This window comes from Cornus florida, unplaced genomic scaffold, assembly GCF_030987335.1.
Source record: "Cornus florida cultivar Cherokee Brave unplaced genomic scaffold, ASM3098733v1 CherokeeBrave_3.0.0_Hap2_Chr11, whole genome shotgun sequence".
Taxonomy (NCBI): Eukaryota; Viridiplantae; Streptophyta; class Magnoliopsida; order Cornales; family Cornaceae; genus Cornus; species Cornus florida.
This window is the reverse complement of record NW_026775581.1, coordinates 104547474-104658037: the sequence shown is the minus strand read 5'-3', so window position 1 is coordinate 104658037 and position 110564 is coordinate 104547474. Positions and strand designations below refer to the sequence as shown.

The 110564-nt window shown below is 36.2% G+C and overlaps 7 protein-coding genes and 1 long non-coding RNA gene across 9 annotated transcripts; 5 read left to right on the top strand and 3 right to left on the bottom strand.

Annotated features, from left to right (window-relative positions):
• The first annotated feature begins 19954 nt into the window (after nucleotides 1–19954).
• Nucleotides 19955–21983, top strand: LOC132286496 (ankyrin repeat-containing protein ITN1-like). The gene is made up of 2 exons (XM_059788843.1): nucleotides 19955–20728; nucleotides 20928–21983. The coding sequence occupies exons 1-2, from the start codon at nucleotides 20159–20161 to the stop codon at nucleotides 21780–21782; spliced, it is 1425 nt and encodes a 474-aa protein (XP_059644826.1). The 5' UTR covers nucleotides 19955–20158; the 3' UTR covers nucleotides 21783–21983.
• A 15440-nt stretch (nucleotides 21984–37423) lies between these two features.
• On the top strand, nucleotides 37424–38674 carry LOC132284144 (uncharacterized). Its single transcript, XR_009472208.1, has 2 exons — nucleotides 37424–37481; nucleotides 38417–38674. It is a non-coding gene; the product is annotated as an uncharacterized LOC132284144 (long non-coding RNA).
• Nucleotides 38675–43081: 4407 nt separating this feature from the next.
• LOC132283724 (uncharacterized) lies at nucleotides 43082–44807 on the top strand. The gene has a single exon (XM_059785734.1). It carries the CDS (start codon nucleotides 43566–43568, stop codon nucleotides 44601–44603), a length of 1038 nt encoding a protein of 345 aa, XP_059641717.1. The 5' UTR covers nucleotides 43082–43565; the 3' UTR covers nucleotides 44604–44807.
• A 2447-nt stretch (nucleotides 44808–47254) lies between these two features.
• On the bottom strand, nucleotides 47255–53185 carry LOC132283974 (PHD finger protein ALFIN-LIKE 4-like). 2 transcript variants are annotated; one of them, XM_059786031.1, is made up of 5 exons: nucleotides 52708–53185; nucleotides 52530–52562; nucleotides 50253–50481; nucleotides 48242–48368; nucleotides 47255–47772 (listed from the first exon to the last, which is right to left on the bottom strand). In XM_059786031.1, the coding sequence occupies exons 1-5, from the start codon at nucleotides 52802–52804 to the stop codon at nucleotides 47506–47508; spliced, it is 753 nt and encodes a 250-aa protein (XP_059642014.1). In that variant the 5' UTR covers nucleotides 52805–53185; the 3' UTR covers nucleotides 47255–47505. The 2 variants fall into 2 exon arrangements, with proteins under 2 accessions (XP_059642014.1, XP_059642015.1); XM_059786032.1 differs by having other exon boundaries at nucleotides 47255–47769; nucleotides 52708–53178.
• Nucleotides 53186–54143: 958 nt separating this feature from the next.
• On the bottom strand, nucleotides 54144–56322 carry LOC132283973 (pentatricopeptide repeat-containing protein At1g09900-like). The gene has a single exon (XM_059786030.1). It carries the CDS (start codon nucleotides 56023–56025, stop codon nucleotides 54346–54348), a length of 1680 nt encoding a protein of 559 aa, XP_059642013.1. The 5' UTR covers nucleotides 56026–56322; the 3' UTR covers nucleotides 54144–54345.
• An 845-nt stretch (nucleotides 56323–57167) lies between these two features.
• On the bottom strand, nucleotides 57168–58972 carry LOC132281741 (uncharacterized). Its single transcript, XM_059783416.1, has 4 exons — nucleotides 58573–58972; nucleotides 58015–58274; nucleotides 57662–57844; nucleotides 57168–57482 (listed from the first exon to the last, which is right to left on the bottom strand). Exons 1-4 carry the CDS (start codon nucleotides 58970–58972, stop codon nucleotides 57168–57170), a joined length of 1158 nt encoding a protein of 385 aa, XP_059639399.1.
• Nucleotides 58973–60089: 1117 nt separating this feature from the next.
• Nucleotides 60090–66238, top strand: LOC132283339 (omega-amidase, chloroplastic-like). The gene is made up of 10 exons (XM_059785278.1): nucleotides 60090–60509; nucleotides 60618–60734; nucleotides 61255–61479; nucleotides 61927–62020; nucleotides 62817–62891; nucleotides 63648–63726; nucleotides 64622–64637; nucleotides 65458–65538; nucleotides 65752–65834; nucleotides 65949–66238. Exons 1-10 carry the CDS (start codon nucleotides 60105–60107, stop codon nucleotides 66025–66027), a joined length of 1254 nt encoding a protein of 417 aa, XP_059641261.1. The 5' UTR covers nucleotides 60090–60104; the 3' UTR covers nucleotides 66028–66238.
• A 3853-nt stretch (nucleotides 66239–70091) lies between these two features.
• LOC132284290 (protein BIG GRAIN 1-like A) lies at nucleotides 70092–72321 on the top strand. Its single transcript, XM_059786380.1, has one exon. It carries the CDS (start codon nucleotides 70481–70483, stop codon nucleotides 71639–71641), a length of 1161 nt encoding a protein of 386 aa, XP_059642363.1. The 5' UTR covers nucleotides 70092–70480; the 3' UTR covers nucleotides 71642–72321.
• Nucleotides 72322–110564: the final 38243 nt, after the last annotated feature.

The following is a 110564-nucleotide window of genomic DNA, read 5'->3' as shown; positions in this document are numbered from 1 at the left end:
AACATATGAACAATCTAAAGTCTGATCACATGTGTCAAAATTCCATTATAAAGGTTAATTAACTTCCTAACCATCCTAACAACACCTCACATTCCATTATGAATTAATTTACAGAGGTTTAATACATAATCTAACAATTTATGCAAGGAAAGCCATCTTCAGTTATTATACGTTAACCAAATTTCAGACTAAACTAATATGCTAAAATTTGTTTTAAAAGTTTTAATTAAATTCCTGGAGTCTATTTAGAATGCACAGAACACAAGTTTACAGGAAGGAGAGAATGAAACTTGCCTTTAGATTTCGTTTTGAAACCTTACAGCCGCATCGTCTCTAAGTTTCAGAATTCTCTTATACTGCTCCCACCTCTGACCATTGTTCCATTCCTCTATTCTTCCTCCTTAGCTTCATAGATTAATACTACGTGAATAATGTTTTATTTTAACCCTTGCAGACTACATAAGAATATACATATTGAAGTGTATACAACCCTCTCTATGTATCTCTGTTTTTCCTCTTAAATTACCCCTACGTGAATAGGGTTTTCTCCCAAAACCCTTGCAACATATATCGTTATATATATATAGACTCCTCTGAAACCCTAATCCCAAATCCAGTAATCCTAACCCTAAGTCCAGCCCAACTACAAGTCGGCTACCTAATTACTTAATCATAACACCCTAAACCTAATTATCACCCAACATGGTAATAAACAAGTGACCACAACAGTTACGTTCATTATACATATATCTGGAATAAAATTAACTAACTAATTAATTAATTACCCTTAAACATAATTTAGGAAAATAAATAAATAATTATGACTAAAAACCACACAGAACACACATAAAATTTCAAGTCAAATGAAAAATAAAATAAAACACACTTAAACAATATTAATTTAAACACACAATTAATCAATCAATTAATTTAAACAAATACAATAAACACAACTAGTCAAATAAGTACATTATCACTTAGATAATCAAAATTAAATTCCCATTTTATCCTTTTGAAAACTAGGGGTATTACATTCTTCCCCCCTAACAAAATGAATTCCGTTCTCGGAATTCACAAAAATCTGAATTAATGTCTTTGCAAAATTCATTTCCGTTTTCGTGTGGCACAGCCCCTTTAGATGAGCGCCACCCAAATTCCAACACATCCAACCATATACAAGATTCCTATGTTTAAGAAATAGCATAAATGTGCAACTCCTAGATTGTATCTAGCAACGATCCAATCTTACCCAATATTTAATGAAGGGTAACCATCCCTCGTCCTTCCAATTCCATAGAACTAACACATAAAAGTCCTATGCATCCAGCGCTTAACAAGTTGGTAACGCTAAACAATAGGCTACTGCCGAAACCAATAACCAAAACCCGTGAAGAGTCAGTGCGATACATAAAACTGACTTTCCTCCAAAACACATTGCTTCTGATACGGAAAACCGCTCAAACAACCCTTTCCTGATAGAAAACTCCCATGTACGAGTTTAACTAGCTACAAAATCCCACTGTCGCCTCCAAACCGTGAGCACGCAGTACCAAAAGAGAGCATGGTTCTCCAATGTATCCTTACATAAAGTCAAGGTCTTATTAGATAACCTTGCTTCCATGTCGGACCAACCATTAAGAGATCGACACAACCCGACTATCTAAAATCCCAAACATTGTCGCACGAACCTCCTTGTGCCAACAATAGCACAGATAATATCTGAAATGGTAAGTAACACTTTCAATTACCCATGTTAACCTAGGATACATATCCTAAGCATATTTGCCATGATTAAATAGCATATCGCGATCCAATTTCCCGTCTAGAGATGCAAAGCATAATTGTTGCTCCAACACCTTCAGAAAGCTCCTTTGACATAGCACCAGTTATCTTCATATTGAATAACCACATGCTATACCTCCATTATTAGCGCAATGTACAACTGATAAGAAACGCCCAATATTCTAAGTTGACCACTTCCATTTCCCTGGTAACAGCAGGTGTTATAATTTCCACATGTTAAACCACAACGATTTGCGCAATAACCACCGAAGGTTCAATTTCCATACCGGTTGATAAGATCATCCTCTGCCCTATCACTTCCACCAGACATTGCTTAAAGCAAAGTGTGAATCACCCCATCTATCCATCTAAGTCGTCTCGTGATCCGCGCTATTCGTACGAACTGATATCTTACTAGTTCCCAAAATAGACAAAATGAAACTAATTTAAGTTTATCAGTTAACGATCTCCCAACCAGAATCCTGACCTGTGTGTAGAATCAGTAATCTCTCATCTAAATCCGTGGAAACTACTCTGTCAGTCCCGCTCTAGCATGAGAAGTGGCCGCAAGGATCTAATGATCTCTGACGGTCCATCTAGATTATGTACCAGATATCAGACTTTGAGGCGGATATTAGATGTTTGGTCTCATCCTCAAGTCTTTGACATCTTACCTTTCTAACATAAATAAGTGGCTATTAGACATCCCGTCTAACTGCAATCGCATATGGAAATCTTTTCATCCTCCAAATAGTCAAAAATTTCCGAGCAACAACTACTTGTTGCGAACGGTAACCTAAAAAAAAAAAAAATTCCATATTATTTGTGCAAATGAGTGACTCTGCCTCCTCCTTGATATGCATCGCCAGCACCTCCTCCTAATAACACCCCCCTGATGAGAAAAATTCTTGATTCAGAATTTACTGATGACTAGTAAATTCGTCTACTAACCTCAGTCGGTGTCATTCCAACAAGTACTTAAACCAGTACCAAAATCCTCTTACTGACTTAGGAACACCTGTTTAAAATTTTCCTAGAAGATATTCAGCCAAGCCAGTTCCTTCGATAAACCAGCATGACGTTACAACTTATCCACTGAATCTATATCATTTGACTCAAAACTGCTGATTTTTTTTTCCTTATCCCATCCTGAACACATACTACAACCACGCATGTCTAGGTTCATTTGATTGACTAAAGTTAGATATACTAACCAAATCCTATAATCACATGCCTACAATCCTAGCATAATTAACGCTATTCCTCCAAAACGGTAATTAATTGATACTTGACGAAAAAGAAACACATAAAGCACACACAATAAAACACAATAAACTCTTATGTAAAACATCGTTCCTCCTAGCAAAGAAAATTTCTTTTAGAAATCAACTTTACCCGATTAGTTCACAATCTCCTTTCTACAGTTTCGGAGGTAATCACCCAACCTCGAAACATAGCTCAAAACCAACTCCATTTGCCTCAGCAAATGCCAAAGGCTTAACCTCATCCTCCTTATACACAGGATACAAACCGTCTAATGTAGCTGTATAAAGCAACTTAGATCGTCAAAACCTAATCCCCATACTCCCTAGAACGTGCTATATAATCTTTGCTTCGTTCTGAGAAGAACTTCATCCAATTCCCAAACCCCTGAAGAGTTCCCTTTATCTACCTCGTTTAAAGGTAATACACAAAGTTAACTATCCACCTTAACTCTATGAGTATCGTTCACTATACTATTAGCGAACAAGATCACTTTCACGTGATCCCTGATTTTCAACATTTAATACCCTCTTTCTTGAGTTTGTTGAAATCTCCTCCACTAGAATCCTCTTTGGACTCCTATTCCTCGGTTGTCTCTTTTATGAGAATAACTAAAATCGTGTTAGTCCCTTTATACGGGGACCTAAAACACACTCCTATATCCTTCATTGGCTTATACTTCTAAAAGTAGTGCCAACCGGAACTAAACCTTAAATCCCAAAATCTGCTTCTGATAGAGAACTTGATAACGTACTCCTCTACTCCTTCGGTCTGATTTGCTGTCGCCGCAGACCCCATCCTCCTTCTAGTGTCAACCATTCCATAATTATGGAATATAATTGACATCAGGAGCTCCTCCTAATGAACCGTAAAAGAGTACAACGAATCCTAATATGGCTCTAAGTTTTTAAGAGACGCAACGCGGAAGACTTCTAATGAAAGACACTCCTAAGGACACTAGAACCTGGAGTGCTCTGATACCAACTGTGATACCCCTCGATTCTAGAACCACGGGTGATCAAGTCCGGGCACAGATCCGAAGGATACCAGACAATCAATATATAAACAAGCAGGAATAAAATTTGAATTAAGAATAAAATAACAAAACGCTGAAAGAATTCTAAAATAAAAAATCCTCAACTTAAAAATAATAAATTAATAACATTTAAATCCTTCAAATCCGTACAACTCGGGAATCCATCTAGTGGACCCCTAATAATTCCAACTGGTAAAACATTTACAGAATTAAAATCCAAAACCAAAATAAGAAAGAAAATCCTATGTAGTCGGAAGAGTGAGTGACTGTATCTGCATCACCACGATCAAACCCTAAGCCTGGTACTCACGAACACCTGAAAAATAAAGGTGGGTCAGGCCCACATGCAAGTTCCATCCTACTATAATCCGTACATAAACCCGATACGCAGATACATCCTAGATGGCTCGGCAATATCTACAATAGTCCATAGATATATATATACACACTATAGGATGCTCACTAGCCTATAACATAGTTCAGCCTGGGTAGAAGGTGACATATCAAACACGCTTTTCAGCGGCCAATTACCTAGACCTACCAGGGAACATTAGCTATATCTAGCTACTCAACCTTTGTCATATACGTACCCTAACCGTGATCAGGAGACTCAAGCTCATATCACGGTACCATAAATATATATATATATTCCTTCCTAATGCAGAAAGATAAAACAAACATCCGTTATGTTGTTCAACTGTTTTAGTTGACAGGACATGCATCCATGTAGGATTTAACTGTTTTAGTTAATCCATTCCGTATGTATGAAAGGGGTAGGACTTAGCTTTTTGATCTAATCCATCCCTGATATGTCACCGTCCCATACCGGTACATATAATGCAAATGATTCACAAATGATGCACATCCATTAGAACATCAAGTATATCCAGAAACCAGCATAATATAAAGCAGATATTGATAAGATCCTATCATGCATCCAGTATATGTTTATAATCATAGATCCTCCTTTTAAATTGTTAAAATAAGAATAAACAATTTAAACCATCCATTTCCATGTAATTGACAGAACCAAAATTAAAACAGTTCAGCAATTATCCTCCATAACATAATATAATGAATATCAGAATTTTAAACTGCACATTATACTAGAATTCCAAAACAACACATCCATACTGGTTCATTTAAAATGTTAAAATGATGACTAGCATTTAAATCCTCCCATATCCTTTACGGCATGCAAATTTATAATTAAATCTCATGGCATCTATGTAATTCCCCATTATAAATTCTGTGTCGGATATAATGACACTCCAAAGTTTAAGTACATCATATGAAACTTCAAAAAGTATTTTATATGAGTTCCATTTAATTTGCTAACACAAAACTAGCAACTAATCTTCCACTACTCCCGGCAATATGCAGCTTATTAGATAAGGGTACATGACGTCATAACCAACATTCCTGGAACTGAATTATGCTAAATATATCATTGATATAAATTCTAACAATAATTACAATGTCAGTTCAAATTAAGTTGTCAAAACAACTTAGCAAAACAAGCATTCCTCATTCCTTGACAGTAGGCCTATTATAAGCTTATGTTTTATGACATGACATGTAGACAGAAGCGTCCTTGATGAGAGATAACGTCCCTTTAGATACAGATAGAGATAGAGGAGAGAGAAATAGTGTGTGTTTGTGTATTGGCGGGAGAATGGGTAGGTGAGAGTTTAATGAGGGGTATAAGAGTCATTAGTATAATCTGATATTTTGTATTAAATGTGATTAAAAAATTAGGGGCAAACATGTCTTTTCCCACGTTTTTAACGGAGACAGTAACGGAAAAACGAAATTAGACCTAAGTGATAGTTATTTTCAAAAGATGTTTGAGACTTGTATTTGGTCAAACCTCGGGAGGTGTTAGTGAAATCATCCCTATTTTTTTTTAATGATCATTGATTTTGTTAATTCATAGATATTTGTATAAAAAATTATAAGAATAAAACACTGTTTAGTGTATGAATTCTTTTGTAATTTTATTTGAATAGAGAGAGAAAGAATATAGTGCTTTAGGACCGAACAGTTCTTTTTCCGTTATCCCCTATTTCTTTTTATAGGAATCCAACACAACCATGTGATGACAACAATCGACATTTATTAATAAAACAAAACTTCTCATATTCACATGGTTAATTAAAAAGAAAGTGTATGCCCAACTTTTCTGCCAAATTTATGTGCTTCAATGAGTGCCCTTTCACAAGTTCTTCACATTGTTCAATGCATCTTTTCGGAGCCAGACAAAGTAGCCTTTGTCAAAAAGCACTAAAAAAAAAAGGCTAATGCCCCATTCACGTGCCTGCTGTACCTAGCCCTACTTTTATACTTCAAGTCACATCTCTCTTCTCCTTTCACCCGTCACATCTCTCATCTCTCTAGTTCTCATAGTTTCCATTTACTCTCTTCTCTCTGGTTCTCATACTTTCCATTTATAGTTGGGTGTTAACTTATTATTGGGTCATAACACGACTTGTCATTCATTCACTTTTTTATATTTTTTATATTATTATTAATTCTTTGGGTAAAGTACAGTCACACCCCTTGTATTTATCTTTTATAATTTTTCTTTTCTTTTCGGTTATACAAATATTTGGGCTCACGTGCGTTTTACAAATATATATATATATATATATATATACACACACACACACACACACACACTTTACAGTCATACAAACACATTTTTACTCACAAGAATAAATGTCTATATTTAAATATGAGTCAAATATGTAGTAAAAAGATCTAAACTCTAAAATCGAAGTTCAGAAGTTTGAGTGGGTGGGCGGAATAGGTACGAGTGTAGCATGCGTATGTGATGAATAATGTGCGTAGTGTTAATTTAATAATTACTATCATATCGGATGTGAATGAAATAGATATGCAAGATTATCTATAAATAAATAAATAAATAAAACTTATTTGTAAAACCTGACTACAGTTGTCAAACTTGCTGCAATCTTTCTGTGGTTTCTATATTTGTAGCTGCACGCGAGATATTTTCAAATTAAAATTACAGTTTGAACTCTATTTTGCAAATATAATTAGGTTTCTCTAAAAGTTTCAAAAAAATTCCTTTCATTTTGTTTATTCAGCAAAATCACGTGTGTGTGAAAGTATAACAAAATGCGAAATAATATTTACAAAATAAAAATACAGTTTGAACTTTGTTTTATCAATTCCAGTTTAGTCTCTCTTAAGGTTATAAATTTCTTTCACTTTATTTCTTCAGTAAAATCAGGCGTATGTGCGGTATTTATGCGTCTCCATAAAATATAAAACAATGCTTGCATCCTGACGTGGCCTTCTCCCATGGTGACACCTGTCCAAAGTAAAAAATAATAAATATATGGGTAATGCCCATTTGTCCGAGTTAACCCCGTTTTTCCTTATCACTCTCTTCTCTCTCTATTTCTCTCAATACCTAAACTGCGCTACAACAGACCCATTCTAATCTTTCCATCTCTCTCTCTCACCACGCCTCAACACCCATCCAAACACCCCCAATTGCAAATGCGACCGAACAATTTCTGCAACTTTTACTTCAAATCAAAACACCCCAAGTTCTTTACATTGTTCAATGCCATCTTTTTGGAGCCAGGCGAAGTAGCTTCTGTCAGAGAAAAAAAAAAAAAAAAAAAAAAAAAAAAAAACATACAAAAGACATAACAAAAAAAATCAATAAATAAAAATAAAAATAAAATAAAAAAAGAAGAAGAGGAAGTCAATGCCCCATTCACGTGCCTACTATAACTAGCCCTACTTTTACTCTTCAAGTCACATCTCTATTCTCCTTTCACCCGTCACATCTCTCCTCTCTCTAGTCCTCGTAATTTCCATTTACTCTATTCTCTCTGGTTCTCATAGTTTCCATTTGCAGTTGGGGGTTAACATATTATTGGGTCATAACACGATTTGTCGTACAATCATTTCTTCTTCTTTTTTATCATTTTTATATTATTATTAATTTTTTGGGTAAAGTACAGTCACACCCCCTGTATTTACCTTTTATAATTGTAAAGTGTATATATATATATAATTTACAGTCATACAAACACATTTTTGCTCACAAGAATAAATATCTATATTTAAATATGAGTCACATTTGTATTAAGAATATCTAAACTCTAAATCCGAAGTTTAGAAATTTGAGTAGGAGGGCGGAATAAGTACGAGTATAGCGTGCGTATGTGATGAATAATGTGCGTAGTGTTAATTTAATAATTACTATCATATCGGATGTGAATGAAATAGATATGCAAGCTTATCTCTAAAAAAAAAAAAAAAAAAGCTTTTTTGTAAAACCTGATCGCAGTTGTAAAACTTGGTGCAATCTTTTTACGTGTCTGGTTTCTATATTTGTAGCCAAACGCAAGATGTTTATAAATTAAAATTAAAATTTGAACTCTGTTTTGCAAATACAATTAAGTTTCTCTAAAAGTTTCAAAAACCTTTCTTTCATTTTTTTTTATTGAGCAAAATCACGTGTATGTGAGAGTATAACAAAATGCGAAATAACATTTAAAAAATAAAAATACAGTTTGAACTTTGTTTTATCAATTCCAGTTTAGTCTCTCTTAAAGTTATAAATTTCTTTCACTTTATTTCTTCAGTAAAATCAAGCATATGCGCGGTGTCTTTGTGTCTCTATAAAATATAGAACAATGCTTGCATCTTGTGCAGGGAGGCTCCCTGCTGACTTGACCTTTTTCCCATGGTGACACCTGTCCAAAGTAAAAAAAATAATAAAAATATGAGTAATGCCCATTTGTCCGGGTTAAACCCGTTTTTCCTTAACACTCTCTTCTCTCTCTCTTTCTCTCAATACCTAAACTGCGCTACAACAGGCCTATTATAATCTTTCCATTTCTCTCTCTCTCACCAAGCCTCAACACCCATCCAAACACCCCCCCATTGCAAATGTGACCGAACAATTTCTGCAATTTTTACTTCAAATCAAAACACCACAAGTTCTTCACATTGTTCAATGCCATCTTTTCGGAGCCAGGCGAAGTAGCCTCAGTCACACCCCCTGTATTTATCTTTTATAAATTTTTTTTTATTTTTATACAAATATTTGGGCTCACGTGCGTTTTACATATATATATATATATATATATATATATATATATACACACACACTTTACAGTCATACAAATACATCTTTGCTTACAAGAATAAATGTCTATATTTAAATATGAGTCACATTTGTATTAAGAAGATCTAAACTTTAAAACCGAAGTTCAGAAATTTGAGTGGGAGGGCGGAATAAGTACGAGTGTAGCATGTGTATGCGATGAATAATGTGCGTAGTGTTATTTTTATAATTACTGTCATATCGGATGTGACTGAAATAGATATGTAAACTTATCTATAAAAACCCAAAAAAAAAAAAAAAAAAAAAAATGCAGAAAAAAGTTTATTTGTAAAACATAACCGCAGTTGTCAAACTTGCTGCAATCTTTCTACATGTCTGGTTTCTATATTTGTAACTGAACGCGAGATGTTTACAAATTAAAGTTACAGTTTGAACTCTGTTTTGCAAATACAGTTAGGTTTCTCTAAAAGTTTCAAAAAACTTTCTTTCATTTTGTTTATCCAGCAAAATCACGTGTATGTGAGAGTATAACAAAATGAAAAATAACATTTACAAAATAAAAATACAGTTTGAACTTTGTTTTATCAATTCCAGTTTTGTCTCTCTTAAAGTTATAAATTTATTTCACTTTATTTCTTCAGAAAAATCAGGCGTATGTGCGGTGTTTGTGCGTCTTTATAAAAAATAGAATAATACTTACATCTTGTGCAAGGAGGATGAAGTTCATCCTCCCTGCTGACGTGGCCTTCTCCCATGCTGACACATGTCCAAAGTAATGATAATAATAAAAACATAAGTAATGCTCATTTGTCCGGGTTAAACCCGTTTTTCCTTATCACTTTCTTCTCTCTCTCTCTCTTTCTCAATACATAAACTGCGCTGCAACAGACCCATTCTAATCTTTTCATCTCTCTCTCTCTCACCAAGCCTCAATACCTATCCAAACATTCCCAATTGTAAATGCGACCGAACAATTTCTACAATTTTTACTTCAAATCAAAACACCCCAAATTCTTCACATTGTTCAATGCCATCTTTTGGGAGCCATGTGATACCCCCTAATTTCGGAATACGGGTTGATCAAGTCCGCGCACAAAATCAAGGAATATCAAAATAATTAAAGTATTTCAAATAAGCACAGAGTACAAAAAGAAATAAAAAGAATAAATAACTCGCTGAAGAAAAATCTATTAAATAAAAATAACTTAATAATTCTCTAAAATTTACAACTCGGGAATCATGTAACTCAAGGACTCCTAAACCAAAATTCACTATCCACAAATTCATTATTAAATACTAACATCAAATGAATTAATAATATCCTACTTTGAAATAAACCGAAAGAATGAATAAATCCTCCAATTGCAGATCTTCAACTATGGGACTTGAACTTCTAATAACCTGAAAAATAAATCGCGGGTTAAACCCTATGAGCAAGCTCTCTCTACCAGGCCTCTGAAAACCAATAAGCAGATCATCTGTGATCAAAACCAAACCTAATAAAGAATTTAACATTAATATAGCATGATATACATATATATAAATAATTATATATACTACATCAATCACATCCATTTATAAATTTATTAAATTTTCAAACCTATTAAACAATGATTAAAATAATAATCACAACATAATACCAATACCTTCCTAAATGTGATACAAAATCATACGTTTCGTTCTGATAAGAACTCCATCAAATCCCCAATCTTCTAAAGAGTACTTCTTATATATCTCTTTTAGAGATGATAAAATAGTTTAATTATATGTAGATCGATCAATACCAATTCTACAAATAACATTCGCTATACAACCAGTAAATAAGATCACCTTCGCGCGATCATCCATCTTCCAAATGTAATACCTTTCTCTTGGATACGCTTAAATCTCCTCCATTAGGATCCTCTTTGGACTCCTAATCCCCGCTTGTCTCCTTTTTTAGATCAACTGAAGTCGTGTTGGCCCCGATATACGGTGACCTATCATGCACATCTAAATCCTTCATTGGCTTATACTTTAAAATAGCTCCAAACGAACCTAAACATTCGATCCCTAATTCTGCCTTCGGGCAATGAAATTAATAACGTACTCTTTTACTCCTTTGGGTCTTTATCGCTGTCGCCTTAGATCCCATCATTTTTCTAGTGCCAACCATTCTGTAACTACAGAATATAATTGACATCAGCTCCTCCTAACGAACCGTAAATAGAGTACAATGAATCCTAATACGGGCTCTAAGTTTTAAGAGACGCAATGCAGAAGTCACATAACGGAAGACACTCCTAAGGACACTTGAACCTGGAGTACTCTAATACCAACTGTGATACCCCCGGATTCCTGAATGCGGGTTGGCCAGGTCCACGCCCGAATACCCGAGGATATCAAAAACAAAATCGGCAATAAACGAACACAAAGTAAAAAAGAATAAAGAAGAATAAATAAAATGCTGACAAGAAACTAAAATGATAATCTAATAATAAACCTCATAATATATTTCCATTAATTAATAAACTCTTTTGATACAACTGATCCTCCAAAATACAACTCAGGAATCCATACTGTGTGGACCCCTAGAAAATCCAAACTAAACAAATGACAACAATAACTGTCTAAATCAGGAAACTGAATCATAAAGGAACTCCTATATAGCATCGGAAGAATGAAGTAGATTGATCCCCGCTCAGCACGAACAACCTCTACTACTGACGAACACCTGAAAAATAATGGTGGGTCAAGCCCACAAACAAGTTCTACTCTACTACAGTCCAAGCAGAGATCCGATAGACGTATACATTCTAGTCAATCTAACAGTAACTAGTACTTCGTATATATATATACACACACTAAAGAAACCTCACTAGACTATAGGGTTGTCTCAACCTGAATAGTAGACAACATGCAAAACGCACATATAGTGGGCATGAGTACCTAGACCTAACAGGGTACACAACTACACTATATTTAGCTACACATCCCTGGCGATATACACGCCCTAACCACTGATCCTGAGACTCAAGCTCATATCATGGCACCATACTTATATATATATAATCTAGTAACCATCCTATCCAGTATAAATTAATCATCCATAAGTCATTCAATTTGTTCAGCTGACCTGACTTGAATATAAGTAGGACTTAACATTTTAGTTAATTCATTCCCTTATATAATAAATTAATCCTGCATAAGTCATTCAACTTGTTCAGCTGATCTGACTTGAATATAAGTAGGACTTAACATTATAGTTAATCCATTCCCTTATATAAAATAGGTAGGACTTAACAAATAAGTTAATCCGTCCCTAAAATGCCATCGTCCCATACCAGTGCATTAAATTACACAATCGAACAATTGATGTAACGATTAAGGAAATACATCAAACAATCCAGAAATAACTATAATAATATGATATCAAGTTATCACAAAATAGGAATGACTTATTATTTATTTAAGCTTCCTATATCACATGTCCTACACAAACTGAATCTTATACATGATGATATTTTATTACACCGTCAAATAAGCATTCTCATCCTACACATTTAATCTCAATTGCTAAAACATTTTAAAGATTAAATACATTCGTTTGTTTAAAACATTCAAATAGCAAGAATCATTATGATTGAGTCTATTTAAATTTATTTAAACCCAAACCTAATCCCTATTTAATGTTCAGGAATCCTAGGCATGTTTTTACGTTCCATCATTCCACAAATATGAAGAATACATAATTCAAATATGTAAAAATTTACACCAGAAATCAAATCAAAATCATGCATTTATCAATTCATAACACAAGAACAGATATGAACCAATTTCATAAAACCTATATTCTAGTCCAATTAAACATGCATAATTATTTAATTTTATGTGTTTAATAAATCCTGAAATTTCCTAGGCATGTACAGAAACACGAATCAAAAGGAAAGAGATAGAAGAAGAACTTAACTTAAACTTTCGGATCGAAAGTTAAACTTCTTCTTCCTTAATCTTCTCTCTACAGGGTTTTTTTCTTCCTTCCTTCTTTTTCCTCCTTCCCTCTCGAACTCTCTCTCTCTAAAAAATATATCATGTGAATATTTCTAACCCCCTTTTACAACCTATAGCTATATATTTATAGGCTAAATAAAATAACCCTAACCCTTTTTCCAATCCAAGTCAACTTAAAAAAATAAATATTAAAATATTAAAAAGGTAAGTAAAATATGTTACGTATATAATTTATGTATATCTTTATTAAATAAATAAATTTTACACATCCCATTATTTATTAATGAACTATTCAATAATACTTAAGTTACCATAATATTATAAAGTAACTTAATATATTTTTATTATTTAAATATAAAACATATACATCAAATTAAATATTACTACCCAAGTTACCATAAAAGTAATTAATAAATTACTTTCCCTTTTATATATATTAAAAAGGTAAGTAAAATATGTTACGTATATAATTTATGTATATGTTTATTAAATAAATAAATTATACACATTCCATTATTTATTAATAGATTATCCAATAATATTTAAGTTACCATAATATTATAAAGTAACTTAAAACATAACACGTATCAAATCTATGTATATTTTTATTATTTAAATATCAAACATATACATCAGATTAAATATTATTACCCAAGTTACCATAAAAGTAATTAATAAATTACTTTCCTTTTTATATATGTATATAATATATATCTATATATATACATACACAACTATCCATGGGTAATAATCCATACACATTCAACCCCCTATCCAAGTAGTCCATGGGACCCAATTGGTTGGCCCATTCCTACTAACCATAACCATAAAAGAAAAATAAAATAAAATAATAAAAGAAAAGAAAACATTTAATTTACAATTAATCAAAACACCATTTAAGCACATAATCTAATTAAACAATTAACACATAGACAAATACAAATAATACATAGACACATAATCAAATAATTAAGTAATATCTAATTCAATTAAACACATAAGTAATTAGTCAAATAATCAATTAAATAATTAAAAATGCAATTAAAACAAATAAATAAATACCGAGACTATCCTTTTAAAATTAGGATTATTACAGTATATATTTATTTATACTTTAATTAGCAACTCATCCATACTCCCCACGTATGTATCTTATTCATACAAATAAGGTAATATATTTATATCTTTGACAACTCATCCATGCCTATAACTCAACCATGTATTAAACCTTAAAAGTTAATTTATCAACCAAACAATTCCTACATAGGAAAAATTAACTTACAAACAAAACAACTCATACCTAGGCATTCCATGCATATCTTATGCATATAATTAATTTAATAACCTGCCTAACTATATATATCAAGTAAGAATAACAATTTAATCATCTTAAATGATATATACATATACCAATATATTATATATATACATATACCATATATATATACTTCATTCCACACTAATCATAAGTTAAATAAACCATATATATACATATATAATTAAGTATATATATATATATACACACTTCCTTCCGTAATAAATTATTAATTTATTATATTTACGCAGATTAATAGCTACTAAAATATCTTAGTAATACTCTATGGCTCTTAGAACACCAAAAACACATCCCCCAAAGGTTGATTTCAACTATAACAAGCTTAAAATAAATTTTGGAACGTCACCGGACCCCACAGAAACTTTCTAGGACGTCAAACACCTATGCACGCGCCTCCACACGCTACAACACGCTCCTTCAGTTGCTGCACGCGCCTCCACGCGCTGCTACTCACTGGCAGGGGCGTCTACGCTCTACCACGCACCCTCACGCGCCTGATCCACTTTCGGCGCCTGTGTGGCTGCTACTGATTGGTTACCCTCTACGTTTTGGTGCACTCGCCCACACCAGATAAATCTTTTATTGACCAAACCTCATCTACGGCCTAGATGCATGCGCACATCAAATCTTTATGCACCGCGAAGCACTAGATTATCCGTCCTTCATCATCGCATCTAAGCCGCTAAATCCGTGTGTGCACCGAAATACAATGTGCCGCACTGCACTGGATTACCCCTTTAATCATCAAACCCATCCAACCCCTTGTAATGCGCGCGCACCACATTGATGTGTGCCGCGCTGCACCGAATCCTACCTTATTTTGAGTGCGCCGATTACTCAACCCTACAGTGGCGTTCATATATACATTATATATATTATATTTATACACATAAATAATTGTATATAAAATTCTAAAAATATCAAAAAAAAAATATATAAAACAAACCCAGAAAAATTCCAGAAATCATAATTAACCCTCTTGGGTCATACATCAAACCTATAACTTGATTTTAGATATATACAACACCTATATACAAAATTAAAATTTGATAAATCCGTAAATCAAATATAATAATTTATGTATTTAATTATTCCGATCTAACCATGATTTAATTAATAAATTTAGTCTAAAATTATGATATTCAAGGTGATAAACTTATGGGTCCTAAGAGGAGAGTTAGAAAAGAACTTGCCTGAAGATTTTGAAACGAAACCGACGCTTCAATCTTTGATTGTCTCTTCCAACTCCGGCACCCTCATTCTCAAATCCAGCCTCCTCCTTGTCAGCTCTTCTTCTTTCTCTCTGTCTCTCTTATTTTCTAACGTGTAAACTTTTAACCCTAAAGCCTTATGTGTATATTTATACACATTAAAAATTCAAATCCTATTCCAACTAGGATTCTCAAATAAAATAATAATTTTTAAATAATTTATCTATATATATATATATATATATATATATATATATATATATGTCCTTCCATAACACGTATTAAATATATAATTAAATATATACTTGTAATTATATAATAAAAAAAGTAATTATTAAAATAATCACTAAACCATGGGCCTTTATTGATTAACCCAACAAGGTTTCATCCAAACCCAAGACCATATCCATTAGTTCTACTCCTCTTAAACCCAAACCCATTAACTTCAATAAATAAAAAAATTCAATTAAATCTAATAATTATAATTAATTCACACTAGCATAAAAATTACACATAGTCAAATAAGCAACTTAAAAACAACATAATCATGACATTCTCATAAAGGAAACCAACACACCAATTCATCAAATATAGTTACAAAACATAATTTAATAAAAATAAGACAATTAATCATAACACTTAATTAAATAAAACAAATCATTTAAAAATAAAAATAATTAATTCTAATTAAATCAAACAAATTATTTAAAATAAAATAAAAGTAATTAATCCTAATTAATAAATTATTTAAAATATCGGGGTATTACAAGCCAGGCAAAGTAAACTCTATCAGGAAGAATTGCAAAAGATAAAAAAAAATAATAATAATAAAAAAAAATGTCAATGCCCCATTCATGTGCCTACTGTACCTAGCCTTAGTTTTACACTTCAAGTCACATCTTTCTTCTCCTTTCACCCATCACATTTCTCATCTCTCTAGTTCTCATAGTTTCCATTTACTCTCCTCTCTGGTTCTCATAGTTTCCATTTATAGTTGGGTGTTAACTTATTATTGGGTCATAACACGACTTGTTGTTCACTTTTTTTTATCTTTTTTATATTATTATTAATTCTTTAGGTAAAGTACAATCACACCCCTGTATTTATCTTTTATAAATTTTTTTTTTACGTAATATAAGAGTATTAAAAAGTAATGAGATATTTAGTTATTAGTGCTTTGATTAATTAGATTTTATGAAGTGGTAGTTAAATTTTTAAAACCGTCATGCACTCAATCCCTACCTCATGAACTAATTGCTTCTAGTTGCAAAAATTTGCTAACTTTGAAAAGTTATGATTGCTACACACTTAATGAAAACAATAAATATAAAAGAATAAGTATCTTTATTGGATGTCTAAGCCTCTATTTAGTATATCTTTATTGGAGATCTAAGCCTCTTTTTATAAAGAAGAATTAGGGTAGTTGGATTGTTTGCCCCCCTCCCCCACTATCCTTCCAAAGTTGATGGTTTCCTTCTACACTTCTTCCATATAAAAAATTTACTGTAATTACAACTCTGGTCGTTGTTGAATTATGTAAATTGGGCTTTCTTCTTCGTGGATCATCACTTGGGCGAAAGACTGATTATTGGGCTAGTAGACTCATCTGGCTGGCTGAGAGATGGTGTCTTCCCTTGTTTTGGGCATCGAATTTGTGGATTTGGGATGATTTCCAAAATGAGTAATCATGTGTGGAGCAAAAAAAGGTGACCTAAATGTACGAATTATGAAACTTAGGTTTTCATGGGTATTTACACGTAATACTTTGGCCTAATGCTTCAAAACAAAAATATAATTATGCATGGTGTCGCAGTAAGGTAGCTTGGTGGGCCATGAGTTTAGCCACAAGGCCTCATAATCCAACTCATGTGAAGTGTCTTTTGATAGTTTGTAAAGATTATGTAGATTTTCTTTGAAAGTAGAGCAATCCCACTTTTCAAAAAACTCAGTGAATTTCTGGGGAACTTTGGTGTCATCTCTTTATCACCTCCCCACCTCCCCTCCGATCCTTCAACTTCTCTTCCAATTTTGCTCTCGTTTTCTATTCTCTGTTTATCAGAATTGTCTTTTCCTCACCCCGTTGAGGTTTTTTGTTTCATCAGAGTTTGGATTTCTTTCCAATTGGGTGTTTAGGGGGATGGTTGTCCTTACCCATCCCAGACGCAGCTTATCTTCGTTGTTTGGATGGATTGGCTCTTGTGTGTTCATGCTCGTTTCATGGCTAATTTGGATCGGTGCTATACCTGCTAACCTATGTTTGCCGATTTTTTCGTTTGATCCATGTATTTCTACAGTTTTTCTTGGTTCTTTTCTTAATCTAATGTTATATGTCTGTTGTGTTGTGTGTGTTTTTTGTTTTTTTTTTCTTCTTTTGCTATCCAAGAGGACCGAATAGGATCACTGGCCGATTTGCTCTTTTGTTCATCAAGCTCTCCGGATTCGGTTCACTGTGCCTATCAATGTTTTGGGATACTGTTTAGGCAGGTTGACATGACATCATCTCTGGTGTTGCTTACATTGCATGACTGGCGTATCCTCTACGCTTTCGTTTTGGTCCACATACTCCTGGAAGGTTCTAGTATGGGTTTGCTGGGCTTCTGGCCTTTGGGCTTTATGGTTTCCACTATTGGCATAGTCTTGAATTTTCTGTCCATTCCAATAGTGGGCTTGGGCCATGGTGCATATTTTCACCCACTGCCTGATTGGGTTGACTCTATTGAGCCCAAGTCTTTGGTGAGTTATGTCCCGTTTTCGTAGCCTGCACTGAATCAAGTTTGGCAACAACTTTGGCTGGGGTTGGTGCCAGGTCATGTGGATATTGGTGGTATGATGCACAACTTGGCTAGAGGTGACGGCCATGTTTGTGGAGCTCTTGCGTGTTTTTCTCTTGTGGTCATATCTTGGCTCCCTCTCGATCTGTTTTCCATCAACGTTTGTCGACCAAGTTCTTTCTGGGAGGTTGTGTAAGGCGGTGCATCTTTCTTTCTTTTGTGGTGCTAGTACTCCCAATGTAACTGACACATTTTCCTGGTTTGTCAAGATTGTGATCTTGACTATAAGGGGTGTTAGTTTTGTTATTGCTAGCTTTTGTTATTTGTTGTTCTATATGGTTCTTGCATGGGTGCTATAGCTTGCTCCTTGCCTGTAGATGTTGTATGGTAGCGATTTTCTTGCCAGGGTAATATATATATATATATATATATATATATATATATATATATCTTTACTGGAGAGAGAGAGAGAGAGACTAAGAGAGAGGGGAATGTAAGTCAAATTAATGGGAGCGTTTAAGTACTTTTTTTTGTAATTGCAAAGGACTCTATCATTTGGTGTTTGTTTAGGGTTGCAAATGAACTAAGTTGTTCATAAAGAGCTCGGGTTTGGCTCAACTTTGGCTTGTTCATTAAACAAATGAGCCGAGGTCAAGTTAGATTTCTAAGCTCGTTTAGTAAATGAGTCGATCTCGAGCACTGCTAGACTCGTCTTGTGTAGGCTTGTGAACATGAGCTCATGTAGACTCATTTATGTTCCTGAACATGAGCTCGTGTAATTTCGTTTATGTTCGTTAACTATAAGCTCATTATAGGGCTTGTTTACATTTATTTCTATTTTTTAATGAAATTTTTTAATTTTAAAAATATACAATAAACAAACGGGCCAAACTTTTTAACACCATAACGAGCCCGAGTTCGAGCTCAATTTTTTGACTCGGCACGAGCCCAAGCCGAACTATAAACAAATGGGTCTGAGCCTGAATAACCTATGACTCAACTCAGCTCGGTTCATTTGCGTCCTTACTTAAATGTTCATTTTATATTGTTATTTTATGAAGAGAATTTTTTTTTTTTTTTTTTTGCTTTTTTCACCTGGTAGGTAAGGAGGGCAATGGAGAAAAGGGTCAAAACCTGGCTCCCTAACCATAGATGAATCATAAATGCAATGCATTGGTATTTTTTACACGGCTGGCAACTGCTCTCATTTTATTTTGAATTTTCTTTCGGTCTTTACGCGTTTCTACGACCTCTCTCTTTTTCTCAGAAGAGAGAAATTAATTTCAACAAAGTCTTTTAAGTCCCCACTCAACCTATACATATTTATACCAATTTTTTATTGTAGTCAAGCATATATATATATATATATATATATATATATAGCTGGTCCGTCCTCTTGTTAATAAACTTTTATTTTGACTTTTCTTCAGTCTTTACGCGGTTCTACGGCCTCTCTTTTTCTCAGCAGAGAGAAATTCATTTCCTTGCTATTGCATTCCGCTAACTCTTCGTCACTTCAACAACTATGAATCTGAAACCATATATGTGTGTTCAGATTATACATGTATATATATTTATGATAGTATATATATGTCACATATGTGGAGTAGCAGTTAGCTAACTTATCTTATATGTGTATCTAGAGAGAGTGAGAGAATGGAGCAGAGACTTTATGAAGCAGCAGTGGAAGGGAACATAACATCATTGCATGAATTACTTCAAGAAGATCGACTAGTTCTCGACCGAGTCGTTCTGACTTGTTTTAACGAAACTCCTTTGCATGTTGCAGCGTTGCGCGGCCATGTAGATTTTGTGAAAGAAATTCTAGCTCGAAATTCCGAGCTTGCCGGAGAATTAGATACGCGACGATTGTCCCCTCTTCACTTAGCATCGGCTAAAGGGCACGTTGAGATAGTAAAAGCACTCTTGTTGGTTAATGGTGAGATGTGTGTTGCTCATGATCGAGATGGCAGAAACCCCCTTTATCTCGCAGCCATCAAAGGCCGAGTCAGTGTCTTGAAAGAGTTGGTTCGAGTCAGACCAGACGCTGCTCGAGCAAAATTCGATCAGGGTGCAACCTGCATACTGCATGTGTGTGTGCATCATGATCAATTAGAGGCACTAAAGCTATTGCTGGTGACTTTGAATGATCACGAATTTGCTAATTGTAAGAACGAGCATGGCAACACCATATTACATCTAGCCGTCGCGGATAAACAAATTGAGGTATGGCCATAATAATTAAGTTTCTAAGTAATTATTTAGTATTCCTATTGAGTGCATGTAGCCTACACCTATTGTCATTTCATTATTACTGTATCATATTTCCTCATTAATTTATGACCCTAACAATAATAGCATAGGACAACATCATGGGATGTGAGATATAACTTTGTATTAATTGGCAACTAATTGATGTATGCAGACCATAAAGTATTTGCTTTCGAGTGTCAGAATGGATGTAAATGCGATTAATGCAAATGGGTTCACAGCATTAGACGTTTTAGAACAAAGTCAGAGAGATGCGAAGGATTTGGACATTGCAAAGTCCCTTCAAGAAGCTGGAGCCTTGAGAGCCAAAGATCTAGCTTTAGCAGCTGGTAACGAAAATCGAACCATTAGGCCTAATGGTACGCCCTTGTTTGTACATGATCAAAGAAATGTTCCGAAAAGCATTGTTCCACATCAAGGCGAATGGCTGGAGAAGAAGCGCAACGCATTAATTGTGGTGGCATCACTTATTGCAACAATGGCTTTCCAAGCTGGGGTGAGCCCTCCAGGCGGTGCTTGGCAAGACAATTACAATAGCACTGATACAAATCAGACAGTTCCACACAGAGCAGGGGAAGCTATAATGGCATATAACTATCCAGATTCATATCCAATTTTTCTTCGTGCTAACACGATAGGTTTTGTTGCATCTCTGAGCACAATCTTGTTGCTTATAAGCGGATTGCACTTCAAGCGGCCGAAGATTTATATTTGGACTTTGATGGTGACCATGTGGTTGACAGTGACAGCAATGGCAGTAACTTATGTTATGGCAATTGTGGTTGTCACACCAAGAGGGCTAAGACCACCACTCACTGATGTAATTATAGTTGCAGTCATAGTATGGGGTGTCTTGATGGCATTGCTTCTGCTAGGGAACACAATTCGTTTGTTAGGAAGGGCTCGTTTGAACAGACTTGGAAGATTTATGTGGCAGCAAAGAAAAAGTTTTCATTCAGCTTATTTAAACAGCAATGGCGACCGAGAAGCTCTCCCAATTCAGTTATAGACCGATGGCAGTATGGCACATTAGTGTTCGGCCTCTGTTTTTGTCTAGTATATGAATTTTGTCCATGTAGGGAAGGGTTTTTTCAGTTATTATTGTTTTAAGGGGGGAAATGATATACTATATATTAATGATTGAATAATCTGATCAAAGACAACAATTGAGCATAACGAAATTTTATCGACGTTATACAATATCAATTTTTCCGACTCAGCTGATAGATAGTCTCTATTTTCGTGACCAGTGAATGAGTTGTGCTTAACCCAATAGATCATGTTCACTCTGCTGCACTAGTGCAATACACTAGTAACACAGTACAGAATACAATTATATCATAAAATGCAATTTCCATACAACAATTTTTAAAAAGTTACTATTCAACACAACACATCTGTATCGAAATATAACACATAAATTAACAACAATTTTTAAAAAGGTTTTTTCAGCGAATGAGTTATACTTAAGACAATAATAATTGGAAAAATAATAATAAATAAATCAACAGGCCAGTGGTCTAGCGGTATCAACCTCTTACTTTTCAAAGGGAGGTCAAGGATTCAAGTCTCAAAAAATAAGTGTGTACGAATACTAACTAGGAAAAAAAAAAAAAAAAAAATTATTAACTGAAAAAAAGTTAATCAACACCTCTCTTTTCAGACGGTGCTGCCATAGAAAATAAATTTTCAGACGGTTGGGCCTGTATGTTGTTCGTCTTTGTCTTTGGGCCTGTATGGCTAAGGCCTGCTTTTGTATCCTCAACTAAAGCTGAAGCCATGTACATACTTTTTATTTATACAACTTGCCTAACATTCTAAAATAATAAAATAAAATAAAAAGTTATTAATGAAAATTATCTGCTCTATTTAAAAGATAAAAATCATACTTAACGGTTTGAGTATAAATAGCTTAGTACGTTTAAGTACATAAAAATAAAACTTTGGAAAAATATAACAATGTTGCAATATTAGCATGGCATACAACTATTGTTGCATCGTTATTCCACATTTCATTGATTTTTTTTTTTAGATAAATAACATTTCATTGATTTTTTATAAAGAAAATGGCACAGTTATCTCTCAAGAATAATGTTTAAGAAATTTTTTTGAGGCATTTATATGGTGCGGAACTGCGGACAATTATGTTATTTGTTTCACTCTCAAAACAACTGGAGTACAAGTGTAATTTTTTTATGTGTCCATAAAATTAATAATATTGGTATTTTAGAGGAAAATGTGATAAAATATATTAACAAACTAGTGTATTTCAAATTTTCCATGGCATAATATACTTGTTATTTAACAATATGAAGCATTAACGGTGAGGATTTTTTTTTTATACATATCTATAGTTTTTTTTTCTGAACATTTTTCATATTTTAAAAATTAAAAAATAAGGTTTTAAATACAATTTTTATGTTATTAATTCAAGGAGATAGATAGCCCAAAAGTTTCAAGAGTTACATTATTTCATTGCATGAGTTACATCTACTGGAATACCTACTTTAAAATTTTATTTATTTATTTATTTTATTATTATTTTTTTTTATCACTAAAATCACCCTATATGTGAAAGTAAAAACTTTCTTTCATTTTGTTTATTCAGCAAAATCACGTGTATGTGAAAGTATAACAAAATGCGAAATAACATTTACAAAATAAAAATACAGTTTGAACTTTGAACTTTGTTTTATCAATTCCAGCTTAGTCTTTCTTAAAGTTTTAAATAAATTTCTTTCACTTTATTTCTTCAGTAAAATCAAGCGTATGTGCAGTGTTTGTGCATCTCTATAAAATCTATACTTATTTTGCGTAGATATTTAGTTTTTGGATGTCGTTACTATATGTATTAGCAAAATACAAAAATATTTACAAACTAAATTCAGTTAAAGAATTTCTCTCAAAGTTTCAAAAAAAAATCTTTGATTTTGTATCTTCAGCAAAATTGATTTCTCACTCCCTCCATATAACCTTATTTTAACCCTTGAGTAGTACGAATAAAAGTCAAGCAAAAAGAAAATTTTATTTCATTTTGTTTCTTCAGCAAAATTATGTGTATGAGAGAGAGAGTATAACAAAATTATACTATGCGAAACAACAAAAATTGCAGTTTGAACTCGGTTTTGTTAATTAGAGTTGAGTTTTATATTTTGCGTACGTGTGTCAGTGTGATTACTATATGTATTAGCAAAATGCAAAAAAAAAATTACAAACTAAATCTAGTTAGAGTATCTTTAAGAGATTTAAAAAAAAAAAAATGTTCAATTTATTTCTTCAGCAACCTTATTTTAAGCCTGAGGAGTACGAATAAAAGCTGAGCAAAATGAAAATATTATTTCATTTTGTCTTTTCAGCAAAATCTAGTGCATGTGAGAGTATAATAAAATGTGAAATAACATTTACAAACTAAAATTACAATTTGAACTTTGTTTTATCAAATTCCAGTTGAGTTTCTTTCAAAGTTTTTTAAAAAATTCTTTCGTTTTGTTTCTTTAGTAAAATCAGGCGTCTTTGCAGTGTTTGTGCGTCTCTATAAAATCTACACATGTTTTGTATTCTAGTTTAGTTTGTTGGTCTTATTATTATAAGTAGTAGCAAAATGACAAAAATATTTACAAAATAAATCCAGTTAAGAATTCCCCTCAAATTTTCCAAAAAGAAAAAAAATATTTGATTTTGTTTCTTTAACAAAATTGTTTTCTCACTCCCTTTGTATAACCTTATTTTAAGTCTGAAGGGTACGAATCAAAGCCAAGCAAAATGATTTTTTTTTTTTTCATTTTGTTTTTCAGCAAAATTAAGTGCCTGCACTCTGTTGTTTTTTAAAGAAATTCTCTTTCTTTCTTCACTAAAATCACCCTATATGCACTGTTGTACGTCTCTATAAAATATAGACATATTTTGTGTAGTTTGTCGGTGTGATTACTATATGTATTAGTAAAATGCGAAATATATTTACAAACTAAATCAGTTATAGTTTTCCTCAAAGTTTTTTTTCTTCATTTTGTTTCTTCAGCAAAATTACTTTCTCACTCCCTCTGGCACAATCACGTACAAAACAAAATGCTAAAGAACATGTACAAACTAAAATTACAGTTTGAACTCTGTTTTGTCAATTCTAGTTGAGTTTCTCTCAAAAAAATTAAAAAAATTCTTTCATTTAGTTAATTTCTTCAGTAGAATGAGGTGTTTGTGCGCTTCTATAAAATCTACATGTATTAGCAAAATGTCAAAAATATTTAAATGTTTAATCTTTCTCTCAAAGTTGCGAAATAATTTCATTCATTTTGTTTCTTAGCAAAATTGATTTCTCACGTTTAACCATATTTTAATCCGGTTAGAGTTTCTCTCAAAGTATCAAAATAATTTCTTTCGTTTTGTTTCTTAGCAAAAATTGCTTTCTCACTCGTGTAACTTTATTTTAACCTTGAGGAGTACAAATTAGAGCCAAGAAAAACTAAATTCATTTCACTGAAATCTCTCTGCATTTTCTTCAAAAAAACAATAATTTTTTTTTTTTTTTAGATAAAAATTCTTAACACAGCTTTTTAATTTAATGTATTTTTTAAAATACTCTAAAAATACGAGCTCGAACCCTTACCTCCCATTTGAGGGAGGAAGGCGGGGTGGTTATTTAGAAAATAATTATTTGTATTTTTTTGTTTTTTAAAATACTAGATTATTCATTTTTTGTTTTAAAGGTAGATTTTTTATTTATTGTTATTTAACTCAGTGAGCGAGCCTCGGATTGCGACCAAAAAATTGTAATGAATCGCCACCCCACCGAGGTACACATCCCGAGTTTGCTCAAGTACATAAAAATCAACTATATAACTTTATAAAAATATCATAATCTCTAATATTAACATGACATACAACTACTCTTGCACCGCACAAAAGTATTCCACATTTTACTGATTTGTTATACAGAAAATAACATATTTATCTCTCAAAAATAATGTTTAATAAAAAATTTTGAGGCATTTGTATGGTGTGGACAATTACGTTATTTTGTTCACTCTAAAACAATTAAAGTACAAGAGTAATTTTTTTGTGTGTCCATAAAATTAATAACATTGGTATTTTAGAGAAACATGTGATAAATGTATTAATAAACTAGTGTAATTCCATTGCATAATATACTTGTTATTTAACAATATGAAACATTAACGGTGATTTTTATTTATTTTTACTTAATCTATAGTTTTTTTCTCTAAATATTTTTAGCATTTTTTAAAATACAAAAATATGGGTTTAAATAAAAAAATTATGCTTTTAATTCAAAAAGTTGTATAGTCCAAAAATTTTAAGAGTTATATTATTTCATTATATGATTTATATTTCTTGGAATAACCTACGTTAAATATATATATGTGTGTGTATGTACTTTATATATGTATAGATATATAATATAACTATGTAAATGTGCATAAATTTTATTTTTTACATTTTAGATTTTTTTATATATAATTATGCTTTTTAACATGATTTTTAATATAAAAAGTTTAATAATCCAACAGTTTCATTGAGATAAATTTATATCTATCTATTTATCCATATACATATATATTATTTTTTTATATAGTGTTTAAATATTAATATAGTTAGAGTAATTATACCTATCTATTTGTCTATTCATATTTGGTAAAATTATTCAATATTATGCCTCATATTTTTGTCATTTTGATATATATACTTATGAAATATAACCTTTTATCTCCTGAAATTATTAAAGATTTTGGTATTGCCCCACATAAATTTCTGGGTCACTTGTACAAAATACAAAAATATGGATTTCTTGTGTAATTTGGTTAAACAAGGTGGAGTAAAAATTAATGCTTCCACAGAGCCACATAATAGCAAGTGAGTTTGAAGAGTTTGTTGGTTGGAATTGGTATGGTTTGAACATCTTCATGGTGTTTGTCATCAAAAGACACCACACTGTAACTGCTTCTACAATTACACGAGCAAGTTGTGGTTCTCTGTTTTTTTTTTTATGTGATCATGGCAGAAATAGATAATGATCCTTCAAGTGAACCAAACAGCGGAAACGCAAACTGTGGGCTGGGCTGTTCATAGAGCTTGTGTTTCAACTAAAAAATACAATAAAGAGAGACAAAATAGAGAAAGGAAAGGAAAAAATAAAAAATAATAATAATAATAAAATATTTTAATAATTTGAATTCCATAATTCATATTCGATGTGCTGCTACCTGCAATGTATTAATTAGAAGAAAGAGGCAATTATAAAATTATGAAAGCGTCTTGGTTTGTAGCATTATCTTTTTTTATATACATATGACATTGAAGTCAAGTGGCAGATTTAAGAAACATTAATAATTTGAGCTCATGAATATAAAATTCTTCTGGGGAATTTTCAAATGCATGTTATTCTTTAAATAATAAAAGAAAAAGTTATATAACATTATCCTTAAAGTCATGATAAACTCTCCCCCAATTTGACAAGTCTCAATCCGGATTAGAAAGGTTAGACTTCAAAAATACATTATTGCTCTCTAATCTAATAATATGAAGTTACAAACATGTTCTTGTTTCGTACCCTTCAAAACTAATAATAATTTTCATCTCCCTTTTCCCTCCCTAGTTTTAACAAAACCTTTGCTTGATCACCTTGGCAACCTCTGTCTCTCCTGTAACATCGAAACCAAGGCCAATTAATGTGGTGGCTATTCATCCGGATGGCCACACCATCACTTGGCTAGTTATTTATTTATTTTTTTAATTATTATTATTTAATGGACTCTTAGAAAAATATAGAGTCAAGTGCAAAAAATATAAAAAAAAAAACACCCTTCAAGTATGCTTATAGTGCATATCATACCCCTCTCGTGTAAAAAACACCCCTCAAGTTTTAATTTGGTGCAAGCAAGTCTCTATTGCACATTTAAAATCAAATTTGACTAAAGTACCCTTAGTTAATAATTTTACAAAATATATAAAAATACAAAATTTTGTAAAAAGACCAAAAATAATCATAAACATAACACCGTCGTTTTGCTGCAATTCTGTCTGGGTTGTAGGAGAAAATCGGCATATAAGAGTGGGCATCGAGACTGTCGGTGAGCTTGGTGTTAGGGTTTTTTTTTTTTTTTATCAGAAGAGAGATGTCCCAGGTGGCAGTGAACTCGAAGGTTGTGGCGTTAATGGGGGAGACAGTGGCGGAGGCGACCATGAACTCATGGCTTTCATTTCCACCGTGCCGGAGAACAAGAGAGTCGGTAATCAAAAACCTAATTTGATTTGATCAAAGCTTTGTTTTCTATTTGCTTATTCAATTGATTTGTTTTTTATTCTGTTTGGTTATTGTTTGTTTTTTAGTTTGTCTTTAAGCTCTGTTTTCAATCACTGTTGTTCGAAGCGTGTGGTCGCACAGTGAATCCGATGAACGGTGTTATTGGTCTCCTCTCTGCCGGGAAATGGCAGCTATGCCGAGCCGCTGTGGAGACGGTGCTCGAAGGCGGAGAATTGCGGCCGATCTACGCTGGAATTCCGTATCCGGACGACGATGAAGGCTCTTATGCATTTCTCACTAACTACATGAAGTTGCCGAGCCGCTATGGAGATAGTGCTCACAGGCGACGAATTGCAGACGATCTACACTGGAATTCCGTATCCGAACGGCGATGAAGGCTCCAATGCATTTCTCGCTAACTTGATGAAATTTCAAAATTGGTTTTCTGAACACTCAACCGACTTCAATTTCTCTCCGACGTCATGATGACCGTGAACTCAGGGAATCGAGGTCATCATCTTCAGCTAAAGGATCTGTTGGTCAAGCGATCAATAAAATGTGAAATTGACGGCAAAGCACCCGATCAACACCGTCGTCGACAATATCATTGTAAACAACGAATAGTGCCGGCGGTAAGCTATTCAATCGGATCATTCAAAGCTCTGAGCATTCTGCGGCCATGGCTGACTCGTCCCAGTTGGATTCGGGGGTGAAGAGGATGTAAAGTGACAACTTGAGATGAGAGAGAACCATGGCCAAAGAACTGGTTCGGCAATCTCTGCACGTTTTGGCACCTCCTTCACCTTCATTATCATCGTCTCCAACAACCACCAGAAACAATACAATTTGTTTATAAATATTAATATATAATTGAAAGCTAAATTGTAAAATGACACAGTTTAATGGGTATTTTAAGAAAAGTAAAAGGGCAAAATGCGTATTATAACAATAGTTTATGTAAGATTTCTGACAAATGGGTAATTTTGCACAATTTCAAAAAATTAGGGGTGTTTATTACACGCTTTTTCAAATAAGGGATAAAAGTACTACGAAAAGTATATTTTAAAGGTGTTTTCTACACTTACCCCTAAATATAGTTGGTTGTATAAGTAGGAACTAGGAAGTCTAATAGTCTAAAGTATAATAATAATAATAATAAAATAAAGAAGAGCTATTTTAAATATTTACAAATGCCTTCTTAATCTAGCGGTTGTGTTACTTGGAATTCGACTTATTTAGTTTGTTTCAACTGATTTGTTTCAACTAGGGAAATTTAACTTAAGATTCTAAAATATATCATTTTTTTCTTTCTAAAATAAATATATAGTAGGAAACAAACCAAATCTATATGAATTTTGATTAATAATAGGGAAAAATATAAACCTACCCTACCCTCGATAAGATTGATTAGCTTGATAATGAAATCTGACGTGGTTCAATAGGGTAAGAATAATCCTATCATAATTGGAGGAGGTCAAAAGGATTATTCATATCCCCGACAAATCTGGCAACAAATCTCCTATGATCTCGCACAAGCGGAAGATAAGATCAACCATCGACATCGGCGGAACCAATTGGATTCCAATCGACAGCCATAAATAGGGCACCAAGCCGTTAAAGAAGGTACGAGAAAAAATCCCTAAACAGAGTATACATAATTATTATGTGATACGATTACAAGTACTAACTTGATCGTCGGAGGGTCTTCGGCCGGCACCCCACCGGTGCCATTCGAGGTGACGTCCCTTTGTTTTGCAGGTAAACGCCGTCGTTCCGAGTCGTGAGAATTTCCGCATCAACAGCTGGCGCCGTCTGTAGGAACGATTAGTTTTCTAAAGAAATAATAATCCCGACGCGACTTGGCTCGGACGGCAAGACGAAAGTTTCTGACCATGGAAACCTTCCCAAAGTCATCGGTTGACAACGGGATTCCATGTTCTTATATAAGGACAGGACTCTACATCTTGATTACCTGTCTATCATATTGGGGGCAAAACAGTGGGTTACGTGATGCCACCTTTCAAAATTTGGCACGTCGACCCAGGCAGTCCAATATGGTATTTTCCATCTAGCGATGCTTGGTCCCTTCCATCTCATATCGGGCAGCAACTAATTACCAAGGCCTGTGTAATGTTTGTGCCTTTATATATATATATATGCCTGTGTGTGCGGTGTGTAAAAAAAAAAAAAAAAAAAAAAAAAGAGAAAAAGAAATTAGAAAAAGAGAGGTGGGACCCACGTCCCTTTTAAATGAATTAAGAGACCAAGTTAGTCTCTGTTCTTTTCCTCTCTCTTTCTCCCGACTGCTGCTCTCGGCTCCTTCTCTTTTTCCTTTTTTCTTTTTTTTCACTTCAAGCTTTAACCCTTGATTACTCTCTCAATCTTTGCCGGATTTAGGTGTCGTTTGAGGCAAAACAACGAGTGTGACGAGCTCTACGCGTTGATGCAAGCAATTTCTAGTTTTGAGCCTTCTTTGGAACTCGAAAATTTAGACCCATTTCTAGGGTTTTGATGCAATCTTGAGGTAGGGGCATCTTAATCCACTCTCTTCTTGTTCCATTGTGAGTTATGCTCTTTTGTGGTGCTAGACATGCTAAAATTGAGAATTAATTGCTTCAATGAGGTGTAAGTGATGTTTAGAAAAAATTCATGTCTTAGGGTTATGACTTGTCTATGTGAAAAGCATGTATAGATGATGGCTTTATGGTGTTTTTTGTGAATTACACCTCTTTTATGTGCTAACATGCTTTACTTGGGGATTAATTGTGTTAATGATTATTTTAATGTTGTCTAGAGAAATGTATGTTTATGCATATGTGATGTATTATGTGAAAAGCTTGCCTATGCGTTGAGTTTATGTCTACTATGTGTAAACTTGCTGAAAGTGATGTATGAGACCATGCTTAATTGTATTGTGCCAAAATTTCACATTGTCATGATATTGAGATTATATGTACATTCATGGACATGTCATTGGGATGCATGAAATGGGAGAATTTGTCTTGAAATGAAAATAAGGAATTTTTGGTAAATGATAGTTTTTGTGAAATGGTTTTGATAAACCCGGTCACTGCGGGGTTACCAACGGGCCGGAGGTTAATATAGCCTAGAGGGGACTAGGGAGTCACCCTAGTGTGGTTGAGCTAGCTGGGCCCCATAATGACGTCGCGGGGTTACCAAGGGTCAGGGACACTAGCCAATCCTCCTCTCGTGTCGCGGCGGGGTTACCAAAGGGAGGGCTGTATTAATGTTTGAAAGTGATGGTTTTGAGAATGAAAATGGGGAGTGTCATTGACATGCATTGCATTTCATTGCATTGCATTGCATTGTTTATAATTGGAATTGAATTGTATGTTGTATTTGATCCCCTACGTTGTATGATCCCTATTTCCCATTGGCCTATGCTTTGCTTGAATTCACAAGGACACAAGATTTGTGTCTTAAGTGTCACCTACTGAGCATATAGCTCACCCTACTATTTATACATTTTTTTCAGGTCTTGGAAAAAAACCGGTGAACGACAACCCACCTCAAGCTTGAGCGATACTAGAAGCTCACTTTTGTGTCTTTTGTATATCTCCCATTATTTTTGCAAAGCACTAAAAGTGTGAAGGTGTATATGTATATTTTGCAAAAACTTTGTCATGTAATGTAATTAAGGTATTTGATGATATTTTGGATGTGAATTTTGTAACATGTAAACCTTATTGATGAATGGGGAGAGTAATACTAGTTTGAAGTATAATTGAGGTCATTTGATTGTGTATCATCATCTTCTATTGCCGTGAATTCGGAATTTGAGCCATGATTGGTTAAAAATGAATTTAAACAGGTTGCGGTAGGTCTATTTTTAGGGGAGGTTATGCCGAATTTTTTTTAAAAAAAAAAAAAAAAAATTCTTGGCATTAGTTTTGGGATCGTTACAAATTTGGTATCAGAGCAAAGGTTCGAAAACCTTTAGGATGACGGGTAGAGGCCTACATAGAGTCGCATGGGATGTTGTTTGTATTGTTTACTTGACTACTTGCTATGTGGTATCTTATTTAAATGAGCATGCTTAACTGCCTATGTGCTTACTTGCTTACTTGTTTATGTTAAAATGTTTCTTGCATAGTCTTGCATGTTAAGTGTTGTACGGTATTAATTCTTGTTGAGTCTTCCACAGTGGACCTTAGTGTCATGTTTCTGAATCGTTTTCTCGTTTTATAGCACGATGTCACGGCGTGAGGAACCTAGAGAAGTTGGCCCTAAGCCAACAAGGGGCGATGTTGGTGAGAGCTCTAGCTCCAATCCGGCGGAGCCAGTTGATGAGAACATGCTTCTTAGGGACTTGATTCCCCCAAGAGCTGTTCCCCCAAGAAGAGAGAATGTTGAAACACCCGTACCCGTAGAAGTGGGTGAAGGTTCTGTGGTACTGGAGTTTAATCGTTTGTTGCAGAATGTCGTGAGGGCAACGCTGCTCAGTCGCAGTCGGCACCACAACCTACAGTTCAAATTGAGGAGACGCCAGCTCAAAAGCGTCTCAAGATCATAAAGGGGTTTTCTCAGCTGATGCCGGTTATGTTTGAGGGCAGTGCGGATCCAATGGTAGCAGATGACTACTTGGATCAAGTTGAAACCCAACTAACTTCAATGGATGTGACAAAGGATCATCTAAAGATCATCCTAGCTACGTATAAGTTTGCCAAGGATGCTAAGGTTTGGTGGAAGTCAGTCACCAACTAGTACAAGATTGAAGAGATGAACTGGGACAGGTTCAAGGAACTGTTCTATGAAAAGTACTTTCCACTTTCCAAAAGATGGGAGTTACAAGACCAATTTCATAATCTTATTCAAGGGAACATGTCAGTGGCGGAGTATGAAAACAAGTTCACCTCACTCTCCCGTTTTGCTCCAGAAGTGGTGAAAGATGAAGCTAACAAGACTTCGGGAGTTTGTCTCGGGTCTTAATGATTGAATGAGGCCGTTGATCACGGCACAGTTTATTAAGGTTTACTCTGAAGCAGTGGAAAGGGCTTTGATGCTGGAGGCTGACAATAGAGAGAATGATGCAAGAAGAGAGCAATTGAAGCAAAAGAGGGGTGCAAGGCCATCCTCAGAGGGATCTTCTTGGAAAAGGAACAGGGGTAGTCCATCTCAGTTTCAGGGGCAACAGTCTACAAGATCTGCTCCTACCACTCCTATGCCAGCTGGACCTGACAGGAGTGCAGTTGTTTGTTATCAGTGTCAGCAGCTCGGACATTACAAGTCCAGTTGTCCAATGAGATCGTCTTCAGTTTCGTCAGCTCCGAAGGCTTGTTATGGGTGTGGCCAGCAGGGTCACTTGATTCGTGATTGTCCGAGTCAGAGAGCAGGCACCATTAGTGGCAGAGGGTCACAGCAGAGGCCGTCACAATTGGCTACAGTTCAGTCAGGTTTCAGACCACCACCACCACAGCCTACTATGTCTTCACAGGGTTCACGATCGGTTAGGAGGGATATTCCTACTATGTCAGTGCAGCAGTCAGGTGTTCAGGTTGGCAGTCCTCAGGCACAGGTACCACAGGGACGTGTTTTTGCACTGGCACAGACCGATGCATCTTCTGGACCGTCAGTTCTTTGAGGTATATTTCCAGTGTTTGGTTGTTGGGCCCGTGTTTTGTTTGACTCTGGTGCATCTCATTCTTTCATTTCATCATCATTTGCACTTGCATCGGGGTTAGAGGTTAGTTTCATGCATCGGGCGTTATGTGTTGATACGTCAGTTGGGGTTTCAATGTCATTGAGCCGAGTTGTGCAGGATTGCTCCATTGTGATAGCCGGGCGGACCTTTGTGTTTGACCTTATCCTCCGGGAGATGACTAGCTTTGATGTCATTCTCGGGATGGATTAGCTGGCTTCATTTCATGCCACGATCGACTGTTACAGAGGAAGGGTTACAATTTGCACTCCCGAGGGAGACTGTTCTTTTTCGTGGGAGATTGGAGTGATTCCCACATTTCATCGTTTTATGGAGTTCATGGACGAAGTCATTGTGATTATTTCTTAGCTAGTCTTCTAGCCGAAGAAGATGATGTCGTGGGAGAAGTTTATCCGGCGATTGTTTGTGACTTCTTGGATGTTTTTCCAGAAGATTTGACAAAGTTGCCTCCACACCGAGAAGTGGAGTTCACTGTTGATTTGATGCATGGTACTGCGCCGATTTCTGTGGCACCGTATCGTATGGCACCAGTTGAATTGGAAAAATTGAAGAGACAGCTTGATGATTTGAGGATGAAAAGTTTCATCCGACCAAATGTGTCACCGTGGGGCGCACCGGTCTTGTTTGCTAAGAAGAAAGATGGTTCTTTGAGGTTGTGCATTGATTACAGGAAGTTGAATCATGCCACCATCAAGAACAAGTATCCTTTACCAAGGATAGATGATTTATTTGATCAGTTAAGGGGAGCCAGTTGTTTCTCGAAGATTGACTTGAGGTCTGGCTATTATCAGTTGCGGGTTAGGGATGAGGATATCCCGAAGACAGCATTCCGTACACGGTATGGACACTATGAGTTCCTTGTTATACCTTTTGGCTTGACTAATGCGCCAGCGGCATTCATGGACTTGATGAACCGCGTCTTTCACAATTACTTGGACCAGTTTGTGGTAGTTTTCGTGTATGACATTCTTATGTACTCACGGACTCGGGAAGATCACGAGGTCCATTTGAGTATTGTTTTACAGATTTTGCGGGAGCACCGATTTATGCCAAATACGAGAAGTGTGAGTTTTGGCTATAGGAGGTGAAATTTTTGGGGAATGTTGTTTCAGAAGGTGGGGTATCAGTTGATCCATCAAAGGTTGAAGCAGTTTTGACTTGGGAGCGACCCAAGAATGTGTTTGAGATCCGCAGTTTCCTTGGTTTAGTGGGTTACTATCGGAGATTTGTGAAGGATTTCTCCCATTTGGCAGCTCCTATGACCCGTTTGACCCGGAAAAGGGTCAAGTTTGTCTGGAATGAGGCCTGTGATTCATCTTTTCAGGAGTTGAAGACAAGATTGACTACAGCTCCAGTGTTGGTGATACCTGAGCGTGGCTTGGGTTATGTGATCGATTGTGATGCTTCACGTGACGGGTTGGGATGTGTGTTGATGCAAGATGGTAGAGTAGTGGCTTATGGGTCTCGACAGTTGAAGACTCACGAGCTTAACTACCCTACTCATGATCTGGAATTAGCGGCAGTTGTGTTTGCCTTGAAGTGTTGGAGACACTATTTGTATGGTGAGAGATTCAAGGTATTTTCAGATCACAAAAGTCTCAAGTACCTTTTCTCCCAAAAGGACTTGAACAACAGACAAAGGCGATGGGTCGAATTCTTGGAGGACTACAATTTTGACTTGCAGTATCATCCGGGCAAGGCAAATGTGGTAGCAGATGCCTTAAGCCAGAAATCTCGTGGAACTTTGGCCAGTTTAGCTATTCGGAAGTGGAAGATGCTTGAAGATCTGGCAGAGATGGGATTACAGTGTTGTGATGATGATGCTTGAAGTGAGTCGGCATTCTTATTTAGTCTTGTGGCTCAGCCTACTCTTGTTGTACGAGTGATTGAGTCACAGAGACAGGACCCGGACTTAGATGCCATCCACGCTTTGATCTCTAGTGGTGAGACAGTGAAAGATTGGGCCTTGCATGCAGATGGGGGTCTACGGTTCAGGGGTTTGTTGGTGGTTCCCACATGTTGTCGTGAGGACGTCCTACGGGAGTTTCACACTTCCCGCTTTGCAGTTCATCCAGGTGGTACTAAAATGTATCACAATTTGAGACGTCAGTATTGGTGGAGCGGGATGAAGAATGATGTTGCACAGTTTGTGGCTGGATGCCTTACCTGTCAGCAGGTGAAGGCCGAGCATCAGAGGCCAGCAGGTTTGCTGCAACCATTACCTGTAGCGCAATGGAAATGGGAGCATATCGCTATGGATTTTGTGACAGGTTTTCCAAGGTCAAGAAGGGGCAATGAAGCCGTATGGGTCATCATTGACAGATTGACCAAGACGGCTCACTTTTTGCCTATTAAGACAACAGATGATGCAGAGAAGCTTGGTGTTCTTTATGTAAAGGAGATTGTAAGGTTGCATGGAGTTCCTGTAACCATTGTGTCAGATAGGGATGTTAAGTTCACTTCGAAGTTCTGGGAAGGACTTCAAGTAGCGTTTGGTTCAGCGTTGCATCTTAGTACGGCATTCCATCCACAGACGAACGGTCAGTCGGAGCGTACTATCCAGATTTTGGAGGATATGCTTCGGGCATGTGTGCTTGACTTGGGTGGTAGTTGGGAGGATCACCTTCCACTTATTGAGTTTGCCTACAACAACAGTTATCAAGCGAGTATCCAGATGGCTCCATTTAAGGCGTTGTATGGTAGACCTTGTAGGTCTCTTGTTTGTTGGACTGAGGTAGGTGCGACAGCCGCCTTAGGACCCGACATTGTACTCGAGACTACTGAGAAGATTAAGTTGATAAGACAGAGGTTACTTACAGCTCAGAGCCGACAGAAGAGCTATGCGGATAAGCGGAGACGACCGTTATCCTTTGAGGTGGGAGACCATGTTTTTCTACGGGTTTCTCCACGGAAGGGATTGATGAGATTCGGAAAAAGTAGCAAGTTGTCGCCACGATTTATTGGACCGTTTGAGATTTTGGACCGAGTAGGAGAGGTTGCCTACAGGCTTGCTTTGCCACCACAGTTGGATAGGGTCCACAATGTTTTCCATGTATCGATGTTACGGAAGTACGAACCGGATCCATCTCACATTTTGAGTTGGGTAGATGTGGACATTAATGAGGATGTTTCCAATGAGGAAGGACCAGTTCAGATTCTTGACACACAACAGAAGGTGTTGAGGAATAAGACAATACCAATGGTGAAAGTCCTTTGGAGACACCACGGAGTCGAGGAAGCTACTTGGGAGCTTGAACAGGAGGTTCGCTCAAAGTATCCAGAGTTGTTTTCTTCCTCAGGTATGTCTTGATTTCGGGGACGAAATCTTTTAAAGTAGGGGAGAGTGTAATTTTATGCCTTTATATATATATATATGCCTGTGTGTGCGGTGTGTATTAAAAGAAAAGAAAAAAAAAAAAAAAAAAATTAGAAAAAGAGAGGTGGGACCCACGTCCCTTTTAAATGAATTAAGAGACCAAGTTAGTCTCTGTTCTTTTCCTCTCTCTTTCTCCCGAGTGCTGCTCTCGGCTCCTTCTCTTTTTCCTTTTTTCTTTTTTTTCACTTCAAGCTTTAACCCTTGATTACTCTCTCAACCCTTGCCGGATTTAGGTGTCGTTTGAGGCAAAACGACGAGTGTGACGAGCTTTACGCGTTGATGCAAGCAATTTCCAGTTTTGAGCCTTCTTTGGAACTCGAAAATTTAGACCTATTTCTAGGGTTTTGGTGCAATCTTGAGGTAGGGGCATCTTAATCCACTCTCTTCTTGTTCCATTGTGAGTTATGCTCTTTTGTTGTGCTAGACATGCTAAAATTGAGAATTAATTGCTTCAATGAGGTGTAAGTGATGTTTAGAAAAAATTCATGTCTTAGGGTTATGACTTGTCTATGTAAAAAGCATGTATAGATGATGGCTTTGTGGTGTTTTTTGTGAATTACACCTCTTTTATGTGCTAACATGCTTTACTTGGGGATTAATTGTGTTAATGATTATTTTAATGTTGTCTAGAGAAATGTATGTTTATGCACATGTGATGTATTATGTGAAAAGCTTGCCTATGTGTTGAGTTTATGTCTACTATGTGTAAACTTGCTGAAAGTGATGTATGAGACCATGCTTAATTGTATTGTGTCAAAATTTCACATTGTCATGATATTGAGATTATATGTACATTCATGGACATGTCATTGGGATGCATGAAATGGGAGAATTTGTCTTGAAATGAAAATGAGGAATTTTTGGGAAATGATAGTTTTTGTGAAATGGTTTTGATAAACCCGGTCGTTGCGGGGTTACCAACGGGCCGGAGGTTAATATAGCCTAGAGGGGATTAGGGAGTCGCCCTAGTGTGGTTGAGTTAGCTGGGCCCCATAATGACGCCGCGGGGTTACCAAGGGTCAGGGACACTAGCCAATCCTCCTCTCGTGTCACGGCGGGATTACCAAAGGGCGGGCTGTATTAACGTTTGAAAGTGATGATTTTGAGAATGAAAATGGGGAGTGTCATTGACATGCATTGCATTTCATTGCATTGCATTGCATTGTTTATAATTGGAATTGAATTGTATGTTGTATTTGATCCCCTACGTTGTATGATCCCTATCTCCCATTGGCCTATGCTTTGCTTGAATTCACAAGGACACAAGATTTGTGTCTTAAGTGTCACCTACTGAGCATATAGCTCACCCTACTATTTATACATTTTTTTCAGGTCTTGGAAAAGAACCGGTGAACGACAACCCACCTCAAGCTTGAGCGATACTAGAAGCTCACTTTTGTGTCTTTTGTATATCTCCCATTATTTTTGCAAAGCACTAAAAGTGTGAAGGTGTATATGTATATTTTGCAAAAACTTTGTCATGTAATGTAATTAAGGTATTTGATGATATTTTGGATGTGAATTTGATAACATGTAAACCTTATTGATGAATGGGGAGAGTAATACTAGTTTGAAGTATTATTGAGGTCATTTGATTGTGTATCATCATCTTCTATTGCCATGAATTCGGAATTTGAGCCATGATAGATTAAAAATGAATTTAAACAAATTGCGATAGGTCCATTTTTAGGGGAGATTATGCCGAATTTAAAAAAAAAAAAAAAAAAAAAAAAAAAAAAAAAAAAATCTTGGCATTAGTTTTGGGATCGTTACAGCCTAATCATTGAAGACTAAGACCTGGTCCTTCTGCACCTACATAAATGGGTAGGTCTCCACCCATCAAGAAGATCACCACCAATAAGGGGGTCTATACCTACTAGTAAAGCTTCTACTACTGAGGATGTCTCTAGCAACGGAGTTTCATTACTCCGTCCATTCATACAATCAGGGTGGCCTTCTACACCCAAGAATGTATCAAGACCTTCAGGTCCAAGGAGGTCCAATGTCCCTCAAGATCCCATGTCCAATGAGGTCTGTATTCCCAAGCTGGTTCCTAAGTTAAGGGCGATCATTGGACCCAACGAAGTACTGACCACCAGACCGTCATCTGTCAGCCGTTGGGTACCACGCCTCTACCCACCAGGCATCAAGCCAGTCGCTGGACACTAAGCCTCCACCTACCAGACGACAGTCGTCACCTCTCTTCCCTTGCAGGAATGGCCTATCGACTTCAGATTATGCAGAATTTTGGATTGATAATCCATTACAGGTTAATTTTTAGTAATTACTTCTAACCTAATCCAATATTTTTAGACAACTATAAATTGTTGCAGCACCAGACACCCTGTCCGTTGCATAAACGTCTATAGAATGGGTCATCACCCAAGATCCCAACATCAGGGGCAGAATAGTGGATCATACGATATCAATCGCCGATCTACATATGATGACAAGGTTTAGAAGATTGATCGTACCTTGGTACATCGAGCTAGTCGGGTTTCTAGTCTTTACACGACGGGAAGGGTACAACCCTTGGTTATTATAAATCAAGACTTGGTTATCCAAAACCAAGGCCTAGTCAACCAAGACTAAGAATTGATTGCCCAAAGTCTACAAAGGCTCGGTCATCCAAGATCAGTGCCCGGTTACCCCAAGTTTGGTCATCAGAGACCAAGACTAGGGCCTAACTGACAAAAGTATGATCATCAGAGATCAGGACTTAACCTACAAAGGTCAGGTCAAAAAACGATCCTCCCCCTCACGTGTTATACTTATGTGGTAATTAATTCCCTTACTAAAGGGACGAGCTGAGTGAAGCTCGTAAAATTTATTCCCTTGCTAAAGGGACAGGCTGAATGAAACCCGTAATCAATATCCCCGTACTATAAGGGATAATAAAGAAATATCATGTACTAAAAGAACTCGGGTTGAATGAATCCCGCAATCAATATTCCCGTACTATAAGGGATAGTAAATAAATGTCCTGTACTACAAGGACCGGGGCTGAATGAATCCTGTAATTAATATCCCCGTACTATAAGGGATAATAAATAAAAATTCCTTACTAAAGGGGACGAGCTGAGTAAAGCTCGTAAAATTTAATTCCCTTATTAAAGGGGTGACGACCTGAGTGAAGCTCGTCCAATTTATTCCCTTACCAAGGGAAGAGTACCCAAGGGTACCAAAAAGAATACCCAGGGGCAGAGTACCTAAAGGTATCAAAAATAGTACCCTGGGGCAGAATACCCAAATGTACTAAAAATAGTACCCGCGGGGTACTGTTCCAGGGCAGGAAAAAAAAAAAAAATTCCCGAGTTACTATTCACATGAATAGAACCCGCGGGAATAATACCCTGCAGTACTGTTCACAGGGGTTGAAAAAAAAAAAAAATTTACATTCCCAAAGCTAGACATGCAAGCTTGGGAATGGGGGGCAACTGATAGGGAAAAATATAAACCTACCCTACCCTCGATAAGATTGATTAGCTTGATAATGAAATCTGACATGGTTCAACAGAGTAAGAATAATCCTATCATAATTGGAAGAGGTTAAAATGATTATTCATATCCCCGATAAATCTGGCAACAAATCTCCTATGATCTCGCACAAACGGAAGATAAGATCAACCATCGATACCGGCGGAACCAATTGGATTCCAATCGACAGCCATAAATAGGGCACCAAGCCGTTAAAGAAGGTACGAGAAAAAAATCCCTAAACAAAGTATACATAATTATTATGTAATACGATTACAAGTACTAACTTGATCGTCGGAGGGTCCTCGGCCGGCACCCCACCGGTACCATTCGAGGTGACGTCCCTTTGTTTTGCAGGTAAACGTCGTCGTTCCGAGTCGTAAGGATTTCCACATCAACAATTAAAATTGAAAATAAATAGGATCTATTTTACAAGAAAGAAATATTTTAAAATCGATAAAATTAGGATTCTAAATTTTTTAAAAAGACTCTATTTTTTTTTCTTTCCTTTTTTGGGAGAAATTATTCGTTATAGCAGTTGAACATGGTATAACGGACACTTACAAGCACTCCACAAAAATAAATTTATCAACACTTATAGGTCCACTTTACTTTAATAAAATGTTTGTAATCCACTATTGTACTACGCCAATGTTATAATGAGTAATTTTTTTTACCCCACAAAAATAAATGGGTTAATTACAGAGACACCTCCTAAGGTTTGCCATATTAACAACCATATACAACTTAGCCGTTTTTTGGACAGAAACACCCCCTAGGTTTACAAACTTGAATAATGACACCCCATTTTAAAAAAAAATGGAGCCAAACACAGCCTAAAGTGACATGAAATGTCTAATATGCCCTAAGATATATTTTAATCCTTACTTAAAATGACCAAACTACCCCTCATCTCATCTCTCTCTCTCAATAGTTCTCATCTCATCTCTTTGTCTCACACACACAAACTGCTACATCGCCCTCCTCTTCTTCCACACCCTCAAATCCCGAATCCGTAAATCAAACCCAATTTACTCTCTATCTCATACACAGTATCTCTCAAATCCCTAATCTCGATTCTTGGCCGCTGATTCCATGCCGCAATTCCTCTCACGGCCGAGCCCTCCACCGGCTGAGTTGTCCGCCGTCATCGAATGATCGTGGCGTTGGGTTTTAGATTCATGTGATGGGTGACTATCCAACCGTGGAGGACTCGCTGCAGCTGGTGAGGGCTCGGCCATGATGAAAACAACCTCGGCTGTGGGGAATCAACACTTTTCTTCGGGCTAACTAACACAGAAAGAGAGGGGGTGAGGAGAAATAAGTTAGAGAGAGAATGTAGAGCAGAGAGAGATTCTAACATGTGTATATATATATATATATATATATAGTATATAACTGTCAGATTCTAATTTCTTGATTTCATTTGAACTCACTTGAATTTGGAGTGTCAGCCGAAGTTCGTTGTGATCTTAATGAAAATTTTAGATGTCATCAGTTTTCGATAGTTTTTAGGTTAAATTTGGAGCAAATATGGTTGATTAAATGGTTGAACAAGCCACAAGCGCTATGCTCATCGATTCGGATTGCCACAAGAAGAAACAATATGTTGTTACCTAATCAATCCGAATCGATAGGTCACACCAAATACATACCGTTGCCCTTTCATCGACATCAGAATCGTGTCACCGTCGTGCAATCACCACTGCTAGTCGCCGGACCTCGTCGCCTCTTCAACGTCGGAATTGCGTCATTGCCATGCCATTGCTGGTGCTAGTTGCTGGAGCCTAATCACATCGCTAGGTCACCACTGTCGCTAGAGTTCAATCTCATCGATTGGTCATCGTCAGAGCCAAAACCCAGAGAGTTGCAGATGTTTGCCATGTTTACCTCCTCTCTCTAACTTCACTTTAATGATTGACGGTCGTCGCTAGAGCCATAGCCCAAGAGAGAGAGTTGCGATGGCAGTAAGCAGACAGTGGAGAAATGGACTCCGGCCATGGATGGCTCAGATGAAAACAACGACGGAACGGTGATGGGCTCGGCTGTGGGACTGTGGCGGCAAGGAAGAAAGGCTCACAGGGAATGAATGGGAAGATAAAAAAAAAAATTAGAAGAATAAAGAATTTATTGAATGAGGGTAATTTGGTCATTTAACTTGGTTAAAGGGTAAACATGTACTTTCATTGTGTTTGGGGTGTCATTGTATAATGTTTTAACGAGTAACACTCATGCATCACAATATGACATTGTTCGGAAAAAAAATTAATAATAATAAAAAAAAAATTAGAGACAAAGAATAAAAAAATAAAAATGGAGCATGAACATATGGGTGCCCATAAAAAGATACAGATGAGCCCATTGGTCCGAGTCCTGAATAATCATCACCCACAGTAATCCCAAAATCCTGTGGTACACAGTCAGCAGCCAGCCTTTTAACCTGCCAAATCAAAAAGTTTCCCAAAACATGAACCGACACGTGTCCAGTTCCCTCGATCCGCACAACCCTCGCAAAAATCCATTACTCTGTCCCCTCTCTCTCTCTCTCTCTCTCTCTCTCTCTCTGGGGCTTTCAGTTAAAGCTCGCTCTCACCACTCAGCTCATCGAAGAACCCCTATATCCATCCGCCGCCGTTATCATTTCTCTCTCTCTACACTCTCTCTCTCTAAAACTCAGATCCAATTCTCCAAACGATGTTCTGAAGACCATGATTTCGGTAAGAATCTTAGCTCAATCCAAGAAATGTTCGATCTGTTTATGGTAACCCACTTTCGATCTCAAATCTGTTTGCGCAAAAGAAAAAAATAATTAAACCAAATCCACACATACATATACATATATACTCCATAAAGATAGAACTGTTGTATGATCTTGGAATTTTAGAATTAGGGTTTGTTGTCTGTTTTCTTGATTTTGTATAGTTAGGGTTTTAGATGTTAAGGACTTTCGAATACTATTTCTAGTTTAGGAATTAAAAGTTAGAGAATTTGAAAAGTGGCAAAGATGAGTTTGAGGGCAGCGGAGGATGATTCGGCGTCGGAAATTCATCTTCCGGCCGAGATTGATTGGGAGATGCTCGACAAATCCAAGTTCTTCTTCCTCGGCGCAGCCCTGTTTTCCGGCGTCTCGGCCACTCTGTACCCGATCGTGGTTCTGAAGACGCGGCAACAGGTGGCGCTGAGCAGAATTTCGTGCTTCAATGCCGCCTTTTCGATACTCCGGTACGAAGGGTTGAGAGGGTTTTACAAGGGATTTGGGACTTCACTGATGGGTACAATCCCAGCTCGAGCTCTTTACATGGCGGCGCTCGAGGTTACGAAGAGCAATGTCGGAACTGCCTCTGTGAAACTAGGGTTTTCAGAGGCAACTGCAGCCACTGTGGCGAATGCTGCCGCGGGTTTAAGTGCTGCCATGGCAGCACAGTTGGTGTGGACACCCATTGATGTAGTGAGCCAGAGGCTTATGGTTCAAGGTGGCCCCAATTCCATCACTTCCTCTGTTAGCACCTATAGATACAATGGTGGAATCGATGCGTTTCAAAAGATTATCTATACAGATGGATTGAGAGGGCTATACAGGGGATTTGGGATATCCATATTGACATATGCCCCTTCAAATGCAGTGTGGTGGGCATCTTATTCAATGGCCCATAGATTCATTTGGGGTGGGGTTGGTTACCATTGTTGTAGGAAAGATGAGAGTGTTGGTGGAGGGAGTGGTGGTTTTAGGCCGGATGCGAAGGTGGTGCTGGCGGTGCAGGGGTTGAGCGCCGCCATGGCAAGTGGGTTTTCTGCGTTGGTTACAATGCCACTAGATACAGTCAAGACTAGATTGCAAGTTCTGGATGTAGAAGGGAGTGGGCGTAGGCCGCCAACGATTGTTCAAACCGTGAGGAATTTGGTGAAGGAAGGTGGATTGGGTGCTTGTTACCGAGGCTTGGGTCCAAGGTGGGCTTCAATGTCCATGTCTGCAACCACCATGATCACCACCTACGAGTTTCTCAAACGGCTATCTACTAAGAATCAAGAGAGCTTCACTTGATGAGCATGAGCATTGGGCAGAGGAGGAGAAGCAAAAGGAAGGAAGAAATGTTTTGTTTCTTGTCACCCTTTTCAATTTTCTTAACCTATCTACCGTTGGTGTAACTTGCCACTCTCATGGGCATACTAATGTATATTTTTGTATAAATATGTAGCATGTTTCCTTTTGTTTCAAGTCTCTAATAATAATGTCTTTTATGTCTCATCTATAATATTAGAAAGAAATCCACTTAAGAATCGTTTGTATGTGGAGAATTGACTTTGATGGTACTGAATATAATTAGGGTTGTCCAAAAATGAATTTTGGCCAAAAAGTATTTAACAAGTTTTATATTTGAATACTTCCTAATGTATAAACTGTGGTTGTGGTTTTGAGTCATGTTTAATGTTTAAGGTTTAAGGTTTTGCTGTTCATGAACATCTCAGCCAGTTTTATGAGTTTCACTTTATATATTGCAAGTGGTAACAGACTCGGTTCGTATTTGGAAGTTACGTAAAATAAACAAACCCACCCGCTTACCAAGCTATGGACAATTTTTTCTAAAAACCCATGATATATATATATATATATTTTCAGTTGACAAGTTTAATCAAAGCATCTCAGTGCCAAATGGCCCATTTAGTTAAACAACAATATCTGGGGAGTAAACAACTAAAAAAAAAGATGAGTGATCACCTAAAGTATATGATCCTCGCTAATATATGGATTTAAGAATATTTTAAATTATGAGCAGGGATATAAAAACCAAAAAATTCAACTTAATGGAGGAGCCGTGTGCAGAAAGGCTGCCCATTCATTAGATAGTGCATGTAGAATTCAAACATAGGTCTTACTTTCACCATCTAGTTGATTGAGAGTTGTTGGGTTAAAATTTTGGAAATGTTAATCATTTTTCCTATAATTATTAATGCAAAATAAAATTTTAATTTGGTTAACATGGAGGTAGTGGACTTTTAAAGCACTCTATCGCCTAATATTAGACAAATGTAGTCCTTCCCTTGTCATTAAACTAGCTCCTTTAACTAAATGCAAAATGGATGTTATCAAATTTGAATTTGGCTTCGGCTTCGGCTTCTTTTCACATCACATTACATTTATGTGGATGACGTAAAATTGGATGTGCCCGATTTTCGGACCGAAAAAATTATTCCAACTTCATAAGAGACGAGCGTGTAAGTATCAATCAAAAAAAAAAAATTATAAAGTTTTTGGACCAAAAAAATTATAAAATTTAACTGTCATCAACGATCAATCAATAATCAATCAATATTATAAAAAAATTATTGATTTTTTTGGTCCAAAAATCTTTAAATTTTAAATATAAAAAATTATTCCAAAAGAAGATCAAAAGTTCAAGTTTCATAAGAGGGAAGCTTGTGAGTATCAATCAAAAAAAAAAAAAAAAAAAAAATCATACAATAACATGGTCTATGGACCACCAAACCAATTCAATTATATCCCGTGGGCCGCTACAATGGACCACCAACTAAGCAGAAACCGTGGGCCCCAGTCTCACTTTGTCCATTCTTAGGAGCAGCCTATCCTAATTCAAATTTGTAATCTCTTTAAATTAGGATTTGTTTGTATAGATAAATCTCCGCTGGGTTACAATCCCAGGGGCTATGAAACTTTGGACTTTTGGGACCAGAAGTCTTAATGACAACCAATAATTGTGAGGATAAGATTTTGGGGCTTATGAGTGGTAGACATGTGGGCCTTCCCAATTGCCATTAGACGTTGTGTGTTCTTTACCAACGCATACTTTTCTACTCCTCTACAATACTCTTGCCAAACCATCTCTACACACACGTTACAATGACAGGAGTTTTGTGAACGGAATTTATCTTCTTTATTATTATCACGTTTTTGATAAATCAACGACTTTGCAGTGCATGCTTCATATATATACTTTTCTTCTCTTATTGCAGTGCGAATACAAGAGCAATCACTTTATAAAATATACCATCAACCCAAAAGATTCCTTAAATCATACCATCAGTACAGATTAATGTTTCACATAAAACTATAGGAAGCTTTCAATCCTCCAACAGTCGAACACTTCCATAATTAATCAACGTGAGAGTCTTAAGCTTTATTAGGGAATAAAGTTATCAAGTACTGTGTTTTTCAATTACACATAGATGAAGAAAAACACCAAGCATTATTTGTCCATGATAACAAGAACCCCAACAAGAGCATGAAAGCTGGACAAATATAAGAGAACAGAGAGAGAGAGAGAGAGAGTCAAATGTGATAACTGAAAACGAAAACTCTTTTAACTACTGAAATATTCACAAAACTTATGAGCAAGGAAAACTTTAGCTGAAGGACACACTCAGAGATCAGGAATGGCTCAAAAGACGAACCCCATTATCTTATCAATAACATGTCGCTACCAAAAAGCAACGGAACACCAGAACATATTAACAGGAATTTCCAATTTTCTTTCCTTCATTGATTCACAATTAATATATCATCAATTAGTTCATAGGCGCATCAAGTATACCACCTCCCCATTTGATTGCTTACTCAACAGGTTTCAAGTACACATCAAGTCATCTCGTGTACAGATAACGCATCTACTCAATCAAGACGTGCAACAGATATAGCTAAAATTGAGCAGGCACAAAATGAGTCCTTCCGCCACGACAGGGAAAATGGTTAGAGCATATATATTCTATTTAAAATTAATAAACAGCATGACAGCAACCCAAGGTAACAAAATGCATGTCTGCGATCTACATAAAAAAACGTGTTTGCTATCTAGACGTAATATCAAATATTTTCAAAGCTCAAGGGAACATAATCTTAGCTGCTAAGACTGGGAACCTGACTAGTTGGACAATTAATAGAATCCGCCCCGAGAGAATAGTAGTAGGAATCCACACCTTCCCAGCTACTATCATGGGCGTGCTCTCTTGTTGCTGCATGAAGGACATTTGTACTGCTTAATATGCTCAGCCCTTGCTGGGGTGATCTTAACACACTTGCCATGGAACCACTTCTCACATATGTCACAGCAGATCCAGAACTCGTCAGATGCATAGTTCTCTCCACATGCCCCACAAAGTGTCTCCCCATGCTCATCATCTTCCTCTTCCAAATCTTCATCATCGTCTTTTGGTTGCAACACTTTCGAATACTTTCCCTGAGATTCAGAGCCTCGCTGCTTTCACCACCAAAACATGAGAGAATGAACATAAATGACAAGGTATTCAAGAAAACACACTATTATAAAAAAATATTCTAAGAATTTTCGTGGCTTTTTTATGGAACAACTAAAGTGCAGCTACAACAGAAAGAGGGGCCTCGGAATGGAGAAATTTGCCCCCCACAATGAAAATTAAGGTTCTCTTGAAAATGACTTAAGGAGATATATGCCTACCACGTGCCCTGATTTCCAATCACCTAAAAATCCCTTGGAACATTCATCCTTGCCATCAGTGAAAATCGAGTCACTAATCTACTAGCTATAATACATATTGGAACAGTACTCTTAAGGCACTTTCTGTCATTACAGACATTAGACCAGCTCCTCCATTTAAGCAACATAAACAACAAATTAGCACTGCCAACGTATGATTTCGATTTATGTGATGGAACTAAAGAAAGTAGAAGAGTACAGATCGATTTTCTACCTTGGAGTTAGATTTAGATTTATTTTCGCTGTGATTTGGAACTGATGTCTTTGCTTGCTTCTTGGCTGTCCCTGCCACAACTTCGAATACTGTTGGGAGATCATTTATCATATTGAAGAGGCGTTTCCTGCATCAAAAACACCTAGATGTCAATGGAGGGATGAAACAATAGAATGCAGCAACCCATGGGAAAAATCAAGAAGGCAAAACTTCAGAAAGCCAGATGCAAGACTTTTGTGCTCCATTTTGTGAAGCCTCAATTTTAGCTTTAAGATCAGTCCACCTTTTTCCCTTTTTGGCCTTTTACCCCGATGAAGGGCATTGTTCTTGTCATTTGTACAACACGGTCCAAGCATGAGTAGGATCCTATTAGAAGGATCGCAAGAAATTTAGACATTCATTAAAAAGAAATTGCCCCACATATACACAGAGCTAAAAATCAACAAGTCTCCCATGCCACAATGCAGCATCCTCATCCAAATCAACTCTGTGTGACATAAAAATACAATGGCATAGAATGGATTTGACTACTTCCACGTTCACAACCATAATAACATGTGTAATTGGCAGACTCCATGTGCAGCCTGAGTCATGCTCTATGTATAAACAGACATAAAGAAAATCAAACCAACTTATGTTCTCAATTTCAGACCTTACAAGGTTGGAAGCCTAGAATGTTATAACAATTTATAACAAGCATTTTTCCATCAAGTAAAATGCATGCTGCATATTTTTTATAACTCAGTAATGCAAGGTAACAGGGAAAATAATGAACAGTATGAGGAGAAAATAAGGTTGAGGGAGCTAAAAATTAAAAATTACAAGGAAGCATTACAGACATTAAAGAAAAAAAATGTATAAGATACAGATGACAGTTGATCCTCTAACAATTAATATTTCAACAGTTAAAAACTTCAATAATGAATGTTTTTTGAGCCAACTTGGTTACATGGTGGATAGTATAATTCAATTACTGAATAAATTTTTAGAAAAACCTGTTGTATTATTTATAATTACAATAAAAATCAATGTTTATACATGCGTATTTATATATATGCATTATATATATATATATATATATCATAATATCACTTTTCAGGAGTAGATCTATTTTTTTTTTTTTTTTAACAGAAACAAATACATATATTATCACCCGACTTGAGATACAAAATATTCTTTTAATGTCCTTCCCCAAATAGAGAATTTGGTAGCCAACAAAAATAAGAGCAAATTAATACTTAATAATTCTATTACTTAACAATTTTTGTTTCTCCTAGGATTAGTAGAGGACTGACTAGCAAAAATCAAGCATGGTGTCATCAAGATCCAAATATAAAATTACCTAGCTTTCACAATCAAAGGCTATACACATTCACCTTAAAGAAGTAAACACAATCACACCAAATTATAGATAAACATGGCCAACTTGTGATTCAAGAAATTGTGTGTGTAAGTGTGTGTGTGTGTGTGTGAGAGAGAGAGAGAGTTCTATGACTTTCTCTTAGGACAATAGTGTCATTTTACTTTAAAAGTGGACTGAATTTATGAATAAAAGGAGTGTGAATGTTGCCTTCCTTAATAAAAGCCTAAATAAATCTACCATCATCAATGAATAGGAAACAAATTTAGAACATAGTAAAAAAATTAAAAGAGACACTACGGTATGTCAAACATGAAAAAATATTTATCCTTTACATCCATAACTTTCCACTTTGTTACCTATTTCACCACGCTATTCCTCTTTACCCATTCAATATGCCAAAAGATGATCACAGATGTTCCTACTTACAAGATATTTATAAAAGTGTCCATGGTATAAAATTATCAAGGGAGAGTTAAAAAGAGTAATGAGCTAAAACATATTAATATGAAAAGCAAATCATTTAATTACAATGTTGATAAAAATGATATTTTCATATTTTCTACATTCTTTTTCAATTCCATTTTAGACTTCTAAATTCTGCTACGAAGACAACCAAGCTTCGACCAAGCAAAGGGGAAAAAAAGGTACCTATCAGCTTTATCAAATCCAAATCTAGCACCAAAATAGAAGGCCACAGCAAGTAACCATGAATCACTATGGACGGCAACCAAAGACAGCCAGTCCTTCTCTTGCATGCCATCTCTGGCAAAGTTAATACCCAGTGCAGGCTCTGGAAGCTCCGGTGGCACCTCTTCAGCAGGTAAATTGACTTCCCACTGCTCACTTGGAAATCCATAAAGGCAGAGATTTTCCTTCTCTGTAATTTGATATTAAAAAATTCAATTAATTCTTCAGATTGAAACATAAAAGATTACCGCCTCAAAGGCTCAAACATAGAATTTTAATTAAGTGAAGTTCCAAAGATTATTAAATTATACTAGGTGGTTCAATATATAACAAGGTATTATGGCACAAATAACATATGAGATTTACATTATTTTCATAAATTGTTAAAAGAGATACCATAAGCTTTTCGTAGATAACAGAAATGAAGCACAAACAGAAGGGGAAGGAAAAAAAAAAAAAAAGAACCAGGAAGGATAAGCTTTACGTAGGTTTTCAAAATAAGATTTTAAACCAACAAAACTCAATCAATCATCAGAGTAACAGGGTCAAAAGGCAACCAACCCTACAAACACCATACAATTTACAAGTTGTAAGTTTGTGTATGTGAAATCAAGTTTCAAATCCTTACACTCACAAAATTTCCTTACAATAGTATGTTTTATACCACAATTTATAATTTAATGAAACAAACCAAGCTAATTCTTTAACACAATCCGCCAAATACCAATTACATATGGCATAAAAACTTACAATTCTAACAAAAGCATAAAAGCAATCCACTATACAAACAGTTTCAAGTACTGTGAAAAAACAAAAGAGAAAGAAATCATTGGATTGTTTATATGCATAAATAATCCAGAACAAGTCCATAGCGCAATTCTAGGATCTGAAAGACTCTCTGACAATCCCATTATAATCCTACGCCTCTGCACATTTTCATGCAATTCGGGATCAATTTGCTAATTTTGGATTGTAGGATCATACCAATCTGAATAGCGGTTCTGATAAACATGCATTAAATTCTGTTCTGCTTCCAACATATAATATTTAAAACTGTCACTATATGCACCAAAAGGATAATTTTGTAGGTAATTTTATATCTCAAATCTCAATGCCAAAGATAGTCCATCAAACCAATTTATACATGATAGACCATGGGGATATTCCCAACAATCTAACACTTCAATATACATTACAGAAAGTCATTTTTTTTTTTTTTCCTAATTGGTATTCACACACACATGTCTCTTCTGAGACTTGAACCCCTAACCTCCCTTTGGGAAGTAAGAGGCTGATACCGCTAGGCCACTGGCCTATTGGTCATATTTTCTTCAAGTAAAGCACAAAATTTTCTATTAATTCATAGAGTTTTCACCAGTGAGGATTTGTTAATATATGCTCCATCACAAAAGGATTTTTCTTGGTTGATAACTCACACCCCTGCTTTGTCCCTATAGGGACTCGAATCCTCGACCACCACTATGGGAGGTCAAGGAGATATTACTGATGTACAACCCTTGGTGGTTACATCACCATAGGACTCTATGTAGGACTTTTTGCTTTATTTGCAGGATCTCCGCGGAGTAGAACGGAATTGATCATGGAAACCTGGGCTTGGAACTTTAAGACTTATGTTGTCACACAATAACCACATCCTATCAACAAAATCAACTAATTCAACAAAATCATTTGTAAGAACGGTTTCCATGAATTAGATAGAAGATCACAGTTCACTGAAATTGTAAAATACCAAAAGAATTGTTCCTTGTTGAGAAACCATTCAAACTCAATTTTACATATTTCTCAACGTTATGAACGTGATCAATATATAAAGAACTAAAGGATAAAAATGTACTACTAATAACTCAAACATATTTAAAAGCAGTACCTTCGTAGTTCAAACCGAATTCCATGTACATTACCATTCTATTCACATACTTTAAAACAATTACAACAAGACAGTGAGATTAAAAAAATTTATGTCTGTATTCATATAAATATGCATGTGTTTTTCTGCGTGTAAGACGGAAAAATAAAGTAAAATAATCCGTTGGAAGTAACGAGCACAAAACTTTTTTTTTTTTTTTTTTTAAAAAAATCTTCTATGTATAGAACTCCAATCTTCAACCTCGAAGAAATTGTTCATGTAAAACAACTATTGAAGAAATAATCTTAAATGCAAACACTAAACAGAGCCAAATAATTTAAAACAGTAACAGAGATTGAAAAAACACTAACCAGGGTCGCATTGCTGATAAAATTCTTCAACATCTGCAACAACCAACCATTATGAATTCACACATTAAACACAAAACAAAATAAATTTAATAGCTTCAAGAAAAAGAAAAAGAAAAAAGAAATCAAATACAAAACCACAAGGAAAAAAAAAAAAGAAAAAAAAGAAAAATGTGCTTACCAATGGTGAGGGCTTTAATCATACCAGCTCTTCGACCCTTAAAATCCCGAAAGACCTCTTCAACCGTTCGAGGATTGTAGGGCTGACCTCCGTCCATGACTTTGAAATTGTGTTCTAGAGAGAGAAACAAAGAGAGTGAAGAGAGAAAGCGACTATAGATCGAAGAACGAAAATGGAAGCAACGGTCCTCCCTGAGAAACCAAAGCAGCACCGAAAGAGTTGAAGGGAGGGAAAATTGTAAAAATATTTGATCTCCAAGATGAGAGAGAAAGAGGAGAGAGACTGAAAGTAGTAAGCGAGAGAGAGAGAGAGAGAGACTGGGGATTTGAATCGGATTGAAACTGAGTAATTAACTGGATTTGAAGAAATGGGGAACAGTCCGGATGAGATCTGGATTTGGGCCCATTTAGTCGAAGGGAGTCACTAATCCCTAAAATGCTAAAACGAATGGTTTCAGAATCACTCTCGATTGGGCCACATTTTATTACCAATCCAATGGACTAATAAATACGGAGTAAATGTTATGCTTATAAGGAATAGTGGACTAACGTGATCTACTTGTTTTGTGAACATTTCCCTCTTTTTGACAAAAATAAGATAAAGGTTTTGTCTGGGCTTCTCGCTGAACTGAGTGTACTAGATCACGTGACATGGTGATCAAAGCGAGCAAAATGTGTCAAACCCTAGCCCACGTTGTGAGTTTAAATTTGGTTAAAAAAAAATAATAATAATAAATTAACAAAAGTGCAAAAAAAAATTGGTTATTTGTTTAAATGGGTTAACTCAAATGTGTACTTAATTTTCAACGATGTATTTTACTAAACATTTATATCTTTACTGAACACTTCTACTTGCTTTGATTAAGGTATAACTTAAACTCCGATTGAGTAAAAGGGGTAGAGTTTGAATCAGTTTCTTACATCCATGTTGAAAAAAAAATAATTCATTGCAAGCTAACTCCGCTGTTCATCCCTGAAAACAGCAATTTCCCAAATTATTTTTTATAATTTTATTTCGTTTCAATACATTAGCTACCAATTTCGCTTAACAAGTCAACCTAGAAATCATCTAAATTTATGTATGGTGATACTTCGGAACAATGTCTTAAACCAACATGATCAAAATGTCTTGAAAAATGATTTTATGGCCGAAGAGGCCAACTGATTCATTCAACTGAAAGCACCAACTGGCTAGAATGGCAGTGCTCAAATGTCTTCAAGGATGCACTTTTCAACATGATGAAGTAACAGATTTCTCAATGAAGTTGCAGTATGCCTCAGACGTTCTCTACCCCTGATCGACATCATTCAGCCATTGATGGCTCTAATGACTCGCCATGATGTTCTGGCATTGCTAGTCCTTACCCACCTCTCATCACTGCAGTGCAGATTAATTCTCAGCCTCTATCACCTTCCTCTTCACTCAAAACTCCATACAAAAAAAAAAAACAGGCAGTTACCCCTCCTCCCGGATGTCCATATATAACAGAAAACATGACACTGAATCTCAATAACCAAAATGGATTCAAGCTGCCAAACTTGAACCCCCATTCCCAAACTGGTGTTTTCTCTTATCATCCACTTGCATTATGGTTACTTTGATCTCTGGTAGCTTGATCGTGTGTCACCTATTTGTTATTCAATGATACTCCAATAACCTCCTCCTGTAACTATCCGCATCAATTACAGGACATTTCCCACACATCTCCTCAAAGAATTTCTGAACCTCAAACGCCTTACCCTTTGCACACAACTCCTTGGCAAAAACAGAAAAGCTTTCAAGATTAATGGCATAGCCCTTGTTTATCATTTCGTGGAAAACTTGTTCTGCCATTTCCTCATTCCCATGCTTGCTATATCCCTCAACCAAGCAACTATACATCGTGGCATCAACATTATGACCATCACTAAGCATGTCACGGACAAGTTGTTCAGCTTCTGACATCCTTCCCTTGGCTCTACAAAGGCTATGTATCACCGTGTTATATGACAAGAAGTTTGGACGACAACCCATCTGTGGCATCTGCTTCAAAAGAAGAATAGCCCTATCAAGCTCCAAGGACTCCACAAGAATCCTAAATACTGCATTGAAACTAGAAACGCTTGGATTAATGCCTTTTCTCTTCATTTCCATTAAAAGTGCAATTGCTTCATTTGGTTTCCCCATTTTGCAATATTCATTCACAACAACTCCATATGACTTCACATCAGGTTTCAACCCAAGACTAACCATTTCCTTGAGATGCTTGGCAGCCTCGTCTGATCTCCCTACAATACAATACCCCTTCAATAAACTTGTATGTGTCGCGACATTATCCTTCAAGCCATTTAATCTCATCCTTGTCATCATCCTCTTTGCCTCATCAATATTACCGTTCAAACACAAACCAAAAATCAGAGCATTGTATGTGAACACATTTGGCCTGCAATTTTGACCCACCATCTCATCAAAACACTTATGTGCCTCGTCCAATTCACCTCTTTTACAATACCCATCAATCAAAGTCGTATAAGTCACTGTATCCGGCAAGTAATCCCTGCTCTCTCTCATGCGATCGACGGTTCTCTGTGCACTCTCCATTAAACCCCTCTTGCATAACCCATTAATGATGGTGTTGTAAGTAATTAAATTTGGTTCACATTTCATTTCGTCGAACACCTTCTTTGCATCCTCAATCATGCCCATTTTACAAAACCCTCTGATCATTGTAGTGCAAGTGGAAACATCCGGTTCCAACACACCTTCATTGACAATCTGATCGAAGAAAGCCTTTGCTAATTTTATTCGATTCGCTCTCACTAAGACCCCCAAAATCGAATTATACGAAAACAAACAACAACCAAACTCTCTCCTTTTGGCGATATGAAACCAGTGAATAGCACCTCGTATGTTGCCGCGATTGCCGTGAGCTCTGATGAACTTACCCATCATAAAATCGGAGAGTCTGTTCGACGATTCAAGTAGATAAGCTGCTGTGGAAAACAAGCTATGAGAAATGAGGAGGTCAGTGATGGCAATGTAACAAATGAAAGGGTGAGAGTATTTGTTGGGATTAGGGTTAGGGTTTGAGGCCCATTTGAAGAAGAAGAGGGCATGGTGAGGGTTGGTTTGGTTGTTGATGACATCAATGACTAAGTTAGGGTTCAAGTGTGAAGAGAATTGGTTGAGTGGAGAATGCTTGGGATTGGGAGAATTAGGGCTTTGTGGGTCTAGGGTTTGAAGAAGCGAGGATATGGACGTGACCAGAGAGAGGGGTTGAGAGAAATGAGAGTTGGCGGTGGGCAGGCCTCGACCCGCCATTGAAGTTGCCATAGTCATGCTCTCTTTGAATTTAAATGTAAAAGTCAGTCACTCCCTCCGTGTTTGTTGTGGTACTAGTACAGTAATTTTTACTTACAGTATTTATTTTTTAATTACCAAAAAAAAAAAAAAATTTATTAGAAAAACAATATATAGAAAGAAAAAAAAAAAAAAAAGAAAAAGAAAAAAGAAGCATAATATGGAGAACGAAAATTCTTCTTATAAAATTTGTTTCTGTCCTACTTGAATGCATTTAAGGGAGAGTGTTGTGTTGTTCACTCACTCCACACTTTGAATAGTGTATCATTACTTTAATTTATATGGTAAAAAACATTAAAGACCATCAAAACTTAAATAATTTGAAAAATTAGACTTGAAGAGACCTGAAATGGGAAGAAAGGAAAAACAAAATAGAAAGGAATGCAACATCACACAGGTCTGCATGTGACGAGCAGGAGGTTTGTATGAACTCAAGAACATATTTGCCACAAACCATTTGAATATATGGTTTTTTTTTTTTCACATTCTCAAGTACCCTGAGTACATACATCCAGTACCACAACTTCAATGTCTTAATTCATAGATGGTTTTTTTTTTTTTTAGGACCTGTATCAATCAACATTTCTGTGCAGATTTATCTGTATGACTTCAAAATAATAGTGCTGACAGATAACCTATCACTATCAGGGTTCTCTTGTTCATTAACATGCATGGGTTAATAATCTTATTCAGCAGATTAAATTTACCAAAAGATCTGCTTAATGTTATGAAAGGTGGTTCAAGTAAGTCACTAGAGGTAGCTGATGTGCCTTGTGATTAACTTTTTGATACAAAATGTCAGAAATTGCAGTGTGGTTTGAACCCACTCATAGTTTGGTTTACATAGTTCACTCAACTTGTTCGCTTTATTTCTCGGAGAATGATAAGTGCAATCATGGCTGCACAATCTCAATCCTTGAATCTATGGTATCCACAAGATCCAAGGAGTGAGCTTGTACAGTCGTGACAGTCACAACGTTGCTTAGCACAGCTCTTATTTCCCCACTTCTTTACATGATAGTTATACATGTAGCAGATTCCAAGTTGTTTATTGCAACCAATTGTTCTTCGATAGAAATTCATCATGATTACATGGAGTCTGGAGAGTGGAGAATATCGATTCAGTTTGGAGGCCTAAGGTTGGCTGCAGCTATTGCTTGCAGAGCATGCAAAGGAGTTTGGTTGGGCCAAGACATGATGTGGAGTTTGATGCTTTCCATTTGATCCATTGCTGAAGTGAGTGTTTCCTTAATATCATTGGTATCGCAACAATGTATTAGGCCTTCAGAGCTGACAGTTGAAGGCATGAGGTTCTTCCCTTCTAACCTAGAGATCACAACTAGGTACTCCATGTTGCTTGCTTGTTCATATAAGTAACCGAGCCCAGCACGATCAGCAGACGTCCCTTTAGTCACTGAATACACACAGATGAAGCCCTGTACATATAATTAGAGTAGACTAATCGAAAATGAAATCAAACGACGTATGTGCAATATGCAACTTATTCATAACAGAATCTAATATCAATTCTTAAAGAAACAAGAATTAAATATTTGTTGACATGTTAATTCAGAAGTTCCTTTATAGATTATGCACGAAAAGTAAAATTTGATACCTCTTCAGCTTGTTTGATGTCAATTCCAAATCGGTAGTCTCCTGGTTTTGGTGTCAATTCAAGTAAAACTTCACCAATTCCTGGTAGAAACCAGAGTCTTATGCCTTGAACAATCTGAAGAGAAGTGGTCTCATTTTTCTGTCTACACCTACTTATCTCTTCTCCTGTGGATTTATATTTCTCCTTTTGAGGAGAAGAAAACATTTTAGAAAATGTTTGAAGACTTGACAATAACTGGAGTATCTTCTATGACCAAAACACACACACACACACACAACGTATAAATATGCTTTCTTATAACCATCTCAAATGCCATTTGACTATAGAAGACTTAGGGAGAGGAAGAACAATACCGAGGTGAATTTTTGTTCTGTTTGGATGTTGACAAAGACGAGAGGGATCCCTGATGAAACCGCTGCAGAAAACCAGGCCATGGTTCTGACAGTGGTGGCCTCTATTCCTTGCTCATCTGGTAGAGGCATGAACAAAATGGAACTAACCACCGTTGATCCTTGATCCGGCAGGTAGGTACGCACCTTCGTCTTCCAGTCATACTTCACACCCTTCCGGTTGAATCCCCTCAAATCCGCATTCACCACCTTCCTACTCATTTCTGCATCATTCCATAAAATTCCACAGTTTCACCATGTTTAGTGGTGCATTACAAGCCTTTTAGATTTAGAGCGTGTTCGGCTGCATGGAATTGGAATTGGAATTTGAAAAGAAAATTATTCAATTTTCTTAGTTACTTTTCTCAAATTCCACGAATTTCAATTCCAAAACTCCAATTTCATGCAGCCCAACGCACCATCACTGTTTTTCTTATTCAGAAATTGAGTTCAAAGTCATTGTAGTTTTAAGATCAATGGATTCATTTTCATGCAATGTTTATAAAGGGCAGAGAAATTTACCTTGCAGTTTTGTGCACTGTTCCAATGTCAAATCCTCTAGAACTGCAACGTGTCTATCGTCTGAAGCTGCTCTCACCGTGAACTTTCTCTGTATTCTGGAACTATGATCTGCCACGACGCACACCTGGAGCTTAAGGTTGCGGTCTCCCCTTCTAATTTTCAACCATATAGAATCAGCCTGTCTGCTAATCCTCCTGAGTTCCGAGCTGAGTTCTGACTTGCCCTTGGCCGGCAAAAACAACTCGTCAGCATCGTCGGAAATGCCATCGATGATGTCTCCCGGCAAAGGCATGGTCTCATCCCACTCATCCTGAACCTCTTGCTTCACTTGTTTCACACAAACCAGAGTCTGAGCACTGGCCATGTCCTTCTTCTTGAAGAGAGAACAATACAACTCCATTGAAATGCCTCAACAATGCAGCTTTTTCTTGTGAAATATGGACAATTCAAGGGAAGTTATTTATACAGCTCTCTGTGTCCACGCCATTTTGTGTGATTTTGTCAATTGATGATTACAATGTCATATATTTGTCTGGAAGGCCGGCTCCATGTATTCCTATTAGGCTTTTTGTCTAAGTCTAGTACTTAATTTAAACTAAAATGATGTTGACCTCAGAGGTCTGAGTGCATGCATGAGCAAGTGACAACCATCTTTTGAGGTAATTAAGGATATGACAATAAAACATGATTAGGCCAAAAGAAACAAGGACAAAGATTGAAGAGTGAAAAATGAAAGAAAAAAGAATATACTAGGACTATTCCATGTGTCCTGGACATACAAAGCTAAATTCATATATACAGAAATAAAAGCAAAATCAAAACCATATTCAGTGCTAAAACATTATGACATTTTCACAACAAAATATCATTTCTAAACGTACTTTTAATTTTTTTTCAAAACACTCCTATTGCAAAAACACTATTTCTGTTTTAGTCAAAAATAAAACGCCTAAAACAAAATGCATGTCAAACGGATCTTTAAATTGTCTTATGCTATAGAACATTTTTTTTCCCTTTATATATACTTTTTGTTAGGAATTTTTTATTTAAAGTTTAATATATAAGACAAAGAGAAGTGGTTATTATTATTATTGTTAATTTTAAAGAATTCGGATTTCAGGTTGAGCAACAAAAGCAATGTTTACAAGGCCTTTCCTTTCCCAATATAAACAGAGAACTGCAAGGCCCCACGGGCATTCGAAAAAACATAATAAATTTAATTTTATAATTTTACTTCACTAAATTTAAATTTTATAATTTTACCTCAATTAAAACTTACAACAATAAAAACTCACATTAAAGTATTCACTTTAATGTTGACGTGAATCTACATGATATATATATATATATATGTATATAGTTAAAAAAAAAAACTAAAAAAAGAAAAAGAAAGAATTGATTCACACAATGTTTATATCTTCATGAAAATTTCTTTTAATTAACTCAAAATCAACACAATCTTCTACAACCTAATAACGATTTTTTAAAATTGCAAATTTTTCTACAAGCACCAATTTTTTTATTTATTTAAAATGGTGAAAAATTCAGATTCCTACCATAATTTACTTTCAAATAGAATCGTTGACTTAAAGTGGTTGCCACATGAGAATTTTACTTGTCTAGCAAAGGAAAGGGAAATGAAAGCTGCACCAACAGTAGTAGCATTCCTGTCTTCTTCTTCAGCCCTACATTTATCTTTACCTTACTCGGGGAATCTCAATTCCTTCTTCCAATCCTCTGCATCTCGCTGCATCCTCCGCCATACACCACCAATCTTCCGCCGTTCAAACAATTACCGCACCCATCATCATATTACCAAACAATTAATCCGTACAGCAACCACCACCGCTTCTGCTTCGTCAATGGCCTCTTCTTTCAAACCCGACCAAGCTAGGGTTCCTCCTGCCCTCCAATTGCCCACCCCTCAAATCACCAAGGCATTATCATCACTTCTCTATATATGTGTATCTTTCTGGTTATATATATATATTAGTTCCTGATTGATGAAGTTCATTTACTAGTTTTCTAAAATATGAATGTTTCAGTTCAAGATCGCACTGTGCCAATTGTCGGTGACGGCGGACAAGGAGAGGAATATAGTTCATGCTCGCACTGCCATTGAGGAAGCTGCAGAAAAGGGTGCCAAGCTTGTTCTGTTGCCTGTAGGTTTTCAATTTATTTATTCTTTAACCGGGCATTCATGTTATAGATATCAGAAAAAGGATGGTATATATTGGGGCTTTTGCTCTTCTCTAAAGCTAATTCGACTGTTCATTTAAGACACCTAAATCATAGTTTTTTTCTAAATCTCTGAGTTTACACCTTATTTTGACCTACCATAAATTCTTTTCCGGTGTTAGCAGTAAAATTGCATTACTTTTTTGAAGAAGTTATCCAAATCTTCAGCTAAATTAATTTTAATTTCTAAAATGCCACCCCATTATGAATTGAAAATTTGGTCACCAGTCACATCTATACCACATAGGTGAAACAAGCTATGGCTATGCCGCTTCTAATAGAAAACTATAGTATATAAGAGTCAGTGGTTGTAGTATGGCTTATGATAAAGCATTTTTATGTAGAAGAAGCTGATGCATTCAAATTGGACTCACTATAAGCTACTCCCCGAACTAAATATGTGACATGATGCTTTCAAAGTTTGACTGTCTGTGCTCGTGTCAGGAAATATGGAATTCTCCATATTCAAATGATAGCTTCCCAGTTTATGCTGAGGACATTGATGCTGGTGGAGATGCATCTCCTTCGACTGCCATGCTGTCTGAAGTTGCTCGTCTTCTGAAGGTCACAATAGTTGGTGGCTCTATACCAGAACGCTGTGGGGAAAGGTTGTACAATACTTGTTGTGTCTTTGGAACTGACGGAAAGCTGAAAGCTAAACATAGGAAGGTAATTTTCCAAGCTTACCTTTAACGGATTGTGACACACACACATATGTCAGCGTAGCATTATCTCTGGAGCTTTATAAGCACTTTTTTTTCTTCTTGTAAATGGCATTTGTGAGTACTTGAATATAGTAATTATGGAGTCTTGACATCCAATCTCAACAATATGATTGGTTATTGGTTAGGTTTATCAAATAATTCCGAGTGATCTGACTTGATAAAGGTCTTTTAAGTGATAAACCTCCTTTAGATATAATAATTGTACTTAAGAACCAATGCCTTGTGCATGAGCCATGAGGCTCAAATGCACAACTTCAAAATGGACATAAATTGTCTTAGACAATGTAGATCAACAATTTTGAAGATGTTATTTACTTTTATCTTTATAAGTATTGTGTCTATGATGCCTGTTTTATGAACATAATTTCTAACTAACAATTGTATGGCACAGATACACCTTTTTGATATTGATATTCCAGGGAAGATTTCATTTAAAGAATCAAAGACACTTACAGCAGGAGAGACTCCTACAATTGTGGACACAGGTCTGTTGCTCTAAACATCTGAAATATTCTCCCCAAGTCTTTCCAGGTCTATAACCTGCTTTCCACATTTATCAATATTTTTGTGTCACTGCATACTATATACCATCTTCAGTTATGGTGTTTGCTATTATCAATCTCAGATTGCACTACAGATATTCTTATGGTATTTATGGACCTTGATTCTTATTAACACGATGGCTTGGAATGGATCTTCTGCATTATTCATCGTCTTTCTATGAGTAAAATACATGGTAATAATGTCTTTTAGAGAGAATTGGCATAGATTTGTAATATCTACTCTCTGTGTCTCTTTGTGCTTTTTAACTAGCCTCAGTTTCATCTTGCTTCAAATTTTGTTGTGTGTTCTGAGTGCTGCTTCTGCCACTTGCTACTCATAACTTTTTATTTTTTTTTATTAGTGTCATTTCAAGCATAGCGTATAATCACTTGACATCATTTGAGATGTTTAGTCCAAAAACTGCAGTTATTACAATGTAGAGCTTTGAACCAATATTTTTTCTTCGGATATACATTTGCTCTCACATCTTCGTAAAGACTAGTATGGATGTTCAGAGTTGCACTGATTAAAAATTTCCTTCTGCTAAAAGTGTATTAAAACAGATGAACAGGATCCAAGAACTATCAAAATCATAGATTCATTGAACTGCAGTATGATTATAATTAGAATCAGGTTCTCCTTATATGATTTGATTAAGTGGAGAGTTTGTGCTTCATATTTGTTTTCTGCAACAAACTCTACATGGTTTTAGAAAATAACATCAATTTGGTTTTGCAGAGGTTGGGCGTATTGGTATAGGTATCTGTTATGACATTCGATTTCAGGAACTTGCGATGTTATATGCAGCCAGAGGTTCGTTTTTTACTTGTGCTTTCTTCTTATATGATGCTACTTCTTTATTTGTGAAATAGTTACATATCTTTTTCCTATTTATGGCATTCCTGTTTAATATTGGCTACTAACCATGGACTATCGCCTATGTAATCTTTAGTGTGACATAAACTCTTTTTTGCCTCTGGTCGGAAACACAATAACTGTTTATTAAGTAGGAAGTTGTGAGACTGTCAATTCATAAAGGCAGTCATTTATGTGAATATCTTTTTATTTATAGCTAGGATTAACATTTATTTAGAAGATAGGAGGAAGGCGAACACATGACAAATGGATACAGCTGTTGTTAAGAATTATATCTTTACACTTTGACCCCAGATGGCTCTTTCTCACTTTCTGAAGCCTTTACTCGTGTTTCTACTCTTCATTACTGCAAGAAGAAGATATCACCAAGATCTTTTGATTTTCTAAGGTTTTACACTTTTACCAGTTTTGTACTCTTTTATGTTTGACTCCTAAGTTCTCTAATTCATGCTTTTCTTTTGGTAATTCATATTATTCCTCAATCTGTGAGGTTGTTATTTCATTCATTCAGCAATTTGTTGACCAGGGCTTGTTGAGTTGAGTAGAGTGTTCCATTTTGTTGATCAGTATTTGTTTATTTTACTTTCATCATTGTGGTTTTAGCAGTTAATTGACCCTACTTGTTAAATTGTGAAGTTCATGTTACAGTAATTATGTCTATGGTCAGTTGACTCTACCATTTGTGGACATCAGGTGCTCACTTGCTATGCTATCCTGGGGCATTTAACATGACAACTGGACCATTGCATTGGGAGTTATTGCAGAAGGCAAGGTAATGGTATATTCTGTCATTTCCATTAAGTTATTGTCCTCCCAAAATTAGGTCATTTTATGTCCTTGTTAGACTTTACCTTCTCTAGATCATGATAAGACATTCTGTTTACATTGTTGTCAATATGTCACCTACTAAGGATTGGGATTGCATTACATCTAAGCAATTCCTTACACTTTTATTATTTCTTTACATCATAACATCTAAGCAATTGAAGTAGCCCGAAAAATATTATTGGTGCAGGAATATAGATGATTAAAGATTGGAGGATGTTTGATTAATATGACATGTTTTTTAAAAAAAATTGTGTGTGTATATATATATATATATATATTCGTGCAGGAACACAGATTTTTATAGATTGGTGGATGCTTGGTGAATATGACATATTAAATTTTGAGACGTATTGGTTTACATGATCTGAAGCAAATTTGAGTGATTTGCTAATGTTCAGGTTGTGGAAGTCATTTGACTAAGGGATTCTCTGAAAAATTGTTTATATCTTGTTGACAACTGTTTTGCATTGAATTGAAATAAACTTCAAGTTTGGTATTTGCTGATTCATGCATATGTACCCTAGTGTTTTAGAGCTCTTCCTCAAGCAATAATGTACTGTAGCTAAATTAAAGAAAATATGCAAACATACAAAAGGAACCAAAAAGAATACTGTAGTTTCACTAGTCACTCATGGAGTAGGCATTACATCTTCTATATGCTTGTGCATATACATGTTCACCTATAAACTGGCACCAACGTCACTTGATATTGAGTAACTAACAAGCAAATCTGTAGTGGCTGAATGTTTTTGCTTCAATCTTTCTGTTGTGTTTCTTTAGGTTATCCAATCTCTAGTTGTATTCATTCTTACTGATACGTGACTTTTATTCATATGCAGGGCTGTAGATAATCAGGTATCTCTGTGAACTCCCTATTCTTTTTGTATATTTTTGTTGTGGTAAACGTTAGAGTTCCTGTCATTGATGCTAATGAAAGCTTGAGAAATATTTCTTGCTAATCCGCTCACGGTTTAGAAGTAGAATGGTGTTTTGATGCTGTGTTGGTCAGTGTTGTCACCTTTCAGTTTTTGATGACAATCATTGTTTTTATTAATCTACTTTCTGAAATGGGCTGTTTCTATCATATTTTTATTTAGATCAATTTCTGGAGAATTTAATGATTTGGTCTTATGCATGCTCATGTTTTGAGTTGAATGGAGAAAGTCCTCATGTTTCATTTGTTGCCCTTCCAAAAATTTGTTCCTTCCGGAAACTAAACGTATGCTGCCTTCATAACTTTTTGAAGATAAATCTTTACATCAAAGGGAAGACAATGGCCAAGAAAGTATTAAGATGGTAGTGGTTAATATGAACTTGGTTTCATATGGTTTAACTGAAACCATAGATGTCGATAGGATGAAGCACCTTTGTATAAACCAATTAGCTACATAGTTGATGGCTGCCATTCCCAAAACATTTACACCACCTGCTTAATGAAAACAATATTCAATGGATGCAACATGGATTGCTTTCTAGAGAGTTGAGCGGTCAATGGAAGTTTCAAGTTCATAAAGTTTTTAGGCATAATGCACTTCTATCTTGAAACTGACTAAAATAATGATCTTTTGAAGTTGTGTTTCTTATGAATGACCTGAAATCTTTCTGGGTTTCAGCTTTAGTACTTGTAAGGTGATTATTTTAGGTGCTTATTTTGGGCCATTTCTTTTTATGACAGTTATTCTTTGCAACTTGTTCACCTGCTCGGGATCCTGGTGCTGGTTACGTGGCTTGGGGCCATTCCACACTTTTGGGACCTGTAAGCAAATACATCTGGTTATGATCTTATATGTTTTTGGTGAATATTTCCAGTAGCCGTGCCTTGGCAGCATGAATCCTACACTCTAGGATGATGTATTCTGCAGATGGAAAATCAAATCTCTGTATCTCTAAGAAAAAGAAAATTGATTTCCAGTGCAGTTCAAATTATGAAATGCAGATGAGTACTTACTGATAGAAATATATGTGGCAGTTTGGAGAAGTATTAGCTACCACAGAACATGATGAGGCGATAGTCATATCGGAGATTGATTATTCACAAATTGAGCTCAGGAGGTGACACACCTTCCAATTTATATGTTCGCATCAGTACCAAAATTGTCTCTCTTCCTCTATGGAGATTTTGTCCATTAACGACTTATTCTTCATTCATGTGTTCAATAATTTCAGGACAAACCTTCCATTAGAGAAGCAACGACGAGGTGATCTTTATCAGCTGGTAGATGTTCAGAGGCTGAATTCTGAATGAATTGAGTGAAGAAAGCTTGAAGAATAAAATATGATGGAGGTAGGAAATCTAACCTTCCTCTTAATTCAGGTTGTATTATAAAGATACAGATATGAGTAAAATGGTCAACACTGGTTGGAAGTGAATGTTATCGTACTCCATTTCATGTAAAATCTGCACTATTTGAGTTAGATAATAGCACTCATAAACCTGCATCAATCTTTTGAACTAACCTGGTATCTTTGTCCACACAAACACAATAATCTAACCAAGTCAATATATTTTCCCATTACTAGGGTGTCTTGGCAAGTAATTCACTTGCAAATAATACCGTTACACTAATAATGCGTGTTTAGACATAATAAGAAAGCAAAGATGATGATCCAGACATATTGTCACGTGGAAGGGGTAAGCCATTCACGTGTCGATGTTGGTCCCCCGCATGGAGGCCCCAGGTGATCGGAGAACAGAAATTAGGAGAACGGCCGTCAATAATTAGAGGCCATGAGATTGAGATGAGAACGAGGTGAGATGGTGGTGTTGTGCACACGTGGAGTCCCAACCTTAGACAAAGACAGTCCGTACATGACTACATGCTTGTGGGCTTCCACTGGAGTGAGACAGCTAATTGGAGTGTGTACCAGAATTGGTAGTAGTCCATCTTAGAGCTACATTTCAAGGTTGTTTTTAGGTGGTCCAACAAACATCAGGGTCCAGTGATTATATTAGACTTTTTTTATTTATTTATTTATTAGGGAAAATTATAGTTGCTCTATTTCACACGTCTTTATTATTATTATTATTAACCCGGAAAAAAATTTAAGAAATTCAATTGGAACAAATATCAAAATTCTGAATTAGCATTAGGTTAAATCATAGCCGGAGTGTAGAGGATCAACACCATTTATGTTGCTTGCTTGTCATTTATCAAGGACAATGTGATTTTAGTTGAAGCCACCCTGTATGGTTGCATATTGTATGTACCAAGGAGGATGAACCTGAAACAAACCAAAACAGGAAAGCATATGATTTTGGCAACGATAATGGAGACTCTTACCTGCAGATGCATGCTTGTAGGGATGTGGTACATACACGTGTATAATTTGTGTATGTATGTATTAATGTTTCTCAAAGATTTCAATTTTTCATTTATCAACAAATACACACACTTACACAGGGTTGGTAGATACTTGACTCTCTTATTGTTATTATTCTTATTGTGTTTTTTTATTTTTTTTTTTTATTTTATAAAATCATCTCAGGACAACTACAACACACTCTTCCAACTACTGAATATAAGATACAGGAAATAAAAACAAAATAAAAGAATAATCCTAATCTACTTTATTTGTCATTAATATCTCTATTATTTTTCTTGTATGAAACCGTTGCATGGTTGTTGCGTATCATATACATTAGGGTTAAATGCAAAAAACCCCCCTAAACTATTGGGGGTTTTGCAACTAACCCCCTTGAATTAAAAAAAAACCCCTAAACTATGAATTTGTTGCAATTTGCCCACTCAGGCCACCTGAAAAGTAAAAAGACGAAACTGCCCTTCCAAGTTTGTTATATACTCAATACAACCAAACCCGAAGCCACACACACTGCAGAAATGGAAGAAGTGGCGGCAGCACTGGTGGAGATCTCTTTGCAATTCGTCAACCGTGGATGTGGAACAGAGCATCGATCATCGTCGTAGCCGCCGAGCGAGAGAGAGAGGGGTGAAGGTGATGGCAGCCGGCGCGTGAGAGAGAGCTCGGCGGTGTGGGTTGTGGATATTTCGGCTGGTAGAGAGCTCGATGGTGTAGAACAGCGACTAGGGAAGTCGCGATTCTGGCACAAATCAGAGAATGGCACAGCGGCGACGGATCTGGCGTTGGCGACAACGGCTTTTGTGCGCCGGTGATTGATAGAACAGCGGGCAAGATGGGTTGTGGATGAACTTCGGCAGTGCTCGGATGGGGGCGAGACGGTGACGGCGAGCTTTCGCAGCGGTGGGCGACGGGTTGTGGAGAGGACTCAGCCGCAATGAGGTGCTTCACGGTGTGATGGCAGCAGCGAGCTTGCCTTCGGATGATGGTGGTGGTAGTGGAGCCACCACTAATGACGACTCATGGTGCAATTAATTTGGGGTGATTACCAGTGACGGCTCGTGTGTATATCTATATATATATAAATATATCGATTGAGCTTTGGTGTTTCAGTACGAATTACTGTATTTGAATTGATTCAATTGGGAAATTGTTTGAGAAACGTTTGTGGCTACGGCGGTGATGGCAGTGGCTGGACTGGTTCACTATGAATTATTTAAATTTTTTAAAATTGTGGTTCAATTGCTTCGAATGGTGGTGGCAGTGGGATTTTAGTGTGATTTGGGTTAAACGGCTTTCGGTGTGGAAGATGGGCTTGTCGGTGTTGAACCACGAACGCCTGCTGTTGAAGATGGTGAACAGTTATAGGGCGTGTTTGGGTATGCTATGGGGTCTATGGAAATTAAGGGCATTTTAGTCCTTTCATGCATATAAGGGCAGTATGGTCTTTTAAAATAAGTAAATTATTTTTAACGGCCAAAACTTGCCGGATTTTTGCCGGATGGAGTTATCTGAAACAAAATTGAATAGTTCAGGGGGTTAGTTGCAACTTTTGTAGTTTAGGGGGGTTAATTGCAACTTTGTCAATAGTTCAGGGGGGTTTTTTGCATTTAACCCTATACATTATATATAGTTCTGCCAGCCCACTCGAATATCGTTCAACAGCAGTAAACTACCTATTTTGTCCCTGTGCGTAGCGTCGTGGTTGGAAGGAGAAACTTGGCTGTTCGCAATTTAATCCTGCACCTGTTGAGAAGCCGGTGCATATGAGACGTGGTTTATCTTGTGATTGGAAGGATTCCTCATTTAGGATAATATATATATATAATTTCAACTATTAAAGGAGTTAAATACATACATATATATATATGTATTTAACTCCTTTAATAGTATATATATGTATTTAACTCCTTTAATAGTTGAAATTTTACGGATAAGGCCAACAATCTTCTGAGTAGATTGAAGCAATATAAATGAATGAGTTGGCCAAGAAGGTATTCTTAAGAATTAATAATTCAACTAAATTCAGTTTGTGTTCACATTATCACTTTCTCTATGTTCGAAGTCGCCAGCTTTTCTTTATAAAAGAAAGTTAAAATACAACATTATTGATTGAATTAGCGGTGTTCCATTGGTTACCACCCACGAAACTGCACTTCTATAAACAGATCTTTAGGTCAAAAACACATATGGACCCACCAGCGTTCAACATTTTATGCAAGACTCGTAACACAATAATGCAGTTTAACCCACGAACATCAATTTCTAGTATATGATATATACTCATTGGGATGGATATCACATATTCTTATGAATTAGGGTGTGAAAACCGTAAAGACATGTATACTATATATATATATATATATATGTGTGTGTGTCATTTTTTTTCATAATTCTATATATATCATGTTAATGCAGAGATATATAAAAATTAAAAATATAGGCATATTTCTATGTGTATATATATATAATAATAATTATTCATCTCATATATGTTATCAACAAAGGTTTTCATGATTTCATCTAAACAAGCTTTACATGGATAAATTTTAAATTAAATTAGTCGTGATATATTTATATATATCCTTTTTATGAAAAATGTTTAAGCTCTTCTTAACAATTATACTATGATTCCAAAATATTTGAAGAGTATGAATTGCAAATTTTTTTACGCTTGTTATCCAACCCAAAAAAGTTATTTGGTGATGTTCCTTACTCTGTGTTATAGTCCCAATACTTATTTTCTAATCTCTATCACAATTAAAGGTTCAATTATTTGTATGGAATGAATTTATATTTTAATAATTTATAATTTTTACGTTAAAATAGCGATCACGATTTGCAAAGTGGGTATATACAGTAGATGCATTCCCATGCCACCAACTTCTCCCCGATCTGTTAATAATACAGTATTACTGATTAATTATATATTGATATGTGATGTGTAATTCATTCGAATACATACATGTATGTATCATCTATGATTATTAGTATTAACTTTCTTGTATAAATATGTAATGAATTATTTTGTAAATAGTGGAATAGTGGATTCGTGTTATATTATATTGAAGGCTCTCGCGCGCATGACACCAGACACCCTCTTTATAACTCTGATTCCTATTCCCTTCTCTTCATCTTCATCTTCATCTTCATCTAATTATTCTCTCTCTCTAGACTTCCTCTCTAAGAAGGAAAAAAAAAAAAAAAAAAAGAGGGAAGCTGAAGCCAAAACCTTCTCTTCTTTCTCTCTCTGCTCATCATTCTCTCTCTCTACCATCCCATAATCGTTTTGTTCCTTTATATAGATACACATAATCGTTTTGTTCCCATAATCGTTTCGTTCCTATATATATATATATACACACACATATACAGAAGAAATGTATAATTGGGAGAGATCAAAGAGAGAAGAAAAACTCAGAAAACATCCCAGAAATCCATCATTCTCGTCCACTCTTCTCGACGAAATTTACCGTTCCATAGACGACGATAATTGCGAAGAACCAAAATTCTACAGAGAAAAATCAACAAAGAGACACAGCATTCATGGTGTTGGTGGTGTTCAAGCAAACACTGGTAGCATCGAAGACGAAGAAATGGCGAGTCTCCGGCGAGCGTGTCTGATCGAGAAATGGATGGAAAGGAAGGTTCACGAGAAGGTGTCATCACTGAGATCAAAGCAGGACAACGATCCTCTGTTCTTCAGTTCCTCTTCTATTTCTTCAGATTCAAGTTTGGAATCTTTCAACACATCGAATTCAAGAAAAACTAGCTTCTCTGTTCCGAGGCCCAAACAAATCAAAACTAACATTTCATGTTATGATTATGATCTATTTGATGACTATCATGATAATCAGCAAAAACATGAAGAAAGTTTGGTCAAGTCGAAATTGAGAGCTTTAAAGATTTACAACAATTTGAAGTCGGCGAAACAGCCCGTCTCACCTGGCCGACGACTCACTCGCTTCCTCAACTCTCTGTTTAGCAACACGATCACTACGAAGAAGACGAAGAACATTTCCAGCTCAACTGAAGGTTACCAGGATCAGAATGTGAATCGCAAATCGAATTCAACGCAGCACAAGTCAGTCAACTCCACTTGTTCATCCGCTTCTTCGTTTTCTAGGTCATGTTTAAGCAAAAACTCAAAAGATTCCAACAATGGCGTGAAGAGAACGGTTCGATTCTATCCGGTTAGTGTCATTGTGGACGAAGATTGTCGTCCTTGTGGCCACAAATGCATTGACGGAGAAGATTTGGAAAATTTTCGGAGATCAGATCATGTCAACGACCGAAAAAGCTATCACTATCAGAGTGACAAAAAGCAAAATAAGCATGTTGTGATCACAAATCTTGAAAATGATGAATATGAAGATGAAGACGAAGACGAAGACGATGCAGGTAGTGATTCGAGTTCCGATCTGTTCGAGCTTGATCACTTGGAGTTGATTGGGAACGATAGGTATTGTGAAGAACTTCCAGTGTACGAAACTACTTGTATTGATTCGAATCGTGCCATAGCTAACGGCTTGATTCGCTAGCCATCTTTTTCCCATTTTCAGTCACTTTTGTTTTTGAAAACTATCTAAATGTGGATTTTAGGGTTTCAAAATACAATTGGATTGAAAACCCAAATTTTAATTTGAAACCGTAAGTTAGTTAATATATTTACCGTTAATCAGTTATGATTGCATTGTCTCCAATTTTGTGCCGTCACTTTTAGTTATGAAAGACTATGCATTATGTGATCACCCCCACATAAAATGTGATCCCGATATACAGTGAGAATCACATTCTTTAATGCGCAACTGTTTATGATTTGTTTGTAAATATTTTACCTAATTTGATTTTTTTTTTTTTTTTTTTTTTTTCTCGTCAAAATATTTAAGTTTTCATAAAACTGAAATTTGAGTATCATAAATGAAGATTTAGGTAGTTTCATCTTGTGTAAATTACTGAAGGAAGTAACTGTGAATGTTGAAAAAGGAGGAGAATTTGGTGATTGGATTGATCCGTTCTGAAGGAAACAGGGGAAAAGAAAAGGATGTTAAAAAAGAAAAAGAAATAGTTGGAAAGAAGGAAAATGATAGGTGTGTGTGACTGCGTACTTGTGATGGTAAAGGGAAGGACAGATCTTCGCCCATGGGAATAGGGAAAGTGAAGAGCTTTTGCTTTCTTTTCCTTCCTTGGAAATGGAATTGGAATTTGTTTGTGTTGGGGGCATTGCTTCGACATGGTGCTAGCTAGCATTTGAATCCCCAGGCCCAAGAAAAAAGGCACACTGCTGGTTCAGTTTTATGGGTCTGCCTCATTTGATTTTTTTTTATATTTATTGAGCTACGATCCTTGTGCATAATTTGATTCACTATCTAGACCACCTACTTCTATGAATTTGAAAAAATTCAAGTTATTGACCATGTTATCCACCGTTTCTCTTATACATCTCCTACTATTATTTATAATTTTTATTTATAGTGATGTGATATATTTAAAAAGTCAAATAATTCATTAGTCAACCAAAATATGTAATCTAATAATTATTTACCTCTTTTTAATAATTATTTACCTCTTTTAAAAGGTATATGAATTAAATTCTATTAATAATAATAAAAGTTTAATTCATTTAGGCCTCTTGTAGTTTATCAATACTTTAAAAAGATCCTCCCACGTTTGTAAAAATTTAATCAGACCTTCTATTAAGTATTGTGGACTGACCATGCCAAATAAGGAGAGGAAATGACTAATCTACCCTTTTGTCGTTTTCTATATAGGGTTAACCAAACACCTTTTCTGGAACTCACTATCCAATCTATTGAATCAAACATTTTTTATTTTTTTACCCAAAACACTCCACTCCAGTCCCACTTCACAAAAACATACATTTAACTTTATATACATGTGTGGAATGCTAGCGGCACATGTCAACAACTAATAGGCTGACTTCAGTTTTTTTTTTTTTTTCTGAACTAGTTGTTCTCTCTCTCTCTCTCTCTCTCTCTCTCTCTCTCTCCCTTCTCTTTCTCTCTCTATTTTAAAGTCACCAACGACGAAAAACTTGTCGTCCAAGCCGCTGGCCCTTTCCTCACCTTCCTCGGTTTCCTTATCTAGTCTAGCTAGTGAGGATCGACGTATCTAAGAGAAGCCATCATCAATTTGGTTCGTCACTGCGAAGTGAAGTCTTTATCTCAAAGGTTTAATCAATTTTTGATCAACCAAAATTTGGTGAATCAAGTGTCTTCCTCCCCTAATCATGTTCGTAATCCATCTAATGAATCATGCATGACTTGTTCTAATGTTTTACATTCTACTTCCAATTGTCCCCATGGACATGTGCAAAGTGAACACCATGAATAAGTAAATGCTACTTTTGTTAATCAAGGGAATAATCCGTATGGCACCCATTACAATCCCAGGTGGAGAAACCATCCAAACTTCTCTTAGAAAAGCCAATGGGAAGGCTCAAACCCTCCCCAAGGTAGTTTTCAAGAGAAATATGTTCCACCCCCAATGCAATGCCAAGGTTCTCAAGGGTATAGATCATCATTTCAAGCATCACATGGAAACCAATTTTCAAATTCTCATTTTCCTAATCAATCTTCATATTCTCAAGGAAATTCTATGAGTCCCGCTTTTGAGGAAAAAGTGTTGACCGCTTTAGGTACTTTGGAGGCAAATACCCAATTGCTTCATTCTCATTCTCAATCGATTGCAAAGCTAGAAACCTAAGTCGGACAAATAGCTAGCACCTTGAATGCTAGAGAGAAAGGGAAAATGCCGTTAAATCCACCTCCAAAGCAACAATTTGTAGTGGACACCAACTCCTCTTCGGAAGGTCCCACCCTTGAATATGTAAATGCGGTGACCACTTTGAGAAGTGGAAAAATTGTTGATAATCAAATTGGTGTTCACAATGAAGAGAGTGAACCGGTGCAACCAAAAGTTGACACCCGTCTCGTCTCACATCATATTCCTCCTTTATTGCATGTGCATGACCCCTTTGTTGAGAAAGATTTAAGAAATGATTTGCAAATTTCTTATGCTGACAATGTTTTGAACAATGATTTTGAAAAAAAAATTTAAGCCAAAAGCTCCATTTCCGGATGTCTTAAAAGGATTTAATTCTCTTGAAAAGCAAAAGACCAAAGCCAATGAAATAATTGAAGTGTTTAGACAAGTGAAGATTAATCTTCCTCTCTTGGATGCAATTAGACAAATTTCGGCTTATGCCATATTTTTTAAGGATCTTTGCACCCTAAAGAGGAAGAACAAAAGCCAAGTACCAAAGAAAGTTGTTTTGACCGAGCAAGTGAACTCAATTTTGCAACACAACACCCTTCCAAAATTTAAGGACCCCGGTTCACCCACTACTTCTTGCATCATTGGTGATCATATGATTAACTGAGCTCTTCTTGATTTAGGAGCGAGTGTGAACTTTCTTCCATATTCGGTTTATATTAAATTGGGTTTAGGTAATTTAAAACCGACGTCGGTGGTTTTGCAACTAGTCGACTGATCCATCAAAAAGCCCCGGGATATCATTGAGGATGTCTTAATTAAAATTGACAAGTTCTTCTTCCCGGTTGATTTCGTTGTCATTAACACATAACTGGTTCCAAATCCCAATAGTCAAATTCCCGTTATCCTTGGCCTTCCTTTCTTGGCTACCGCTAATGCCAACATTAATTGTAGGACGGGGATAATGAAAATTTCATTTGGCCACATGAAAGTGAAGTTGAACATTTTTAATCCAACCTCGAGTTCAATGGATAAGCATGAAGAGAACCCATATCTGCAGACCCAAAATTCATCTTCTTCCCCTTCATCTGGTCCGTCACCGCCGAGCTTCGTCACTAGGGGTGGCAAATTATGATACGACCCGCCAACACGACTCAAACACGACACGAGATAAACGGATTTGGATTGACCTTAAACGGATTTGGGTCATAAACGGGTTAACACGATTAACCCGTTTACTTAACCGTGTCGGGTTAGAGTTGAGGGTTTCAACCCGTATAATCCGTTTATGACCCGTTTAACTCAACATGTTATAATCGTGAATATGACTTATGTAATATGTTACCTGTTTAAACCCAATTACTATGGACAGTTAAGTCATTTCAACAAAATTCTCGACTAATCCATATGATTTTTCTTCTTATTTTGAATATTTGGGTTAATTGTGATAAAGTTTTTTAGTACTTATTATTTTATTTAATATTAAATGTCTCATTTTGATAAACAGATCTTTAAACGGGTTAACAATAAACAGGTTGGGTTTGGGTTACCTATTTAGTAGATTACCCTTATATAGACACGACACGATTAAGACCCACGAACACGAATTGCCACCCCTATTCGTCACCAAGCACCCACCATTAACTCACCGGCTTCGTCAGTTGATTCGGGCACCAAACAACATGATCTCACCAGATAGATCGAAGAAGCTTAACACAGCAAGACCTTGTTCAAAAAGGGGGAGGAACACTTATTTTCTCTCTCCCCTCCCTTCTCTCTCTACTTATGTAATGACCCAAACCGGGGGTCTGGATTGCTAACCGGGTCCTTCACCAAACCCGAGGACACAATAGGGGTAAAATGGTCATTTTACATTGTGAGAGGGTAATCCATCCTTAAAATAAGCAAAAGAGGTTTAAAATAATCATTCTAAATCATTTCATGACACTTAAAGAGGTTCTATGGTCATTGGATGTGATTTCACAAAAGTACCCTTTCCCGATTCAAGGGAAATTTTGACATTGTTTCACTAAAATGACCATAACTCTCTACATGAATGGAATCTGAGGATGAGGTTGGTCTCATTGGAAATCTAACTTAAAATCCTTGAAAATAGGCTTAAGAATGACCCTATTTGGGTTCCGACTGAAGAAGTTATGACCATCCGAAGTCAAATGTTCTAAGCAGACAACAAAAGAAGGAAGAATAGTGCACTAGGGGACTTGAACCGGTTCAAGACCCTTGAACCGATTCAACATGGGCAATATGCCCATTCTCAAACCAAATACCCCCTCTTAAATCAGTTCAATGGGGCTGAACCGGTTCAAGATGCCCAGATCATCCAAATAGCCCCAAACAACCTAAAATTGTGATCCTTTGCACCTTGGCTCAACCTTGGTCGCTTGGTGACCTAACTCAAAGCTCAAACATGTCCCAAATCTTCATTTAATAATGGAACTAACATTATCAAGTGGTTTTAAGATTGAATAAGACCATACACGAGTCTGATATATTATTAAAATTAAGCAAAACCGTTATACATTAAAAATATGGCCTTAAGGCCTTACATGGGTATTGAAATCATAAATGAGACTACAAAATACAAATGAATGGTCTCAAGACCATTTTCAACCATGTGATATATATAAAATGACCCTAATACATTTACAACAAAAAGGAGTGAAATAAGCATTAAGCACTAAGGAGTCCAAGTCCTTCAACCCAACTACACCGGTGGTGGATTATCGTCCGCCATTACTTTGCCAAGACCTGAAAAATGTTAATAATAAAGGGGTGAGCATAAAGCTCAGTAGGAGGTGCCTAAGACACACCTCTTGTGACCCCGTGAATCCAAACCAAAGAATAGCAAATTAGAGGACGGGATCATACAACTCTTGGAAGAAAATTTAACCATAATATCAACAACAAACAATCCAAGTCATAACGAGCCATGCAGTGCAATGGAATGCAATGACATGTAATGTCGCTCCCCATTTTCAAAACCATCCATCACTTTTCAAACTGTTAATATAGCCCGTCCGTTGGTGACTCCGCAACGATATAAGAGAAGGATTGGCTACTGTCCCTGACCCTTGGTACCCCCGCAGCGTCATTTGGGGCCCAAATAGCTCAACCACGCTAGGGTACTCTCCCTAATTCCCTCTAAGCTATATTAACACCACGGCCCTTTAATGATTCCGCGGCGACCAGATTTTCACAAAACTATTTTTAATCAGAACTTTATCCCAAAACCCCTTTCTTTCCATTTCAAAACAATTTTCCCATTTTCCTTACCCAATGTTATGCATGAATGCATCATGCTATTCAGTGTCATGCCATTATCCATCATCATACACCAAATTTAAGCTCACATCACATAGCATAATTTTTCAAGAATCCCAAGAGAACATCATGCTTTCACAATATAAAATTTAGCAAATTCTAAATACAATAGACAAGGAATATTACCAATGAAGCATGTTAATTTGTATAACATCAACTACGCACAAAATCATACACTTTATATACACACAAAAATCACTTTAGAGCAAAATAAATACAAATTAGCATGATAGATCACTAATCAAGTAAGATTAACTCACAAAAGTGCAAGATTGTATGGATTAGAGACCTCTACCTCAAGATATGCAAAAAACCCCAATTTGTGCCCTAGAACTCGAAATCCCAAAGTGCACCAAACAATAAATTGCTCCGATCAATTCGTAGATCTCGGCATGATCTTTAATTTGCCGTAAACGGCACTCAAAAACACAAAGAATTGAGAGAGAGATCAAGAATTGAAATTTGGAACTCCAAAGAAAAGAAAAATCTAGAACAAGAAGGAAAGTGAGAGAGATACGGGAGAAGAGAGAAAATGAGAGACTTTATTTTGTTTTCAATTTATACCACATACACACATAAATACACATTTAATTCACAATTACTTAAAACACATTAAATAAAATAAATATGATGCAAATGGATCCAACTAAAGCCCCCGTACTCGACAATTCCGGTAGTGGGTCCCACACGGGACCGTCCGGCCCGAAAAACTAAAAAATGCAAAAATGATCACCCTAGCATTTCAAAGAGTTTTGAACTTAATGAAATGCCCCAAACAACTTTCGGACACAACCGGCATACTCCACAGTGTCCGGTACGAAAAACAGCAAAAAGACGAAAATGCCCTTGAAAAATCAAAAAATTTCAAAAATTGAAAAATGGCAAAAATTGGAAACATCACAATCTACCCTCTTTCCTAGAATACCTCACACAAAACCCCGAGACTAAGAACTCAACAACCATGTTACCTTTGACACCGGCGCTAACAGGCAATCACACTCTGCCGCCACAATACCCAATGATCACCACCCTATGAAGGTACTCATCACTCACAACATTATACACAAAACCCACTAGATTTCTACACTCGACTTAAAACCAACACTGGTCCTCGCTACACTGCTACACAAGGCTCGAAAGAAGAATGGTCACAAAACCCCTGAACATTACAACATCCTATCTCAACCCATCCCTTTAAAGGACACACAAGTCCCAGACAAGGAGCCCTATCCACCACACAATCAGACTTAAACTCAGATCTACACCTCTCAGTCAGACCAACACTGTTCATCCAACATACGGCTATATGACTACATAATCATACAACGACCACCAACCACACTAACCGGCAATCATTATACTGATCAACCTTAAGATAACTAGATAATGAATCTCCTAACAACTACATAATCATGAGTCACCAAAACAATAAAACAGATCATCTTGTACTCAAGTCACAAATCCTCAAAACAAGATCTTCAATAATCAATGATTGTACCACAAACCCCATTATCAAACACTTAGTTTTACCTAGCACACCTCGTTACCCGAGACAACCACCTGAATCCACACCGTCACACTGACACAACACCCAATACCGTGTTCTTACTATCCCTGAAAAATTAAAATAATCATTGACCTTTGACCCGGTATTGTGCTAAAGAGGGATTGATTCAGGAGAAATGGTTGGCTAGGCCATTCTCATCCTCAATCCGACTTCGACACAGACATCATTCCTATCCTCAGGTCCAAACCTCAAACACAGTCTCACACAGTCCACAAAACAACCATGAGATCGACTCTCTAATCAATCCGTCACTCTAAATAACCTCAACAACTATACAATCACATACTAGTATGAAGAATCTCAATCATTCCTCAATCATACTTAATCATAACAAGGTAAAAACAACACGGCACCAAACGTCGCAATCCTCAACCAGCACGAGAGATCTCTAATTTCCTCATAACACCCATACCAAGTAAACAACTTATAATATTACTCGATCCAAGTCTTACCTCATTAAACAAACACTACGACCGTCTCATACCGAAAACCTCAAAACCAAAGGCAATCATTCCTATTACTCCTCAATAGAATCACACATTTTCTTTCTCTAATCACAAAATTCTAAGGCAACATCGACACTTGTCCTTAAAGCGCTGCTCAAATAAGATATCTATAAAAACACCCGAGTACATAACTCACATCAGATCACCTAATCATCCTCAATCTGTCGTTCACGACACATTCCCTAGCCATCACCGCCAATGCAAACACCAGAGACACTATCCCTATTTGGCAACTCGTGCCTCACACAATACCTATCAAGAACATTCTCAGAACAAGCACCACAAAACCAAAGACTCCACTTCTCTCCGTGGGAGTGAGTCGATCAATTCAACCAAACCTTTATCGGTGAACTCTAACAGCACAACAGCTCCACATAAGTCTACCCATTCGCAGATGTACAGAACTTCTAAAGGGAGAACAAGACTTACGACAAATGACGTCCCTACCAGGACTAGAACAAACGGAAAGGGTAATGAATCTCATATCCACTAGAGATTGACAATTCGTGCTTGAATGCACCAGATAACCTATCACACGCTATTCACCAATCATCCAACCATGGACACCCGATCTCACCTAAAATGAAATGAATTCCCTACACACAAGGGGAAGAACCAACTGGAGACACACACGGGACTATGACCTCGATTCCAGGTGACCTCGCCACAACGGACCGTCACATACTCTATCAACATAATTACCTCACATACGATACACCGCGTCCCATCTTACCTAGAATCAGTCACTTCCAACGAACCACCCCTACGTCATAAAATAACACTTTACCATCCATTTCAATTCTACCTACTTAGACGACACTGCCTCGATCACTGTGCGCACAAAACCCGTAACCTCAGTCACAATAACCCACTAACTCATCAAAAGAAAAAGATGCCTACATGGCAACACCGCTCTCACTGGCTCTAAAGGCTAAACTGTCCGCAATCACCTCAACTGAAGCACAATCCCATCACATACCTATCAACACACAATAACACTCATAATCCCTAAACCACATTCAAATCATACCTCAAACCATTATGCTCATCAACGCTAAACATCACGTCATAACACCTCAACCACCATTTTTTCCAAACAACAATCCAAACTTATCGTCCCACCGGACTATCAAGCCATTACTAAGTGATTCTTCCTCAAACATCCTTGAGACATTACTATCCTAACAAGAAAATAACCATTACTCCTAATACTCCCCCACAACAACCACTATTCACCACTAAGAAAGAACCTTCATATGGCAATGCCATACCGACAAATCCTCAAACGAAAATGAGCAAAAATCCAGAATGCTCAACACCCATCTATTCCCTTAAAACTGTCGATGATGCAGTCAATCACTACTTCCTTCCCGAATATTGGAGTCGCCCCTAAACTGACTTACTCTTCAATACAAGAACCTTAAGTTTCAACACCTTATAATCATCCTTCCCAAGATTAACTGCACAAACTCCAATCCCCTAGAAACAACGAGTCTCCACTAACCGACCGCTCATTCAAAGGTGACTCTAGCTTAACATGAAACACATATCACTCATGATACCCGACACCATAGTCAACACCCGCTACAAGAAAATAAGAAACCTACGCGGCAACACTACAGGAACAATCCCTAAGAGGGACAACAGATAACATGCCAAATGGTCAACCACACAAACTACACTCTCCAATAATTACAAAACAATGATCTCTCATTGGTATCTAGCTAGACATTCAAGTCATACCTACAACCATGACTACCATCCAATACAATGGAATGTCCACATTGATTTCGTCTGAGTTGTGTGCCCATAGCTCGTCCAGTGTGGTAGCCTTCTGGTGCCACCTACACTCGCTCACGCATACCCGCTGACAGGGCCACAAAACAAAGAAATCAAATAGGACAGGCCACCAAGCCCAAGAGGTCACTCCTCATCCTGGCTCAACACAATCTGTGACCAACACTCTATGGTCACCAAGCAACATCACATTAAGCTTCTGCCTTCCTCACTGGAAATCAAAACAAAAGATGTGTGATACCCCTCGATTCTAGAGCCACGGGTGATCAAGTCCGGGCACAGATCCGAGGGATACCAAACAATCAATATGTAAACAAGTAGGAATAAAAACTGAATTAAGAATAAAATAATAATGCGCTGAAAGAAATCTAAAATAAAAATCCTCAAACTTTAAATAATAAATTAATATTATCTAAATCCTCCAAATCCGTACAACTCGGGAATCCATCTAGTGAACCCCTAATAACTCCAAATGAACAATAAATACAAAACCAAAATCCAAAACTAAAATAAGAAAGGAAATCCTATGTAATCGGAAGAGTGAGTGTATGTATCTGCATCCACACGATCAAGCCCTAAGCCTGGTACTGACAAACACCTGAAAAATAAGAGTGGGTCAGGCCCACATGCAAGTTCCATCATACTACAATTCGTACATAAACCCGATACGCAGATACATCCTAGATAGCTCGGCAATATCTAAAATAGTCCATATATATATATATATATATATATATATATATATATATATACATATTATAGGATGCTCACTAGCCTATAACATAGTTCAGCCTGGGTAGAAAGTGACATATAAAACACGCTTTCCAGCGGCCAAGTACGTAGACCTACTAGAGAACATCAACTATATCTAACTACTCAACATTTGCGATATACGCACCCTAACCGTGATCAGGAGACTCAAGCTCGTATCATGGTACCATAAGGATATATATAAATTCCTTCCTAATGCAGAAAGATAGAATAAATATCCATTATGTCGTTCAACTGTTTTAGTTGACAGAACATGTATCCATGTAGGATTTAACTGTTTTAGTTAATCCATTCCGTATGTATGAAGAGGTAGGACTTAGCTTTTTGATCTAATCCATCTCTGATATGCCACCGTCCCATACCGGTGCATATGATCCAATAATGATGCACACTCAAATGAACATCAAGTAAATTCAGAAACCAACATAATAAAAATCAGATATTAATAAGATCCTATCATGCATCCAGTATATGATTATAATCATAAAAACTCCTTTTAAACTGTTAGAGTACTGATAAACAATTTAAATTATCCATATTCATCCAATTGACAAAACAGAAATTAAAACAGTTCATCAATTAACATCCATAGCATGGTATAATGATTATCAGAATTATGAACGGATGACATTATATTAGAAATCCCAAACCATACTCTCATACTAGTTCATTTAAATCACTGAAACAAAGACTAGTAATGAAATCCTCCACAATCCTTGATGGCATGTAAATTGATATCTAAATTTCATAACGTTCCTTTCCATATCACACACCCACATTCCTGGGTCTTAATTATGCGTTATATATCTTTGATATAACATCCCTAAACATCTTTCATTTCAGTCCATTCAATTGGCTAAACAAACTAGAAATTTAAGCCTTCCTCCTTTCTAGACAACGTGCACATTAATCTTTAAAAATTCATGATGTCCATTAATATTAACACACTAGCATATACTAACTAATTTAAGGTTTTAATAGGTTAATTTTACACATTTAAAACCCCGCATCACTTTCCAGAAATTTCATTTAAGCCCCTACAATCAAAAAAATCAGCAAAACGCACTTATTGTGAGTTTACAAAAGAGGAGCCGGCTCCACAAAAGTGTGGAGCCTGCTCTACCCTCTTGGAGCTGCCTCCACAAGAGTGCGAAACCTGCTCCACTTCAATGGAGCCTGCTCCATTGAAGGGTGGAGCCTCCTCCACTCTCTCAGCCTCCGTTTTTCCTTCTCCGTTTCCTCTGATTGCCTTCTCCGCTTCCGGCAAAGCTTCCATCCTCTATCCCACTTTTGTTAAAGATTTTTAAGGTTCAATTTAAGTCCTAACAATCCTAGAAACTTCTCCAATTCCAGTATGAATTAATTGACAAAAAACATAAACCATAATCGAAACAGTTTATGCTTCCTCTGTTTGCCTTCTCCGCTTCCGGCAAAGTTCAACCCTCTGCTCCAGAATTTTTTTTAAAGTTCTTAGGGTTCAATTAAGTCCCAACCATACTAAAGACTCCTCAAATATCAACAAGCATTACTTGACAAAAAATTAAAACCGAACAAAATAGTTTATGCAAGGAACACAATTTCAGTTCACCTAAACATACGAACAGTTTAAAGTCTGTTACCATGCATCAAAATTCCATTTTAAAGTTTAATTAACTTCCTGGAGACTATATATAATGCACAGAACACAAGTTTACAGGAAGGAGATAGAATGAAACTTGCCTTTAGGTTTCAGTTTGAAACCTTAAAACGTTGTCTCTATAATCCGGCAACTCCAAGACCATTCCTTCCTCCTCTGTCCACTGCTCTCTACTTAGGTTGCTCCTTGGCTCAACCCACTAGCAATTCCCTTTATTAATCTCTCAAGACCCTCTCTGTTTATTCTCAAAACTATTCCAGAGCCTCTGTTTTTCCCTCTCCAGATAATACGTGAATAGGGTTTCCCAAACCCTTGCAGACATATATTGTTCTATAGATGTAGGCTTCTATAAAAACCCTAATCCTAATTCCAGCCTACTTACACGTCGGCTTACCTAATTACATAAAACAAAACCCTAAACTTAAGTATACGCAAACACTGTATTAACAAATGACCAAATAGTTACGTCCATTACAATTAAATAGATAATTAAATAAGACATTTAAAACAAACAAACCAAAGAAAACAAATAAATAAATATAATTAAATAAAATATTCCAAACACATCAACAATTAAATTAAAACAATTTCTAATTAATAATTAATTTAAATACACAAAAATAATCAATTAAGCAAATACACATAAAACAAATTCACCATTAATCAATTAAGAACCCAAAACACAAAAGTCACATAATTAAATAAAAACGCAATAAAATCAAAATTAAATTCCCATTTTATCCTTTTGAAAATTAGGAGTATTACAAGGTGCAACCCACCCATCTCGTGCCAACTCAAGGTCAACCTCAACTTTTACTCCCAAAACGGCAATCTAAGAAACAAATTTGCAACCTTAAACATCAGTGAACTTCTAAATAAAAATCCAAATACAAACCTTACTCAACCCACACAACACCTGAACCTCACAAGTCATACACTACATACCACCTCACGTTCTATGACATCCAATCAACTTTGCTTACATGAAAGGATCCCATGACTCACACACCATACCTACTAGCCTATCATCCCAGGAGTCCACTCACTACACCGAGGAAACACAACACAAAGTCTCGCCCATGCAAGAAAATGAGGATTTCCATCCCGAAAAACACCTAAGATCAAACCCTTCCACCGTTACCAGTCTCTAGGGAAAAGACTCCTAATGGAATAACGTGTCTAGATCAAACCGAACTCAAAAGATCGTGTTATTCACATCACCCATGCTTACAAGACTGATTCATTTCCCAGTCGTATGTGATAATTCACAGAACTAATACAATATAAAAACGCGCTTGCTAAACAATTACATACTAAAACATAACACCTACTCATGGTTCATTTATGTGAGTGCTACACACATACAACATATAAGCATGTGATCACGTAAGCAAATAAACAAGTAATCAAGTAGGCATGTTTCGTCAAATAGTAAAACACTTAGCAAATAGCCACATAAGCAATGCAAACAACTTCCCACACAACCTTAGGTAGGCCTCTTACCATCGTCCTAATGGTACTCGAACCATTACTCTGATACCAACTTTGTAACGACCCAAACCGGGGGTCCGGATCGCTAACCGGGTCATTCACCAAACCCGATGACACACTAGGGGTAAAATGGTCACTTTACATTATAAGAGGGTAATCCATCCTTAAAATAATCAAATGAGATTTAAAATAATCATTCTTAATCATTTCATGACACTTGAAGAGGTTTTGTGGTCATTCGATGTGATTTCCCAAAAGTACCATTTTCCGGTTCAGGGGAAATTTTGACACTATTCCACTAAAATGACCATAACTCTCTACATGAATTGAATCTGAGGATGAGGTTGGTCTCATTGGAAATCTAACTTAAAATCCTTGAAAATGGGCTAAAAAATGACCCTATTTGGGTTCCAAACGAAGAAGTTATAACCATCCGAAATCAAAAGTTCCAAGCTGACAACAAAATAAGGTAGAATAGTGCACTAGGGGACTTAAACTAGTTCAAGGGTCTTAAACTGAACCAAAGACCCCCTCTTGAACCGGTTTAATGGGGCTAAACCGGTTCAAGATGCCCAGAACCTCCAAATAGCCCCAAACAGCTTAAAATTGTGATCCTTTGCACCTTGGCTCAACCTTGGTCCCTTGGTGACCTAACTCAAAGCCCAAACCTGTCCCAAATCTTCATTTAATAATAGAACTAACATTATCAAGTGGTTTTAAGATCGAATAAGACCATACACGAGTCCGATACATCATTAAAATTAAGCAAAATCGTTATACATTAAAAATATGGCCTTAAGGCCTTACATGGGTATTGAAATCATGATGAGACTACAAAATACAAATGAATGGTCTCAAGACCATTTTCAACCATGTGATATATATAAAATGACCCTAATACATTTACAACAAAAAGGAGTGAAATAAGCATTAAACACTAAGGAGTCCTAGTCCTTCAACCCATCTACACCGGTGGTGGATTATCATCCGCCACTACTTTGCCAAGACCTGAAAAATATTAATAATAAAGGGGTGAGCATAAAGCTCAGTAGGAGGTGCCTAAGACATACCTTTTGTGACCCCATGAATCCAAACCAAAGAATAGGAAATTAGAAGACGGGATCATACAACTCCGGAGAAAATTTAACCATAAGATCAACAATAAACAATCCAAGTCATAATGAGCCATGCAGTGCAATGGAATGCAATGTCATGTAATGTCGTTCCCCATTTCCAAAACCATCCATCACTTTTCAAACTGTTAATATAATCCGTCCGTTGGTGACTCTACAGCGACACGAGATAGCTCAACCACGCTGGGGTACTCTCCCTAGTTCCCTTCTAGGCTATATTAACACCACGGCCTTTTGGTGACTCCGCGGCGACCGAATTTTCACAAAACCATTTTTAATCAAAACTTTACCCCAAAACCCCTTTCTTTCCATTTCAAAACAACTTTCCCATTTTCCTTACCCAATGTTATGCATGAATATATCATGTTATTCCGTGTCATGCCATTATCCAACATCATACACCAAATTTAAGCTCAAATCACATAGCATAATTTTTCAAGAAATTCCAAAAGAATATCATACTTTCACAATATAAAATTTAGCAAATTCTAAATACAATAGACAAAGAATATTACCAATTAAGTATGTTAATTTGCACAACATCAATTACATACAAAATCATACACTTTATATACACACATAAATCACTTTAGAGCAGAATAAACACAAATTAGCAAGCTAGATCACTAATCAAGTAAGATTAACTTACAAATGTGCAAGATTGTATGGATTAGAGACCTCTACCTCAAGATATACAAAAACCCCCAATTTGTGCCCTAGATATCAAAATCCCAAAGTGCACCAAATAAGAAATTGCTCTGATCAATTCATAGATCTCGGAGTGATCTTCAATTTGCCGCAAACGACACTCAAAAACACCAAAAATTGAGAAAGATATCAAGAATTGAAATTTGGAACTCCAAATAAAAGAAAAATCTAGAACAAGAAAGGGAGGGAGAGAGATATGGGAGAAGAGAGAAAATGAAAGACAAAAGGGTGGTCTCTAACCCCTTTAAGGTGGAGGGGTGGGTCCCACTTCATTTTTCTTTTATTTTCCTTTTCTTTTGTTTTCAATTTATACCACATACACACATAAATACACATTTAATTTACAATTACTTAAAACACATTAAATAAAATAAATATGATGCAAATGGATCCAACTAAAGCCCCCGTACTCGACAATTCCGGTAGTGAGTCCCACACGGGACCGTCCAGCCTGAAAAGCTAAAAAATGCAAAAATAATCACCCTAACATTTCAAAGAGTTATGGACTCAATGAAATTCTCTAAACAACTCTCGGACACAACCGGCACACTCCATAGTGTCTAGTACGAAAAATGACAAAAAGACGAAAATGCCCTCGAAAAATCAGAAATTTCCAAAAATTGGAAACATCACAACTTACCACCAACAGCACCGACACTACAGGTTTTCGGCAAAAACATGAGGATGGTGAGGAGATGGTGTGAGGGCCGCCGGGAAGTGTCATTCCTGGCAGTGGGAACGATGATTAGGGTGAACAGATTAGAGAACAACACTAGGAAGGCGAGAACATATCGTGGGTGAAGCTATATTTACCGACAAGGATTATGGTCGACGCCAATAACAAAAAGTAAAGACATAGTTGCAAGCACTGAACGACAGGAAGCAAGAAATCCGGCAACGGGGAGCAATGAACAGAATTGTGAGCAAGGAATCCGGCGATAAGTGACTTTCGACGAGCAAGTACTAAAACATGATGGTGGTTGAAAGTGCAGGCACACAGTGAGACACGACGTCGCCGCAGTTAATCCTCGATTTCTTACATATTGGGGAAATGACGTGTTTATTTATATATATATATATATATATATATATATTATGTGCAACCCTATATCTAATTAAATGTGACATATATACAACCTAGCCAAACATGATCGTTGGAGTACAATTTGGACATTATTATTTATTTATTTTCTGATGTCAGCAAAAAATATTTTTGACAAATTTTGACCGTCTAAAGGGGGAAAAATTGATGTGTGCCCAAAAAAAAAAAAAAAAAAAAAAAAAAAAAAAAAAAAAAAAGGGTAAGTTGTGTGCTTAAATTTTTACTTTTTACCGACAAATCACAGGAGTCTAACTGAATTAAGCCCTAATAATAATTACCCCGTGGACTTTCTAATTACTCCGTACTACCAAATTCAAATGAAAACACTATCAGATGAGTTCACCACCCACCAAATGATAAAATGTTGGTATATTCACACGTCTTTAAAATTATTTTAATTGGTAAAAGTTTGAGTGAGCAACAACTTTTATGCAGAACGAATAATACCTGATTAGGCTAGTCTCTAAGCTACCATTTTCATCATTAGAAAGAAACAGAATCTTAGAGATGTTCAATGATGGTAGTAGACCTAATAATAGCCTAGCCTAGCTAGTAATAGTACTACGTGACTAGCAATACTAGTTACAACTCACTTAATGTCAAAAGGAATAGCATGATCAAATGATTAGAAACCCAATTAAACAAATACTAAAACTATGTACTTGTTTAAAGTGGCGGTGGATTTGTAACTAACTCAATTAATGTAGGTGGAGAATCATATAACATTTTCTAATGGAGTTCATATAGTTTTGTGTGTCTAAAACTAGTTTGTAATAGGTACTAGGTTGTGGATTCAGATTAATTTAAGTTTTGCTTGTTTGGATGATTCCTCTTTGCTTTTTTTAGCGTTTTTAATGAAATTGTTATCCTTTGGTGTGCTCAAAAATAGTTTGTAAAAGGTAGTCGTTTGTGGATTGAGAGATTAATTAAAGGGGTTTGCGGTTGGGGATGAAAAAGTTTTGTTTGGATGATTTCTCTTAGCTTCCTTTGAATTAATTCATTTGAAATTAAACATTTGTACGGTTGGTGAATTGAGAAAGTTAGAGAGCAATTATGAGGAGAACAATGTTTGTGAGGTGGGAGAGAGAGTTGAGGAGACAACCTACCCTGCCTAGGTGTTGACCTACATCTAATTCTATCACAAACATGGCCCCAATTTTAAAACAAAATGGAAATTCTCATATTCCCTCAATTCCCTCAATTATGCTTTGTTGGGTAGTTAGGAAAAAAGTAAGTGGTGAGAAAAAAAAAAAATAGGAAAGAAGTAATACATTTTATTTGTTGAGTAGTGATGATATAAGAAAAAATAAGAATAATAAGGGTCATGTGTCATCTTTTATTTTTATAAATTTTTATTCATTTAAAAAAAAGAAATAGTGGGAAGAAAAGTGCACTATTATGAAAATTTTAAATTAAATATTATTCCAAATTACACAAATTTTAAATTATAATATTATCCTCTATGCATTAAAATATTATAAATATCACTGAACATAATGGTAAAAATAATTTAAAACCTTATATTTCCTTCTTTCATAATGAACATAATAAATTGTGAGTTTATTCTCTTCTCTCCCATCCAATCAAACAAAAAGAAAGAAAGACATAATCTCTTCTCTAAGGATGTCTCATCCATCCCTTCTTCTTTCCCGTTCATCTAATTTTTTTCTTTCCTGCTGAATGGAGCATTAGAGATCAGGTGTGACAATATTGTCTAAGTAATAAGTGGTCCAGGTCTTAAATATTCTCATCCTATAATATTTGGTTTGAATTTTTTTTCTCGTAATCTTCATTAGCTTTTAACTTTCTAACCATTGTCAGGTCAAAAACAAAAAATAAAATAAAATAAATAAATAATCATAAGAGTCCATGTCACAAAATAAGTATGTGAGTTTCTTACCAAAGTTTTATATATATATATATTTGTGTAATCTCATCTAAAGTCTTTTCATAATAATTTAATATAAACAGTGTGACAGTATTGTCTGGATAATTAAAAGACAAATTTAAGTACTCTCACTTTTATACTTTTAGATTCGAATTTTCATCTTTTTAACTCTTGCTAACTTTTAGCTTTCTAACCATTGTCAGGTAAAATAAATGAGAGTTCATCACAAAATTTATTATCAAGGTTTAATTAAAAAAAACTTATTTGTATAATCTTCTCTAGAGTCTTTTTCAGATAAGAGCTCTCTCAGTCATTTGACTTTTCATAAACTTTTATTTAATTAGTGATGAGAGCTTAAGTTTTATTTCAATTTAATGTGAAATGTACTTCGAGCTTAAGTTTTATTTCAATTTAATGTAAACGTACTTCCTTTCCCATTTTCTTTTTTACCTAACCATTCTAGTTTTCTTTTTTTTTTTCTTCCTGAGGTGTAAGACGGTTTTTTAATCATTTAAATGTATTTTGAGAAAAATATTATGAGAAGAATGTGTAAAAAAGACAATATCTACACAAATTAGAGCGAATCATGACAAATGGGAGTTCCGTGTTACCTGAAAAAGATAGTTTTTATATCTGTTTTTTGATAGAAATTAAAGCATGTAAAGATAATTTCTTTCATTTCTATAAGTTATTTTTTCTTACGGATTTTATTATTCTTATAGACTTCTCACAATATGAGCTAGTTTTTGTACTTTCTTATAGGAATTATTTTATTCCTAATTCTACAACATATTAATATCTCATCCCTCCAACCATACTTTATGAAAAAGTTAGGCATTTTAAATTTTTATAGAATTATTAATTCTTGTCAAAAGATTCCGACCCAATTGATGATAGATTCAAAAAAAGGCATGGGACATTATTCGAGATCAAAAATGAATTATGCAATGGTAATACCACAAACGTTGTCTTCAAATTGGTCAATAAAAAAATAAAATATCAACTTTTGCTTTGTTGAACTAATTGAAATTCTACTTTAGAACTCAACTTGTACGAAGCGATTCAACCAACCCTAGCACTAAGGGTACCTTGCCCTTGTGGTAGGACAATTCCTTCCTTTTTTTTGGGTCACACATCCCCTCCAAATATATATATACATATATATATATATAAAAGAATATAAGACTTGGTCCAAGTCTATGCTCAACTTGCATGGCACGTCCGAGCCAGATTTAATTTCCAACTTGATTTATAAATTCTCTATATATATAAGAAAATTCCTGTATAGGTTGGATGGAGCCATTGATCCCTTACATGTGTTTAATTTCCCAAGGGGTAGAAATAGCTAACCAAGACGATGATGTTTAGGGTTCAGAGAAAAATAGGATTAATTAAGGCTCTGGCCAAGTTAATTTTCATCTTATGTGACCAAATCACTCTTTGTAATTGAAGCACTTAGTAATTTTCTTTACGGGTATTCAAACTATCTTAATTTATTTTTTTTCCGTTGATATTATATATTTGTTACTTCAATGATATTCTATAATTTATTCTCATGTCTCACATTCATCTTTTGATATATTTACTTTGTGCACAATTTTTTTCTCAACTAGGAGACATTCTATCCCACAAGGATAATAATTTTTAGGCCAATCAGTTAAAGTGAGTTGCTTGACTGACAACTTTTAATTAGTCATATATGCAATACATAAGAAAGTATCCTCCACTTCCTTTTATTCAGTAAACACACCAATCAAGAGTTGTAGGTCAAATAATTCATTTTGACACTTTCACCTATGCATCCAATGACTCTCATCCGTAATAGATCGGATTAGAATCTCTCCTCCTAGAGAGTATACGATGTTACCAAATATATTAATGCACTTTTTTTTTTCAAGGCAAGTGTTAGAAGTTAGATTAGTAAAGATTGGATTAGAATCTCTCCTCCTCAAGACTATTGTTAACAAATTTATTAATGCACTTAACATATTTTACTAAACACAATTGTCGAAGTCAAGCACTCCAAAGTTCACCTAGTTCACCGAAAGTACTAACAAACTGAGCTATCGAAATATCTACACACAATCCTCTATTTAACTTACCAATGTAGTAAAGATACGATATTTATAGTTATTTTCTTTTTCAATTCTTCTTATATTCAATCAATCTTTAAAAAGAACACAATTTTTTTTATCTTAAAAAGTTATTTCCACTATCAATTTGGCTAATGTTTCTGTCCTTGGTCGAGTATTCTTGCAAAAGTATGTATGCAGCTAAGTCTTATAAAAGAACCCAAGCTTCAAAACCCAGGCCCAGCCCAGTCTGCTAAGATTATGACCCAATTTTGATCCGCTAAGGCCAACCCAATGATTGAAACTATTTTTTTTTTTTTTTTAATTGAAACTAGTACACAAATTATCTGTACTAAAATGCCAAACACCGTATTTGTCCTGCAAAAAATTAAATTTCGTTGGATACAAGCCCCTAGCAGACTCAAGCCCAACTCAGATTTGATTGCCTGAACTAGACCAAAACATTGATTCCAATTTTGGAAGAATAGCATTTGATTTGAACATAATTTTTTTCTTTTTCTTTTTTTTGAATAATTTTTTTCATGATGTTGCTAACCTCTCCATAGTTTTTCAAGAAGTAACCACAAATAAAGTGAAAATATAAATTAAAAAAAGAGAAGGAAACATAACAACATATTTATTTATTCTCATATTCGTAAACTTGGCTACTACATAAAATTAAGGATGACATGTGAATTAGGGTTGGGATGGTGACATAATAATATCGGAGTTGTAAGTTGGGCAGGCCCAAATCAGCCCGGTCCTAACCCAATATTAACCTAAAATTGGGTTGGGTTAGGCCAGCCCGAAGTAAAATATATCTTTTTATTTTTATTTTTTCAGTTTGGCAAATGTTTTATCAAAACCATGCTATACGTGTTCACACCTGAGTTATGTATATATATATATATATATATAAAATAAATTATCTATGCATTTATTGGTTAAGGTTTCTGTTTTTGTTACAATTGATACTTTTTTAGTATATTAATATAAATAATATTAATTAAGTCGAAGCAATAAAATATATAATACAAATAAAACTGAATTACAAAATAAAATATATAATAACAAGTTAGAAGAATTTTAGAAAAACAAAATAGGATGTGGGCGTCTATTGATTTGGGTTCAGATTATTTAATTTGGGGTTTTAGGTGCGTTCAAGAATCCAAATCAATCCGAACAAAATTGGGTTTTGATAAAATCCAATCCGATTTGAGCCCGATTTGTGAATTTAAAAGACCAAATTCTAAAAATTTCGGATTGGGTTGGGATTGAGACAGGCTAGCCCGCCGAGTTGCACCTCTACATAATACTGATAATTAGTAGAAGTATCTTCATCAATGGTGGACAGCAAAAAAGGCACGTAAACTTTTTTGTCTTATGTTCCGTTTGTTTCTATATAAAATATATTTTTTTGGAAAATGTTTTTCTTTTTTAGGTAAAATATTTTTTTATTTTTACTTTCTCCATATTTGAAAAAGGTCTACGTCAAGGTTGAAGTGAGTCCATCGAATGTCCATCGAATGGAGTATGTAAAATAACTTGCCGAAAATTGATGGATAAGTTATTTTGTTAAATTTTAATATTTTTTTTCTTCGTAAATATTTTTCGTCAACCAAATACCAGAAAATAAAAATATATTTTCTAAAAAATATTTTACATCCAAACAAATGGACCCTTAAAAGCATAACAGCCCCAACATTTCTTGCATTTACTAGTAATGCACCCTTAAACAACATTGGTTTTTTAAAAAAAAATAACTTTTGCCCATGATTTGATTGCCTTAATTGAACCAGTTCGAAAGCAATTTAAACTAGCTCAAGTGAGGCAGTGAGTTGTAACACTTTTTGGACAACAAAGTTGAACTGGTTCAAGAACACTTGATCCGATTCAAGTGAGACTGTAAGTTGCAACACTTTTGGATAACAAAGTTGAACTAATTCAGGTGTTGCTGAACCGGTTCAACTCCCTTAGGAAGCTACATGATTTGATTTTCTTATTAGTTTTGAACTCTACAAAAAGCAATTTCTTGTTTGACAAGTTTTGTTCCATTGTTTGGGATTATATATATCTAATTCGAATCATATTTTAAGTCAAGAAGAGAAAAAAGTAGATCATCATACATATTGTATTATTTTAGGGTAAAAATTAATAATAGTTTCCTAAAAAAATTTACAGTATTTTAAGAGGAATATTTTAAAAACTTTTATGAATAATAAATTAATTTATAACTAAGACTAATGGGTCAGCATGCCCCCAAAGTGGTACGGTTGTTTCCATCGTCTGTGAGAGCTTTAAAAAAAATAAGTAGGATTAGGTGTTAGGGCAAGCAACTATAAGTAATTTGGATAAGGAAAGAGAAGTGTATTAGGTTTGGATTTTGGAATAAACTTTGTCACCGCACTTTAGATGTATAATATAATATTGCTGCTTTGTTTACTCATTTGTCTGCCTACTAAAGTCTATAGTCGTTGGTGTCAAAACAATAGCATCGATCATAGTTAAGGTATTAATTACGAATATGATGTAATAAATTTAAATGAAATTAATATTAATTAATAAATACAAGTCACGTATTGAATTTAAAAAAAAAATTATAATTAAATTATAAAATTATAAAATAAAATAAAATAAATTCAATAATTGATAAGAGATAACTATGCTTATTTGTCATTCCCCTTCTCCAGGAGTAAAATAAAGAGTGATTTTGACAAAAGTGGCTTTTGAAATATATCATTTTGCTTTCCAACATCACAATTAAAATATTAACCTACTATTATTTTTGTCATTTTATTACTTGTCACTCAGTCCTGCTATTATTGATGAGGTTCTATATAATTATTGATTTACAATATGTAGCCCCTTTTTCATTTTTATTTAGCTTTTTCTTCTTGTGTTTATTTTTTTGACAATGACCGGGGTAGTGGACTTTGGAGGATTTTTTTTTTATGTTTTTTGACAATGACCGGAGTAGTAGTGGACCATGGAGGATTATTTTTATTTTTTCATTTTCAATAAATAAAAATCACCCGCGTACCTATTTTATTTTTACGAGACTTAAACTTTTATCATTCATCTTGAAAAATAAAAAAGATATTATTAAGTTACGTGACCCTTTGTATATGAAGGATATTAAAATTACTTGAATGAGGTAGGTTAAAAATGTCCATTGATTACTTCTAACATGCGTTCACATTGTTTAATCGATTAAATTATTATTCTAACAAGTTGTGATTATTTAACAAAGCATAAAAACACTAAAATTTTAATAATATGTATAGTTTATTAGTATTTCGAATTGCGAATCGTTGGAAGTCAAAAATGACTGAGCAACTAAAATAAGTTAATTATTTGTTGTGATCCCCAGTGTCTCTCTCTTCCTACTAGGTGATTATTTAACAAAGCATAAAAACACTAAAATTTTAATAATATGTATAGTTTATTAATATATCGAATTGCGAATTATTGAAAGTCTAAAATGATTGAGCAACTAAAGCAAGTTAATTATTTGTTGTGATACCCACTGTCTCTCTTTTCCTACTAGGTGAGTTCACTTTTATTTTTTGGATAATATATGTTTGATGTCATTTTCTACCACGATCTGGATCAGGACACTTGTTTCTATATAACTAAGAATCAATCCATCCGTTACTCACTTTCAAGAAGCAAAACTTACCATCAGTCAATTCTTTGAGAAAAGGATGATCTGATGGAAGGGCAGAGGTGTTGATCAACGTCGGAAGACGACCATCAATAGCTGCTTCAATGTAAATACAAAAAATGAACAGCAAGAAGAACAGGCAGATGATAAATTTTGTGGATAAGCAAAAATTGTACAGAATCGTGCATTTGTAAAAATATCTTTTAAGAAAATAATTTTTTTTTTTTTAATAGTTTGGTGAATCATGCTTTTAGTATGTTAATTCATTTTTTAAATCCATGTGGTATATACACTGGTGGCTCAAGGCTCAACCTTAGAGCACATGCACCGCCCTAGCCAAAATCCATTTTGGGCGATTTGAAGGCCCAAATGTAGGGCAGTGGACTAGAGGAAATAAGACGGGCCCACAAGGGCTAGCGTATCGGCTCACGAAAAACCGCAAAATCGAGGCCGATGGCAGAATTTTATTTTTGGCAAAACTACTCGGTGTTGGCGCAAACAAGTTTTTGTTTTGTTTTTTTTTTAACTCTGGCACCCAAAGTCTTGAACAAGGCACTTAAGGCAGTGTTTGGTAAAATAAGTTTTTGAGAAAAAACTCAAATATGGATTATTTTGAGCTCTTTTTTTTTTAAATAAAAAATAAAATTCATTGAATAAAAAATATATTGTTTATGCACCGTCTATCCAAAAAAAAAAAAAATTTAATTTGGGCCAGAAGTAAATTAGAAAGCCTAGTTTATTTTATTTTTTGTTGTTTTTTTCCATAAAAATTGATTGTTTTTTTAACATTTTTTGCTTTATATTTTAAAGTTATGAAAGTGCACTTATGTCCATTAAGGTTATGTTTGGCTGACACAAACATTGCTATTGCCTTAACAGTTATAATTTTAAAAAATTAATTTTTTTAATTATTTTATTTTTTAAAAAACTTCAAAAAAATCATTTATCTTCTATAAATACCTCAACTGTTGCGAACTTATAGCTGTTAGGAAAAACTTTAAAAAATAAAAATTAAATTTTTTTTTTAGAGATAAAATTCAAAGAGCCTGATGTTTCTAGAGAGCCAAACTACTAAAGTAATTCTGAAAATTGCTGACGTAATTCTTAAAAAAAAAAAAAAAAAAACATTTTTATGGAGAAAGAATTCGAAGAGACCAGTACAAATGCTACTGATTCTCACGCATCAATTGTGTGGACAATCAAATTTCTGTCTCTTAAAGCTGAAACGTAAAAAGTGTTTTTTAAATTCCATTTAAATTTCTGTTAGTGTCTATCCCCTTTGGGGCATCTGTTTTTTTTATTATTATTATTATTTATTGCTTTCTAATAAATTCGCAATTTACCTAAAAAAAAAAAAACAGTTTTCTCACCTAGTCAATCAACCCTTACCTCGGGTTGGGATGGGATAGGATGGGTGTTGGGGGTTGGAGGACAGGTGATCATTTTGGGATTTCTTATGTGTACTACGAGGTCACGAGTTGGATCGTTCGCACGTGTTTGCACCAATTTTAACCTTTATTGATTTTGGTGAAGTCTTTACACGTTTTGTAGTCTAAGTCACCCCGCAAAGAACCGATAAGATTTATACCCACCTCCTAAAGTAAGTATCATTATTATTATTATTATTATTATTATTTTTTATCTATCCTAAAATAATAATTTTTTTTTTTTTTTTATAATATATTTCACATCTTTTCATATATGTTTTTTGAGTTTAAATTTGCAAATTGAATATTCAAAACTTAAAAGGTTACACTTAAATTGGGACAGAGAAGTAATTTAAAAAAAAAAAAAAAAATTAGGATAACTGTTAGGGAAACTAAGTAATTTCGAAAATATTTTACAACAACCAAATATCATAAAATAAAAAAATATTTTCGAAAAAATATTTTGCATCCAAACAAATGGATGTTTAAAAACATAACAGTCTCAACATTTCTTGCATTTACTAGCACCCTTAAATGTGTGAAATATATAGCAACATTGGTTTTTAAAAAAAAAATAACATTGGCGCATAATTTGATTACCTTAATTGAACCACTTCACTTTAAACTAGTTTAAGTGAGGTTGTGAGTTATAACACTTTTGGGACAACAAAGTTGAACTAGTCCAAGGGCATTTGCACCGATTCAAATGAGGGTGTGAGTTACAACACTTTTGGGTAACAAAGTTGAATTAGCTCAAGTGTTGTCGAACCGGTTCAACTCCCTTAGGAAGCTGCACGATTTGTTTTTCTTATTAGTTTTGAACTCTACAGAACACAATTCCTTGTATAACAATGAGGGTACCAAAGGCGGCATGGGCCGAATCTAACCCGCATGATGAAGAATGGGCGGGGAAAATGGCCTGGGCCCAAATCAAGCTGTCTTGAGGCAAGCCCAATGTCGAAGAGTGAAGCTGAAGGCCAGAAAGACGAATAGATCCATGAATACAAAAGCCTTAATGATGAGCCCAATGAAGGAAGATAGTTAGGGAACTTCTAGAACATTGTAAACAATCTATAAATAGATGAAAATAAAGGAAAAAATGGATCGAAATTTTTGAAGTGTAATAAAAGTCTGTCAATTTAAAGAAAGAAAATTTCTTGCATCTTCAGATAAGTTTTATTTTATTGTCTTGGACTATATATATCTAGCTCTAATCATATTTTAAGACAAGAAGAGAAATGAGAAGATTATCATATATATTGTATTATTTTAGGGTAAAAATTAATAGTCGTTTTCTTAAAAAAAAAATTATTTTAAGATGAATATCGAATGATATGATGGATTGAAAAATTCTTAAAATTGTAGAATCATGAAAATAATAAAATAAAATAAAAAAGTTTTCAATAATTGATATATAATTTTATTTAAAAAAAATCAGGGTTTTCTCTAACTGTGTTTTTGAGATTAATCAATAAAACTTTCAATAGACAAATTTCTGCATAATTTTTAGCTTTTCTGTTATCTAAGAACTGAAAACTATCCTTCCAGAATTGAATCAAACAAATGATTAACTGTTATGATCAAGCGTGCTTGCCTCAATCTAAAGTTGCCCTTAAAATAAAATAAAATAAAGTGTGTACTGATAACTTTGTTTATTTTTCATTCCCCTTCTTTAGGAGTAAATAAATAGTGATGTTGGCAAAAGTGGCTTTTGAAATATATCATTTTGCTTTCCAACATCACAATTAAAATATTAACCTACTATTATTTTTGTCATTCTATTACTTGTCCACTCCATCCTGCTATTATTGATAAGGTTCTATATTATTGATTTAACAATATGTATGCCCAAAGCTACTACCTTTTTCATTTTTATTTAGCTTTTTTCTTCTTGTTTTTTTTTTTACAATGATTGGAGTAGTGGACCATGGAGGAATTTTTTTTTTTTTTTTTTCAATAAATACGCATCACTCACGTATCTACTTTGTCCTTATAAGACTCAAACCTTTATCATTCACTTTGAGAAATAAAAAAGATATCATTAAACTAAAAGACTCGTCACACTGTGAAGGATATTCATATTATTTGAATAAAGTAAGCTGAAAATGTCCATTGATTACTTCTAACATGCGCTTGCATTGTTTAATCGATTAAGTTGTTGTTCTAACAACTTGTGATTATTTAATAAAGCGTAAAAACACTAAAATTTTAATAATATATATAGTTTATTAGTATTTCGAATTGTTAGAAGTCTAAAATCACTAAGCAACTAAAGTAAGTTAATTATTTATTGTGATCCCCAGTATGTCTCTCTTCCTACTAGAGGAGGCCAGAAGTGAGATGGGCCGGATATGACCCGCGAACATGGCATCTAGTCCGAGCAACTGGGTCCAGCCCATAGAGAAATACTGCCATATGGGCCGAACGCGAATAGCCCATCAAAGATGACCAAAACCCACAGAGGAACTGGCCCGGATCTAGTAGTCCATTAGTGTTTGTAAGTATCTATAAATATGAGAAGTAATGGATAGAGAAGGGGATTGATTCTGTTGGAGTGTAATAATTCTAGAGAGAGAAAATGGAAATGAATTCCTTGCATCTTCAATTGGCGCCGTCTGTGGGAATCGTTGAAGATTGATTGATCATTGATTAATATCGCGTGGATTCAGACCAATTCGTGAAGACGAGACTCGATCTTTGGGAGTTGGATCCAGATCTGAGCGATTGTGACCTATTCTGGAGGAATTTTAGTTCCTGTTGCTTTGACGGAAGTGGCTTCAGATCTACGCAACAACGAGTTGTTCGATTGTGGCCGGATCTGACGGATTTAGAGTTCGGAAAATTCAGATCTCGTCAACCGTAAGCATAATTCGGAGAATTTGAAACCAGATCTGAAAAATTCGCGCTCACGAAGCTCAGATTTACTCAAGAACTTGAGATTAATGCCTTTACTCCGTTCAGGAATAATGATAGGTGAAAGCTCCAATCCGATGGAGGCTGTCCAGCAAACGAAGCTTGAGGAGTTGATGAACTTGATCGAAGCTCTCAAAAAAGAGAATGCAAAATTGAAAGCTGGAATGCAGCATCAGCAAATACCTGCGGTTCCGCGTCCACTTCCGGCCGGTGAAGGAGGTATTCAATCTAATATCGCATATCAAGGCGAGCAAGACGAGAACAATCAGTCAGCTCTCCACCGTGATGAAAGGAGGATGGACGATTTACCGCCAAATGTTCGTCGAGTTGAGGATCACGAAGGATCGACTCACGTTGATCCGCGACATGAGCAGATCAGACAGAACGAAGCCATGACCTTCGATCCGCGTCAGGAAAGGTTCAACCGAGAGGAAGTGATAGAGGTTGATCGCCGCCGAGTTGTATCGCCTTGGCAAAGAGAGCTCATTGAGGAACGGTCGTTCGATCCGTCTTACCGGCCCTCAATGGCTACAATCACTCATCGCGGTTCGGAGAGCAGATCTATAGCTCATAGAGCTACCGCTGGGCTCCAGATAGAGAATGAAGCATTCTGATCCGCGGCTCGGACGGTTGATTCACCATTCACTGATGAGATCCTGAATGCTCCGCATCCAAGGAAGTTTGCCATGCCAGTCTTTATTCTGTTTGACGGAACAACCGATCCGATCGATCATGTGTACCATATCCAGTTGAAGATGGCTCTAAATACGGAGAACGACTCTTTAATGTGCAAATGTTTCCCTGAAAGTCTAGCCGGACCGGCGCTTAGCTGGTTCAAGAACTTGCCTAGGGGTTCCATTGATAGCTTCCGGAACCTGTGCGATCGGTTCATAAGCTAGTACTATGGGAACAAGCGTCCGCCGAAGGACATCTCGAGCCTATTCATAATGAAACAGCACAAAAATGAACGTCTCCAGGCTTTTCTCACCAGGTTTAACCTCACTAAGAGTATGGTGATCGAATGCCACCCTTCTACAGCGGTTCAAGCCTTCAAGTTGGCCATGACACGTGGCACTCCGTTCCATACCAGTCTGGTAGTGAACACGCCGACGACTATGGATGAACTTAATGAAAGAGCCGATGGCTTTGTGCGCCTAGAAGAAGAGGAGGCAGCTAATGCTCGGACAGCGTCGGTCGTGTCGACCGAGGAAAAATCCAAGGCAAAAATCAGGCAGAAGCAGGCTCAACCGCAACGTCAGACCTCTTGGAAGGCAGAAAAGAAGTCCAGGGAAGAAGAGCTAATCACTCCGTTGAAGGTCACTCTGGCGAGGCTGTATCAGGAGAACAAAGATAAGTTTCATCCACCATTGCCAATTAGGCAACCCCTCGAACAGAGGGATCAGACTAAACATTGCGCTTTCCATTCTGATTTCGGTCATCAGACTAACGAATGCAGGAATTTGAGAAGGCAAGTGGAGATGTTGATAGCTAGAGGGGAGTTCGCGAGTTATGTTTAAGGCTCGGCGATAGAGCAGAATCGACCGATGGAGCAAGTAAAAAGGAGTCAGAAACAAAGCTCCCACAATTCACAGCCAGTTCGTATAATCAATGCTATTCACGGTCGACCCGAGTCTAGCGAAGACTCAGATGAGCTACTCCGAACGCGCCTACGGCAGGCGCAGATGAAGAAAAGGGTCAGCAGTGTGAATACTCTGCACCAACAAATCACATCGATACAGATAAAGTTTGACAGGACAGACCCGCTGCGTGTTCAAATCCCCGATGAAGATCCGTTGGTGGTCAGCTTGACAGTGGCGGACTGCCTGGTGCGCAGAGTTCTGATCGATCCCGGAAGTAGTGCGAATGTCATGCCGAGGGACACATTTGATTGGCTCGAGATTAAGCCAGAGAGGCTCAAGCCCACTGGAAATCCTCTGTTAGGATTTGAAGGTAAGAGGGTGGAGCCCATCGGTATGGTGGAAGTAGAAGTTCAAGCTGCAGAACGAGCTCTTATGGAAACTTTTGTGGTTGTGGAGATTCACCCCTCGTACAATCTCCTGATGGGAAGAGGATGGATTCATAGAGTCCAAGGTGTAATACCCCCTAATTTTGGAACACGGATTGATCAAGTCCGCGCACAAAATCAAGGGATATCAAAACAATTTAAGTATTTAACAAGCATAGAATACAAAGATGAATAATAAAGAATAAATAAACCGCTGAAGAAAACTAATAAATAAATATTACTTAATGATTCTCCAACAATTACAATTCGGAAATCCCATAACTCAAGGACCCCTTAAAACATTATCCAATAATCCAATACTATTTAAAAGTACACAAAATGAATAGACGAATGACAGTCTCCCAGCTGCGGATCCTCAACCTCGAGACTGGAACCTCTAATAACCTGAAAAATAAATCGTGGGTTAAACCCTACGAGCAAGTTCACTCTACCAGGCCTCTGAAAACCAATAAGCAGATCATCTCTGATCAAAACCAAACCTAATAAAGTTTTAACTTTAATAAAGTACGATATACATGTCTATATATAATTATATATACTATACTAATCACATCCATTAATAGGTTTATTAAATTTCCATACTTATTAAATAATTATTAAAATAATATTCATACCTAGACCAATCTACCATTTCATTTTATAAAAACTCCTTTGACCTTAATCCCATCCTAGTCAGTTGTTTAATCATTTAAACAACAAATTATAATAAAAGAAATACTCTATTTAATCCCAACCCGATAATGATTTTAATTGTTTAAATCACATATCCAAAATCCAAGTTTTGACAAATCATCCACGTCTTCCCCAATATTATTTTATTAATGTAAAATAATACACTAACCAGTAAGTACTAAACTATTCTCATTTAAGAATATCTAACCCTAATCCAATCTATACATACAACAACCATAGATGATATTTTAATCATCTAACACATAACAACGTAATTATGCTTTGGCAAATCAACCATGCCATTGTAAATATTTTTATTTATATATTGGCAATTCAACCATGCCTCCATAAGTATATTTATTTATACATTGGCAATTCAACCATGCCTCCGTGTATGTATATTTATACATTGGCAATTCAACCATGCCTCCACAGGTATATTTATTCATACATTTAATTAGCAATTCATCCATGCTTTCCATATATGTATTCTATTCATACAAATATTTAGGTAATATATTTAATCATTTGACAATTCATCCATGCCCACACTTTAACCATGAATTAACTTTAAAATTAACAATACGCTAAATCATACATAGCCATCACATGCATATTATACGCATATCATTAATTTAACAACCAGCCTATTAAGATATGCCAAATAAGAATGATAATATTAATCATCTTAAATGATTTATATATATATATACCTACACATATGTTATTTAATGTATATATGTGTTTAACACCTTCTTTAATAATCCTTGATTATTTAAAATCAATATACATACATACATACATATATATATATATATATATATATATATATATATATATATATATATATTCATCCTTCCATACAACTCATAGACAAATTAAACTATATATACACATATATAAATAATTTTATATATATCCTTGAATTTGAGCTCATGAATGACCCAATTTCGATTTAAAATGACTAAGTTATGACCGTTTTAATTTCTAGTGTCGAATTAGGCCAACATAGTTTTCCACGCGCGCCCACGTGCTTACTATGCACTTGCACGCGCTGGATTCAAGCCTCCTTGTGTGCTGGTATTGGCTAAGCTCTTTCAGCTACCGTGAGCGCACCACACTGAATCCATCACTTCCTTTATGCCGCATCCAATGGTCATAAATGAGTGCGCAAATGAACACGCTCACACTAGATTATTTTCTATTAACTATAATAGATCTAAGGTCCAGATCAGCGAGTGCACCATCTTCTCATGGTCTGCAATACACCAAATAATCCCATAGTTGACCAGACCACTTCTATGGTCCAGATACACATGCGCACCAAAGTTTTATGCGCCGCGATGCACCATATCAATTCACATAAGTTTAATTAATCAAATGGCCCTAATTGGCGTATACACCCTATTATCCTACACCGCGCTGCACTGGATCAATTCTTTATTGTGCCGCCGCTCCACATGCGCCAGTTACCTAGTATATATATATATATATATAATTATTTTCCTAACATTTGTTAGGAAAATAAATCCTAATAAATTCCTAAAAATATCAGAAAAATTCCAGAAAATTACAGAACAATTCTAGAAAATAAAGAAACCATAATTAACTCTCTTGGGTCACAAATCCACCTATAGATTGATTTTAAAATATACATAACACCTATATATATCAATTAAAATCCAATAATCTAAAAATCAAATATAATAGTTTATACTTTTTAATTATTCCGATCTAACCATAATTTTTAAACAAATAAATTTAATTAAAGCCTTGATACTCAAGGTGAAATCCTTATGAGTTCTAAGAGGAAAGTTAGAGAAAACTCGCCTGAAGGTTTCGAAACGAAACCGACGCTTTAAGCTTTAATTATCTCTTCCAATTCCGACGTCCTCCTTTTCAGATCCGACCTCCTCCTTGTCAGCCCTTCTTCTTCCTCTCTCTCTGTCTGTTTTATTTTTCTAACGTGTAAAACCTTTAACCCTAAAACCTTATGTGTATTTTTATACACCTTAAATTCCAAATCCTATTCCAACTAGTATTATGAATTAAAATAATAATCTTTAAATAATTTATATCTATAAACATATATATATATAAATATATATTCCTTCCATAATTAACTCATTAGTTAATTAAATCATATATACTTATAAATATCAATAAATATATATCTATATATATATCTTTCCATAACAATTATTAATTAATTATATTTATATATAATTATATATATATATATATATATATATATAATTGATACAAAAGTGATCATTTAAATAATTAAATAACCACGGACCTTCATTAATTAACCCAATAAGGTTTCATACAAGCCCAAGACCACATCTTTTGGTCCAACTTTCCTTAAGCCTAATCCAATTAATTTAAATAAATAAGATAATTAATTAAATACAGAAATTAAAATAACTAATTACATGAAGCACATAAACAAACAAGAATTTACAACTAAGTCATATAATACCAATAAAATCAACACACTAATAATTCAATCAATAATCAACCACACAAACAATCAATCATCATACATAATCACTAAATATAACTTAATTAAAATAAGATAATTAATCTAGCACTCAATAAAATAAAATAAATCATTGAAAAATAAAATAAAATAATTAATCCTAATTAATAAATCTTTTAAAATTATCGGGGTATTACACAAGGTGTGCCCTCAGCTCTGCATCAGGTCATGAGGTGCCTCGGACCCGATGGAAATAAGGTGATAGAAATTCATGGGGATCAGGTTGCAGCCAAAGAGTGTTATTCCGTCACACTAAAATATGCTGGGAAAGGGAAGGCGCCCATCCGTTCGGCGAGCCCAAGATAGCAATTACAGGAACCTCCGCCCAAGCAGAATAGGGTGGAGGAGCCAGTTGACTTGATCGAAGAGCCCCTTCTGGATGTGCAGATCGATCAGTCCAAGCCAGAGAGAACTACCAGAGTAGGAGTAAGACTGACCAGGGAAGAGTAGCAGGAGCTAATTGACTTCTTATCTCACAATGCTGATGTATTTGCATGGAGTCACCTAGACATGCCTGGAATTAATCCCTCCGTATCCTGTCATTCCTTGAATGTCAATCCCAATTTCAAACCAGTAAAGCAAAAGCAACAAAGGTTTGCTCCAGAACGTAACCAGATCATAGCCGAGGAGGTTGATAGGCTGCTCGATGCGGGATTCATCAGGGAAGTGCACTATCCTGATTGGTTGTCCAACGTCGTTGTCATGCAGAAGAAGAATGGGAAATGGCGAGTATGCATTGATTTCACCAATTTGAACAAAGCCTGTCCGAAGGATAGCTTCCCGCTGCCTAAGATTGATCAAATGGTGGATGCCACCACCGGGTATGAGCGTTTAACCTTTCTGGACGCTTATTCAGGTTATAATCAGATCCCTATGGACCCGGCAGATGAAGAAAAAACTTCTTTTGTTACCGAGCGAGGGACATACTGTTACAAAGTTATGCCTTTCGGACTGAAAAACGCGGGAGCAACTTATCAAAGGCTTGTTAGGAAAATTTTCAAGGATCAAATAGGAAAGATTGTGGAAGCCTATATTGATGATATGGTGGTAAAGAGTAGGAAGAAGGATGATCATTTGAAGCATCTGCAAGATGTATTTGATGTGCTAAGGCGATATGAGATGAGGCTCAATCCAACCAAGTACTCGTTCGGTGTGAGTTCCGGTCAATTTTTGGGACACGTAGTCAATCGCAGAGGCATCGAAGCTAGCCCTGCTCAAGCAGAGGCTTTGATTAAGAATGCCGAGCCAAAGACGATCAAAGAAGTGCAAGCCCTCACAGGACGAATAGCTGCATTAAGTCGATTCATTTCTAAGTTGTCAGACCGTTGCAAGCCATTCTTTGACACAATCCGGAGTCATGGAAGACAGGTCTGGGGGGATGAACAACGACAAGCATTAACCCATTTAAAGGAATATATGCAGAATCCACCAATCCTGTCAGCCCCGGATCCAGAAGAGAAATTATATCTATATCTCGGAGTATCTAGTGTTGCGACAAGTGCCGTTCTGATTCGTTGCAAGGAAGGGATGCAACACCCGGTGTTTTATGTCAGTAAGACAATGACCGAGGCAGAACGAAGGTACTCGAAGGCCGAACGGGTGATACTTTCACTCGTCAACGCAAAAAGAAAGTTGAGGCATTATTTCGAATCCCACCCTATAGCTGTCCTAACAACTTTTCCAATCAGAGTGCTTATGCACAAGCCAGAACTCTCGGGCAGAATGATGAAATGGGCCATAGAGTTAAGCTTATTTGACATAACGTATGAGCCGAGAACGGCTGTCAAAGGACAAGCGGTAGCCGATTTCCTGCTAGAATGTGACTCTGAGGATACGGAAGAAGACCTTAGATGCGGCTCTTGGAAACTTTATGTGGATGGCTCCTCTAATCAGATGGGGGCAGGAATTGGGGTTAAACTGCAAACCCCAGAGGGTACTTCTTTGAGTCAAGCACTCAGACTTGAGTTCCGAGCCACCAATAATGAAGCGGAATACGAGGCGTTGCTGAATGGGTTAAAGTTGGCCAGAGAGCTACAGGTCAGAAGTTTGACTGTTTACAGTGACTCACAGTTGATTGTTCGGCAGGTAAATGGTAAGTACGCGACCAAGGATGACACGATGGAGGCATATCGTTCTGTCGTTCTGCATAAAGCCAAGGACTTTGCAAAGATTGAATTCATACAGTTACCGAGGGAACATAACGCAGATGCAGACCGGTTAGCATGTAGTGCTTCGAGCTCTGGCGAGACATTGGCGAGGGTGATTCCAATAGTAATACTGACCCAGCCATCTATTTTTGAAGAACCTTTAGACTCTGAACCTTAGCAAGTCAATGTCATACCGTATGAACCGAGTTGGATTGACCCCATCATCACTTATATCCGAGATGACGTTCTGCCTATGCAAAGGGATGAAGCTAGGAAAATCAAAAAGAATGCTGCAAAGTACGCCATAGTGCATAACCAGCTGTACAGAAGATCCTACTCTGGCCCATACTTGAAGTGTGTCACCCCCACAGAGGCTCAGCAGGTGTTGCGAGCTATTCATGAAGGCGTATGTGGAAATCATTCTGGGGGAAGATCGTTAGCGCACAAAGCAATGACACAAGGGCACTTCTGGCCGAACATGTCAAGAGATGCAGAGAAGTTCTCTCGAAGGTGCGATAAATGCCAATGGTATGGACCATTGATCCACCAACCACCTGAGGAATTGCACGTAATGGCCTCACCATGGCCTTTCGTTCAATGGGGGATGGATGTGGTCGGTCCTCTACCAACTGCGAGAGCTCAGAACAAGTATGTGCTACTGGCCACAGATTACTTTACTAAGTGGGTGGAAGCAGAACCATATCCGAGCGTGACTTAGACTCATGTGAGACGATTTACCTGGAGCCATATTATCTGCCGTTTCGGCGTTCCAAGGTCAATAGTCATGGATAATGGCACGAACCTCGACAGCAAGCAAGTAAGAGAGCTGCTGGAGGAGTATGGAATTAATCAGAAGTTAGCTACAGTAAGTCATCTCCAGGCCAATGGACAAGCAGAAATTACAAACAGAACAATTTTCGCCTGCATTAAGAAGAAGCTGGAGGACCATAAAGGGAAGTGGTTGGATGAACTCCCGAACGTCCTATGGGTTTACAGAACCACCCCAAGGCGGCCGACTGGAGAGAGCCCGTTTGCAATGGCGTATGGTACCGAGGCAGTTATACCGGTTGAGCACTTGGTCCCAACTATCAGAAGCTTAACATGGAGTCAAAGTCAGAACAACAGAATGTTAAGATTGAACCTCGATATGATAAACGAAAAGAGGGACGCTGCAGCAATAAGGCTTGCATCATACCAGCAAGTATTGGCGAATAGTCACAACAAAAGAGTGAAACACAGAGATTTTGCCCCTGGCGATCTGGTTCTGAAAAGAAAGGTGGGGATAGTCAAAAAAATGATGCCACCCTGGGAAGGCCCATACAGAATTGCAGAAGTCATAGGGAATGGGGCATATACATTGGAAACCATGGCAGAAAGGTTGGTCAACAAGCCTTGGAATGCTACGTCTCTGAAGAGGTACTATCAATAAAAGCTAAGTTTCAGTGTTATCGGATGTTGTTTGTTCTCAATCAAGTACGTATGAACGTGCAAATTCCTGAGATTTATAAAAATTGCTTTCCTTTTCAAGGGGATAAAAAAAAAAATGGATGAAAAAATAACAAAGCCAAGTGGCAAGTGGCATTCTAGCCGAGCGCCAAGCACTTAAGCAAGATAAGTGGCAGCTGGCACCATAAGCCGAACGCCAGACACTTGCTAAAAAATGAAAAAAGCCAAGTGGCAAGTGACATTCTAGCCGAGCGCCAGGCACTTAAGCAAGATAAGTGGCAACTGGCACCATAAGCCGAACGCCAGACACTTGCTAAAAAATGAAAAAAGCCAAGTGGCAAGTGGCATTCTAGCCGAGCGCCAGACACTTAAGCAAGATAAGTGGCAGCTGGCACCATAAGCCGAACGCTAGACACTTGCTAAAAAATGAAAAAAACCAAGTGGCAAGTGGCATTCTAGCCGAGCGCCAGGCACTTAAGCAAGATAATTGGCAACTGGCACCATAAGCCGAACGCCAGACACTTGCTAAAAAATGAAAAAAGTCAAGTGGCAAGTGGCATTCTAGCCGAGCGCCAGGCACTTAAGCAAGATAAGTGGCAGCTGGCACCATAAGCCGAACGCCAGACACTTGCTAAAAAATGAAAAAGCCAAGTGGCAAGTGGTATTCTAGCCGAGCGCCAGGCACTTAAACAAGATAAGTGGCATCTGGCACCATAAGCCGAACGCCAGGCACTCACGTACACGACAAAGTCAATATAAAATATATATATATATATATTGAAAGTGATTTTGAACAGAGCATAGCACAAAAAAAAAAGTTTTATCATCTCATTCATAATAAGTATCGAGGTTACAAAAAGTGAAGCATTCAAATCACATAACTACAAAAGAGTATGAAATCAAGGTATCTGGAAGAGCCCTAGCTAGCTGCCTCAGTACCGACAGCCTCCTGGTTGTGCTGACCCACCTCCTCGTTCCCGTTAGCCATCTCACCCTCACGAGGTGGGGAATCGAGATGAATAACAGAGTCGCTCTGCTGGGGCCCAACATCAGCAGTGACTACGGGAGATACCACGGTTGACGAAGGAAGAGCGATTAGAGGCTGAACGGTAGAAGGAGCTGTAGTGATCCTGGAGGAAGCAATCTCCTGACACTCATCAGATATGTGCTCGGCTTCGGTGGATTCTGGGTCAACATAGACCCCCAGAGGGTCAATCCCTAGATCCTTATCAATTTCATCTGGAGTTGAGCTGGTCTGGCCCTCAGCCGGAACTCGGTCGGAGAAACCATCTCGGAATCCCTGAGCATATCTAAGAGCTCCAACTCTTGAGAACCAAGCATGAAGAGGCAGCATTCCACCATTCACTCTGCTAATGGTGTCGATCAGAGCGTTGCGCTCGTCCAGAGCTCTTTTCTCAAATGCCATCCGAGCAGACTGCTCGTCAGCCAGAAGGCGCTGGAGCTCTGCCTTTTCATCTCTAATTGAATCGCGCTCAGTCTGCCAGACACTCTTCTCAAGCTGGAGGGCATCTTTTTCATCCTGAAGAGAGTTGGTTTCCTTCTTCAGAGCATCTCTTTCTTTTTCAGCTTTTTCAAGCCGAGCCAATATCTCGGTGTTCTTGCTGGCAAGAATATCGTTTTCCTTATTAGCCACATCCAGGCTATCAGAGAATTTACGGGCCCTGGCGTTCCCCATTTCCACCTGTTTCTGCATAGCCATCATACCGAACAAAGTCTGCATAGATATGCATAAATACTGGTTAAACCGATCGCCTGGTCGGACGAAGGCAAGAGCAAATATTATGAGAAGATTCATGAGTTAGAAAATAAAAGTCACCTCCAAGGCAGATTGGGGAAAGCGGCTGAACACATCCTTTTG

Bases quoted from the DNA above. Each gene is read 5' to 3' on its own strand.
- LOC132286496 (XM_059788843.1), top strand. From the start codon at position 20,159: ATGGAGCAGAGACTTTATGAAGCAGCAGTGGAAGGGAACATAACATCA. The intron at 20,729-20,927 runs GTATGGCCATAA...TGATGTATGCAG, and splicing joins TCGCGGATAAACAAATTGAG to ACCATAAAGTATTTGCTTTC.
- LOC132283724 (XM_059785734.1), top strand. From the start codon at position 43,566: ATGAGTTTGAGGGCAGCGGAGGATGATTCGGCGTCGGAAATTCATCTT.
- LOC132283974 (XM_059786031.1), bottom strand. From the start codon at position 52,804: ATGGACGGAGGTCAGCCCTACAATCCTCGAACGGTTGAAGAGGTCTTT. The intron at 50,482-52,529 runs GTTAGTGTTTTT...ATCAAATTACAG, and splicing joins TTATCAGCAATGCGACCCTG to AGAAGGAAAATCTCTGCCTT. The intron at 47,773-48,241 runs GTAGAAAATCGA...TGGTGGTGAAAG, and splicing joins AATCTAAATCTAACTCCAAG to CAGCGAGGCTCTGAATCTCA.
- LOC132283973 (XM_059786030.1), bottom strand. From the start codon at position 56,025: ATGACTATGGCAACTTCAATGGCGGGTCGAGGCCTGCCCACCGCCAAC.
- LOC132281741 (XM_059783416.1), bottom strand. From the start codon at position 58,972: ATGGAGTTGTATTGTTCTCTCTTCAAGAAGAAGGACATGGCCAGTGCT. The intron at 58,275-58,572 runs GTAAATTTCTCT...GGAATGATGCAG, and splicing joins ACAGTGCACAAAACTGCAAG to AAATGAGTAGGAAGGTGGTG. The intron at 57,483-57,661 runs GTATCAAATTTT...TTATATGTACAG, and splicing joins ACATCAAACAAGCTGAAGAG to GGCTTCATCTGTGTGTATTC.
- LOC132283339 (XM_059785278.1), top strand. From the start codon at position 60,105: ATGGTGAAAAATTCAGATTCCTACCATAATTTACTTTCAAATAGAATC. The intron at 60,735-61,254 runs GTAGGTTTTCAA...TGCTCGTGTCAG, and splicing joins CCAAGCTTGTTCTGTTGCCT to GAAATATGGAATTCTCCATA. The intron at 65,835-65,948 runs GTGACACACCTT...CAATAATTTCAG, and splicing joins TCACAAATTGAGCTCAGGAG to GACAAACCTTCCATTAGAGA.
- LOC132284290 (XM_059786380.1), top strand. From the start codon at position 70,481: ATGTATAATTGGGAGAGATCAAAGAGAGAAGAAAAACTCAGAAAACAT.